Below are 106,202 nucleotides of genomic sequence, written 5' to 3' on the forward strand. Positions count from 1 at the left end.
ACACTCTGTCTCACATCATAACAATACTGAGGCCACCTCATCTAGAGCACATCTTCCACCTCAAAGGAAATGGACAAGAATCATCCCTTTGAACTGATCATTGGTGATGCATCATCTAAAGTGCAAACAAGAAAATCTACTCAAGATGAATGTCTGTATAGTAGTTTTCTATCTCAGGAGGAACCTAAGAAAGTGGAAGAAGCTTTATTGGATCCAGATTGGATATTAGCTATGCAGGAAGAGCTGAACCAATTTAAGAGAAACAAAGTTTGGAAGCTGGTACCCAAACCAAAGAACAAGAGTCCTATTGACACAAAATGGGTATTCAGAAACAAGATGGATGAAAATGGCATTGTCATAAGGAATAAAGCCAGATTGGTTGCTAAAGGCTATTCTCAACAAGAGGGAATAGATTTTGATGAAACATATGCTCCTGTTGCAAGACTTGAAGCCATCAGAATTTTTCTAGCCTATGCAGCCCATGCCAATTTCAAAGTCTATCAAATGGATGTCAAGAGTGCATTTCTAAATGGGAAATTGGAGGAAGAAGTCTATGTAAGTCAACCTCCAGGGTTTGAAGATCCAAAATTTCCAGACTATGTGTATTATCTGTTGAAAGCACTCTATGGACTGAAGCAAGCACCTAGAGCCTGGTATGAACCCTATCAAAATTCCTTTTGGAGAATCACTTCACTAGAGGTACTGTTGATAAAACTCTCTTCTTTAGGAATGTTAATGGCTCTAGTATACTTGTTCAAATTTATGTAGATGACATAATATTTGGTTCTAAAGATAATAAACTTTGCAAAAAGTTTGCTAAGCTAATGCAAAGTAAGTATGAAATGAGCCTGATGGGAGAACTAACCTATTTTCTTGGTTTACAAGTTAAACAAGTTAATGATGGAATTTTCATTAGTCAAACTAAATATATTCATGATCTTCTAAAAAGGTTTGACTTAATGGAATGTTCATCTGCAAAAACTCCCATGGCCACTGCCACCAAAATTGAATTGAATAAGACTGAAAGGTCTGTGGACATTACAGGTTATAGAGGCATGGTTGGTTCACTTTTATATTTAACTGCCAGTAGACCAGATATAATGTTTGCTACATGTCTGTGTGCTAGATTTCAAGCTGATCCTAGGGAGTCTCACTTAATTGCTATCAAGAGGATTTTCAGATATCTCAAGGGTACACCAAATTTAGGTATTTGGTATCCTAGAGAATCTGGCTTTGATCTAATTGGTTATTCAGATGCAGACTATGCAGGTTGCAAAATAGACAGGAAAAGTACAACAGGCTCCTGCCAATTCCTGGGAAACAAGCTTGTATCATGGTTTAGCAAAAAGCAAAATTCAGTCTCTACTTCTACAGTTGAGGCTGAATACATTGCTGCAGGAAGTTGCTGCTCTCAAGTATTATGGATGAGGAATCAACTCCTTGATTATGGACTTCATGTTGATAGAATTCCTATCTTTTGTGACAACACAAGTGCCATAGCCATAACAGAGAATCCTGTGCAGCACTCAAGGACCAAGCACATTGATATCAAGTACCACTTTATCAAAGAGCATGTCATGAATGGTATAGTGGAACTACATTTTGTTCCAAGTGAACAACAAATTGCAGACATATTTACCAAGCCACTTGATGAATCAACATTCACAAGATTGGTAAGTGAGCTAGGTATGCTTAATTACTCATAAAATTTATGTCCTAATTGTAATTTGAATTGAAGCCTGAAATGTATTAGTTGCTAGAACAAATTTGACTTCTTAACACAGATTATTCCATCAACGGGTATTTCCTATCCGTTGAAAGTCAAAATTGTTCCATCAACGGATGTTCATTATCCGTTGAAAAACATATACATTTCTGGAATTTTTATCCGTCAACGGATAAAACTGTAGTACTTTTCAACGGATGACAATTTACTTCATCCGTTGAAATGTCACATCAGTCGATTCAGCTGTCTTACAGCCGTTGATTCTATTTTCTTAACCGTTGATACTCATACATACAGCTGTATGTATTTGTTTTAAAGGTAGTTTTTAGAATACTTACAGTTTATTCTTAAACGGATGAAACTCACTTACATATATTTATTGATTAATCTTTTATTTATGCTTTTTAATTTGAGAAAGTATATAAGCCCTTCTGATTTTTCATTTTTACTTTACGCTTTCTTGAAACTTCAAAGCTTTTACCATTTACTCTCTGCAAAACCTTCAAGTTATTCTCTGCAATTTCTACTTACAACAATGGCACCAGGAGTAAAAATTATGTCTCAGTCTGGGTTCATCTATGAGAAGAACAATTTATGTCTCAATCTGGGTTCATCTATGAGAAGAACAATTTCATAGCTTTGGTAGCAAAGAATGAAGCCCACTCAGATTATCACAAAATGATGGACTTCATCAAAAACTGTAAACTTAGCTATGCAATGCTGGAAGCCCCAACGATTTACTGTGAAGTAGTTGAGGAGATTTGGACAACTGCTGAGTTCAACTCCATAGATATGACCATCTCTTTCACTCTCAAAGGTAAAAATCACTGTGTTAACTGTGATGATTTACTAGCATGTTTTAAATTGCCTGAGAACAATGCCATGACACCACACACTGATAATGATGTATCCAGCATGTTAGATTCCATAGGTTATTCTCTTAACTCTGCTAGTTTAGGGAGTATTAAAAGAAAAGGCCTTAGGAAAGAATGGAGTTTTCTTGGGGATGCCTTTATCAAGGTTTTCTCTGGGAAAATTAGTAATTTTGATGCCATAACTTCATCTCTTGTTAATATGCTCTATATGCTTGTTTCTGATAGGTATTTTAACTTTAGCAATTATGTTATGCTAGAATTGGGTACTAGATTAGGTAACAAAGCTAATAGACCTAATAACATCTATTATGCTAGATTCTTTATGTTATTGGCTAACCATGTTGCTGAAGGTTTGGTCATAACCAATGAGAATAATAAACTCAAGTGCTGGGCACAAGAGAAAAGAGTTCTTGCAGATTTATTGAGAATGGATCTCAACGGCAGTGTACCATTGGTATATTTACCAATCATGGATGCACCTCAGGTAAGTGAGGTAATTGTTTCTACAACTCCTACTTCTTCCAACCCCTCTATTTCTTTATCTTCTAGTGTGCCCATGGAATCTGTGACAATGCCCCAACAGATTCCTACCAAGGTCACCAAAACTAAACTTTCAAAATCAAAGACAAAGAAAACCACCTCTGTTGTTTCTCAAAAGACAATAGTTGTAACACGTACCCTTAACCCTGAGGGGAGTGAACAGGGTGTGAGTGGGGAGGGGAGGGGTGAACATCAAAGAAACCCCCAGGATAAGGAAGGAGAGATAAGTGTTTCCCAAGCTAGCCAAGCCACAGTTTCTCAAAAAGCTGTGGTGGTTGAAAAGGTTACTAGCACATCCCTAGCTGCATTCTCCCAAAAGGATGTAACTATTGAAAATAGTTCCCAACCAGGAACACAGAACAAACGAGGGAGGGACACAGAAGCCAAACACTCACCAACAAAAGCTTTTATTAGAAGAAAGAGGGCTAGAACCCAATCTTCTACACAGGGTGCACACACTGCACATCCATCTGTATCTATGCCTTCTCAAACTCAGTTTGATGTGGCTCCAACAAATGTGGAGTCACAGCCCCATTCTCTCACAATTAACACACATCAATCACCACACACTTCATCACCATCTCTGGATGTGGATATGTTATTCCCATCAATTCCTGATTCTCCCTCTTTACAACTCAGGGAGGAGTCCCACTCAAATACAGGTGATCATCATCTTTTAGATGATTTGTTGGATCACCCGCAAATTCTTTCAGATGTTATTGAAGGATCTGTGTCACCAAAACTCAAATCAATCTACACAGATTCAACAGTTATATCACTTTCAATTTCTACTTTTTTTCCTTCTTCAACGGATATCACTCATCCGTTGACAAGTGGTTGTTCTTCAACGGATAAGCTTAACAGCAATTATCCATTGATACCATCAGTGTCACCTTCAACGGCTATTCCATATCCGTTGATAGTCTCTACACACACAACTGAAACAATTCCAAGTGTAGAAGACATGATTACTGTACAATCACTTTTAGGACTGAGGGAAGGGAGTGACAATTTGAGTGAGAGGCTGGGTTGCACCCAGGCAAAAGGAGAGATTGAGAGCTCAAATATGCATGCTATTTTCTTCCAGCATGGCAAAAGTAAGTGAGAGGAGTACCACCTTAGTAGGTGAAGGTGAGGAAGTGAGGAGTGTGAGCCAGGGGGAGCCCCTGATGCAAGAATATAGAGAAAAAGAGAGAAAGGCAGGTACAGCAGATATAAGGGTGGATCCAGCCATTGCTAGTGAGTCAATGATTGTGGATGATGCTGAAAAGGAAAGACAATTTCAGCAACATTACAAAGCTGTAATTGATAACATTTCCTTGGATGCTGACACTTTTACTCATCCTGTGTCATCCTATCAGTTGTTGGCTGCTCAGGGCAATGAGGAGGCAGAAAAGACACTACATCTAGTACATACAACAGAATCTCTTCAAAGGGATAAAGCTGCCATTAACAAGATGCCTTCTACAGCTGGTGAGTCATCTGAGGAATTTGGAGTAAATTCTGATGATGATGACTCTGTTTCTTTTGATGGAAGCATGAACTTAGGGGGAGATGAAAACCCTAGTTCTATTCCAAATTTACCTGAATGGGCCTTGACAAAGGAGTTTACACCAGGGCAATTCAATGTCTCCTTAGTCAAACAAATCAGTACTATCCAACAGGCCATTCAGAAAACTTCACATGCTGGTACCAAGGCAATCCTTACAGCTCACCTGGACTCACTGCATCTCATGAAGTTGCAGCAAGTAAGACAGAATCTGAGTGTGGATGAACTCAAGAAGGATATTGCTGACTTGAAATCCTACAATTCTGAAAAATTGGATTCAGTCATGCCCTATGGTACAATGAAGGACTTATTGCTGAGATTGAAAAAGGATTCAAATATTGAAAAGAGGCTGGCTAAGTTAGAAGACAGAGTCCAAGTTATTGAAAATTATGTGGCCAGCATTCTTCACAACCAACAATCTCAAACAAGTCTACTTATGCAGCTGGCAAAGGCACAAGGCTTGACCCCTCTCCTTGATGATAACAAAAAGGGGGAGAGAAAAAGGGAAGGGGAAGGAGAGCCATCTACAAAAATCCAGATATCTAAAGTGCTAGTTCCTGCCATCACTACTTCTCCAATTATGCAAATCAAAGGAAAGCCTGATGGAATTGACCTAATCCAGCTAGCAGCAGCTGAAATTCAAGTGAAAGAGCAAAGGAGGAGAATTGATGAAAGGGTGCAACAAGTGTTTGGCTCAACACAAGATAAATCAATATCTGTGAAACATAGCACAAAGGTTGAACCAATCATTATGGAGCACAAGCCAGAAAGGAGGAATAAGGTTGGAGAAACTTCTTTCAAGAATCTAAAACCTATAGTTCTCAAGCCCAACACTAGATCCAGCAAGGACTCCACAAAGAACCCCCTAGACTTTGCTCAGATGAAAGAAGTGGACTTTCCTCTTCCAAAGCCTGATGAAGACAAAGTTTTGGGTGCTAACATCATAAAGTACAAGGAGACCAAGGACATAGTTGAAAGAATGAAAATGGCCATTATCTTTAGAGAGGGAAAGAGTATCTGTGTGATGCAAGGACATCCCAAATTTCCAAAGGCCAAGAGGGAAGAAACCAAAAGGTTGAAGAAAGAAGCTGAAAAACTCAAGGCTGACAAAAGAGCACAAGCAAAGCTTGAACAACAGCTAAAGTCAAGTCAAGTTGAAGGAGAGAAAGGAATTGAAGTCAGGGGTGAAGACAAGATTGCAAACCTAGATGAGGTTTTTGGGAGTATATTTGGTGAGAGTATGGAGGAAAGAGAGGAATGGCAGAAGGGAAACAGAAGAAAGGCCAAGGCACATAGAAGGAGTGAAGATAACACTAAAGAAACTAAATCAATATCTAAACCACTACCTTCCATACCTGAACCTTGTGTTGCTGATCCCACTATAAACATCCATGGTGAACTAATCATCCCAAAAGAGGAACCTATTGATTGGGACACCATCAAATTGCCTACCTTTTTAACCACTCTTCCACTACCAAAGAAACAGAAAAGAAAATCCAAATCTACACCTCCCCTAACCTCTAAGAAATTCACTCAAAAACAAAAACCTAAGCCTAAGCCACCCATTTCTAAAGATGATTATGTTCACATCTGTGACATAAAAGAAATTTCAGACATTGAACTCTATCTGGATGAGCTGGAGGATGTAAGGGGAATAGCTGCCTACAGACAGCTACCAGAGAGATTGGTGTTCAGATACAAAGGAGCTGGGGAAAGAACATGGCCTCTCTACAGGATTCTGAATGAAGGCTACTCTACCTTGATCAGAGTCTTTTTAGCCATACAAAAGGATTCTGGCTTTACCAGGACTGCCAAGACTGAAATTCTCAACAAGATTGCCAACATAAGGAAAACTTGGAGGGAGCCCAATGCTTTGCCCAGAACTTTACTCATTCAAGAAAGGGGAATTACAATCCACAAATCACCTCATTGGTTGATGGAATTTAGAGATGATAAAGGAGTCAGAAGATTTTTCAGACTTGAAGACCAACTCAAGATTGCCAGCAATGAAACTCTCAAGGAAATGCAATCTAAGTTGGATATCAGTGATGAAGATGAAGCTGAATTCTACAGACAACTCCAACTCCAAATTGAGGAAAATGACAAAGGGCTAGGAAAGAAAACAAGGGAACAAAGAAGAAAAAGATGATTTGCTCAGACTAGAGGAGCACCCTTGGAAATTCTGTAAATCTTCAATTACCTCCTAGTACATACACTTTTGTAGCACTTTTAAATTTCTACTTAGTTTCAATTCATATATTTGTTAAGTGTTTTGTTATCATCAAGTTAACCCTGAATTTATGTCTACAATTCTTATAGACATAAATAGGGGGAGATTGTTAGGAATATATGTGCATTAGTTTGATGATATGTTTAACAAAACACTTAAGTAGAAGTTTAGTGTTTGTAGCCTCAACTGATAAGAACACTTTGGCTATCCGTTGATGGTGCAGCTTTACTTAGAAATAAGTCTAGTGTTGTAGCACATTTCAGTCTCTGTATTTAAGATATAATTCTTAGAAGTTGAGAGAAAATATAAGTCATGTTGACTACTAGAAGATATGCAAATAGGAAGGCCAATTGTAAATATTCCATGCCTTGTAATTTTGTATAAATGAAGTGGTATCAACGGATATCTTAAAGACCTTTAACGGATGAGAAACAAAGCTTCAACGGATGTCTCTAAAGCTTCAACGGATAGAGCTTCAACTGCTAACACATCAACGGATAAAGCCATCAACGGATGAAGGCTTCAACGGATGTTCTGTTAAATAGCAGTTGATAAGTGGTAGTTGTAACAGCAGACAGAGGCACATGGGTTGACAGAGATAACTGAAATGTGGAAGCCTAATTTCAGGAACATCAGAAAAAGCAGCCGTTCTACTCTAGTACAAAGAGGCAATAGTCAACAAAGTACTTGAGTGATATGGAGAAGAAACAAGTGGAGAACTTATTTTAATATTGTATTTTTATCTTTGTCTTCATTTGTACACTTGGTGATATATAAACCAAGTAGCAGCTAGTAATTAGAAATAAATTTTTTTCAGTGCTGTTTAGAAAAATCTTGAGAGAAAAATTATCTAGTTTGTACTAGGACGCAGCTGTGATCAACATCTAGAATCACAGATTTTCTGAAATACCATCTCTGGTGGAACAACAATCCACCAGAAAAGTTTTTAAGGTCTGTTGTGTTCTTTACATTAGTGCTTGAATATATATTTGTCTGTATTAGCTTAAAGCAATTCACACACTTGTTTATCTTGAACACAAAGCCTTTAAAACTGCTCAAAACTTGAAAAAGTTTTGAGATTTACATTCAACCCCCCTTCTGTAAATCTCATTGTTAGTCCACTAGGAATAACAAATGATATTTTGGGGTTGTCGATTTCGAATAGCAGAATTTTATGTAGTATTGCTTTTTACGTATGACAAACATGTTAATGGTATATATGTTCAATTAATAAAAAAATCCTGTCAAATTAATATAATACAAATCATTATAAAAAATGGGGCCCACATGTGGGCCGCAATGTGGGCCCCACAAGTGGGCCCCATTTTTTTTTGCAAATTCAAAGTGCAAAGGTAACATAGATAGTGTGATACTATAGACATACATTGATGTTACCTTTGTTATCTATTGTAACACAAAAGTCCATGTTGCACCAGGGCAAAGGAAATGTTACCTTAGGGGCCAAAGGTAACTCGAAAAAAAGCAACTTAAATTTTATGTTACCTTAGGTCTTTTGGGTGGCTATGGTAACATTTTTTTGGCCTGTTGTAACATTTTTTGGGTGTTGCTGTAGGACATCTATGGTGTAGTGGTAAGGCACATCATCGTCATGTTGCCATCTTGAAGGAAGCACCATTTCATACGCAATTGATTGACACGTTTTAGGATCATGGAACGTTCAGCTTCCGTCATCGGTCGGACTTCTTTAATCATTCCCCGTATAATATTTATAGTACTACGATACCTTCTGGGTCATACTTGTTATTCTCGCTAGCACCTTAGATGTATTCACGTTTATTCGTACCTGCTACCAATGGTCTTTATAGGGCGTGTACGATCTTCTTTGCCTTCTATCAGCTCTGACAATGACATCCTTCATTCTTTCATGTTGTCCTTCGTAAGGGATATCGGCGACTACTTTTCGTATGCTAGCGTGGTAAGTACATCTACATGAATTATCTATCAACAATAGGCGATTTGAGAACTCTAAGTCAGGATAGTCCTCTCATTCTACTTGTCGATTTGAGAACTCTAAGTCATTCCTCTGTCCATCCTTTTTCATAAAATATCTTGGGAAATAGTCTCGTTAATTAAATCTTGGGTCCTTGTGCGGCGCAGTCGTCACAGGGTCTCTCTGTCCCAATTATCTCTTCTGCGTTCATAACAATTTTGTAAAGTGGACATATATCGTTTGCATAATAAAATAAGCGGTCTTATTTAATCTATCACTCAAAATCCTCAAATAGCACGACGGCTAATTTGGTTCTTGATAATCCTCCTTCAAAATTTATTATAATTAACTCTTACTCCTATTTGGGTCATCTACAAGTCGTAATCGCCAAAATATTAATCCTCGCCTTTCCGTTTTCATTTTCAACCATGTCGAATACTTACTTACCTACTCAATGACATCCCTTTTCATATTCTATCATGACTAATATCCGTTTACATTTTTAGGCATCTTTAAGTCTTCATGTTAAGTAATAAAGGGTTTTTTTCATGCGATCCTTCTCATCAGTTATTCTGAGATTTGTCATCCTCAATATTTTTTTTTCCTACTTGAAGTGTCAGCCACCACATTGGCCTTTCCTTGATGATAATAGATTTCTCAATCATAGCCTTTGATCAATTTGACTATAGCCTCTATCTCGTGTTCAGTGTAAGAAAAAAAATCCAAAATTTTCTATAAGTAAACTCCTTGTCCCTTTCAGTCCAAACCTTATCGCAATTATTCTAGATCATTATTAGGACGCCTTATGTCACGGTCCTTAAGATGCGTAGATTATCATTACATTTCATACAAAATCCTGTTTTTATCGTCGAGTATTTCTAACAAGAGGTTATTACTAATCTTATGTTCACTTTTTGAAAGTCTTATTCCTCGAATTTATACATGATTGGTCTTTCCCGAATTCATTAGTTCTTATCCCAATAGTGTTTCCCAGAAGCGTACCTCAATAATCACGTTATATCTCTATTATCATTCTTCTATAACCATGTTAAAGATCCTTATGATAATAACTAAACATGGTATTCCCTTTTTAAAACAACTTACTCATCACGATGCTCCGATTGCACCATCATAGCACTGAGCTTTCAGTCTCATTATACAACAATCGGTTCTCAATTATACCTCTCTTTGTTCGGAAGGCAATTAGCCTTGGAAAAATGATTTTCACGATATCGATGAAATTTTGACAATCTTAACAAGATTTCAAAATCTAACATCTGAACAAATAATGAGCTCTGAATAAAAGAGTCACAACACTCAGAAAATTTATAACTTGGAAGGAAGAATACAACAAGGATTATCCTTCCATGTTCTTAGAATTTTATATTGTGATATTATAGAGAATATCCATTAAAAGCAATGATTGCTGAATAATAACATCATACGAATAATACTTGTAAGATTTTCCCATTGAAAGAATACTTTTCTTTTCGAATAACGAAGGAAATTTGAAATAACATTCTCAACCAAAGGTTAATCATTAAGGTTTCAAAATGATGTTATTTTGAAGGAAGGAATTTTACTCAATGATTAACAAATGAGGAAGTATATTGTTCTTCAATCACTTTATGATTTTAATTGGTTATTCTTTATATAAATGAAAGAATAGAATATTTCATGAATAAAATATTTCATAAAACTGAATATGAATTCTCGTTTGAGTGGGCGACCCAGTTAGGTCTCAATTAAATCATTCTTTGAAAATTTCATCAACAATTAAATTTTGCATATGTAATGCACTATGGAATAATAAAAATTTAATTGGAAGTGGAACTAGCAAAATAATAGCTAGTCCATATCAAGCAATATTATCAACCGGCTAAGAAAATGGCCAACACAATTGGTTTGGCCCATAGCAACTAGCTAGGACGATTAGTTAGGCTTTCGTCGTATTAATTAAAAAATTTACTAGTTAGGACAATTAACTAGTCATTCATGAGAACATTTGCAACTAGGCATATTTCAGTTTGTTTGTAAAAAAATCTCAACATCGTAACCACTGAAGAAATTGTGGCTACCTGGATGACGATTTTGAAATAAAGAGTTTTTAAATTTGGGCTGAGAAAGACAATTATAACTCTGAATCGAGTGGTCTTGGCATCGGAACAATCGATAGCCTCTTATCAAATATTTCTTTCCAAATAAAGGGTACACTCATAGGTGCCCTAGTTCACATAGTTTATCAGATCTTTAAATAGAATTGAATTTGGAATACCAATATCAAATTGATACCCTTACTATGATTTCAAAGTTCAATATATAATTTCATCCCGATTAGAAGAAAAGGATTCCCGAGGAATATATGGATATTAGATCATCCATGTTTTTAACAATTTGTTAGATATTTACAATCTCGATTGAGAAGAGTAAGTATGAAAGAAGAATCAAATGAAGATACTCATTATGAATATTCATCGATGAATTGAGGGAAAATTTATATAAAAAAAATCTCTTGGATAATTGAAATGAAGTATAAATATCTCTGAGTTGAACAAGAAGATCATAATCTATGAATGAAAGTTCATGGATTAACTAAAAGAATTGAACAAGTCCTGATGCGGAGAAAGACTATTCAAGATGGTCACATCAGAAGTTCAAAGTAGGGAACGAAAAGGATTTCCTGATATGAATTATCAAGGCAATACGAATGATCAACAATTAGGAGGGAGTAACGTGACAGTGAGTAGGTGCCAAAATATTTCACTGATTATCCTAACTCTCGTCATTATCCATCTGAGGATGATCCCACCTCTTCTTCTTCGTAATTCTATGTTTCAAATAGTTTCTCTTTCAACATCATTTTAAAATCACTTACTAACTTGACTTTCACGTGTATATCTGTCATTCAGGTGTTTTACCTCGAAGACCTTACTCAAAAATATTCCAAAAGCATCTTTAAGGTCGATAGGGGCCTGCTACACGCATTCTTTACTAACTACAAGTGGCCAATTCTCCCTGGGAACAGATCAAAGAGATCTCTTAGGTATCTCAATGCAGTCCATAAGTTCGGTGGCATGTGTGTGTAAGTGAACATACATTACCGAATATATTAGAGGTCTACGAGTATATATACGTAGTCTCTGATATCATTTCTACCGAAAAATTCCGCTCTAGACTCACCGGTCTATCCTTTTAAAAGGTTCTAAGATCGAACTACCGCTCGTTGTAATCTTACGTCATTCAATTGTAGACATGCCATCAATTCTCGATGCTTTCGATCTCTGAGCTAAACCATCATAACCTTACATATTAAGCGCACTAATAATATCATGTAGTGTACTTATTTTATAATGACATTCGTATATTATATTCAAATCTTCCTTAATGGAAATAAAAATCCTCAAGGGTATATCAGACACTATCTCTGCTGAATTCGCTATTTATACGGTATTCATAACCTCTACATGAAGTTACAATAATTAGTACTAACATATTATACCTATCTGGATACTATGCTCCACCTGAGATAAAGCTGTAAGAGATTCTCCCCACGATTTCAAGTGACTAAGTCCCATGCCAGCATACGGGTAATCTGTAGTGTTGCGATATTTAAAAGAAAGCAAGAGTGAGCAATACTGCTCAGCCATAATAATGTACAGTATGAAAAGACTGTATAAGAAATTCAAGTATAATTCCATATACGATAAATATGTTTATTCAAAAATAGTTTTCCTCGGTGATACACACCTTATTTCAAAAACAATTCTTTTGTGGACTTATTATCCTGCGAATACCTTAATGGTAAACCCAACACCTAAGCTTGGGTTACGGTATTGCATCTCAATTCCAATTGGAAGAATTTAGGACATTCACTCGAGCCACATATAATGATCAGTCATACTACAGAAATAGTAACCTTTTCTACTAGTAGAAGGAGATTCCCTTTTTATTATCGGTTATCACTCTGGCCGTATTCGGGCCTTTTCTGTGTCCATCCCTCTCAGGTACACACTTCGTGTCTATCCCTCTCAAGATACGGTTTTGCGTCCATCCCTCTCAGGTACGCATACTCCACATGTTCATCAGTATATAAGATACATTCTCATGTGGTAGTAAATAGGTAGTCTCCCCAGTCCACGAAGTGCTGGAGTCTACCCCTCCTTGTCCTCGTAAGAATCCCATCATATATCTGGAACTTATATTGTTCCCCAAGCATATTGCTTGTTGATAGGTACACTTTGATTTGTATATATATATATATGTACTTCCGAGAATTTTCGGAGGAAGTACTAAGGATGTGAGTTGACCGTTATCAACAAATTAATTAAATAAGGGGGAGTTTCTTTTGAAACTATATTCAAAATATTTAAAATAAGTCGAGATAATATTCTCCGATGATCTGAAATTATTCGAATGATTTTCCGAAAATCAGAAAGTATATAAGGTTTTATGATTTTTAAATCATAAATAAATCATTAAATACATAATTAATAATTAAACATTAATCGTTAAATAATTAAACCTCGAATAGTTATATTTTAAAAGAGTATTGAAATAATATTTCTCAACTTATTTATGTTTAAATAATTTAAAGTAATCTTTAATAATTGGTCGAGTTTGAAATGAATAATCGTTGGAGAATACTTTTCCTATAATAAATTAATAACTGAAATAATATTTGTTGTTCAAGTAAAATAGGGTTGAGGGAATACGATCTTTGGGAATCGTTTTAATAAAAGTTCGAGGTATTTAATGTTTTGCAAATGGACATCGAGTCCTTTGGAATAAAATAAGTACGGACTTTTAATGGTCCAAAACATCTCCGGGATGATTCTCGAGTTTATACTTTATAAAAACTGACCGACTCTCGGTCTTATAACTTATATATCACGCTCTACTATAGCGTTTGTATTCTTAAATAAAATACCTCCGGAATACTTCCGAGTTTTCATAAAATCATACTGACCGATCCTCGGTCTAAAATATACTCCTCATATATACAACGCTACTCTCTAGCGTTATCGATTGAAATTCGGTAATATTCATATACCAAAATCATTATCATATCATTTGATATTATATAACATAATTCGTAAAACATCGTAACTATAGCATCATGTATATATCGACATTATTTGAAAACAAACACAACACAACAGTTTCAAAAAGTTAGGGTTTGAAAACTTGCCTGGAGTCCAAGACATGTTTCCCGACTTCCTCTCGTTCCGGGTTTTCTAATCAACAAACATCATAATCTTAATTAGTATTCCTACTCTCATCACTAACTTATATTTCTAATAAGTTCAATACTTCATAACTTTCATCATTCGACCGACTCGAAATAAGTATCACTCCTTGGTCAAAACGGACGGTCAAAGTGGTCTTCTAGATTTGACTTTACCGAATATTATTATTACGCGACTCGCACTCTATCATTTTTAATATATCATAAATTTAATATTTTAATACGAAACCACCTCGAGGAGCTTCTTGAGTTCTTGTAAAAAAATTTCAAAAAGTTTCATTTTGATAAAATGAATTTAATTAGGTGAAAAGCATTTCAAAAGTTCGGTCAACTAAGGAGATTTACTATTCAAACGTGAAAACGTTGATATCTCTCAAACCGTTAACTCAATTAATGCTCCGTTTTCGCGTGCGCGATCTAGACAAAATTTAGAACACATAATTTAAAAATTGTTTTCTGGTAACAGGGTTGAAAATCCCGAAGTGGCAGTTTCCTAATAGGGGGTTGTTTTTGACATTCGTACTCCACGCGACCTCGGCTCCGACATTTTTATAAAATTAAAAAATCAACATTTTTACTTGAAATTTTTATGGAAGCTAATAAACTATATTTATTACTCTCTGTAAAAATTTCATTATTTTTAAATATTTGTAAGTCGATCATTTATATTTACAAAGTTCGTTATTTGTAGCAGTTTTGTCGCGTAAATCCCTTTTACTAAAACGGTCATAACTTTTGATCCGTAAATTGGAATCAAGCGATTCAAGTGCCTAAACGATCCTCATAACATTTATATCATAATAAAGTCTCCCTTTTCATGAAACTACAGTTTATACATTCAGACATTTTTATAAAATTGAAAAATTAAAATTTTTATGGCAGCTAATAAACTCTATTTATTACTCTCTGTAAAAATTTCATGATTTTTAAATATTTGTAAGTCGATCATTAATATTTATAAAGTTCGTAATTTGTAGCAGTTTTATCGCGTAAATCCCTTTTACTCAAACGGTCATAACTTTTGATCCGTAAATCGGAATCAAGCGATTCAAGCGCCTAAACGATCCTCATAACATTTATATCATAATCAAGTCTCACTTTTCAGGAAACTACCGTTTATACATTCAGAAACTTAAGTTGAGTTTTGTTCGTTTTGACGAGGTTACGATTACGATTCGAGTTTTGTTTACGTCTTAAGTCATTATACCACCATCAACAATCATCAAATCATCATCTCAACACTAACTCCTCTCAAGAAAATTATGTTCTTAAGGCAACAATCATCAACCTTAAAACTAATTAACTAAACATCAAGATAATATCAAATCAATCATCAAAACCATACTTATATCGAAGATTCTTACTTTTCTTGAAACTTAAAACTTAAACAAAGTTTGGATGAATGTTTATACCTTCCTTGAAGCTTGTTAATACTTAATAAAGTCCTACGATCCTTGATGAAGCCTTGGTATAGCTTTAGGAGCCTTAAACTTTCATGAAAAATCAAGAAAACAAGGTAGTGATTTTCGGAGTTACTATTCACCACCAATTTTGAGCAAGGATTTGACTATGCTATACTAATTCAATGGCCATGAAATTTGAAACGTACCTTTTATATGGTATGAGGAAGATTTGGTTAAAATTTGGTGATTTTTGAATGAATAGATCATGAGATATGATTTTTTCTTCCCATGGTGTTCTTGGAAATCAACATTGGGTTTTTGGAGAGAGAGAGAATTTCCTTGCTTGCTTCTTGGATATGAGGTGGAAATAGGCTTTTGTGACTTTAGAAAGTGTGTAGGACAAGATGCAGTTCATTTTCAAAGGCTAGGCTTAGCTAGGTGTCTCATTTGTCAAAACTTGCACGATAAGCTCCTTGAATTTATGTTTATCAAAATTTGTTATTTATTAATTTTTGTAACTAGCTTCCTAATTTATTACTTATTGAATAAATTTATGAAATACTTAATTTCCTAGGTTATCATTTGATTTTGTCATCCTACATTATCTCGCTTTCGTTCACGTACGTTTAAATCAATTCCCGTAAATACTACGTCGAAGAATTCCGCTAATCGTAAATCATTACCATTTTCAGTGCTCGTACTTGGTTATGAGTTATGAAATTATAATTCTCAAGATTTTATTGGTCGTAGTATAATTCTCTTATTCCTCGATGGCTCATAAAATAATATCATTTGGACTATTGGTTTTCTTCGAAAACTCATGACTTTTGTATACACTCATTTAGTACGTATAATTACAATATGAACTCGGAAACTTAAATGAAACACTCGTATATGGTGTGGTCGCAAAAGTCTTTTATAAACCGCAAGGTTACTATTCCTAAAGCATGTTTTTTACTAACGTCAAAAATTTGGGTTCTTACAGGCAATCTGGTATAGCTGGCCTCTGTTGGGTTGGATGGTTCCCAGTGGCTGGATGGTTTTCTTGGCCTCCGTTGCCTGTATTCAGCCTATTGAAATTCCTCCCGGGCTGGAACTTGCCCTTCCTCTGATTGAAATTTGGAAACTTCCTTGCTTGAGACTATCATTCGTTCCCTTCAAACTTCCTTTTCTTATTCTCCTTTTCCTTCTGAGACATTTCACTTTTTGTCTCCGCAATTATGGATTTCTGCACAACTCCCGCATACGTGTCCAATTCAAATATGGCCACCTTCCCTCGGATCCATGGCTTGAGTCCCATCTGAAACCTCTTAGCCTTTTTCCTATCAGTGTCCACATAGGACGACACAAACCTAGACAACTCCTCAAACTTACTTTCGTAATCTGCCACTGACATACTCCCCTGCTTTAACTCCAGAAATTTCAATTCCATTTGGTCCTGAACAAACTGAGGGAAATACTTTTCTAAAAATAACTCCTTGAATCTATCTCACGCAACATCATCAGTACCTTCCAGCACTTTAACAGTTTTCCACCAGTAGGTGGCTTCATTCTTCAGATAGTAACTTGCAAACTTAGTCTTCTATTCCTCCCTCACCTTGACTAAGGCAAATGTCTTCTCAATCTCCTTCAACCAGACCCTTGCCTCAATCGGATCTACAGAACCTTTAAACTCTGGTGGATTCACCGCCTGAAAGGTCTTAAAGGTTACCTGAGGGTTAGTCTGCCTCTGCTGTTGTTCAGTCAGGTGGACTGTCTGTCAGGCCAAGATCTGAAGAATCTGGGCTACAGCTGGGTCTCTGGGACCTGGATTCACATTCTAGTTATTGCTGTCTTAGGTATTGTTGTTGTTCTTGGTTTCTTCATTTTGGTTGGTAGCACGGGTGTTTCTTCTAGGAGGAATTTTCTGTAAAGAATCAAACAACTTATTTAGCCTTTAAATTAAATCCCTTTTTCTGAAAAGATTTTTGTAAAACAGAAATATCTCTTTTTTGAAAACATTTTCAATAGCCGAACTAAGTAAATTGCATGCTTCTTTACAGAATATAAACAGTTAGGGAAAAAATACAGGTTATCACAAGAGTTTTATAACTGGTGCAATAAAATAAAACATGTATAATAAAGTAGATGACCATACTGGAAAGGAAAGGTACTGGTGTATATCAAAGTTTGGTGGTACAAGCGCAAAACGTTTTATTGAAGGCAAAGGTACAACAGGCCTATTCATTAGTCAGCAAGTCTTGTTTATTTATATTCCCACTAAAAGTCTGATCTTACATATCACACATTATTATACATATATCAGATGTCACATCATCTCCGTTGTCTAGTTTCAAGTACTCCTTGGGTCACCTGAATCTCATTCCAAAATTCCTTCACATTCCTGTCGACATCTATAGTCCTGACAATGTGTTGTAGTTCTCGGATATGTGCCCTACAGGGATTCTCATTCCAAAAGAAGAGCCTCATATTAGAGATTACTGAAGAAATTCATTATCATAGAATACCAAATAAAATTTCAAAATCAAGGAAATCGAATGAGAAGGAATAGTGAAGAAAATGTAGGTATGACGGAAAGCACCCATACAAGTACATAAGATGGCTAGTCTTAGTACCACATAGTTCACAACACATAATTTGGTGGTGTCCTACTAGACCCTTTTGTCACACAGACAAATAGTCAACGCATATGCATTGTTTGCCCCAATCGTCCGATAGAATCACCGATGAAAGAAACAATGTTTAGATAGAAAAATTCACAAATAGGGATGGAGAGAATCTGATTTATAATGGGGTCAACAAAATCCTAAGACGCACCCACAGCCGAATGTCCAATAGATTCAGAATCAGCAGGTGGAGGTCCTCGAATAGGTGGTCTCACACTTGGAGGTGGAATAGCTCACATTGGTGCAACCGTTGCAACAGGTATTATAGCTGACACCGGTGGAAGAGCAGGACGTGGATCAGATGACGGTCCTTCAACTGAAGGCTCTGAGTGATAAGATGATATCGAGATAAAGGAATCTGCCATTGCTGCTATCTGAAATTTGCGCTACTAGAAAAGAATCTCAAATCTCGTCATGAATCATACTAAAACCTACTATTTATTCGTACTCAACCTCTCAATGTTCTAGTTATTTATTTCCTAATACTAACCTTAACCCTCTACCCATTCCCGATAATCTAGGCTTGTGGCAGTGACTTTAAACCTTAACTCTGATGCCAAACTGTAACACCCTCCAAACCCGGGTCAGAGGTTTGGGGACCACAACACACACACACACCATATTTAAACCTGTTTATGAATATAATAATATAGAGCAATGACCCTACTTACCATTATCCACGGATCGAAGCAGTTTAAAGTGTGCCCACAAGCCATCACCTTATTTATATTACAAACGTTCCAAATCCCAGTTTATTTATCTTACAACGGAAGTAAACTTTATTACAAATTATCAACACAAACTAAGCCACACATCATCTGCTAGCTTATTCCATCTCAACCTGGATACCTAGCTCGTACACTTGTTTGGGGACCCTCGATACCACCAGATTCCTTTTTCACTGGAAAAAATATAAACAGATTTGCAAGAGTGAGCTAACTAGCTCAGCAAGTCACAATGACAATCACTGAGATTAACAATGATCGATTGAGATGATATAAGGAATCAAGTTTACTGATAAACAATGATTAGAATTGGATATTCACTTTAATTTTTTAAAAAAAATCATGGTTAGGCTGCTGATCAGTCACGCACTAACCCCGAGCAAGGCTCCCAACTTTGCTCTATATACTGGATCTAAGGCACATATTAGCCTATTATGACCACGAATCTGGTCCATATTTAAAAACAATCCAATTCTAAAATCACAATATGGTAAGCAATGTAAATCAATTGTTGAATCATAAACAATATTTATCTTGAAGCATAGAATGATCTGTAATTCCATGAAATAATAAGGAAATCATAAAGGTTGGGTTTCAATCAAGGAAAGAATCAGAAAGCAGAAGACCCAAGGGTTCAAGAGTTACAAGAATTGGTCTTCTATTACACAAGATATAAGGGTTGGTATGTTAAGCAGTCTCATATCAAGAATCAGTATATGGTAGATATGTATTTGTGGAGTAGTATCATATAGGTGTGGTTTGTATTTGAGAACTCAACAATCAATGGTTTATGAAGAATCAGGCTAATGGCTCAAGATCAATAAGAATCAGGGTTTAGGACTAAGTACTTCAAAGTACTTGCAATATAGAATACGATTTTTTGGGAATGATTACAATATAATGAAAAGAATTCAAAAGTGTTTGCAATATAACGAGAAAGTTCAGGGATACTTGCCTTATCAATCCGCTTTTACTTTCTAGCACTTGACAATTAGTTCCCATTCACTGAATACCTGTTTTCCCTTTCTACGCCTCTCTTCCTTTATTAAACATCACATGTACTTATCAATACTCATTCTCATCTCGTTTTATTCGTTACAAGCTTCTAACTACCCTTCGTTTCACCCAAATCTAATGTACGGATTGAAAGTTATGAATAAAATAGTCAAGCAATGGATGTACAGTCATATCATATATCAATCAAATCACGTATAACACATAGCACATAAGATATTCGATTAAAATAATTTTTCAAAGAAGATTCGGGGTTAAAATAATTTACCAAGTATTTAATACGAATTTTTGAACATATTTTGGAATTAAAACGAGTCTCCGAATCATTTTATAATTAAATAATAGGGTTCGAATACCCGAATCTGACTTTAAAATAACTTTAAAATAATTATCGAGCCTTGAAAATAATTTTAAATAATATTTTAAAGCTCGAAACTATTTTTCGGAATTTTTAAATCAAAAATAATAATTAAATCCAATTATTAAAATTAATTATTAATTTAATTAATCAATTAATATTTAATTAATTAATTAATTAAAATAATTAAAAACTAAATATAATTAATTAATAAAATAAATCAGATTTATTTTTATATAAATAAATAATTAAAATAATTTTCTAGATTTAAAAAAAATAATTAAATAACCATTTTCCTGATTTTTAAAATAATAAAAATATCATTTTTAAATTAAAACTAAACTGCAATCCAATTTTTTTGTAGGTTTTTTAAAATTCAAGGGACTAAAACATGAATTTTGTAAAAGCAGGAGGGCCAAACTGCAAATTCGCCATCTTCTCCGGCAACGACGGCGACACCGCCGGCCGGCTCGAACCAACCCAGAATACCACGAAATTGTGCAGAACTCAAAAATGTCACGAGGAACACAGTCATGCATCTGTTTTCACTCAAACCACCATCAATCGCCGGGAAAAGCGGCCGAAAACCGACGAACTCAAGTTTCCCGGCAAGGCTTCATTAGAGCAGTCTGCGAATCGTTTGTTTACTTCAAATATACCAATCGATCTGTTTTTACACGATCTACAAAAGGGTGTAATCAATTTTGACTGATAACCCTTAAATCAAAAGTACCCAAATTTCAATTTAAAACATTCAAAGCTATAAACCCTAATTTCAAAATTCAAGAATCAAACATCAATTTCTATATCTTATTGGACTTCAAATTCGATGTATAATATACCAAAATGACCAGAAAATATTATCTACATGATGGAATCATTAAATCATATCAACAACATCAAGAACAAATTTTCATAATTCAATCTTTAATAAATTCGAAATAAAATAATTAAATAAGAAAAATACCTTGATTCCTGCACAAAAATGGATGGTTGATTCAGAAAGAGTTTTTTGAGAGCTTTTATTTGATATATAGCACGTTTGAATCGGAGTTCGATAACGCCTTCCTTCGTGCGGCTGATTCTCAAGAACGTAACATTTTTAGGGTTTTTCTTTGTATTTTACCGGTTGTAACTGACAGATTGTGATTATACGACTAAAATAAAATAATAAAAGTGCTATATATATTTTATGGAATATTGGATTGTGTTGGATCATTTTGGATCGATAAATTAGTTACTTAGCCGCTAAGTAACTGCAAAAAAGATCCGATTTGATACCCGTATTGGATAATTATCCAAACCGGGCTTCTTATAAAATATTTTATACAAAAATAACATAATAATATCCCGTCTTTTGAGAATACGGGTTTTGTTGGTTTATCGAAATGATCTCTGTTATAGAAATCGGTCGATTTTCCAAAAATCGCCGATAAATCGCTCAAAAATCGGTCAAAAATATTGATCTGATTTGACCGATTCCCGATAAATCGCCGATAAATCATTTGATTTTTTAAAAATTGTCCGATAAATCGTAAATCAGTACCTCAACCGAATAATTCCGATTTCCGAAATTTGTAACACTGGAAATGATTATTATATCGAAAATTATGGAGCGGGATGCGCACGGGTCAAACCGTAATCCGGATCGGAAAAGTCAAAACACGGAAAATGTCCGGAATTACCAGATTAGGTTAGGTAGGAGTTTTCTGAAGAGTTTCGGGTTATAAAAACGTAAAAATGGTTGAGGTTGGACGATTCCCGGCTTTATAAAATAATTTTGTAATTATTTAGAAATTAATTATTGAATCTGTAAATCATTATAAACTCATATAACGATCTAAAAATTACCAGAAAAAATATCACAATTATCTATATTTTATTCTGGACATATTAAAAGTAACATACTCACATTTAATCACATATATACATCTATTGAATATCAATCGACAGATAATTCACCAAAAATCACATAATAATCATATAATAATCATTTATTGATAAAATCATTACACGCGATATCCCGGATATTACAATATTTGTTTTGTATATTGTTTTTTCGTGTTTGTATGTGAGTCCATGTAGTTGCATTTGCATGCATATAGCATGATCCCGTAGGATGAGCTGTTTCTGATTGGTAGGTTGATGTTGATTGGAGTGTAGTGATGTCGAATAGAGGGATGTTTAAGTCTTAACGAATTGATTTGCATGCCCAGAAAAAAAAAATCATTCACAAGTCTTATAGGTTACTTTCGAACTAGATCATGATCATACTTGTTTGTTGTTGAAATTTAATCAATTGGTTATATTTAGAATTTTTGTTATTCCCGTAATGACGAAGTAACGCTGATTTTTAAACTGGAGAAAAACTTGGATATCATTGCTTATTGTGAATAAAGCTAGGCGTCAAGTGGCTAGTAGTCGGCTCATATTTTTATGAGTAGTCTAGGGTTGAATGATATGGAGCGAAACGCACTCATTCAGAAATCAAATAAAAAAAAGAAAAAAAGAAAAGAAAAAAAATGTGTTAGTATGTGTATGCATAATTGACCAAGAGTGAGCTCTTTAATACTCGAGCTATTAAGTTCTAGGGGACTTTGTTGTTGCCCAGTAAAGACATTTGTGCCTAGCGACCTAAGGTTTTTATAGTCTGGGATCCGCTAACCTAACGCTCGCTACATGGGTATTATTGTATAAGTCTTTTGGGACCTCATTCATTGCACGGTCAAATAAGCGTTTGTGTTTATGTGTTCACTATAAAAGCATGAATCCTTGACTCTAATAAATTGAAGTGTTGTGAGCCATTATGTGTCTATCGTTTATTCTTTTTATAAACTTGTGATTGTTTTGGCAAATAATAGGATATGATTATTGATCTAGTGATGAGAGTATATTTGTTAAGCATCGCACACACACACATTTTTGGCTTGTGATTTGATTTGTGGGATTTAATTGAACTCTATTTTGAACAATTGCATTCTTAGAAACATTGCTTATTGATTGGTTATAGTTATTCCGAGGGGATCGTTGCATTTTCACTTAGTTGCATTCATGCATTAGTTGTGTTTCTAGTTTCGAGTCTGTTTATGCTTGAGGACAAGCATCAATTTAAGTTTGGGGGTGTGATAAGTGGATTTTATATCCACTTGGAACGCTTCATATTGGCTAAAATTGGATGCTTTGGACTCAAATATGTGGTGTTTTTGATGTGTTTTGTGTAATTGCATTGCAGGACACTAGTCAAAAGGACGAAATGAGTTTTATAATGATATTATGCTAATAAGAGGTCAGGAATGGAGTTTCGGGAGATCGCACGAAGAAAAGAGTGCAAAACAACAAAAAATCAGAAAATTAGCAGAACCTCAGCGCACCCGCGCTCAAGACGGGGCGGCCACGCCAGTTTGGCAGAAAGGCAGCACGCCTGCACTTGAAGCGGGGTGGTCGCGCCTGTTTTTTTTACAGAATCATGATTCTATTCTGATTTGAAGAGTTGAAGCATCCAGATCATCCAGGAGCCTATATATAAGGATAAAAAGACGTTTTTAACAAAAAAGGAAGCCAGTGAGAGCATAACAAAGACCTAGAGAGCACAAGACGGCTACGGAGAAAAAGACCTAGTTTATTCTTGTGTATTCTTTGATTTAGTCGATACTTTGGATGCTTTTTTTTGTTTCATTCTAAACCTTAGCACTTCTATATTATCTCGTAGTTTTCTAGATTTAATTACTATCATGTTTTCATTGGAACCTATGGTGATGATGCGTTTGATTATGAACTAATCATTGTCATGGGGTTCTAGCAGATTTACTTATGGATTTTAATAGTTAATTGTTCTAAATCTTTAGTGTGTGGTGATTTATGATTTCCTAATATAGGTTGTGCTTACTCGTCTTTGATGTGTAGCTAACATCTAAGATTTTTTGTTAATCTCTATTGAAGCGAAAGTTAATATAGAGGTTTAGAACTTGCCATGCTAGAATAAGTTCATGTATATTTGTTATGCATGATTTGTAGGTAATTTTAACCATCTTATCTACCCTATGTAATCACAATAGATAATTTTCTCTTCAACCGTTATGTTTTTAATTTCTATAGACATATAGGGACTAAGCATAATTGGTGTCTACTCAACTTCTATCTTGATTGTAGATGTTTCATAGTAGGATGTACGTATATCAAAAGATAGCGTATACTAATTCCGTGTTATCTGATTAGTTATCATCACCATCGCATACTATTGATAAAGACATTAACTTTGAATAAAGTAGTTAATGAAGTTAGAATCCCATATTTTATTCTCATATAAGTAATTCACTTTTAATCTCTTAGTTAATACTTGCTAGTATAATCTCTTAGTAGTTAATCAACTCAACTTGTTACTTGTCTTAGCTGTGAACGATAATCATACATTGTTGTATAAGTGCATAATCTGAACTTAACCTAAACCAGTCTCTGTGGGAACGAACTCGACTTAAATCTTACACTACTTGTGATCACGTACGCTTGCGTATATTTTCGCGTGTGCTTTAATGCGAACACCTAAACCCATAATAATAATAATTTTCTACCCATAAAATTATTACCCAATCCAATTATGATAATAATTGTCTACCCATACAATTATTACCAATCCAATTATATTTTCTATCACCAAGCCCATACTGCCTATTGGGTGTTACCCCAACAATCCTCCTCTTCAACCCAATATGGTTTCATGCACAACCAAATTAACGGTCACCATCAAGCCATCGACGTCGATCCGCCAATACCTCCCCTCGAACAATAGCCCCTCCTTCTAGCACAAAAAGATTTCTCTTATCTTTTCTTCCTTTAGTGACTTCCAACATATTAGTTCTTCATCATAACAGTATATCCCAAATCAATTAATTTATCCAATGAAATTATATTTCAATTTAACTCTGGTATGTATCTTACTTGAGTTAACTTCTGAACACGACCATTGTGACGTTTCATTGTTACCTCACCAATGCTAATAACCTTTACCCTTTTACCGTTCGGTAAAGTTACCATCTTTCCCTCACACTTTTTGTAGGATGAGAATCACTCCCTCCTAGCACATATGTGATGAGAACATCCCGAGTCAAGCGTTCATTCATCTTTTGATCCCTTCTCTTCTTGAACCAAAAGAACATCTTCATCAGCTTCTACAAGCGAAACACTACCCCCTCCTCGATTTTTCTTCAACTCTCTCAAGTCTTCTCTTGCCTTTGGACACATAAATTGTATATGACCCAATTACTCACAATAAAAACACCTGATATTAGGGTTATATTTCTTAACATACTTCTTTTCCGTGTCACACGCACGTACCCCGAATACACTTCAATCAGATGTATCACTCGATTCTTGTTTCATCAATATTTCGGTGTCTAGAAGAACAACAATAGTCTCATCCAAATCTAACTTCATTTTCCTAACCAATAAAGAAGCCATCACAGTATTATACTTCTTCAGCAGAGACACTAGTAAAAGAACAACTTTATTCTCATCCTTCAATTTTTCATCCAAATTATTCAGCTCGTTGATTAAGCCATTAAAATGATTTAGATAATCTCTTAAATCTCCGTCTTCTTCCATCTTGAGCCTGAAAAAATCTTTCTAGAAACAACTTGTTGGCCAAAGACTTTGAGTGATAAGTCTTCGTTAACTTCTCCCATAAATTCTTGGGATTATCCTCTTCAAGAACATCATACTTGATTTCCGGTGCAAGGGCCAACCAGATCATTGATGCTGCTCGTAACTTCATGTCTCCCCACTTTGTATCATCAACTTCAGTAGGACTCTTCTCTCTGAGAGTGACATATCATCAACTTGTATTATTAATCCAAAAAATTATCAATAATACAATCAATACATAAACTGATACTTGAGCCAATCAATGCTCAAACATCCCTCACACAATACCTAAGACGACTACATCTCTTAAACTTATCTATCAAACATAATATGAGTAAGTATATATAGCTAATCAAAACTTACCCAACAAGACGTACCTAATCCGATTACAATAATAATTGTCAACCCATGCAATTATTATCCAATATGATTATGACAATCATTGTCTACCTAAACAATTAGTCACCATTCCTATTATGATAATAATTGTCTATCACCAAACTCATATGACCTATTGGATTTAACCCCAACAATCCTCTCATTCAACCCACTACAATTTCATAATCGAATTAATGGTCACCTTCAAGCCATCGACATCCGTTTGCCAATGCCTCCCCTCGAAAATCACGTGCATCAACCGCGAGTGCCTCATTTACCATTGAGTCACCCGATCCTTACTTTCATAATTCTTTAGCCTCTAGAAGAACATAATTGATATCATCCAAAAAATTTCATATGGTTGATCAACAATCAAACCATTGAAACTACTGCAATGATCCCTTCCATCTTCCATCTCGAGTCCGAACGAATTGATCCATGGTGCAAGCTAACCACCATACCGAACGAAACTCTGCATCTTTTCATGTAAGCATGTTTCTAATCATCAAACCATCATCGCACTCCACCATTCCAATTGAATCTCGAACGTTCGTGCAACCCAATTCATCACGAACCCAAATCTTGACTCTTGATACCACTTGTTAGGAGGAAATGCACACACGTTTGTGATTCAATTCTACCAATACGGAGTACACACAATACATATCAAGCAGAAGACCCACGTTCCAACTTTTATTATTAATTTAAATCACTAATACAATCAATACATAAACTAATACCATAACCAACCAATGCTCAAGTATCCCTCGCACAATATCTAAGACGACTACTTCTCTAAAACATACCTATCAAACATAATATGACTATGTATATATAGTCATCCAAGACTTAGCCAACAAGACGTACCTAATCTGATTACAATAATAATTATCAACCCATACAATTATTATCCAATCTGATTATGACAATTATTTTCTACCCATAAAATTGTTATCCATTCATATTATGATAATAATTGACTATCACCAAACTAATATTACCTATTGGGTTTAACCCCAACAAGATCAACATGTGAGAATTCATTCTCAAGATGAACTTCCCGAGTACTTTATTATCGTGGAACAATTCAGCCAAGCGATTCCAGGCATCCCCATGGCACAATCATTCGAGTGGAAAATAAAATGAAGAACGTCACTCGAAATTGACCTATATATCCACTATAAAACAAGTGCATCCAAACGATCCATAATTCGGGATCTTTGTTGCTCTCCGTGTCTGATGTGGTTGCCTCTTTGCCTTTATCATTAGACGGTGGTATAATATAGTCAATCACTTGATAAGCACAAGAATGAATTTTGAATAGAGCAGCCCATGAATTGTAATGAGAAATTTCCATATTCAGTCCAGTGTGATAGGAATAAAAATTTTCACATTGTTGACAGATAGTGCAGGGTGAAATTTGGTTGTTTCAGTCATTGTCATATAGATAGAAGAAAAGAATATGATAGTTGTATTGATAGAAAAAGAAGAGATTTAGAGATCTAACATGCGCCGATATCGTGAAAAATAGTTTTTGGATGTGTTTCTCATTCATTCCAACAAAGTTATATACAAGTGTACGAACATAATTTCAGACTAAACATCTGTTAACTACTTGTTAGGAATATGTTGTAGACTTGATGATATGTTACAAAAATACCTTAGTAGATTTAATTAAGTGATTTTGTAGCTCTCAACGGATAATTTTACTAGCCATCCGTTGAGAGAGTAACTTATGCTTAAATAAGTTTTAGTAGCACATTCCTGCATATTGTAATGTCTTAGAGAACTAGAAGTTGTAGGATATTCTAAGTCATGTTGACTACTAGATTGATATGCAAGATACGTGAAATAGAGTTAACTGCCATAAAGATATTCTCAACGGATGTTCCACAAGGTTTCAACAGATGATCAACTGGAGTTTCAACGGATGATCAACCAGACTCTCAACGGATGATCCAACAAAGTCTCAACGGATGATCCAACAGAGTTCCAACGGATGATCTAATTCAAAAAGCAGTTGATAGTGACTTGACAGTCACATGGGTTGATTGTATGCAAATGGAATGTGACAACCTATTTATAGGTTTTAGAGAACAAATAAGCATTTCCATGCTTACTTGAAGAAAATCAAAGATACTGGATGGAGAAATGAAGAAGCATGTGATTAGATAAAGACACATTTTGTTTTATTAGTTTGTCTTATTCACTTGTAACTTGGTAATATATAAACTAAGAGTAGTTAGTAGTAAATCAAGCAATCAACTAAACAAATAGAAAAAGCTGTATCTGTGAAGAATTTCTATGTTCCTTGTGATTCTACTTGTAAGCAGATGTGTACAATCTTTGTATCACAGAGTTCTCGAAATATATATATCTCGGGTGGATAAGTTCAATCCACTAGAAAGTTTCTAAATACTTGTGTTTAAATACATCAATACTTTCATTCCTCATATTTGCACATTCAAACACTGTTGTGTATATTTGTTAGATAAGTTCTTAAAATCAAGAGGAAACCAAGAATTACATTCAACTCCACTTCTGTAATTCAACTGTTAGATTGTTTGGGATTAACACTACTACCGGAATATTTGCGTACTCTTTCTATATATAACATATATATAATTTTTGCCTAATTATGTAGTCTAATAAAAGTTATGTCAAATTATCCCGTACTGAAAGGCATATGTCATAGCCTATTTGTTTATTCGAGGATTTAACTCAACTCAAATAAGAATGTAATAAGTAAATAGTGGATCTATCGTCAAAGAGATCTCACAAAGTAACATTTGTCAAAGGATTCAGAAACAAGGTTCATCTACAGACTTGAGGAATTAATTCACTGGAAGAAGCTCAAGAAATTGATCAAGCCTCAGTGATACAAATCAAGATTGTGGATTTAATCAAGTGACAGAGATCTCGTCAGAGTATCAGAGAATTACAAGGATTTAATCTGAAGAAAATCAAGTATCAAAGTCAAGACATGAAGAAATGTCACTGAAGTTAGTCACTCATGAACCAGACAGTACATCGAGTGTCAACATTGAAGTGGTGGAATTGATTCATAATTCTCAGTGATTTTCAGAAGATTTTCAGAAGAATGGTTGCTGCTCAAGATTAGTATCAATTCTCTATTAATTAATTAAGTCATATAATTTAATTAAGAAAATAAATTATATCTGCAAAGATTAATTTATTGATTAATTGAATTAATTGATTAATTAATTCTGAATTAATATTAAGGATTTTCAGAATTTTAATTGGATTAAAATATGTTTTAAATCAGCAAGACAATTGAAAATGAACTAGCATGACAATCTGGATTGTCATACCGATTGTCATGCCAGGCCATTTTCAATAGTCTCACAGAAAGTTACACTGGGAGGAGGATTGTCTTACCAGTTCATTCTGATAGTCTTGCTAGTTCATTCAATTGTCTCACCGAAAGTCTTGCTAGCTCAATGGATTGTCTTGCTAGCTCAATGGATTGTCTTCCCAGTTCAAGTAGGTCTGTTAATTGAATTATAAAGACAAGAGCAGCAGAAGTCATTCTTTATCATCCAACAACTCAAGAACAAAAGAAAAGCAGCCGCATAAAACATTTTATTTTTCATCTGCTAAATTCAAGATCACATTTCTAGTTATTAAAGTTAAATTCAAACCACTAGAAATCTTTCTCTTGTTCTTGTGTAACTATCTAGCGGATCAAAATCCCTAGAACTTAATCTCAAATTGTGTTTAGCATTTGAATCTTTTTATTGCAAAAATAGAAAAAGTTCATGTTGAATTTATTCTAGATTTGTGATAATTAATTTGAGATTAATTCCTTGTAATCGATACCGTTGTTGTAACACCTTTCAAGTTTAATAATATTTTTATTTAACTTGAATTTTATTTTAATTTTTTATTCCGCACTAAATTCGATTATTCGGTGTAGTTTGTATTTAACCCCCCCTTCTACAAACAAATTGGGACCTAACAATTGGTATCAGAGCCTTCTGATTAACGGACAAATCAAGATCCTAGACTTTTGTGATTTTTCAACTCCTTGAATTTTTATTTATTCAAAAATTCATAATGACTTCACAAAAAGTTGGAACCGTTAAAATTCCACGATTTGATAAAGAAAATTATATCATGTGGAAGAAGAAGATGCTCTTGTTTTTACAAGTTGCAAATCCTAAATATCTGAACTTGTTAAAGAAAGGTCCAAAAATTCCGATGGTTATTGAACCAGAGGTGATAGAAAATGATGTTGTGATTACCAAAGCTAGAACCTATGCAAAAGAGCCTGAAGATTTTACTCCTGCTGAAAAGGAAGAAGCCTCCTTGGATGCCAACCTTCAATTAATTTTAATTGATTCCCTTGATCCCTTGATGAACAGATATGTGATGAACTGTAAAAATTCCAAACACATGTGGGAAAATATTGAGGTGATTAATGAAGGCACGGAGGAAGTTAGAGAGAACAAATTAGAGATCCTAACCTCTGAGTATGAACATTTTAAATCCAATCCAGGAGAAGGAATTACTGAAGTGTTTGAGAGGTACAATGCGTTGATCAACAACCTGAACATAAATGGAAAATATTATTCAATCAGGGAGGTCAACAAAAAGTTCCTTTTAACGCTGCCAACTCATCTTGAACATAAAATCACTGCCATAAGAGAAGCTAGAGATCTGAGTGAGATTTCTTTGGATAGACTCTATGGTGTGTTTAAAACCTATGAGTTGGAGCAGATTCAGTAGAAGGAAGTCTACGGGAAAGATAGAATGGTCAGCACGTCTACTGCTCTTGTAGCTGAAGGTCAACAACAACAACAATCTCAACAGTCAGAGAGAATGGTACAGTTTTCCAAGGCTGAGGAAAATGTGATAGTAGCAGAATATGATCCTCCTACTACAAATCAATCCAGTGATGATTTTTATTCCTTGGAAGAGCTGGAGCAATTGGAAGATGAGTCAATGGCCCAAATTGTCAAGAGATTCTCCAATGTCAGATTCAAGAGAAATCCCAAGTTCAAGTACAAGTCCAACTACAATAGATTCCAGACAGGTGGATCTTCATCCTCTAACACCAGTAGTGGTGGATACAAAACAGGGATGGTTGATCGGAGCACCATTAGATGCTATAACTGCAATGAGTTGGGACACTTTGCCACAGAATGCAGGAAGCCAAAGCAAGTAAGGAAGAACTCTTATGATTCAAATCAGAAGAGTAACTCTGAAAGGGCTTACCTGGCAAAGGGAAGAAGCTGGGATGATGCTGATAGTGAAGATGAAGAAGATGAGAATCTTGCTCTTATGGCTATTGATGGAAAAGCTTCATCGTCAAGAAAAGAGGTAAAATTTACTGATGCTGAATTAGTTTATCATCTAGGAGGTTCCTTAGATTGTGCTCGTCGTGATAATGAACTTTTAAGTCAGCAGATCAAAGACCTTGAGAAAGAGGTCAATGAATTAAGACTTGTGCACATTAATCAAGACAAGTTAAAAGAACAAGTATCTTTTCTAGAGAATAGAGTTGACTGTTATAGACAACTCGAAACTATTCTCAAAGACAAGATCACCGATCTTGAGACTAAGGTTAGAGCCTACTTCAATTCTTGTTCAAAGGCTAAAGAGTTCTACAGTAAGTAAGCTGTTAATCAAACATCTGGAATAGGTTATGATTACAATACTGCTATTGGAGAATTAGGCATAAACTCCCTTCCTCATGTATGTGCTAAAGGTAGGGAAATACCACATGTGCTTAAGGGTGTTGATGAAACCCTCTATAAAAGATCAATTGCTGAACCATTTGATACGACCTCCTCTATTATTCAAGAAGAAATGCGTGCTGAAGATCTTGCTAATGAGAAGGTTGTTTCCAAGTCAAGTGTGTCAAAAGTTCCAGTCAAAGTTGTGAAAGCAACTGAGACTAACTCAGACACACATGAGTTGGATAACAAAAATGCCATGTCTACCATGCATATTTTGTCTGTTGTTAATCTCTCTCATAAAGCATGTGGTGTTTCTAATTGTATGTCTTGTGCTTTTAATCTGATGTATGCTTATTTTAATGGTAAACATGTTTCTAGTGATAAGACTACTCCTCGTCAGCATGTGAATAATAGGAAGCATGATAGGTCTAAGACTGCTAATCCTTCTAAGGCTATAAAGAAGACATTTGTGCCTAAGCCTAAACAGAAATTTGTTAAGGCTGTTTACAAGGTCAAATGTTCAATCATTGAGAAAGTTGAGACCATTAAAGTTAAGAATGTTGTTTTGCCTGACAAAGGTCAAAGCCCAACCAAGTTTGGGTTCCGAAGAAGGTCTAAACCATTTGAAGTGCAGGGCAGTAAACAGGTGGAACCGGTAGTGTGGATTCTTGACAGTGGATCGTCAAGACATATGACCGGAGATAGAGCCCTGCTATCAAATATGGTCGAGAAAGCTGGCCCACTGGTTACCTTTGGAGATTAGAGCAAAGGTTTATCTAAGGGATATGGCTGTTTGTAAGCTGATAATGTTATCATTGAAATCAAACTTCTTTCTACATTAGTGATTTCTTATTTCATGTAAAATCCTTTGAAATCACTATTGTACATCATTTCTCTCAAAAGATTAAATGTATAATTTTCATTCATTATAGATCCTAAGTACATTTTATCTCTCTATTGCTATATGTTCTGTGATACAGGTTCGGTCTCCAATGATTTTCTTTCATTGACAGTCATGAGGTTGAAAACCCACAACTTCTATCCCAGATTGTAAAGACAAACACAGAAACAGAACCAACCAACACTCTCTTACCACTAAATGTAGTATGAATGAGCGTGAGGGAGATAGTGCCTTAGTGCACCATATAAGGAAGGTTTTGTAGTCAACCCAGTAGCTCTGTCTCCTACATAGATGAGTAGTATTTAAACCGAGACAACTGCTAGCTCCCATACATCTTCTCAAAAAGATGTAATGGCTGAAAAGGCTCAAAAACAGTTACTAGATTCATTCTCTCAATAGGGTGCGTCTATTGAAATTTGCCTGTCGGTCAGGGTATCCGATGTAGTGTCACCACTTCAAACATAAAAAATTCTTGATGCACAAGGAAAGGTTACACACACAAAGGATGAGTTGACGGAAACAAAAGTTTCGACCATTTTAAGGTCAGATTCGATTGTTCAAGGTTCGTTAATGGACCAATTGCCTTTACAGGTGTCAAGAGAGGATACTGATCCAAAAGCCATATGTCAGTGGTCAGTGTCTACCTCCCCAGGCTTAAATCCCCTGGATGCATCTGCGGATAGTGGATCTAACATAGGTGCAGATCGGCAACTTGTTGACAATGATTCAGATATTACCTGATGAGTCACAAGGAAATGTCTTCACAGACATTAGAAGGGAACCTTGATCTTTATGCTAAATTCTTTGGATCACTGTTTACCTTCCCAGAATTCAAATCTGGAACCCTAAAAGGGAAACTAGCAACTTGTAGATTATGACTCAGATTCATCTGACGAGTTTAACAAGGATGGGGATTTGTGAACTCCCATTGCACCACCTGTGACCTCCTTAAGGATGGCTAAGGTGATTTTCCTTGCAGGTACAGCTGAATGTTGGAGCTATGAGAGGAGTGATACACTTGTGAGAATGAGTGTAAACACGAGTGGAGAGAAGAGTGAAACACATGTGAGGTACACTAAAACAGAATCACACACTCATAGTGAGGAAGAAAGATGAAACTACTTGTTATTTCTTTTCCAACCAAGTGATATATGAGAACTCCTTCAGACAACGGCATACATTCCTTCTCTAAGGGGGAGATAAAAGCTTAAGTAACAGTTTGGAGGATTCCTCAACTAAGGGGGAGAAATAGCAGGGAGGAAGAAATAAATATCCTACATATGTACACTACACCACACCATTGTTGTTTGTAACTACGGATCCTATTGTACGGGAGAGGTGGTAAACACAAGGTGATTTTCTAGTAAGGGAAGAAGCTGTTTTCCAAAAGGGGAGTACCATTGGTTTTTATCTGCGGATCCTATTGTACGGGAGATGTGGTAAACGAAGGTGATCTTCTTTAATCAGTTGATTCTCATAGGGGGAGAAGCAAGAGAGATATGCGCTTCTCAACAGGAAATGTGGTTGTACAAAAGAAGATGAAACTACTTGAAGATATGTTCAGTCTAGAGGAACATCAATTTGGAATCTGGAAAATGTTAAATGTTATCCAGAACTTTTCTGCTATTTACTTTGCATTTCTGTTTATATCTTTTTCTTATTTGTTAGTTGAGTTATCCTCTAGGTATTTATTGTTATTATCTAACAAACAAATAGGGGGAGATTGAAAGGCATATGTCATAGCCTATTTGTTTATTCGAGGATTTAACTCAACTCAAATAAGAATGTAATAAGTAAATAGTGGATCTACCTTCAAAGAGATCTCACAAAGTAACATTTGTCAAAGGATTCAGAAACAAGGTTCATCTACAGACTTGAGGAATTAATTCACTGGAAGAAGCTCAAGAAATTGATCAAGCCTCAGTGATACAAATCAAGATTGTGGATTTAATCAAGTGACAGAGATCTCGTCAGAGTATCAGAGAATTACAAGGATTTAATCTGAAGAAAATCAAGTATCAAAGTCAAGACATGAAGAAACGTCATTGAAGTTAGTCACTCATGAACTAGACAGTTGATCGAGTGTCAACATTGAAGTGGTGGAATTGATTCATAATTCTCAGTGATTTTCAGAAGATTTTCAGAAGAATGGTTGCTGCTCAAGATTAGTATTAATTCTCTATTAATTAATTAAGTCATATAATTTAATTAAGAAAATAAATTATATATGCAAAAATTAATTTATTGATTAATTGAATTAATTGATTAATTAATTCTGAATTAATATTAAGGATTTTCAGAATTTTAATTGGATTAAAATCTGTTTTAAATCAGCAAGACAATTGAAAATGAACTAGTATGACAATCTGGATTGTCATACCGATTGTCATGCCAGGCCATTTTCAATAGTCTCACCGAAAGTTACACTGGGAGGAGGATTGTCTTGCCAGTTCATTCTGATAGTCTTGCTAGTTCATTCAATTGTCTCACTGAAAGTCTTGCTAGCTCAATGGATTGTCTTGCTAGCTCAATGGATTGTCTTGCTAGCTCAATGGATTGTCTTGCCAGTTCAAGTAGGTCTGTTAATTGAATTATAAAGACAGGAGCAGCAGAAGTCATTCTTTATCATCCAACAACTCAAGAACAAAAGAAAAGCAGCCGCAGAAAACATTTTATTTTTCATCTGCTAAATTCAAGATCACATTTCTAGTTATTAAAGTTAAATTCAAACCACTAGAGATCTTTCTCTTGTTCTTGTGTAACTATCTAGCGGATCAAAATCCCTAGAACTTAATCTCAAATTGCGTTTAACATTTGAATCTTTTTATTGCAAAAATAGAAAAAGTTCATGTCGAATTTTTTTTTGTTAACTTAGTACTCCCTCTGTATTTTATTATTTGACGTTTTGAATTTTGGCACACATGTTTAGGTGTTTTGACCAGATATCTAAAATTAATATTTTTTAATTTATTTTTGTGAATTAAGATTTTAATTAAATGTTTTTATTTATAAAAAAATTTAAGAAATATTAATTTTAACTATCCGGTCAAATTACCTAAAAATGTGTCTCAAAAATAAAATAAAATAAAAAGATATTTTTTTAATATTCCTAATCTATTCAAACGGACAAGGCAGGTAGGGCTGTCAAAAAAATTCAAAAAATTCGATATTCGTCCGAAAAATCCGCATTCGTATCCGAAATAAAGTGGATATTATCCGTATCCGACACAAAGCATATATTATCCGTATTCGAATCCGACAATTACGGATACGGATATAGGCATATTCCCTGATAATATCCGAATCCGAATATATATATTTTATATTTAAATATTTAAATAATTTAAAAATATATTATATTAAATTTATAGTGTGTTTATGTACACATATATATATATATATTAAATATTATGTTTATACAAATTTTATAGACATATAGAAAAAAATCATTTGAGGTCAACAATTTAAAGATAATGATTATATTAAAAAAAATAAAATTAACTTTTGAAAAATTAAAATATAATTAAATCACTTTATCACTTATTTTAATTTTTAAAAATGAACTTTTATTTTTAACTATATATTTTTTATTTTTTTTCAATTTTTTCAATTTTTAATATAAAATAAAAAAATCTGACTGAAAATCGGATCGGATCCGGATATTATCCATATCTGGATAGTATCTATCGGATCCGGATTCAAATATTATTTTTTAAATATTTCTGGATTCAGATACGATTGATTTTCGGAATTCGGATCCGGATATAGACAGATCCATATCCAAATTATTCGTTTGACATGCCATACATCGAATAAAAGTTGTGTGGGAAAGATGGTTAATTTTGGTCCGAGGGAGACGTAGTGTCTTGTCAATATATGGTTGCGTTGCGTTGTGTTGATGAGAGAGAAAAGTAAGAAAGTAAAAGTGATACTCTTTATTATTTCTGCCTTTCTTGAATTCTTTCCCATGGACGACTATGGGGTCCACAAGGAAGTAATGCACAGCTGAAAAACAAGAAAGAAAGAGGGAGAGAGACGGAGAGAGACAGAGAGAGCACTGCAGCAGTAATAAATACGGGATACACGTTTTTGTCAGGCAGCAGCAGTAGTCCACTGTAATTATTATTGTATGCATACATACACATACACATTACACATACACCCTTTTCTTTTTCTTCTTTTTTAAACAAACTAACTGCACCCCTCCCTCTTTCCTTATCTCACTTCCTTCCCAGGTAACAAACAAGTTTCATTCTTTTTCATCTGGGTCCTTTTCTTTAAACAATTCATCACAGCATTTGTAAGTTTAATCTTGTTATTTCGACTTTATTATGACTTAATGATTTGATGTTTGTAACATTAAGTTTCTTTGACTTAATAGTGTGTTGGTTGCTGAACAATTGTTACTTATTTTCATACATTTTCTTTCTAACTTGTTGTAACAACCAGTATGCCATACCATATGGGTTTGCTTTGATGTGTTGTCATTGTTAATTTTAAAGTTATAATTATAACACACTCTTAAGAAGTTAGGGGTGCAAGAGTAATTAGATTTTTTTGTTTTTTAATTGTGCTTGATGTAGTTAGTGAGACTTGTTTTGTCAGGATGGTTGCCTAAGCTAAAAACAAGGCTTACACCTTGCTCTGGAGGTTTTATAGGAATTATAATCAAGGGACTTATCAAAGTATAAATTGCTGTTAGGAGGATGTCAACAAGGAAAACAACCCTGTAAAACTTACTATAGATTTCTGCTGTTCGACTACTAGACAAGTAATTATATTTTTTACTGAAAGTGTCCTTTTCCCTGGAATGCTAATTTTTTTAGTAATTAGGTTTCCTACACTATAGACAAGCCACTATTATTCAACAAAGGGATCTCATAGTGGTTGTCATTTCTGTTTTTTATGTTGTCAGTCACTTCGTTTTAAGTTTCAACTTCAGAATTAGCTGTGGGCAATTCTTACGAAGTGCATCCTGTTAGTGACATACATGATTGAAGTTCACTTGCGTAAACACCTTTACTAGGACTCTATGGTATGTCCTTGTAACCGCATCAACTCAAGATGGGGTATGGTTATGGAATTGGGATGTGAGTCAGATCCTTCATGTGCGAAACCCTACACCTCCCTTTGCTTCAATATAGTTCATCATGAAATTTATTCCCACATTACAACTTGTTTAGTAGCAGAAAGGTCCATGGATGGCCCTCCCCTATTTAATTGTTTTAAATATAGTATAAAGATTGATACTATATATTATTTGCTAGACTAATATTATAAGATCCTGAAAAGGGTCTTCCTCTCTAACACCTTAAGGTTTTAGATGAGCCGGTTTCTCATGGCATCAAAGCTCAGACTGGCGGGAGGGTGCCACCCTCAAAATTCTCACTATTTATTATGGACACGAAAGACAAGTTTATGCCCCAAAAGATGGGTGCCCGTGATCTACTTTTCGACCCATAAATGGGCTTTCGAGTGAGGGGGAGTGTTAGCCTAATATTATAAGATCCTGAAAAGGCCTTCCTCTAACACCTTGAGGTTTTAGAGAGTCTCCGTACTCATGTTCAATTATGGATCCATATCTAGGAATCCTAAATGTTTTTAAACCTAAAATCCGGAACTTAGATCTGCACTTGCGTGTGACGTCAGTACCCTAATTTCACGTAAGCAGGAAATGCATGTGGTGAGATGTGATATGTTGTTAACAGATCACACAAGGTGTTAGGGTTTATCTTGATGACAAATTATGAAGTAGAAATATAACCCTGGCATTTTATTAACAATTAGCTACCACTAAATTCGTAGCTTAGAATGTAACAAGCTTTATAAGCCACCGGAACTTCAAGCTCGACTGCATCCAGTTCCCTTCGCCTTTAGTGAACTATTTTAGGTACTATATTTTATCTGTTATTTTACATTAGGATTCTATGGCACTATTTTAAAATGTACCCTTTCTTTAAATATGGGTTGACTTATTGGGTAATAAGTAATCTATGTAATGTCTTTCTTTCTGTTCAGCAGTGCAGGTATGGAGATGAAGTTAGATTAATCTTTTAGGAATAAGTCAAGTGCTGCATCCTATAGTTGTAGCCTGGATTACAGAACTGTTGCAAGTTCATCAGTTAGTTCAAACTACCTGATGATTGGCGGTAAAGTAGTTTTAACGTACAAACGAAAGAGATCATCACTACGATCCAGCCCTGCCCATGAAGATGAATACCCTAGGTCATACTCCAATAATCCAATTTCTACCATTTCAATGGCATCGGGAAATTTTGAAGAGTCAAATAAAAATCATGTGTGTGAGCCTGAACATCAGAATCACGTATTAGAGGTAAGATAATATTTGATCAAAACGTATACACATTGGCATTCTATTCTGCTAAATGTAATTATAAAATCTTGATTAAAATAGGTTACAATTATTCTGGTACATAACATGCCTTGCTCAAATGTGTTGGTGAATGAATGAATTTAACTTCATCTGGAGGAAGACAGGGGATATTTCAATACTGTACTTCTGTATATGTTTAAAAAAAATCTGACAGATTCTTTTCTCTGTACAATATAGATACCCTCAAGTAGTAATGATAGTTGTTACACTTATATGTACTTTGGAAGTGTGGATGACATCTTAAAGGTTCAGATGCTTACTGGTACAAACTTTAATTTAAAATACCAGGCTTCATTGCCTTCAAGTTCCTCTCGAATCTACAAGCATAAACATGCTTCAGTTTCATACCTCTTTGGTTAGATTTGTTCATTGCGTCTTTTGCAATTTTTTGAGTTAATGGCCTTCACATACTTGCGAACTGTAATTTAGGCTTCCTTGCTCACTTACCAATCTGGCTGTTCCAAAGCTTGTCAAATGCATATATCAAATTATCATGGATGGTAAAGTTTAGGCATACAGTATCCTAATTTCTCTAGGATAATTTTGGAATGATGCTCCAAAAGGATTTTTAAATTTTTAATGGCCTGCACACTTCTGACTTCTGGATATGTTTCGGCACGAAATCTCTATTCTTTTTTAGCATGCTTCTGCAGAGTAAATTCCCTTTTTGGCGCAATTTAGGGTTAAAATGCCTAAAACAGCATAGCCCATAAAAATGCAATTATTCAATGTGTATTCAACTGCTAAAAAGCGCATTTGTTCTGAACTGTAGTATTTTGGCATTTTAACTGCAAGTTTCACCAAAAAGGACCTACACCTGGCTTGCACCACCATTGGTGTACCGTCTGGCGTAAATGCCGAGAACCCACTAGGAAAAATGCAAAATTCCGGTGACCACTCCTGTAGATTATGTAGGTTTACAAGATAAAACTCAATCCAAATCAGTATTCACTATTCAGAATGCCAACTTCTCATTTGATTAACTTAGTACCTGGGGAATATGGGTAAAGCAATTTTTTTTCCTTACTTCTAACACATGTCTTATCATGTAGATATGTGTTGATTGTGCTTCAGTAGTTACTGGTTTCAATCTCCACGATTGTTTTTTTTTGAAAAGACAATCTCCACGAATTTAGTGGCCCTTGTAGTCCTCCCAAGGTGTCACTATGAGAACTTATCACATACAATTTCTTTTTCTTTATCCATTTCCCCTTTTTATTGAATAAACTCATAATCATAATTCTCCAACTCAACGAGTTCCCGTAGGAGACATTTTTAAAATAGATCAAATCTGAAAAATTGTTGGAGGCAATCTATTAACCCTTTTGTATTGCTTTGTTTCATTGAAGCACCTGCAGTCTCGGAACGGGCTTAGCACTGTCATCAAAGAGCAAGATACACCAAATTGTCTTGAAGTTTGTAAATTAAACACAACAGAGATCAAGAAATATATTGGAGACTCTACTTTCAGAGACACATTCTTAAGTTATGATAAGCTGGGAATTTCTTGTGAAAGTATCTCCGGGAAGAACATTTCTACGGATGTGTCAACTAAAGATGATCCCAGTATGATTGGATTGTGTGTGAACTATGTTCAGTCATGTGTTGATGGAGATAACCATGAGATTTCAGTTTCTGAATTTGGGAATACATGCATAGGGAGAAACTCTGATATCCTGAGCACAAGATCCTCACATGAAAAAAAATGTGACCCCAAGTTTATGGATGGATCTGAACTCAGTGAAGTAAATCCAAAAGAAAAATCTCAACTTTCGAAAGATATATCAACCAACATTCCTAAAGAACACAGATTTTCTCCGCTGTTTACCTTTAGGCGAAGATCCAAAATAAAGAAGATTGTGGATGTGAATGATATAGAAAAGAAGTTGCTGGTTGAGGAGGATAAGAGTGCATTGCTAGACAGGGGTGCTGGCTCTTCACAATACAAAACCTCAATATGTGAAGCAGTAACTGGCGAACACTGCTTGGTTGATCCCCTTGGAGATCTGAAATCGTCAGAGGTGAGTTATGGCGTATTGTCCATTTTCTTCAAAAATCTCAGTAAATCATATGGAACTCTTTTGTAGTGTTATATGAATTTTCACTAAATCTGTTGTTTTGATTTTATTAATCTTAGTAAACCTTGATTATATGTAATCCCGTGTAGTCTATGTCTGTAGGCAGTGCATGTATCCAACACTTATAGGCTCACTTCTAAACTAAATGATGACATAATTTGGTATTGAGAAGTTGTTGCATCCCTAAACTGTTATCTGTTACATGAAAGAGTATCTTAACTAATTTGACTTGTTAATAAGGATATTTTATACATTGAATTGTCAACCTTTGCATGTGGGATTGAGGGTATCAATTTGTCACCTTGTTTTGGTACATTCAGTTTCGCTTTGTACGACTGCCAAACCAAGTCATTATTTCTCATCTGAATGTGGAAATTAAAAAATTTACCGTATTCTTCCATGTATTTCATAGTGCGTGGGAGACTGACTTATATTTACATTCTTTTATATATGTACTCAAGCAAGCTCTGCTCATGCATTAACTACTTCTACATTAACTTTTGCTTTTGACAGGTAACTGGAAATGAAATTTGTTCACCATGTGCCCAGGCTGATTCCGTAGCTGAAATGCTGACGTATGTTTATGATATATTCACCTAATACCCTCTTAAGCTATATGAATTTTAATAGATTTCATGAACTTTCTAATATATGAATAGTAGCAGTAGCCACGGGGGAGAAACACCTTGCACGGAAAAGGACAGAAGTAAAGACATTACACCTGTTGGCATTGACCGAGAAGATCCTTCGGCTATTTGTGCCATAACTTTGTCCAATATTGCCAATAGAGATATTTTTTGTGCAGCTGAAATCGGAACGGAACAGATGTCATCCATCAGTCATGATTTATTTAAAAACAAATCTCAAATCATTTCGAGTGATAACGTTTGCAAAGTTCTTGAACATACAAGATTTGAGGATACAGCCCTAGCAGCTATTCCTCCTGGTACTGATCGTTCACATAGGTTTTCGATCAATATTAGACATGCTTTATGCTAAAATATTTATGAATACCTTGATTTAAGCTAGTGTAAAACTGGCATGCTACATTATTTGCCGTACACTTCTCTTACTTTGGTGTCAGGTTATGACAGGTTCATGCGGAGTATTGAACTGCAGTGTATCATTAAATTTGAGTGTCAATGGAAATCATATTCATACAATTTCTGAAGCCTATCGGGATTCCATGGACTCCACTAGCAGTAGTGCTCCTATCCTGCAACAGTCGGCTCCCTGTGGCCAGCTTTTGGATCTGCTAGATGCTAAAGTAGGAGAATCATCATTTGTTCACAATGCTGATGTTGAAGGTAGTCCCTCATTGGTAAAAGATGGTGGCGGAGAATACATTTTAGAGTTGATGGGAGTTGCATCAAAGGACAATTATTTGCAGGTAGGTATTATTGCATTGCATCATAATCCTTGTCATCCAGCAAAACCATGACTTGTTTGTTTCACTGGTTGTGTATCTTGTTGCAAATTATACTATGTTTAGTACTTTTTTTTAAAGAGAAAATATAATATATATGATTTTCTCATCAAATACACAGCATGATGCAATAGCATCCAGGGCTTCTGAAGAAACCAAACTATTTTCACTGGAACATAATAGAAACCGGCCTAGATTTCCTGCAAGATCTGTAGATTTTCTCGGTTTATCTCTTCAGCCAGAGCCCAGATATGTTTGTTCCCCCAATATGTGCAAGTTTTTTGGCAGACGTAGGGAATTTGTTCAAGATGCACATTCTCAGCTTTCCTCGGTTCAGAGGTCATCTCTTGTGAGACACGAAATGATGCTCGATAACATTGTAACAAAAGCAGGAGCACTGAACGGAAAGAGAAGCTGTTTCGTTGATAATTTTCAGATGCCGACCACCTGGTCTGAAGAAGAGTTGGACTTTCTATGGATTGGTGTTAGAAGACATGGAAGGGGCAATTGGGATACAATGTTAAAGGATCCCAGGCTGCATTTTTTGTTGTGGAGATCGCCTCAGGAGCTGGCTCAGCGTTGGGATGAGGAGCAAACCAAACATTTTAGTGGCATGTCATCATTTCATGGGAAACATTATGGACCAACTGAAATAGACAAGTGGAACTACTTTCATTCAAGAACTGGAATCCAGATGGAGGGCCTGGTTGACCATATCCAGCTTTCACTTGGACATGCAAATGTAGATCATGTCGACAATAGCCCATATTACTTTCCATTGAACAATAATCGTCAAACCAATGGGATTGAACAGATTTGCAGGCCATATATGAGTATGGATACACCTCACTTTAAGCACTATGATAAGAACTACTGCAGAGGACAATATGCAAGCATGGCAATATCCGGGATCAAAACTTCTTCAGCTGATGGCTCGACAGGTAGTTTAGCTACTCAAGGTAATCTACCTCATTGGCTGAGACAAGCGGTTAATCTTCCACCATTCGTTCCATCCATGCATCCAGCTGGAACGCAATTTGTTGATCGACCTTATTCCTCTTATCTTGGATTACCACGAAAGACACATGAAATAAACTTACCACAAGCTAGTACTGTCATCACATTAGGTAGCAGAAACGGAGTTTCTGTGTCAAGTGAACATTACCGCCGTTATGCTAATGGACAGGATGGTGAACTGATAGTTATTGATAGCGATGCATCTTCAGAAGAAACAATATCGGATGACCATAATGTTGGGCATTAGCTTTCAGAACATCTATTCCCACTTTTCTTTGTTGTGAAAAATGTAACATTAATGTAATTTTAGCTTAAATTTGATGCTTAAAACTTTTAGTTTGCATGGTTGGGGTAGCCGTCACTAGAGATGCACATAAGGCCCACCGGGCCGGGTTTTGACCGGGCCTTAAAAAGTCCGGGCTTTGACTGGGCCGGGCTTTTTGGGCTTTGATTTTGACCGGGTCGGGCTTTCTGGAAATGTTAGCTAAATATGTGAGTTTCGGATAGCTTTTGAGTTTAGGATAGCTTAGACATTGTGCTAGTAACTTTTTATCTTTATATATATTATAAAATATTATTTTTTACCAATTTCGTATTTAAACTTCAACAATAATCAGTATATTTTGACTTGGCAAAATGTGTTCGAAGAACCGAATCAAAATTCATAAAATCGAGATCCGATCCGAGATCCAAATCATATAATTCAATAATTATTTGAAAATCAAATTAAACGATCCGGAAATTACCCGAATCAAAAATTGGATTATAAACTGAAATCGAACAAAACCGAATCATATATTATCTGAATCAAATATGATTTGAAAATAAGAAAAAAATGTACTTAAATATTTTGTGTTCGTGATAATATAATTATTTAATCATAATATTTTGTAAAAGTAAATTATATTATATTAAAAGTAGTACTTTTATTAATTTTTTTTAAATCTCACAAAATAAAAAATAATAAGTTATGATCCGAAAATATCCGAACTGAATTTAATCCAAACCGAATTTTGCCTGATTTTTTCCAAATTTCATCCGCTTTTAATCCGAATTAGACCCGAACCGAATCACTTGCAATCCGATCCGAATGACCTCCGATTATATCATTATCCGAAAGTGGAACTGATTCGATAAAAAACCGATCCGATTATCCGATTTGCCAGGTCATTATACTTCCTCAAATTATAATCATGATATAAAAAGATATGGGAAAAAAGTGGAAGGAAGAGAGGAAGAAAAGTAATAAGAACATAGAAAATAATTTTTTTATTGATAAATTAACCATTTTTTGGTAAAATTTAATAAAACTAACAGTTTTTCGAAGTGATGGTTAATTTTAACTGTTTTATTTGTATTAGTAATTGGGTATCATAAACATATAATATAAAAATACTCTATTCAAAATTGAGTATTTCAAAAATTAAAATAAAATATAATATACTTTTAAATGATATACTTTTAAAATGATTACCTTTATTAATTTTTATAAATGAAATGGGGAAAAATTGTCAAAGTCTTGTAAGAATGAAATTGTACTTCAGTAATATTAACTATAATGATTAGTAATATTTAAAAAATAATTTTGATTGTAATTTTCAATTTCAACTTTTACATTTAAATGGTTATCTTTTAATAAAAAGGATTGTGAAAGAATTATTAATAAAATAATATTTATTTTTTATTTAATATAATTGAAAAAATATATAATTAATAAAAACACATTTCATGATATTATAGTAATTATTTAAAATGAGAAAAACTAGTTAACAACATTAACTATATTATAAAAAAATATTATTTTTTATAATTAATTAGTGTGAGAGTGAAGTTAAAACAACTTGTTTGGCTTCTAATCTAGCAAGGAAGCATCTGGGGCTTGTATGATGATTAACGAGTGAATCTTGCTTGTTGCATTTTTTCCGTAGATTTTGCTTATTTTTTCTAAAATAATTATGTGTGAAATTAAATTAGAAATTTAGGAAGTTTACTAAATCAGATAGTAATCCTCCCCTATGTTTATATTTATGACATTTTCCAAGAATCAAGTCAATATCGGTCTATCCGGAATTTTATCCCTGAAATATTTTCCAACGAAACTTAAATGACATAATTTGGGATACATATATCAACACTAGAGATGTTCAAAAAATCCGAAACCCGAAATCCGAAATCCGATCCGGAAAAAAGCCCGAAAAGCCCGATCCGGAAGAAAGCCCGGTCCGGTTCGACCCGGCCCGCGGGCCTTAAATGGGCCTCCTTTTTTCTCGAAAATCCGGCCCGGCCCGAAACTCGAAAACCCCGAATTTAAAAAAGCCCGGATCGAAAAAAGTCCGGATAAAAGCCCGGTTTGGCCCGGAAAAAACCCGGGCTTTTTGAAAAGCCCGATTAAAAAACCGATTTTTTATATAAAATTTTGAAAATATAAAATACTTTTTATGATTTTTAAAATAATATATCATAATATTAGAAACAATTACAGTATATATGATTATTTATATATTATATTAAAAATAATTATTTATTTCGGTGTCTAAACTACTCTATATGATATATCAAGATATTATTTTTTATGGTATTTAAACTACTCATAATTCGAGTTATAAAATATTAAAATATTTTTGTAATATATAAATAAAAAGCCCGGATAAAGCCCAGTTCGGCCCGGCCCGCGGGCCTAAAACGGGCCTTATATTTCTTAGGAAGCCCGGCCCGGCCCGACCCGATTTTTAAAAAAGCCCGACCCGATCCATTTTAAAAAAATCGGGCTTTTTAAAGTCCGGATAAAACCCGGCCCGATGGGCTTTTTGTGCATCTCTAATCAACATGATGTTATACTTTAATCTAAGTTGTTTTTGTCAAAGGAAGAACATGAAACGACTAAACGTACGAAAATCGAAAATTTTCAAAACACCGATTTTACTAGGTTCAACTGTCAAAATTATTTAAAAGCGTGTTGATCTTAAATATTTTACTCTCAAATATATTTGATATATTCATTTGAATATAAATATCAAATTATATTTGAATTATCTCTCAGTTTAATATTGTTTTATACTAATCCAACCTTCTTTCTTACTAAAAAGATTTAATAAGTCATAGTGCTTGTATTATATCCTTTGACGTGAGGTGAAGTGAAGTGAGGTGATTCTCGTTCTAAGACTCAAGTCTTAGACAAGCCAGTAGGGAGTTGGGTGTCTATGCACCGTGAAGAGCAGGAAAGAGCCAAGACCCGATCTAAGATCCAAGACCGGCAAAGGGTGTAGATACGAAGTCTACGCATAGGGTTGCACAGTTTTGAGGAGGTAGCGGGAAGTTACACTCCAAGACAAGCTTGCAAGGGTTCTACTAGACTAGAGGTTCTACATAGTGTTATAAAGTCTTCTCCGGCTGCTATAAAGGAGTTTCTTTATAGTAGAGAAAATCTCGAGTTCGGGGAGGAGCTCAAGGACTAGACTAGGGGTGAGTGGACTCCATTTGTGATAGTCAGCCACTGCGAACCAGGATAAAATCGAATGTGTCGCACTCTACATCTTTACCGATTTATCTTTTCGCAATCGGCCTACTTGTTTACAAGTAACAAATTTTAAATGCTAAAGAAAATTTGAAAATACCAAGCTCTAAAATTAAAAAAGGTTATAAGTTATTCAACCCCCTTCTACCTTATTAACCCCTATTTTGGGACTAACAATTGGTATCAGAGCAATGCTTTTGATCGTGTTTATTGGCCTTATTATGAGCCGATTTACGCAACAAAAAGTAGATCTTTGATGGCTTATTTGAGCACCATTGGATGTGGTGAAGGTATCTCTAGTTCGAGACCTACCCTATTCCACGACACCAACTTTACTACTTAAAAAAACGATTTAGAATTTATGCTAAATCCCAAGGTGTCAAAGTTTGGATTGCTATCGAAGACGGTGTTGATATTTCTACTAAATCCGTTGATGATATCATCATTGAAAAGAAAGTAAGAAAATACACGCCTGAAGAAATAGTTATGAACATTGCTGCAAAAGCGGAAATGGTTCTAAATAGTGCACTTGCAGAAAAAAAATACAAACGTGTTAATAACTGCAAGTTCGCACAAGAAATGTGGAACAAATTGGTTATCACCTATGAAGGTACCATGGATATTAAAGACTCTCGGAAGGATACTTTAATCCAAGAATATGAGAAATTTAAGCTCCTCGAGGATGAAACCATCATCGATATGAAAACGAGATTTACTCGTATCATTGATGAGCATGAACAACTCCGAAAGGTTTACTCAATTAACGAGAAAAACTGAAGGGTCTTGAAAGCCTTACCTCCGAGTTGGAAAGTTAAAGTTACCACTATAACAACCCGACTTAAATTTTATGAGTGATATGAAATTATATGTTATAAGTAAATTTGGTTTCTTGGAATGAATGGAATAAATATTTTGATTTTAAAGTTTATATAATTTATGCATATTTAACTAATATTATTTTATGAATTTATTTCATTCTAAACTTTTAGTAATTTTATAAAGTTAAATTACTTTTAAAATGTTGGTACTCGATTATAAAATGTTGGTACTCGATTATATCGGAGCTCCCATATAATTTAACTAAAAGTCAGGCCTGAAATAAATCGAAGGCCAAAGAAAATGAGCGTAAGGGAGAGGAACGCGGAAGGAGTGAGAGGAAATAAAGATGATGATTAGGATTGGGCACCTGAATAAAAAGAGATGAAATTGTTGAACTATAAAACCGTAAACTAATATAAATCGGCCACAGTTTTAAGCTTAGTGGGAAGACACATCCTTTAAATAAGAATGTTGTCATGAGAATAAAAATCTTACCAAGCTTTGTTCTTATAGAACAAGCATGAAATGCTTCCAAGTCTATTTGTGTCTTTAGGTTGATTTTAAATCTCACTATATAGCAAGCAAGAGGTTATAGCATTTCAGCCTTTTCGATGTGGGATATACTTGTGTTACTTTTAATTAGTTTTACTCAATTTTCAAATTTGTTTTCATATAATAAGAAATCCATATTATCTTTGTTTTCAAAGGTATCACTTCAAATCTTGTGGTTATTACTTGAAATTTTATTTTTAAACTTTAAAAGGCATTTTGACTCTTACTATAAATCCAATAATAAAACGAGCTTAGGCAAGAGGCCAAGCCCAATATTTTGTTATTAGAAAATTTCACTAAACTCGTTATATAGTTGAGGTAGGGATGTTGTACTCACATCTTTTCGATGTGGGACAAGTTTCCTTACTATTAGAAAATACTTTGAGTCTTTATAGTGAAAGTGAAGTGAGTCTCTTTTAAAATTTTAATATGGGACTTGGATGAAGATTTTCATCTTTGCTTCTAGTTTTGTAGGAGTAAAATTGTAGACTTTCATGTCTTATAAGAATGCTTAAACTTTCCATTAGGCTATAAGTAAAGCCAGTAAAAGAATATTTTTTTTAATTATATCTAGAATTTTGTAAATTCTAGGCTCAACTTTCAGATTCAAATATGGGAAAGGGGGAGTTCCCTTTAATCCCCCTTAATCAAATGGATTTTTGGGTATTATATGGAGTTGGGAAGGAAATCCATTCTATATCTTCTCGATGTGGGACAAAATATTGTCCAAACCTAAGCAACTTATCTTATTTAGTTTATTTTCTTACTTAGTTTTAGTATTGGCTTCATAACCTTGTTATATAGAAAAAGAGATGGCACATCTCTAATATATCAATGTGGGACTTAATGAAGCTATTTGTGACTTTCTTAATCAAGGGAGAACTTACTTATGTTTCTTTAAATAACTACTTTAAAATTGAATGTAATTGACCATAGTTAAGCTAAGAAAAAATTGTGAACTTTCTTAAGTAGAAAGTATTGAACTCTCTTGAGTAAAGGAATGAACTAAGCCGAGTTTATATAGAGGTTGGGGGGGGAGTCGGTTCCAATGTCTAGTCAATATGGTATAGTGTAACCGGTATAATAAATAGGAGAATTCTCAACCCACATTGACAAGAGAAAGGAACAAGATTGAGAATATATAGTAAGAGTAAAAATTAAAAGTAATAAAATTTGTTGATCTTAGAAAGGCATGCGCCTCTTATGGAGGTTCCTTTGGCACCCGAGCGCCTTGCTGGCTTCCATACAAATTTCTTTTCTTTTATTCTTGGTCTTTGTACCACATCAAGTAGGGATGAAAGGAAAGTCACTCATTTCCTTATATAAGCACAACCCATTCGAAATTACTAAAAATAGGAAACTTTGCCTGCTAAATTTGGTGAGTTTACTAACTTCTCTTTACCTTATAGTTTATTATGATTTAATTTAATTATTTTGATTTGATTATTAGATTAGTAGTAATTAGAGACTTAATATAAGCGTGACTTAATAATATTAAAATAAAAGTGTGAATATTTTAGGGATCGAAGTTGTTGGACTCAAGATTTAATTTAGACTTGAACGTTGTAGACTGTAAGTATATACTGTACTTATTCACTGTTGATTTTTGATGAACTGTTGATTTTCTGATGAACGAATTTTTTTTGACTGATGGTTCACTGATGAAAATGAGTATTCTTGCATTGACACTTGATGAACTGATAATGATGCTTCCTTGTTGGAAGTAAAGCTAAACCAATTGTTTAGCTGGTCGGGATCCCACTTGATAAATTGATGAATTGATGAACCTATCATACTTGAATACTCGATTTTAATCTTGTGAGACCTATTTATTATACTGAACTATTGATGATTGTGACGAACTTTGATGCTTTTAATTGTAAAGTTATTTTTGTTGATTTTATAAACTCTGATTTTGCCGGACCAACTTTAGTTAAATTGTACGATATATGCTTACTGAGCTTTATAAGCTCACTGTTTATGTGACTAACTTTCAGGAAGGAATTTTGGAGAAGAATGTTCAGGGAAGGATAAAAATGTGTTGAACTAATATCTTAGTGGACAACGAGAAACATGTAGAATCATGATAAAAAATAAGATTGTCTTCGACCTATGTTGTAATCTGTTAGGATCTTATGAAGTATCATGAACGTTGTTGTAAGACTTTGTTTTGTAATAAGTACTTTTATTAAGTTTAAGATTATATAAGCATATATTATGAGTTTGCAGTTTGGTTGGCGTCCCCGGGTCGGGTTTCTGAGGTCGTCTCGGGATCGGGGGCGTCACAGGTGGTATCAGAGCTAAGGTTTAGAAATAGGATAATTATAGGATTTCGAATCGCGAGTAGTCCAATTGTAGGCCTAACGTACATTTAGAAAACACGTAGACGTCAGTCTTGAACATGGACAATATAGGATGTATGACGTGTATATGACGTGCGTAATACTTAAAATTATTGTTCTAACGTATATTGTGATGTGTCTAGAATTGAATAATTGTTATTGTGACATATATTATGATACGAATTCCGAATATAGTAGGATTAATATTATGTTTCGAAATTGTAGGAAAAGATGGCTGATGGAAATTCTGATGGGGCTGGATCTAGTATACAGATTAGCCCTGAGATGGTGTTAATTTTGGGGGAAATGAGAAATTTTTTTAAGGTCCTATTGGAAAAACGAACACCCGTGGATACTGTTGCAACCAATGGGGAACATGTTGAAAATCTGGAGCAAGAAGGTGAAAATAAGTGAAGGTGTACATATAAGGCTTTTAAGGATGTATATCCCCCCTATATTTAAAGGAAAATTGGATCCACATGTTGCGAACGTATGGATTAAAGAAATGGAAAAGGTGATAGATATTTCTGAATGTTCGGAAGAACAAAAGGTAAAATTCGCAACACACTCATTAAGGGGGAAACTGTATTTTGGTGGGATACTGTTAAGCAGACTGAGAATTGTTAAAGATGTATTGGACAAGGTTTAAGGAATTGTTCTTTGATAAATATTTTCCTATATGTAAGAAGAATGAGATGGAGATGAAGTTTTTAGGATTAAGGCAGGAAAGAATGTCCGTATCAGAGTATCTCTCAAAATTTTTGGAACTTTCTAGGTTTGCTCCTCATCAAGTTGACACTGAAGCCAGAAAATGTCAGAGGTTTCAAAAGGGATTGAAATCCCAAATTAGAGAGAAGGTGTCCTTGTTGATGTTGTGTCAGGTACGCTTCAACTTTGTGTTCAAGATGTTCATGTGTTGTTTGGTTCGGGGTCAGTTCATTCTTTCATGGATACAAAATATGTGGATAAGTTAAATGAACTTGTTCAAAGTCTAGATAATGGATTTCTGGTTAAACTTCCAAAAGGTAGAAATTTATTCGTAGATAAAATTTATCGGGATTGTCCCTTAATGATTAGTGAACAAACCTTCTTAGTGGATTTATTACCGTTAGAATTGAGGGGCTTTGGAGTGATTCTGGTAATGGATTGGTTATCGAAGCATAGGGCGAATCTAAATTGTCATAAGAAGCGAATATATTTAACCGGCTCGAACAAAAAGAAAGTATATTTCAAGGGAGATAGTGTAGAAAAACCCAGTGTTATGAAATCAGTTTTAAAGGCTTGTAAGATGTTAAAAAAATGTTGTGAAGTTTTCTAGCATATGTTGTGGGGAATGAAAGAATTAAAAATAAAGTTAAGGATACACCTGTAGTCAGATGTCAAAAGGCTTCCGTTTTTGGTTTGGGGGCTTTCGGGCCCCTCTCGATCTTTTTCTTTGCCGAAGAGTTACCAAATTTTCCCCCTGAAAGAGAAGTTGAGTTTGGGATTAAATTGTTCCCGGATGGCCAACCAGTATCGAAAGCACCATATAGAATGGCACCGGCAGAATTAGTGGAACTTAAGTTACAATTACAAGAGTTGTTGGATAAAAAGTTTATTAGACCAAGTATTTCTTCTTGGGGAGCACCAATGTTGTTTGTGAAAAAGAAGGATGGTTCCCTAAGGTTATGCATTGATTACAAAGAGCTAAATAAGTTGACAGTAAAAAATAAATATCCGCCACCACGAATAGACGATCTTTTTGATCAATTGCAAAGAGCTACTTACTTTTCGAAGATTGATTTACGCTCAGGTTATCATCAGTTGAGAGTGAAGAAAGAAAGCATTCCATTGACGACATTTAGGATTCAATATGGTCGTTATGAATTTGTAGTAATGCCATTTGGGATGACAAACGCACCGACAGTATTTATGGATTTGATGAATCGAGTATTTAGGAATTATATGGATAAGTTTGTAATTGTGTTTATCGATGATATTCTTATTTAATCGAGAACTGAGAAGGAACATGAGGAACATTTGAGGATAGTGTTACAAACTTTGAGGAAAAAGCAGTTATATGCCAAGTTTTCAAAATGTGAGTTTTGGTTAAGAAGAGTAAGTTTTCTTATACATGTAGTTTCTGAAGAAGGAATTTCAGTTGATCCTTCAAAGATTGAAGTAATTATGAATTGGGAGAGACCAAAGACTGTGACAGAAATTCAAAGTTTCTTAGGTTTGGCCGGATATTATAGGAAATTTGTTCAAGATTTCTCTAAGATAGCGGGGCCGTTAAAAAATCTTACAAGGAAGGACGTCAAGTTTGTTTGGTCGGAAGAGTGTGAGCAAATTTTTAATGAGTTAAAGAAAAGACTAACAACCGCCCCGCTACTTGGATTACCAGATGGAACTGAAGATTTTGTGATTTATAGTGATGCATCAAGAAAGGGTTTGGGGTGTGTGCTAATGCAACGCGGGAAGGTAATTGCTTATACATCTCGATAATTAAGAAACCATGAGAAGAACTACCCCACCCACGATTTGGAATTGGCTGCAGTGGTTTTCGCTCTTAAGATTTGGAGACATTATTTAAATGGGGAAAAGTGCAAAATTTGTGGTGCCCTCCAAACCCGGGTCAGAAGTTTGGGGTCCACACGCACACACACCTTATTTATAACACGCTTATAACAATAGTAAAGATAATAATAATATGCAGTGACCCTACTTACCAACTATCACGGACCGCAACAGGTTAAAGTATGTACACAAGCCACACACACACTTATATTACAAACGTCCAAATCCCAACTATTCAAACTCAGAACTGAATATTAAACATTATTACAAACTTTTACAAACTTAAACTATCTCAAAAGATGCCAGCTAGCTTAACTCGATCAACCTGGACCCATAGCTCTCGCATTGGATTGGGGATCCTCGCTACCAACTGGTTCCTTCTTAACTGGAAAAGAACATAAACAACATCGCACAAATGAGCTAACTAGCTCAGCAAGTCACAATGACAAGACTGAGAATAATGATCATCAAGTAAAAAAGATTAAGGTATCAAGTGAACAAGGATTAATGATTTAGAATTGAATATTATATTTTTATTTAAAAAAATAAGGTTAGGCTGCTGATCAGTCACGCACTAACCCCGAGCAAGGCACACAGGTCTGCTCTAATTACTGGATCCAAGGCACACATTGGCCTAACTTGACCACCAATCTGGTCTGACCACGAATCTGGTGCACAATTTTTATAAAACAATCCAATTCTAACATAACAACAGAATAAACACGATAAAGCAATAAACAAATCATAGGCAACATTGGATATTTAATAACGAAATGGTTGCCATCTTCACAAAGGATCAATATGTCAATTTCAAAGAATGGCTGTTGGGTAATGAAAGAATTGGATAACAAAGGAATCAATGTTTCAAGGTTACAAGGATTTGGTCTTTCAAAGCATAAGGTACAATGGTTTGAATATGTAAGCAATTTGATTCAGTGTTTGGTATTTAGTTTGTATGTATTTGTGGAGTAGTATCGTATATCGGTTGTTCGTATTCGGGTATACAACAATCAATGGTTCAGAAAAAAATAAGGTTTATGGCTCAAAGATCGACAACTGGAATCAAGGTTTAAGGTTCAATGCTTCAGAGCACTTGCAATATGAAACAAGACTATTAATTAACTACAATATATATCTCGAGAAAGTTCAGAACACTTGCCTTGCACTAGCTTGCTAAACTGCACTAACTTCCAATCACAACCGTCTTACTCCTCGACTATCTGCTTCCCTTTTCTAAGCCTTGCCTCTTCTGCTCACATATTATAAGCACCTATCAATACTCAACTCATACGATTCTATTCGATATACACTTCTATCTACCCTTCGTTTTACCCAAATCCGATTAACGGATTGAAAGTTACGCTATAAACAAGTAAATACCGAACATATAGATCGATAGTCAAACAACAAGTCACATATAACACGTAACACGTCAAACAATCAATGATATATCATTTATAAAGAAGTCTCGGGTTATAAATAGGCTTTCGGGTATTTAATATAATTTTTAAAATATTTTTCGGAATTAAAACGGTCGTTGGATCAATTTTTGAAGCAATAAATAGGGTTCGGTTGGCCACATCTGGCTTCAAAATAATTTTCTAATAATTATCGAGCCTTGAAAACAATTTAAAATAATATTTTAAAGCTCGAAACTATTTTTTTCAGAATTTTTAAATCATCTTTAAATAATTAAATCTAATTAAATAATTAATTAAAATCAATTAATAATTAATTAAATCAATTAATCAATTAATTTTCAAATTAATTGACCAATTAATCAATTAATTATTAAATAAAATTAATTAACTAATTAATTCAGATTTATTTTTGAATTAAAAATAATTTTCGGAATTAAAATAATAATTTTTGGAATTTTCAAAAATTAAAAATGAATTTTTATAATTAAATAAATAGGAAATATGATTTTTAAACATTTTTTAAACAGGAATCCTATTTTTGAAAACTTTGTAAACTACAGGGACTAAACTTCACCATCTTCAAAAATACAGGGACCTAACTACAATTTTACCACCCCTCGCCGGAAAACAGTCGGGGTTCGCCGAAAAATTCGTTCCCGGAATCCTCCCATCGTCAAAAGCTCCAGAATTACTCTACAATTCACAAGGAATTTAACCATACCATTCAATCATACAGATAACCCCTGGGTTGGCCGGAAAATGGCCGGGAAGTTCGCCGGTTTCCGGCGGGCTCGACGTAAACTTAAAAACACAACTCCCTTCAAATCACGAATCCTGTGTTAACGAGCTATACACCAAATGATTGCAAATTTCATAAGGAACACAACCCACTATATTTCAACAGCTAATAACCCCTAGAACAAAAAACCCTAATTTTCAATTAAGAACATTCATACGGGTTATAAACCATAATTTTAAAATTCGAAGATTAAACTCAATTTTGAACAAGTTATTGAACTCCAAATTAGTCATATGACATATGAAAATCATCAGGAGACCAAGCTCTACAACATGCAAGCATCAAATTATTCAACCAATCATCCGTACAATAATTCATATTTTTAATCAAAATAATTCGAAAATAAATAAAATTACAGAAAATAAACCTTTGATTCTGCAGTGATATGAAACATAGATTCTGATAGTATATTTCAAGAGCTTTGAACGAAAGAGTAGTGGCTCGGCTATCCCACCTTTGAGTACTCGAGCTTCACCAACGGATTCCGGTGACACCTTGAAATTGAGGTTTGATTCTCGGTAGGTTTTATGAAATTATGGTTTTTCTCCGGAAAATTCTATAATTACTGTTTGCAAATAATTTTCGGTACGAAATAAAATATGGTAAAGGCTATTTATAATTACGGAAAATTAGTATCCCATTGTATCATTCCAGATACAAAATGGTACGTTTATTTATAAAAACAGATCCAAACGGTACTGGTTTTCGGGATAATTATCCAAATCAATACAATTTGTACTGCGGTCTTGGTCTCAGCGCCTGGTTACACGTATTACGAGGTGATAATTGTAATAGTTTAATAAAAAGATCCCGTTTATCAAAAATACGAGTTTTATTGATTTACCGAAACGAATATTGTATCGAAAATATTGCGTCGGGACCCGCGCAGGACAAACCGTATACCGGATCGAAAAAGTCGAAACATGGAAAATGCTCGGAATATTGAAATTAGGTTAGGAAGGAGTTCTCGGAAGAGTTTCGGGTTATAAAAACGTAAAAACGGGTGACGTCGGTTGGTTCCCGATTATATAAAATAGTTTATAAATACTCGGAAAAAGAATTCATAAAATCCATAAATTTCCTATAAAATCATAAATCAACATAAAAATAAATAAGAAGATATGACAATTATCTATATTTTATTTTGGACATATAAAAATTAAAATACTGAATTGATATTATTTTTAAACATCCAAATACATATACCACTTAACAGTTAATTCACAGAATAAATACTGGACATGCATAATATTGATTTATTAGCAAAAATAATTACACAATATATCCCAGATATTACATCCTTCCCCCCTTAAAAGGATTCTGTCCTCAGAATCTCCTAAGAAAATAATGAGGGTACTTTTCTCTTATGTCTACTTCTAACTTCAGGTTGACTCTTCAACCTTTGGGTTTCTCCACAGTACTCTTACTAAGTTTACCACTTTATTTCTTAACACTTTCTCTCTTTCTTCTAGAATCTTTATCGGACTCTCTACATATGACAAATCTGCTTGAAGCTCTATTGGTTCGTATTCGATTATATATCTGGAGTCTGGATTATATTTCTTAAGCATTGATACGTGAAAAACATTGTAAATGTGCTCCATGTGCGGAGGTAACGCCAACTCGTAAGCTACTTTGCCAACACGCTTTAAAATCTCAAAAGGTCCGACATATCTTGGGCTCAATTTTCCTTTCTTTCCAAATCTTGTCAATCCTTTCCACGGTGATACTTTCAGTAATATCAGATTTCCTTCTTCAAATTCCATATCTTTCCTTAATTGATCTGCATATTTCCTTTGACGGTCTTGTGCTGCTGTCAATCTCTTATGGATAACTTTAATAACTTCCTTCGTCTATTGCACCAATTCAGGTCCAAGTATTTTGCGTTCTCCTACATTGTCCCAATATACAGGAGATCGACATTTGCGTCCATAAAGAGCTTCATAGGGTGGCATCCCAATACTGGCATGGTAACTATTGTTGTAAGCAAATTCTACCAAGGGTAAATGCTCATCCCAACTTCCTTTGAAATCAATGGCACAAACACGTAACATGTCTTCGATCGTCTGGATTGTTCTTTCACTCTTGTCGTCCGTCTGTGGATGGTAAGCTGTACTCATATTCAGTCTCGTTCCCAAACATTCTTGAAAACTTTTCCAAAACCTCGAATTAAATCTCGGATCTCAATCGGATAGGATAGACACAGGGACTCCATGACGAACTACGATTTCTTTCAGGTACATATGGACTAACTTGTCTAGTGAAAATCTTTCATTTATAGGCAGAAAATGAGCTGACTTGGTAAGTCTGTCCACTATAACCCAAATGGCATCATGATTGGCTTTCGTCCTTGGTAATCCTACTATGAAATCCATGGCAATATGCTCCCACTTCCACTCTGGAATCTCCAATGGTTACAACAATCCACTTGGTCTCTGATGCTATGCTTTAACTATTTGACATATATAACATCTGCTAACCCATTCCGCAATTTCCCTCTTCATATCTGGCCACCAATAATTTTCCTTCAAATCTCTGTACATCTTGGTACTTCCTGGATGGATTGAATACCTTGAATTATGAGCTTCCTGTAAAATTTCATTCTTCAACTCCGTTACTGGTGAAATCCAAATTCTAGAAGAAAACCTAAGAATACCTTGATCGTCCTTTTGCGTGCACAATTCTTCACCTACCAAACGATTAATATCTTGATTTATTATCTCCTCTTGACACTTTCTTATCTTCTCTAATAACTCCGATTGGAAAGTCATACTATACACTTTTACTTCATCAGGCTTGCAAACTCTAATCTCTAATTCCAGTTTCTGAAATTCCTTGTATATCTCTTCTGGTACTGATAACACATTCAACTTTTCTTTCCGACTTAACGCGTCCGCCACAATGTTTGCTTTACCAGGATGATAGTTAATCGTGCTGTCGTAATCCTTGATAAACTCTAACCATCTTCTCTTTCTCATATTAAGCTCCTTCTGTGTGAATATGTACTTCAAGCTTTTGTGATCTGTATCTCGCACTTTTCTCCATATAGATAATGTCTCCAAATCTTCAAAGCGAATACTATAGCTGCTAGCTCCAAATCATGGGCATGATACTTCTGTTCGTGTGGTTTCAATTGCCTTGACGCATACGCAATAACCTTATCGTGCTCCATCAGAACACATCTGAGCCCTTTATGAGAAGCATCGCTATAAATTACAAAATTCCCTTGATCATCCGAAAGTGACAGAACAGGTGCCGTAATTAATCTTCGCTTCAATTCCTGAAAACTTTTTTCACATTTATCATTCCATATGAACTTTTCAGTCTTTCGTGTAAGCTTCGTCAATGGTGTTGCAATCCTTGAGAAATTTTGAAGAAATTGACGATGATATCCCGCTAGTCCCAAGAAACTTCTTACCTCTGTTGGTGTTCTCGGTCTTTCCCAATTTGTAATTGCTTCAATCTTCGCTGGGTCCACTTTGATCCCTTCATTACTGACTATGTGTCCTAAGAACTGAACTTCCTGTAACCAAAACTCACACTTTGAAAATTTAGCGTATAACTTTTTCTTCCTCAGAATCTCCAAAGTTGTCCTTAAATGTTTTGCATGATCCTCTTCTGTCTTTGAATAAATCAAAATATCATCTATAAACACAATAACAAACTTGTCCAAGTATTCCTTGAAAATTATGTTCATCAGGTCCATGAATGCTGCCGGGGCATTGGTCAATCCAAATGACATCACTAAGAATTCATAATGTCCATACCTTGTCCTAAAAGCTGTCTTTGGTATATCCCCTGGCTTAATCTTTAGTTGATGAAATCCCGATCTCAAATCGATCTTGGAGAAGTACTTGGCTCCTTTCAATTGGTCAAAAAAATCATCAATTCTGGGTAACAGATACTTGTTCTTGATTGTAAGCTTGTTGAGCTCCCGATAGTCGATGCACAGTCTCATGCTCCCATCCTTCTTCTTGATAAATAATACCAGTGCACCCCACGGGGATATACTGCGTCTGATTACTCCTTTCTCTAACAATTCTTGCAATTGGTTTGCTAGTTCCTTCATCTCAACGGGCGCCATTCTGTACGGAGCCTTGGATACTGGTTCCGTTCCAGGTGCTAAGTCGATTGCAAACTCAATTTCTCTGTCTGGAGGAAGTCCTGGAAATTCATCGGGAAACACGTCTGGAAATTCATTGACTATTGGAATATCTTCAAGTTTTGCTGGCTCCTGACTTCTATCAATCACATAAGCAACGAAATGCTCGCATCCTTGCTATAGTAACTTTTTAGCTTGAATCATTGTTAAAAACTTCTTTGCTTGCTTCTGACCCTTAAACGTTACTATTCTTTCGTCTGGCATCTTTACCATTACCTTCTTATTTCGACAATCTATCTGGGCATCGTGCTTAGATAACCAATCCATTCCTAAGATAACGTCAAACTCTCCTAGCTTAAATGGTATCAAATCTATACAAAATTTACTACCAGAAATCTCGATCTCACAATTCCCACAGATTTGATTAACAGATATACGTTCTTGATTTGCTAATTCCACAGTCATTATTTCATTTAAATACTCAACTGAACAATTTAACTTACTAACAAAATCTTGAGAAATAAACGATCGAGTTGCCCCCGAATCTATTAACACTTTGTCACATAAAGAATTCACACTAAGCATACCTGCCACGACATCTGTATCCTGGATAGCGTCTTTCACAGATATATCAAAAACTATAGCCCTTGGATTCTCATTCACTGCTGGGTTAGATCCCATAATTCTCAATACATTACTGACCGGGGCTGGTGTCTTGCAATCCCTGTCTATGTGTCCTGGCTTCCCATATTTAAAGCATGTAAATCCAATAGCTGGAACCTTAACCGCTGGATTCTGGATAGGCTGATAATTATTTGTTGGCTCTCTCGCTGGCTGATTGCGGCACTCCCTTGAATAGTGCCCCTTCTGATTACACTTGAAACAAACCACATTCAACTTATTGCAGACTCCTCCATGTTTCTTCCCACATACCTGACAATCTGGAAAAGTTAGCCTCAACTGATTTGGCTGATTCAACTGGACGGTTGCCCTGGCCTCCGTTGCCTGCATTTTGCCTCTTAAAGTTAAAATTTCTCCCTAGCTGAAACTTGCCCTTCTTAAAATTTGGAAACTTTCCTGGTTGTGATTGTCCTTCATTTCCTTCAAACTTCCTCTTCTTACTTTCCTTTTCCTTCTGTGACATCTCGCTCTCTGTCTCTGCAATCATGGCCTTCTGTACAACTCCTACATAGGTATCCAATTCAAAGATGGCTACCTTCCCTCTGATCCATGGTTTCAGACCTTGCTGGAATCTCTTAGCCTTCTTCCCATCAGTATCTAAATATGACGGTACATACCTTGACAACTCCTCAAACTTACTCTCATAATCAGCTACCGACATATTTCCGTGCTTTAATTCCAAAAACTTCACCTCCATTTGATCCTGAACAAACTGGGGAAAATATTTTTCTAAAAACAATTCCTTAAACCTCTCCCAAGTAATAACATCTGTACCTTCCAATGTCTTCACAGTCTCCCACCAATAGGTGGCCTCATTCTTCAGATAATAACTTGCAAACTCAACCTTCTGTTCTTCCTTCACTTTAACTAAAGCAAATGACTTCTCTATTTCCTTTATCCAAACATTTGCTTCAATCGGATCTATGGAACCCTTGAATTCTGGTGGGTTTACTGCCTAAAAAGTTTTGAAAGTTACCTGGGGATTGGTCTGTCTTTGTTGTTGTTGAGTCAGGGGAACTGTTTGTTGAGCCAAGATTTGAAGAATTTGGGCTATTGCTGGGTCTATGGGTCCTGGGTTTACATTCTGGTTTAGGTCATCTTGATTATTATTGTCGTCGTTGTTGGTTTCTTCATTCTGGGTGTTGGTGCGGGCATTTCTTCTAGGCGGCATTTTATGTAAAGAATCAAACAACTTATTTAACTTTTAAATCAAATCCTTTACATAAAAGAAAAGTTTTGTAAAACAGAAATATCTCTTTTTTGAAAACAGTTGTAACAGTTGGATCAAGTAAATTGCATGCTTCTTTACAGAATATAAACAGTTAAGGGAACAGGGTATATGGTATCATAAGGGTACAACTGGTGCAATAGATAAAGTAAAGTAAAATAGGTGTAGTAACATAAATGACAATGCTGGAAAGGAAAAAGGTACTGATATATATAGATCAAAAGTTTTAGGTAGTACAAGCGTAAAGACGCTTCGAAAGAAAAAGCAAAAGGGTACAACAAACCTACTCACTAGTCAGCAGATCTAGTCTGTAAATACAACCCACAAGTCTACTGATACATACTACACACTACTGTACATACTAAACAACCACAACAGCAGTGATTAACATCTCCCTCTCTGTACCTCTGGCTCATGGCAAATCTGACCTCCAATCTCCTCAAGCTCCTCCAAAACCCACTTAGCCCATTTCACAAGGAAATCAGGGGTGATATCCTCATGAGTAGCCTCAGCAATCCTCACAGCTCCTGCTATCCGGAACACCTGGAACCTCTCTCTGAGTCGCATCTCACCACACCCGACATCTCTGGTATGCATGATATGCAATAACTCCTGAATCTGATTCCGTAGGAATCACTGCTCCATAAGAAAAGCCTCGAACTGATGATATGGGACAGGATAGGAAGAGAACTGAAAAGGTACACCTGTAACTGAGTGACCGGTAAAGCCTGAATTAGCAGGTGGGGGTCCTCTGATAGGTGGCCTCATGCCTGGGGGTGGAATAGCCTGCAGTGGTACGGGCTGCAACACAGGTGGAGGTAAAATAGCCAACACTGGTGGAACAACAGGATGTGGATCTGAAGATGGTCCTCCAACTGAGGGCTCTGAGTGATAAGCTGATATGGGGATGAAAGAGTCGGCCATCGCTGCTATCTGAAATCATATCGCAATATAAGAATCTCGAACCACGACACGAATTATACTAATACCTGTTATACCATCGCACTCATCCTCTCGACGTTCTATTTTTTTTCTATTTCCTTACTTCTAATCCTAACCCTCTACCCATTCCCGTCAACCTAGGCTTGTGTCAGTGACTTATAACCTGTAGCTCTGATACCAAACCTGTGGCGCCCTCCAAACCCGGGTCAGAAGTTTGGGGTCCATATGCACACACACCTTATTTATAACCTGCTTATAATAATAGTAAAGATAATAATAATATGCAGTGACCCTACTTATCAACTACCACGGACCGCAATAGGTTAAAGTATGTACATAAGCCACATACACATTTTATATTACAAACGTCCAAATCCCAACTATTCAAACTCAGAACTGAATATTAAACATTATTACAAACTTTTACAAACTTAAACTATCTCAAAAGATGCCAGCTAGCTTAACTCGATCAACCTGGATCCCTAGCTCTCGCACTGGATTGGGGATCCTCGCTACCAACTGGTTCCTTCTTAACTGGAAAAGAACATAAACAACATCGCACAAATGAGCTAACTAGCTCGGCAAGTCACAATGATAAGACTGAGAATAATGATCATCAAGTAAAAAGGATTAAGGTATCAAGTGAACAAGGATTAATGATTTAGAATTGGATATTATATTTTTATTTTAAAAACTAAGGTTAGGCTGCTGATCAGTCACGCACTAACCCCGAGCAAGGCACACAACTCTGCTCTAATTACTGGATCCAAGGCACACATTGGCCAAACTTGACCACCAATCTAGTCTGACCATGAATCTGGTCCACGATTTTTATAAAATAATCCAATTTTAACATAACAACTGAATAAACAATGTAAAGCAATAAACAAATCATAGGCAACATTGGATATTTAATAATGAAATGGTTGCGACCTTCACAAAGGATCAATATGTCAATTTCAAAAAATGGCTGTTGGGTAATGAAAGAATTGGATAACAAAGGAATCAATGTTTCAAGGTTACAAGGATTTGGTCTTTCAAAGCATAAGGTACAATGGTTTGAATATGTAAGCAATTTGATTCAGTGTTTGGTATTTAGTTTATATGTATTTGTGGAGTAGTATCGTATATCGGTGGTTCGTATTCGGGTATACAACAATCAATGGTTCAGAAAAAAAATAAGGTTTACGGCTCAAAGATCGACAACTGGAATCAAGGTTTAAGGTTCAGTGCTTCAAAGCACTTGCAATATGAAACAAGACTATTAATTAACTACAATATATATCTCGAGAAAGTTCAGAACACTTGCCTGACACTAGCTTGCTAAACTGCACTAACTTCCAATCACAACCGTCTTACTCCTCGACTATCTGCTTCCCTTTTCTACGCCTTGCCTCTTCTTCTCACATATTATAAGCATCTATCAATACTCAACTCATACGATTCTATTCGATATACACTTCTATCTACCCTTCGTTTTACCCAAATCTGATTAACGGATTAAAAGTTACGCTATAAACAAGTAAATACCGAACATATAGGTCGATAGTCAAACAACAAGTCACATATAACACGTAACACGTCAAACAATCAATGATATATCATTTATAAAGAAGTCTCGGGTTATAAACAGGCTTTCGGGTATTTAATATAATTTTTAAAACATTTTTCGGAATTAAAACGGTCGTTGGATCAATTTTTAAAGCAATAAACAGGGTTCGGTTAGCCAGATCTGGCTTCAAAATAATTTTCTAATAATTATCGAGCCTTGAAAATAATTTAAAATAATATTTTAAAGCTCGAAACTATTTTTTCAGAATTTTTAAATCATTTTTAAATAATTAAATCTAATTAAATAATTAATTAAAATCAATTAATAATTAATTAAATCAATTAATCCATTAATTTTCAAATTAATTGACCAATTAATCAATTAATTATTAACTAAAATTAATTAACTAATTAATTCAGATTTATTTTTGAATTAAAAATAATTTTCGGAATTAAAATAATAATTTTTGGAACTTTCAGAAATTAAAAATGAATTTTTACAATTAAAATAAATAGGAAATATGATTTTTAAACATTTTATAAACATGAATCCTATTTTTGAAAACTTTGCAAACTACAGGGACTAAACTTCACCATCTTCAAAAATTCAGGGACCTAACTGCAATTTTACCACCCCTCGCCGGAAAACAGTCGTGGTTCGCCGGAGAATTCGTTTCCGGAATCCTCCCATCATCAAAAGCTCCAGAATTACTCTACAATTCACAAGGAATTTAAGCATACCATTCAATCATACAGATAACCCCTAGGTTGGTCGGAAAATGGCCGGGAAGTTCGCCGGTTTCCGGCGGGCTCGACGTAAACTTAAAAACACAACTCTCCTCAAACCACGAATCCTGTGTTAACGAGCTATACACCAATCGATTGCAAATTTCATAAGGAATACAACCCACTATATTTCAACAGCTAATAACCCCTAGAACAAAAAGCCCTAATTTTCAATTAAGAACATTCATACGGGTTATAAACCATAATTCGAAGATTAAACTCAATTTTGAACATGTTATTGAACTCCAAATCAGTCATATGACGTATGAAAATTATCAGGAGAACAAGCTCTACAACTTGCAAGCATCAAATCATTCAAACAATCATCCGTACAATAATTCATATTTTTGATCAAAATAATTCAAAAATAAATAAAATTACAGAAAATAAACCTTTGATTCTGCAGTGATATGAAGCACATATATCGATAGTATATTTCAAGAGCTTTGGTTTGAGTACTCGAGCTTCACCAACGGATTCCGGTGACACTTTGAAATTGAGGTTTGATTCTCGGTAGGTTTTAAGAAATTAGGGTTTTTCTTTGGAAAATTTTATAATTACTATTTGCAAATGATTTTCGGTACGAAATAAAATACGGTAAAGGCTATTTATAATTACGGAAAATTAGTATCCCGTTGGATCATTTCAGATACAAAATGGTACGTTTATTTATAAAAACAGATCCAAACGATACCGGTTTTCGGGATAATTATCCAAATTAGTACAATTTGTACTGCGGTCTTGGTCTCAGCGCCTGGTTACATGTATTACGAGGTGATAATTATAATAGTTTAATAAAAAGATCCCATTTATCGAATATACGAGTTTTATTGATTTACCGAAACGAATATTGTATCGAAAATATTGCGCCGGGACCCGCGCAGGACAAACCGTATGCCGGATCGAAAAAGTCGAAACATGGAAAGTGCTCGGAATATTACAATTAGGTTAGGAAGGATTTCTCGGAAGAGTTTCGGGTTATAAAAATGTAAAAACGGGTGACGTCGGTTGGTTCCCGATTATATAAAATAGTTTATAAATACTCGAAAAAGAATTCATAAAATCCATAAATTTCCTATAAAATCATAAATCAACATAAAAATAAATAGGAAGATATGACAATTATCTATATTTTATTTTGGAAATATAAAAATTAAAATACTCAATTGATATTATTTTGAAACATTCAAATACATATACCACTTAACAGTTAATTCACATAATAAATACTGGACATGCATCATATTTATTTATTAGCAAAAATAATTACACGATATATCCCAGATATTACAAAATTTATACTGGCCATCAAAGCTTAAAGTATATCTTCTCGCAGAAGAATTTAAATATGAGACAAAGAAGATGGTTGGAGTTGTTGAAAGATTATGATTGTGAAATTTTTTATCACTAGGGTAAGGCAAATGTTGTGGCTGATGCATTAAGTAGGAAACAAGTTGGGAATTGTTCAAGTATTGAAGTGGAATCCACAAATCTTAAGGAATTGGAAATATTTGGGATTGAATTTGTTAAAAAAGGAGAGGAAAAGAGTTTGTTATATCAAATAGAGGTCCGACCCATCTTGTTAGAAAAGATAAAGGAAAGCTAGAGATAAGATGAACGCTTAAAGGAAATTTGGAGTAACTCAAATTCAGAAGTAGGTAAAAAGGATTTCAAGAAAGGAAATGACGATATCGTGAGGTTTCGGAATCGAATTTGTGTTCCGTCTGACGTAGAAATTAAAAAGGAAATCTTGTCTGACGCTCATTCATCGCCTTTTTTGATACATCCCGGATCTACAAAGATGTACAAAGACTTGAGAGAACATTTTTGGTGGCCTAAGATGAAGAGGGAAATTACAGAATGGGTGGAAAAATGTTTAGTTTGTCAACAAGTGAAAGCGGAACATCAAAGGCATGGAGGATTATTACAATCACTATCTATCCCTGAGTGGAAGTGGGAGCACATTACGATGGATTTTGTACTAGGATTACCAAGAACATAAAGGGGAAATGATGTTATTTGGGTTATCGTGGATAGACTGACGAAAAGTGCTCATTTCCTGGCTATATCAGAATCATCGCCTTTAGAGAAATTAGCAAAATTATATATGCGGGAAATAGTTAGGTTGCATGGAGTACCTGTTTCAATTATTTCTGACAGAGATCCTAGATTTTGGAATAGTTTTCAAGAAGAGATGGGTACTAAGTTAAGTATGAGCAGACGTTTCATCCTCAGACTGATGGTCAATCAGAACGCACAATTCAAATTTTGGAAGATATGTTAAGAGCTTGTGTATTGGACCTTAAAGGAAGTTGGGAAGAACATTTACCCTTAGTAGAATTTGCGTACAACAACAGCTTTCAAGAAATAATTGGAATGGCTCCATATGAGGCTCTTTATGGACATCGATGTAGAACGCCGTTATGTTGGGATGAAGTTGGAGAAAGAAAATTTTCAAGGCCTGAGTTAATTCGTGTAACTACTGAGAAAGTCAAGTTGATTCAACAGAGAGTTTTGACGGATCAAAGCATACAGAAGAGTTATGCAGACGAGGAACGTCGAGAGGTGATATTTAAGGAAGGAGAGTTGGTATTTCTTAAGACTTCTTCCTGGAAAGGCATTATGAAATTCAGGAAGAAAGGGAAGTTAAGTCCACGCTATATTGGACCATTTGAGATTCTCAGACGGGTTGGAGAAGTAGCATACGAGTTAGCATTACCACCGAGTTTTGGGCATATTCATAACATTTTTCACGTGTCGTATCTAAGGAATTACATTCCGGATCCATCGCATATTATAGATTATGAGCCGATAGATTTTCGAGAAAATATGCAGTATGAATAACTTCCCCTTGAGATAATAGATCATCGAGAACAGAAATTGAGAACTAAGGTGATACCTCTAGTAAAAGTAATTTGGCGAAATCATGCCATAGAAGAAGCAACTTGGGAACCTCAGGAGATGATGAGATCTAAATGTCCCCACCAATTCGATAAGACAAATGCAAAATGAGTCTAAATTTCAAGGACAAAATTCTTTAAAGGGGGAGGATGTAACAACCTAACTTAAATTTTATGAGTGATATGAAATTTGATGTTATAAGTAAATTTGGTTTCTTGGAATGAATGGAATAAATATTTTGATTTTAAAGTTTATATAATTTGTGCATATTTAATTAATATTATTTTGTGAATTTATTTCATTCTAAACTTTTAGTAATTGTGTAAAGTTAAACTTTTAAAATGTTGGTACTCGATTATAAAATGTTGGTACTCGATTATATCGGAGCTCCCATAAAATTTAACTAGAAGTCAGGCCTGAAATAAATCGAAGGCCAAAGAAAAGGAGCGTAAGGGAGAGAAACACGAAAGGAGTGAGAGGAAACGAAGATGATGATAAGGATTGGGCACCCGAATAAAGAGAGATGAAATTGTTGAACTATAAAACCGTAAACTAATATAAATCAGCCACGATTTTAAGCTTAGTGGGAAGACACATCCTTTAATTAAGAATGTTGTCATGAGAATAAAAATCTTACCAAGCTTTGTTCTTATAGAGCAAGCATGATAGTTAGTTCCACATCTTTTTGATGTGGGACTATGTAAACTAGACCAAGGAAAAACTAATGTTTCCAAGTCTATTTGTGTCTTTAGGGTGATTCTAAATCTCACTATATAGCAAGCAAGAGGTTATAGCATTTCATCCTTTTCGATGTGGGATATACTTGTGTTACTTTTAATTAGTTTTACTCAATTTTCAGATTTGTTTTCATATAATAAGAAATCCATATTATCTTTGTTTTCAAAGGTATCACTTCAAATCTTGTGGTTATTACTTGAAATTTTATTTTTAAACTTTAAAAGGCATTTTGACTCTTATTATGAATCCAATAATAAAATCGAGTTTAGGCAAGAGGCCAAGCCCAATCTTTAGTTATTAGAAAATTTCACTAACCTCGTTAGATAGTTGAGGTAGGGACGTTGTACTTACATCTTTTCGATGTGGGACAAGTTGCCTTAATATTAGAAAATAATTTGAGTCTTTATAGTGAAAGTGAAGTGAGTCTTTTTGAAATTTTCAATATGGGACTTAGATGGATATTTTCATCTTTGTATCTAGTTTTGTAAGAGTAAAATTGTAGACTTTCTTGTCCTATAAGAATGCTTAAACTTTCCATTAGGCTATAAGTAAATCCAGTCAAAGAATATATATATTTTTTATTTTAATTATATCTAGAACTTTATAAATTCTAGGCTCAACTTTCAGATTCAAATATGGAAAAGGGGGAGTTCCCTTTAATACCCCTTAATCAAATAGACTTATGGGTATTATATGGAGTTGAGCAGGAAATCCATTCTATATCTCCTCGATGTGGGACGTAATATTGTCCAAATCTAAGCAACTTGTCTTATTTAGTTTGTTTTCTTACTTAGTTTTAGTATTGCCTTTATAACGTTGTTATATAGAAAAAGAGATGGCACATCTCTAATATCTTATCAATGTGGGACTTAATGAAGCTATTCGTGACTTACTTAATCATGGGAGAACTTACTTATGTTTTTTAAATAAAAACTTTAAAATTGAATGTAATTGACCATAGTTAAGCCAAGAAAAAATTATGAAATTTCTGAAGTAGAAAGTATTGAACTCTCTTGAGTAAAGGAATGAGCTAAGCTGAGTTTATATAGAGGTTGGGGGGGGGAGTCGGATCCAATGTCTAGTCAGTATGGTATAGTGTAACTGGTATAATAAATAGGAGAACTCTCAACCCACATTGACAAAAGAAAGGAACAAGATTGAGAATATATAGTAAGAGCAAAATTATAATTAAAAAAATTTGTTGATCTTAGCAAGACATGGGCCTCTTATGGAGGTTCCTTTGGCACCCGAACGCCTTGCTGGCTTCCATACGAATTTCTTCTCTTTTATTCTTGGTCTTTGTACCACATCGAGTAGAGATGAAAGGAAAGTCACTCCTTTCCTTATATAAGCACAACCCGTTCTAACTTATAAAAAATAGGAAGCTTTGTCTACTAAATTTGGTAAGTTTACTAACTTATCTTTACCTTATAGTTTATTATGATTTAATTTAATTATTTTGATTTGATTATTAGATTAGTAGTAATTAGAGACTTAATATAAGCGTGACTTAATAATATTAAAATAAATATGTGAATATTTTAGGGATCGAAGTTGTTGGACTCAAGATTTAATTTAGACTTGAATGTTGTAGACCGTAAGTATATACTGTACTTATTCACTGTTGATTTTCTAATGAACGGATATTTTTGACTGATGATTCACTGATGAAAACGAGTATTCTTGCATTGACACTTGATGAACTGATAATGATGCTACCTTGTTGGAAGTAAAGCTAAACCAATTGTTTAGCTAGTCGGGATCCCACTTGATGAATTGATGAGTTAATGAACCTATCATGCTTGAATGCTCGATTTTAATCTTCTGAGACCTATTTATTATAATGAATTCTTGATGATTATGACGAACTTTGATGTTTTTAATTGTAAAGTTATTTTTGTTAGTTCTATAAACTCTGATTTTTACAGACCAACCTCAGTTAAATTGTACTATATATGCTTACCGAGCTTTATGAGCTCACTGTTTATGTGACTAACTTTCAGGAAGGAATTTTGGAGAAGGATGTTCAGGGAAGGATAAAAATGTGTTGAACTAATATCTTAGTGGACAACGAGAAGCATGTAAAATCATGATAAGGAATAAAATTGTCTTCAACCTATGTTGTAATCTATTAGGATCTTATGAAGTATCATGAACATTGTTGTAAGACTTTGTTTTGTAATAAGTACTTTTATTAAGTTTAAGATTATATAAGCATATATAACTTTGTAGTTTGGTTGGCGTCCCCGGGTCGGGTTTCTGAGGTCATCTCGGGATCGGGGGAGTCACAACCACAATTGAAGAAATGCATAATTTTAATGCATATACCATCGATAGTTTGTTCAGAAACCTTCGTGCTTACGAAGAAGATAACACTCCTGACAAACCTCTTCCTAAAGTCTAAGAAAAGAGAAAAAGTATGGCCGTAAAAGAAATAGTTATCGATGAATATGAATACGACAATGAATTAAATGAAGAGTTGGAAGATCTCAATGAACAAGAAATTGCTCTACTAACGAGACAACTTCGTCGTGTTTTACAAAGTAAAGCTCAAAGGTACGGAAAAAGGTTTCTTAAGTCTGGTAACCAACAACGAGTATTTAATTCGAGAGGTAGAAAAAACTACAAGTATAGACTACGAGTGATGCTTAAGTAATAACCCAAAATTTTGTAATCCTGATGACTAGTAACTTCTATTAATTTTGATGATTAATAAAAATTATCAGACCACCCTATATAGGGGTTCTTTTATGGATATTCTGAGATCATATTAGTACTCCATAATGGAACTGAGTGTATGTAAAGGTCGTCAGAATTTGAATTCGAGCACTTTGATTTTTCCCGAAATTCCTCCAAATACCGAAAGAATTAAGTATCAGGTAACATGATTAAAAGGAATTCAATTCAAGGATTTTAACAGAGGTTCATTAAAGGAATATAAAATATTAAGAAAGGTTTAGGGAAGCCCGTAATAAGATTCCGGATATGATCCCTCAAACGAACAACGAGAACGAGAGTTAAGTGAACCGTAGAATAAATAAGCGACCAAGGATCAAGCTTATGCAAATAACAAGGAGATTAACCAAACAATTAAGTACTAATCAAGAGGATTAGATCAAGATGATGTCATCAAGCCACAAGAGTTGGACAAGTGGCAAAGAAGTGATGTAAGCATGATCACGTAATCAAGGAAGTAGATATTTGTACAAGGTTCATTTGTGGCCAAGTAATTTAACCTTGATTAAACCAAGATTAAGGTTACCCAAGGCCTAAAGCACCACACAAATAATAAAGCAAGAACAAGAAGCATTTTTCAACCCTATTTTCATCTTCATGCATTCTGCTTCTCTTTAAAAACCAAGAAACAAAATTCCAAAGTCAAGGTCCACTTCGTGTTATTTTGCAAAGTATATATATCCTAGGAATATTAGAATCAAATTCTCTTCCTAGCTAACCTAAAGAAATCATCAAAAGTGATGATGAAAATGTTTTTCTAAGAACTAATTTTCTTGATCTTGTTTTCTTGGATGATTCAAGCTAAAGTAAAGATAACAAGGATCATACAAGGCTTATTAGCTACTCATACACTCCAAGGAAGGTATAATCTCTATAACCCTAGCCTTGATTTGTAGTTTTGATGAGTTTTATGGATGAGTTAGTGATGAGAAGCATGATTCATGTATGTATAGTTAGTTATGGTTGTTTAATTGATGTTGTTGATTGATCTATGTTAGTGATTACAATAGTTGATGATCTTGAAAGGTTTTGACTTGGTTAAGTATTGATTAAGTTATATCTTGTGTTGTTGGTGATTGTTGATGATTTAGTGTAAAATTGGTATAGTAAAAGTTTGGAGATCATGTAAACATAGCCGTTGTAATGCTCGTTTTCCTAGAAACTATTTTTGTGCTTAGATTTTGGACCCGAGCACCCACTGTTATGAACTCACCATTGACATGCTTAACTAGGTTATGTTCTGATCTTCGTTTTGATATGTGGTTCGCTTAGATGCGATTTAAGATTTAGGAGAAACGACCGTTTTAAATAACGACATTTCGGGAACAAACCCTTACCCCTCACGTAACTTTGAGACCATCTAAGGCCCTTAAAAGAATAATCGGATCACAAAACAAATATGTAAATTGTATTATACAGTTGGTAAATTCCTCGCGAAAGAGTCGCCTTAATATGTTTAACGGTTAATTTTATAAAAATGGTGGAGCCGAGGGTACGAGAGCGACCTATGTAAATCTATAAGCGTAGAAGCGAACGTTAGGGTATGATTAAATAAAGTCCAGTTTCTTAAACGACCGAGGATTAATTCCGGCTTATGTGTTGTTTATTGGTTACCAGACTCATCCCATACCCATTTCCACCCCAGATCGCTCTAGCAAGTTTTCTACCCGTATAACTGTTGTTATGATGATATATATATATATATGCAGTATCTTGAGATAAGTGCATGAGTACTGTTAAAAAAATCTTGCGATATATTGTTGCACGTATATTTTGCGAAGCATGTTGATATGATATATATATATATATGCATGTTTTGAAATCTTGATATTTCATTGTCAATACAATTGCTTTTACAGTGCATAATACCTATGCTAGAGATATGCAGTAATTGCGTATACCTTTAGTATAGGGGACCCAAAGTTGAACATCTTTCTAAACCGGGAGATGATGTTCCCGAGTATATTATATATATAGGTTTCTATAACTATTAATCGAATAATGTATATTCGATATTTTTAAATAATAATCAAACACTATTTTCGATTACAAATAAAGATTTTACTCTCGTATAAGTATATCTTTTGCTAATTATTATTTGTTTCAAGTATTAGTTTTAAAAATTTTACTTCATTTATTTATATAAAAGCTGTTCTTTATTGGAATATTATTTAAGGAATAATATTCAGATATCTTGTAATATTTTGAAACTAATTTATTTTATTAAATCATCTTTACCTCAAACATTTTCAAAAATGTTTTCAGATCTTCAAAATGATTTTAAAATTTAGAGCGGATCCCAAAACTCTTTTTTAATTTAAGATCTTCCTTTTGAAGAGGATTTAAATACTCGCTCAAAATTTGAGGGATCCGGCTTCGTGGTGTATTTTTGTCTCAACGAAGTTGCTGATTTGATAAAAAGAGTGTTGGTGAGACTGCGTTGCTGTATGAACAGTTACGTGATAACTCAACACGATAACAACACTAGAACATGACAGGTTAATAATACTACGTCTACATAAGAAATCAGGATGAATGAAGACAAGGCAAATACGAAGAATCAAAAGATTAGAAGTGTTATGGATAAAAAGCTAAGGTTATTATTTGCTGTATTTATTACTAAGATTCGGGAGCTCAAGGCCTTTAATGGCTGCTCTCGTGTATCGTAGCTTAATTCTGCCTTTACGAGATGCCTACGTATCTCTGTGAATTAGAGAATCAAGCCAAAAAATGTAGTTCTGATTTGTGGGGTGAGGCCCCTTATATAGATGTTGGGAGTCCTTGAATTGGACTTGGTATAGGAGACTTGGTGGGCAAGTCTCATAATTAGAATGGACTTTGGAGTCCTAGATAGTAGGAAACTGATTCCTTATCCTTTTAGGTCCCCTTGAGGCTAATCTATAAGGATTTATATCCTTATCGGGACTCTTCTCAATAGCTGATTTTTCCCTTATTAACTAATTACGAAATTAATTAATAATCAGGGCTTTTGGGCCTTCTTTATTCCATCAGGCCTGATCTGGTCCATCAGGCTTAACCTTTCTGGTCTGAGTATCATATATCTTTTTATTGGGCCTAGCAGCCCATACCTTGCAGTATTTAATTATACTATCATAATTTATTTATCCCTATCATTTGCCCCCCGACTTTTGGGAAACATTGATTAGGTTTCGCAGAAGTTAAGTCTGTTTATTCCCTTACAGGGTTTCGTTTTCACGTAAAGTGTGGAGCGACCTACACATTTACAATGAATTTTCCTTTTTATTCAGGAATTATCTTAATTTCCAGGAATTTTTCCCTTATTTCCGGGATTTTTCCATAATTTCCGGGATTTTTCCCTAATTTTCTGGATTTTTCCCTTAATTTCTGAATTTTTCCTTAATTTCTGGATTTTTTCCTAATTTTCTGGGATTTTTCCTTTAATTTCTGGATTTTTCCCTAATTTTCTGGGATTTTTCCTTAATTTTTGGATTTTTCCCTTAATTTTCTGAATTTTTCATATTTCCAGCCCTTTTTCGACCAGGATCCTAGTCAAAATTTCGACCTGGATCCTATTCGAAATAGGGGCCAGCCTTGCCATCCTGGTCGAAGGAATTCGACTAGGATCCACGACCTGGAATTCGACCAGGATCCTAGTCGAAATTTCGACCTGGATCTAGGACCTGGAATTCGACCAGGATCCTAGTCGAAAATTCGACCTGGATCTAGGTCGAAAATTCCCCTACCTTTCTTTTTTAGCTTTTTGTCATGAGCCTATCGACTAGGATTCTAGTCGACATTTCGACCTGAATCCTGTTCGAAAATTCTTTGGTTTTCTTGCTTCCTGGTCGAAGGATTTCGACTAGGATCCACGACCTGAAATTCGACCAAGATCCTAATCGAACTTCGACCTGGGTTTTTAATCCCCATTTTTGAAAGATGCTTGGTTTATTCGACCTCATTCCTGGTCGAAGCTTCGACCTCAATTCAGTCCCGTTATTCCAGCTATTTTCGGGTGTCTGCTCGAAAGATTTCGGGCAGGATTCACGACCTGGAATTCAACCTGGATTCTGGTCTTTTTTATCCGTTATTTTCGGGTGTCTGCTCGAAAGATTTCGGGCAGGATTCACGACCTGGATTTCGACCTGGTTTCTGGTCTTCCACTAGCCTTCTTCATTTAGCTTTAATTTAGGGTATTGTATTTTCCAAATCCTAATTGGATTTGGGCCTGGCCTTTTTTATTGGGCCTTATTAAATTTTACTGAGCCTCTATTATTGGGCTTTTCCAAATCTTACTGGGCCTTTTTTATTTGGGCTTTTTCAAATTTTATTGGGCCTCTTTTATTGGGCTTTTTCAAATCTTATTGGGCCTCTTTTATTGGGCTTTACCAAATATTACTGGGCCTCTTTATTGATCTGGGCTTAATACACCCTGTTTAGAATGCTCTAGAATTCCTAGGAATATTCTGGAATATTCCTTTTTTCTGGGCTTTTTCCTATGGGCCTTTGTCCTTAATGGGCTTTCGTCCCTTCAACTTCTTTTTCCTCTTATATAAAGGAATGAGGAAAGGCTACTGCTCCTCACTTTCTCATTTCTAAGTTTTCTTCTTTCTCCTCCTGCTAAGATTCTCAGAGCAATAACAGCAAGTCCGAGCTCAAAGCCTTTTTCAGGAGTGCTTCTTCAGGTAAAATTCCTCCCTTTGCTTTTCGTATCTATTTTTCCATTGTGTGCCGTTTTAAGATAGCCTGTTTACGTGCCCCTTTTTTTTTTTTTTAGATGGCTGACAAAAAAATGACTCGCTTGGCCAAGATGAACGTGGCTAAAAAGTCCAACGAGTTCCCTATCCGATTGAGGTACACTTCTTTAATCGATATGATAAACACTCGAGGGGACGAGTACCCGACTGATGCGCATCTGGACGCGCACGATCATATCAGTGCCTTGCGAGACCCCAAGGAGCTGGAAAAGTTGAGCAGCTGCTTCAGAATCAAGGAACCTTTTAAGCTGGTTCTTGCAGGTCCGGCCGACAGGGCCTGTCAGTGGAAGAAGGACGCGCTATGCGTCTATAGGGATACTCTAAGGGCAGGTATCAGACTCCCTGTTCATCCATTCATTCCTTTGCTACTGGCTGATGTGGGCATCAGCCCTTGCCAACTTCCCCCTAATTTTTGGAGGCTGATTATGTGCTATCTGTCACAATGCGCCAAGCACAATGTCCCCACATCTGTTGCTGTCTTCAGAAAGATTTTTCAGTTCAAGAATAGCCCTGACAAAAGTCCGGGTTGGGTTTCTATAAATCAGCGCCCCACTATCCCCCATATCGTGAATGGGAAGTCCATCCCTGACAACAACCTGGGGTGGAAGAAAGATTTCTTGTTCATTGTTTGGGAAGGTGGAGATTGGGGCTCCCTGTTTCGATCATCCTTTGGGCTGGCCATGGACGGGAGCCCAAATGATATAACTTTGTCTGAGGAGGAGGCTAGAGCTTTCAACCTCCTTACACAAGACAACGGTACTTCCCATTCTTGGGATCTTATCCGGGAGACCGTCTTGGTAGAACGCGGCCTCTCGCCCGTTCATAAGAAAAGTAAGTTCCCTTTCTTACCTCCTTTATTTCCTTCATTTTTTATTCCATTGATCTTCAACTGACTTCGTTTGTTGCAGTGGCTGAGAAGATTGAGGAGGCTACTAAGCCTAAGGACCTGGAGACAACCAGGATGAAGAGGGCTGGGAAGGTCTTTAAAGACCCTCAACTTGGTGATCGCTTCCCTGAGTTCCTCCTTCAGTCAATGGAGCCAAACGAGGAAGGCCCCAGCCAAGTTTTGCGTACCAAGCAGAGGCCAGGGGCCTATTTTCAACCTGCCTGGGGGATCCGGGGCAAGGACTCAATCGTGGGCAGCACGGCGCTGTCCAAGGAATGGTCTAAGCATTCCATCTCCCCGGTGGACTATCAAGATTTTGTCCTTCAACAGGACTTAGAGGGGAATGAGCTATTTGGAGCCCAGGCTCTGGCGACGGTACGTCCTTTACCTATGCCCTTCATACTTATCTTTCCATGTTTCTTTTCTAAACTTCTGCTGTTTCTCTTACAGGCTAACGCCCATTTCCAAGGGGCAATTCACCAAGCTAAGGCTTGGAAGGTTGGCCTGGAAGATGCCAACAAAAAGTTGGAGGAGGCCAACCAAAAAATAGAGGCCCTTGAAGCTCAACCGGCCTCTTCCACTTCTGACCTGGAAACGGCCCGGGCAGAAAATGTCATTCTGAAGGCGCAGAAGGACAAAGCTTTTGATGGCTGGATGGACACCCAGGAATTCAAAGACTTGATGGTGGAGCATGATGCCCTTCTTCACCCAGTTAGCTACAAAGAGGGCTGGGACGCTGCTGTGGAGGCCATCCAGGATGATTTTCCAGAGGTCCTCGAGCAGTCCTCCTTTCCTTGCCCTGTGCGAGTTCCAGAGCTTGGAGGTGTTACTGAGAAGCTTGCTGATATGATCAAGGATGGAGAAGAGGAAGATTCTTCCGAAGAGGAGCTTGAGCCTGTCGCTAAGAAGGCCAGGGTGAAAGAGCCTCTAAGAGCAGCGCCTCAACAGCCAACATCTCCCGCAGAGGGAACCTCTACAGGGACTTCGGAGGGGACGACCGAGACGTCCGAAGGAACGACTTAGACATCCGATGAGACTTCGGATAGTGGTTCCGAGGAATCTCAGCCTTCCAAGGCCTAAGTTTTTTTTGTATATCTTCTTTTTGAACTTCATTCATATCAGAACTTGTTACCCTCCGGGGTTATATTTCATATGTTGCTTTTCTTGCCTCTTTCTATTTTAACTTTACAATCTTAATACGCATTTGAACTTTAAACATCCTTAGATTGAAATAATTTCAAACTCTTTAATATGAAGTCTGGTTTTCCAAAACCTTACACAGCATGGGTTCGACCCTAATCAACAATAACTAGACAATGTAAATTCTACTGGAATATAAAATCCTACGCAAGCAAAGCTTCGAGGTGCTTTTAAACCTACTTGTCACAATGACAAGTGAGAATCGTACTTCGCCTATCTTATACGTAGTAAACCTTCAAGTTTTTTGCGTGCTAGGTCCTCGGGACTTCAAAACCATCCATAGTTTCCAGCTTGTAGGTTCCTCTACCCTGAACGCTCTTGACTCTATACGGCCCTTCCCAATTCGGGGCAAGCTTTCCTTTCTGTCCGACACCAGAAGCCTCTATTTTTCTCAAGACTAGATCACCTTGTTTAAAAAACCTCTCTTTAACCCTTAGGTTGTAGTAGAATGAAGCCTTTTTCTGATATTCTACTATCTTTGCATGTGCTTTATCTCGCACTTCATCGATTAAATCCAGGGCTAACCTCTGCCCTTCCTCATTTTCTTCCTCATTGAAAGCCTGAATCCTTGGAGAGGAATGTGATATCTCTACTGGAACTACTGCTTAAGCCCCATATGCCAACATGAAGGGAGTTGCTCCTGTCGTGACTCTACAGGTAGTCCTGTAGGCCCATAATATTGGAAGTATTTCATCCACCCAATTATTTCTTGACTTCTCGATCCTCTTCTTTAGTCCATCCAGGATTATCCGATTTGCTACCTCTGCTTGCCCATTGGCTTGCGGGTGAGCCACAGAGGTGAATCGTAACTCAATTTCATTTTCTTCACAATACTTCTTGAATTCCTCATTGTTGAATTGTGTTCCATTGTCAGTGACGAGGATACGGGGAATTCCATATCGGCACATAATATTTTCCCACAGGAATTGTGCAACCTGCTTAGTTGTGATCTTGGCCAAGGGTTTGGCTTCGATCCACTTGGTGAAATAATCAATGGCTACAATCAGAAATTTCCTTTGTGCTGTGGCCATGGGAAAAGGCCCCAAAATATCCATTCCCCACATAGCAAAAGGAATGGGCGAGTTGATAGAGGTCAGCATCTCGGGGGGTTGTCTAACAACAGGTGCATGCTTCTGACAGGGTCACATTTCTTCATGTATTCTTTGGCATCAGCCATCATTTCTGGCCAATAAAAACCTAAACGAGTTATCTTATGAGCCAAGGCCCTGCCCCCCAAGTGTTGTCCACAAATACCTTCATGCACTTCTTCAAGAGCCAAGCGTGCCTCATCGGGCCTGAGACACCTCAAGTAGGGAACCACGAAAGATCTTTTGTAAAGAATCCCATCTATCAAAGAGTACCTTAGTGCCCGAACAGTTAACTTCCGTGCTTCAGTTGCATCGCTTGGTAACCAACCGGTCTGAATATGAGCCTTGATGGGATCAATCCATGACGTCCCCAAGCCTATGGGAGCCACTAGCTTAACATCTATGCTTCGTGTCTTCAAAACACGGAAGTACACACTTCCTGAACTTTCTTCAATCTCAGACGAAGCGAACTTTGATAGCGCATTTGCCTTAACATTTTCTTCCCTTGGAATGTGTTCAACATGACATTCATTAAATTGGGTCATCACAGCCCTTACTAGGCGGACATACTTAGCCATCGTATCATCCCTTGCCTCAAATTCTCCCTTTACCTGGGATATGATCAGCTTCGAGTCTCCACGGACCTTTAAGTTTTTAACTCTAAGTGTCCCAGCTAGACCAAGGCCAGCTATCAGGGCTTCATACTCTGCCTCATTATTTGTGGTTGGAAAGTCTAGCTTCATAGCATACTCAATTAAGAACCCATCAGGGCTTTGTAAAACCAATCCTGCTCCACTGGAGTTTATTTTTGATGCCCCATCAAAATAGAGAACCCAATATTCTTTATCATCCTTCTCTTTGCCCCCATCATCGACTTTCTTGTCTTGATGTACGGCATCTTCCTGCCCTCCGGCTTCTTGGTTGGGTATGATACATTCCACCACGAAGTCAGCTAGTGCCTGGGCTTTTATTGCCGTACGTGGCTTATACTTGAGATCGAACTCTCCCAGCTCTATTGCCCACTTAATCAATCTCCCACTTGCCTTGGGACTGTGAATGATATTTCTCAGGGGCTGATTTGTTAGCACCTCAATCTGGTGAGCCTGAAAATAAGGACGCAGTTTTCTCGAAGCCATTACCAAGGCTAAAGCGAATTTCTCAATAGCTGAATAATTCAACTCAGCACCATGCAAAATTTTGCTGACATAGTAAACGGGTTTCTGGACTTTCAATTCCTCCTTAACCAACACCGCGCTCAAGGCGCTCTCTGAAACAGCCAAGTACAAAAATAAAACTTCACTCAGAACTGGCTTAGCAACAACGGGGCCTGGGCCATATACTTCTTTAATTCTTCAAATGCCTTCTGGTTTTCCTCACTCCATACAAAGTCTTTGATGTTCTTTAGTGATTTGAAGAATGTCAAGCACTTGTCTCCTGACTTGGAGATGAATCGTCCTAGTGCCGCAACCCTTCCTGTGAGCTTCTGAACATCCTTGACAGTTTTTGGTGGTTCCATATCCAGGATTGCCTTTATTTTATCGGGGTTAGCCTCAATTCCCCTCTTTGAGACCATCAATCCCAAGAATTTTCCAGATCCTACTCCGAAAGCACACTTCGTAGGATTCAACATCATCTTGTGGTACCTTAGGACCTCAAAAGCTTCCCTCAAATGGGTTATATGATCAGTCTTTACTAGACTCTTGACTAGCATGTCATCAACATAGACTTCCATAGTCTTTCCAATAAGATCCTTAAAAATTTTATTCACCAACCTTTGATAGGCGGCTCCTGCATTCTTGAGACCAAACGCCATAACAAGATAACAATAAACACCAAAGTCAGTGATAAATGATACCTTTGGAATATCATCCTTATGCATTTTAATCTGGTTGTATCCGCTAAATCCATCCATGAAACTCAACATCTCATGTCCAGCAGTGGCATCAATCAAAGTATCAATTCTAGGCAGCGGAAAACAGTCTTTGGGGCATGCATCATTCAGATCAGTGAAGTCTATACACATCCTCCACTTTCCATTAGCCTTCTTCACCATTACAGGGTTTGCTAACCACTCCGGAAATTGAATCTCCTCAATGAAACCAGCCTCTAAGAGCTTTTCTACTTCCTGTTTTATAGCCTCTTATCTTTCCGGGGCAAAAATTCTTTTCTTTTGTTTCACTGTCTTCCGGCTTGGATCCACGTTTAGCTTGTGAGTAATTAACTCCGGGTCTATGCCTGGCATATCAGCTGCTGACCATGCAAACACATCACTATTTTCTTGCAAAAATTTCACTAACTTCCCTCTAAGGGGCTCCTCTAATGTGGCTCCAATGAAAGTCATCCTCTCAGGATTCTCGGGGTCTAAAGGAACCGAAACCAATTCTTCTGCTGACCTTCCTCTATTCTCATCATTTTCTCGAACATCCATATCTTCAATAGGAAGAACCTGCCCCTTGACTCCATCTGCCCTCAAAGAGGCCACATAACAGCTTCTAGCCATTTTTTGATCTCCTCTCTCTTCTCCAATCCCGTTTCGGGTGGGAAACTTCATGACTGAATGGTAGGAAGAGGGGACTGCCTTGAAGGCATGTATCCCTGTTCTCCCCATAATAGCATTATAAGTTGAACTAGCCTTTACCACCACGAAATCCAGCATCTGCATTGCTTGCCTTGGCTCCGTACCTATGGTGGTCGGCAATTTGATTATCCCTTCCACAGGACATTCTACTCCAGCAAATCCATATATCGGCATGTCGGTTGGTGTCAACTGGGAGTCGTTATACCCCATCCTTAGTAAGGTGTCGTGGAGCAAGATATCCACAGAAGCACCATTATCCACAAGGACCCTCTTAACCGGGCTATTTCTTATTATCGGTGTTATGACGAGCGGGTCGTCATGGGGAAACTTCACACCCTCTAGGTCGGAATCATCAAAAGCCAATGTTACTTCTGTCCTGGCCCTCTTCGGGGCTTCGCCAACAATATGCATAACCTCCCTGGTGTATGCCTTTCTGGAATTTTTGGACAATCCAGCAGCAGTTGGACCTCCAAAGATCGTGTTTATCGCAGGTCCTCGAGAGCGTCGTGGTCCTTCAAAAATTGCATTTATAACCGGCCCTCTAGGTTGGGGATTCCGCCCCTGATCGTCTTGGTCCCTCCTACGATCTTCAAAGTTCTTCCTTCCATTATTGTTTCTGTCCCCTCCATCTCCAGTATACTTGTTCAACCTTCCTTTTCGAATCAAAAACTCAATTTCATCTTTCAATTGCCTACACTCATCGGTGTCATGGCCAACATCCTTGTGAAACCTGCAATACTTGCTCTTATCTAGCTTAGCGGGATCAGCCTTCAAGGGCTTAGGCCAGCGAATATCTCTATCTTTCTCAATCTCCATCAAAATCTGACTTCTAGGAGCACTCAGCTTAGCGTATTCAGTGAACTTTTGCCCAAGTCCTCCCTTCTTGGGGGTTGAATCAGGGTTTTGTTCGGTTCTAGGATATTTGTCCTTAGCGATATACTCCAGATCAGTTTTTCGCTTCTTGCCTCCAGTGGGCTCATTACTTACTACGGTCTTCCTCATGCTTTCGTCAACCTTGATATACTTCCCTGCCCTCTCTTGGAGTTGCAACATGTTTTCAGGGGGACGTTTGGCCAAGGACATCTTGAAAAACTCATCCCTAGTTCCTTGTTGCAGTGCTATCATGGCTACCTTATCATCAAGGTCTGGGACTTTTAAAGCCTCCTTTGTAAAACGATTCAGGTAATCTCTCAAGGATTCCTTAGCTCCCTGCACAAGACTCATAAGAGATGCTGAACTTTTCTCATGGACTCTTCCACTGATGAATTGCTTAATAAAAGCCTGACTTAATTCTCTGAACGATCCGATAGAATTTGGGGGCAGGCGACTGTACCATCTTTGAGCCATACCCGACAGGGTTTGAGGGAAGGCCCGACACTTTATAGCATCATTCACGGGTTGCAGTAGCAGTGCATTAGAGAATGTCCTAACATGATTAGCGGGGTCTCCCGTGCCATCATAGGCTTTGATAGTGGGCATCTTGAATTTCCTTGAGATATGGGCATTCATTATCTCTTCTGTGAAGGGTGGAGTTGGATCATCAGGATCTCCAAGGGGAAGGAGATTGCTTGGATCAGTTCTTGGGACAGCAACCCTTCTTCTTACCGGACCATCCAGGTCTATGACAGGAGGAGAATTTCTCCCCCTAGGAGGTATCTGGGGTCTGGTGGCCTGGTGAGCCTCCAAATCACGCCTCAGCCTTTGGATTTCAGCCTCATGAGCCCTGATCCTTTCCTGCACTTCTTGGGGATTCGCCCCTGGGGTGCTTTGGGGGCGTTGCCTTCCATCGGCCATTGGCTCTTTTCCAGGACGCCTCCTTCTCGTGGCCACTTCATCATCCGAAGATTCAGAGTCTCTCTCAGTGTAAGGACCAGAAAATTCCCGATCCTCAGGGATAGGACCCAAACCTCGTATATAGGGGGCGACTGCCCTCGTGCTTCGCTTCGCCCAGCATATCCGCTTCCTCCAACCTCAGGGTGAAGGGGCATCCCATAAGGGGGGTTAGTAGTAACAATAGTTGAATATTCATACCCGACGGGTCGAGAATTCACAGGTATATGTACTTGTTGAACTTGAGGATTCGTACCTTGAATAGTCGGGGGAGTTGTCCCTTGTGGCTGAGGTTGAGTTGCCCCTCTCTGGGCTTCCCCCTGAGTAGATGCATAAGTCGAATGGGGAGGAACCTCCACGGTTGACGAAATCACCTGGGTTGTCTCTGATGGTGTTCCTTCCTCTAGAGCTCTAATTGTTCTCCGTGTTCTCGCCATGGTTGTTGTTGTGCTTCCCACAGACGGCGCCCAATGTTATGGATAAAAAGCTAAGGTTATTATTTGTTGTATTTATTACTAAGATTCGGGAGCTCAAGGCCTTTAATGGCTGCTCTCGTGTATCGTAGCTTAATTCTGCCTTTACGAGATGCCTACGTATCTCTGTGAATTAGAGAATCAAGCCAAAAAACATAGTTCTGATTTGTGGGATGAGGCCCCTTATATAGATGTTGGGAGTCCTTGAATTGGACTTGGTATAGGAGACTTGGTGGGCAAGTCTCATAATTAGAATGGACTTTGGAGTCCTAGATAGTAGGAAACTGATTCCTTATCCTTTTAGGTCCCCTTGAGGCTAATCTATAAGGATTTATATCCTTATCGGGACTCTTCTCAATAGCTGATTTTTCCCTTATTAACTAATTACGAAATTAATTAATAATCAGGGCTTTTGGGCCTTCTTTATTCCATCAGGCCTGATCTGGTCCATCAGGCTTAACCTTTCTGGTCTGAGTATCATATATCTTTTTATTGGGCCTAGCAGCCCACACCTTGCAGTATTTAATTATACTATCATAATTTATTTATCCCTATCAAGAAGAAAGCCTGAAGTCTGTCTACAGGTCACTGAAAGAAGTTCGTTAATATGATCATGCCTCAGTGAAGAACAAAGGTTAAAGTCTTTCAGGGTTTCAGAAAGGTTGAAGTTCCAGTATACAAGTGCTACCGGAAGATTTCAGTGTATTGGCATTGATTGTAGATAGTGTTCGAAGCATAGGAATCTGAAGAATTGAAGACAGGGTATAGACAGAGGTTAATGAAGACGTTGTCTAGAGTACCAGAAAGGATTCCAGTGAAAGTACAATTGTTTATTGACAGTCAGTGTTCGAAGCAATAAAGTTGAGGCAAGCTTAACAATGTAATCAAGGCTATAATACGAAGACCTGAATCGGGGTTAGTCGTCTATGAACCAGACCAGTTGCACTAGGCGTCAGCAGCTCGTGAAAGGAATCTGGGTATTATTTATAGAAGGATTGTTAAGTTTAGGAACGTACTTGGATTGAACGTTTATCTGTTAATGTGATATCCCGTGAATTTTTAGGATTTAATATTATTAATATCTGGATGATTTTATATGATTGTTTCAATTGGGAAATAATAAAATTGTGGATATTTTATTCCTCTTTGATGAATTCGTGTCTTTAAATGATTTATGTGTTAATTGATAATTGTGGTATCGATCTCTGTCATTGTTGTGAGAGTATTTAATTACTTTTACTGTTTTCAAAAATATATTTAGTTTTATCTAGATTCTCCCTCGTAGCGGGTGAATTGTGAAAATATTAAAAAAAAGAATTGTATATAAATACTATTCTTTTATGTGTTAAGTGAATAATATTATATGAGTTATTTGAATTTTATGATATCTACATGAATTAGTGAGTAAATACCTAAAAACAAATTATTCCAGTTTGGCGAGTTAGTATAAGGTTTAAAGTGTAATCAGTGATTACACAAAAGGAATTATAAATAGAGGATTAAATAGGAAATTGGTAAGTATGAGATTTTATTAATTGATAGATGTGATTATGTGTTATTTGATTCATATGTGAGTGACATTGTGGTCAAAATGTTTTTTTAAGATATTTTCATGATTTATTATGTGAAAAATGGGGTTTAGTGGACCTTTAATTTTTTTTATTAAATTATCGGTATATGATTGAAACGTGAAACTTGTCTTATTATCTCTAGAATACCCCTTGAGGCATTTTAAAAATAATAGTTGAATTTATATTGAGATTGGAGTATTTTAAAATGATTTTATGAGATTTATTTCTATTTTTGAGCATTATCTTGTAAAATTCGTATAAAATGAACCGTATATTCAAAAATTATTTTAAAAATATGGGAAGAAAGGTAATTTTAAATTTTATATTTTAAAAATAAGATTTGAACTATTACGAAATATTACAGAGTAGGTTTATTTTTTTCAAGTTCGTTTTCAGGATTTTCAGCATTTAAAGTGTACAAGTAAAAATTCAATTTTTAATTACTAAAAGACAAAAATGCCCCTGGGCTTTATAATCAGAAACAAGCAGGCCCTGTTCTTCTTTCCTTCACAATCGATCTCTCGGACCGTCTTTGTCTCTCTCGGGTTCCCTCTCAATCTCTCTCTCTCTCGCGATTTTCTTCTCCTCCCCTGTTATCTTCCCTCACCCTCCTCCCCGTTTCTTCCTTGTTTCTCTGAGTTCTTTCCGCCGTTGTGTTTTTTTTTCCGGTGAGCCGCTGCAGTGTCTCAGGTACCGCCGTCTTGTTCGATTCTTGATTTCTCAATCGTGTATACATATATGTGTATACGTGTGTATATATCAATCGGGTGTTGTGTGTGATGTTAGTGTTGTACTGTTGCCGCCTTGTATTTTCCGGTTCCGCCTTGTTTTTGCTGCGTGATTATACGCGTGTGTGTATAGTTGTGATATTGTGACTGTTGCTGTATTACTGATTAGTTCGATAATTACTTTGGAATTTGTTTGTATTAGTTTGATAAATTTGTAAAAATTTCGAATAAATTTCCTGTGGTTATTTCGGATTAATTGATTATATGGGTTGCATGTTAAGTGTTTGATGATTTGATTAATAGAGATTATGGGTTTAATTAATTGCTAAGAGTCGATTAAATTTGTTAATAAAGTTTAAGTGCAGAAAATTCAACATTTGCAAAGAAACTGTCATGTTTTGGATGGCTGTTTTGAGACATTTAGAGACCTGATTTCTTGATGGTTAAAACATAAGAATTATAGGTTTATATATGAATTATATGTCTGCAAAATTTGGAAGGTGGTTAAGCCAGGGTTTGCGAACTAATGTAAGTTCTTTTGTGTAAAGTTGTTTATAATATATTATATTATAGTTGTGTATTATATTTGAGCCCAGTATATTTCATTTCGAAGTTATACTAGTGGGTTTAGTTTTGAATTGAAATTTATTGAAAAGAGTTTTAAAAGAAAGTGAAAAATTTATTGATGGAATTTGGAATTCTTGTTTCTAGAACGATAACCTTAAAAGATCTTGGATTAGTTGAGGTCATTTATGATAAATATCTTCCACTGACATTTAATTATTGATTAAACAAGTTGATTTAGATTGAGGTTTCATGGTGACGACCAAATCCTCTGATCCCGGATTTGGGGGCGTTACAGTTAAAGTACGAGAAGAGGTGCGCGGGGTATACAGCTCAACAACTCAGGGGACTGGCAAAACTCTAAGTTTAATTGTTAAATTAAATAAATTATTTAATGGATTTTAATATAATTTATCTTATAAACTTAAAATGATTTATCTTATAAACTTTAAATAAGTTTATTTTATAAATCTAAATTAGTTTATTTATATAAGATATATTTAAGTTTATTTTATAAATTAGTTTAATTACAATTTAGACTTAAAAAGAAAAAGAGAAAAAGAAAATAAGAAAAGAAACAAAAAAAAAGAAAAGAGAAAAAGAAAGAAAAAAAAGAAAAATAAAAGAAAGGAAAAACAAAAAAGAAAAATAAAAGAAAAGAAAGAAAACAAAAAAAAGCAAAAACAATAAAAAAACGTGCACATGTTTTTTTGGTTAAGTACATGTTAATGTACTAGTAACTGTACATGTCGCCACAGGAAAAACTACTCCCTCCCCTACTTGTTGTAATAACCCCAATTTTTGGGAAATTTTTGAAACCCTTATGAATAGTGTTTTTGCTGAATGAGAAAACTTTTCATGCCACACTACGTAGGGGTTCTGTTATTGATCTTCTGGGATATTATTAGTACTCTATGTGGTATATAAGTGTATGTAAAGATCGTCAGAATCCAATTTCCGAACACTTTGATTTTTCCCGGAAATCCACTAGATACGGAAAGAATTGAGAAAAAGGTAACAGAATAAAAAGGATTTAAATTAAAGGATTATAAGAGAGGATCATAAAAAGGAATATAATGTATTGAGAAAGGTTAAGGGAACCTAAGTAATAAGATCCCGGGTATGATCCCTCAAACGATAAACGAAAACGAAAGTTAAGCAAACCGTATAACAGATCAGCGGTCATTAGGCAAACAATTAGGAAGTTAATCAAAGGGATTAGAGAGGATTATGTCACCCAACCAATGAGAAGAGGACAAGGAGGGGAGGATGACATCATGAGGATGATGCAAGCATGACATAAGAGGGAAGGAAATGTGGTGGAATATTAACCACACAAATCAAGGCTACAAAGGGAATTAACCAAAAAAACAAGACAAAAAGCAACCAACCAAGCAAAACAATCACAAAACACCAAACCTTCCATTTCTTCATGAAGCTCTCGGCTTCTTTCTTAAGAATTGGGAAGTCCAAGCTCCTCCACTTGCCATTTTACAAGGTAATTATCCTAGCTTCTCCTAGTTAAGTTACATACTTCCTAGAAATCTTAGCTTCAAAATCCTTTCCTAGCATTTCCTATAAATCATTCAAGAAGATGGTGAATAGTACTTTCTTGAAATTAATTTTTGTGTTCTTGATTTCTTTGAAAGAACAAGCTTGTAGGAGGTTAGATTAAGGCTTCCATGGGCATTCCAAGGACCTTTCATGGATTAAAAGCTTCAAGGAAGGTATAACTCTTCATGGTCTTAGTTTTAAGTTTTGTTGTTTAGATTTCCTAATGTTTAGATGATGGGTTAGTGTAATGGGTGTGTAATCATGTTTAGAGCTTGTTATGAGTAGTTTAGTTGGTGAGAGGCATGATTATTGTGTGTTTAGAGATTGGTTGATTTTGTGATATTTTTGGAGTTGGAAATCTTGGTTATTAGTTAATGAACTTAAGTAAACTCTTAGTTCATAATTGAGAAATAAGTATGAATTGGAAATATTGAATTGTTGGGGCTGTTGTAGTATGGTATGGATGGATGTTGGTTGTATGAATGATATGTGGTTGAATTGTGGTTGTTTTGAATTGGTTTAAAATTGGGAAATCGCGTAAACATAGCCGTCGTAATGTCCGATTTACTTTAGACTACTTTTGTTCATAACAATAGGACCCGAGAACCCCCTGCTAGAATATGACCACTTCCATGTTTAGATAGCTCATGTTACGAGCTTCGTTTTGATATGTAGTTCGTTCGATTCCGATGCACGGTTTAGGAGAAACGACCGTTTCAAGTAACGGCGTTTCGCGAACGAAACTTTTCCCCTCGCCTTACTTTGAAACATAGGTTAAAGACCAAAAAGGGTTAATTAATGTATGAAACATTTATGGTAAGTGTGTTAGGCAGTTGGTAAGACACTCGCGAAGGAATCGCTTTAAAACTCGTAAAGGTTAAATTATTAAAAATGGTGGAGCCGAGGATACCCGAGTGACTTAAGCGAACCAGTGAGCGCAAAACAAGCGTTAGAGTCTAAGTTAGTTAAAGTATAGATTTACAAGTGACTTTGGTTTAATTCCAACTTACTTGTTGTTTATAGGTTACCAGACTCGTCCCGAGCCATTCATAACCCCAGTCGCTCAGGCAAGTTTTTTACCAGTTATACTGTTGTTGTGATGTAAATATATGTATATGCATTATCTTGTGATATTGCATGATTGTTATTAGCAAATTTTGCGATATATTGGAGCATGCTAATATGGTATATATGCATGTCTGTTTCGTAATCTGGTTATCTATCTGTTGATTTCAATGCTTATAGTTGCATAATACCTATGCTAGAAATAAGCAAGTAGTTGCGTATACCCTTAGTATAGGGGATAAAAGGTGAACATATTTCTAAACCGGGAGTCGATGTTCCCGAGTATATTATATATATATATTTATTTATATATATATATGGATATAGTTTTTAAAACTATTAATCGAATAAGGTTTATTCGATAACTTTAACTTTATTTTATTAAATGAATATTATTTTGAATATTCATTCGAGGACTTATGACTCCTTTTACTTTATTAATGAATATTATTTTGAATATTCATTCGGGGACTTATGACTCCTTTTATTTATTTATCTGAATATTATTTGAATATTCATTCGAGGGCTTATGACTCTTTTATATTATTTATTGAATATTATTTGAATATTCATTCGAGGGCTTATGACTCTTTTATATTATTTATTGAATATTATTTGAATATTCATTCGAGGGCTTATGACTCAGTTTATATTATTTAATGAATATTATTTGAATATTCATTTGAGGATCTATGACTCCGATTATTTGCTGAGGTATATTCTTTATTTTATTAAAGAATAAGGTGTCAATAATCAAACTTATTTTCGATTATTCAAATAAAGATAATACCTTCATATAAGTATATCTTTGGTTATTTAATACTCGTTTCAAGTATAAGTTTTAATACTTCTACTTCAATTATTTTTATAAAGATTATTCTTTATGGGAATATTATTTAAATAATAATATTCAGTCATTTTCTAAATATTCTGGGGACTGATTTACTTCATTAAATCAGCTTTACTCCAAACACTCTATAAAGTGTTTTCGAGTCTTCAAAATGATTTTTAAAGTCAGAGCGGATCCCAAAACTCATTTTTATATTTAAGATCTTCCTTTTTAAGGGGATTTAAATACTCGCTCAAAACCTGGGGAATCCGGCTCTGTGGTGTATTTTATATTCGCAACGAGGTTGCAGTTTTGGTAAATGAATTGATTACTTGCCCAATGTTCGGGAAGTAAGCCCATCTAATTGAGTCGGCATAAGCGACAGGCCGGGGTACGGTCTATGAATTGTGTAAGTGGCTGGGTGGCAGTCCATCAACGCGTAAGAGGCCGGGTGGCGGTCCAGCACAAGGTCCTTATAAGGCCAGGGTGATGACCGGTGGGGGATTCATCCATCTACTAGTAGAAAAGGTTACTTATTGGTATCTTTGCCTGATCAGCAAGATATCTGGTTTATGCCAAAATTCTTTTCCTTCCAAATTTATTGGATATTGCAACTCTGTTCATACTTTACATGACAGAGGTTTTCAGGAAATGTATAAAGAAGATGTATATGTGGATATATATATATATCAGAACTTAATGAAGTATATCCTAACTTCATTTCCTTTAATAATATTTCAAAGATTGAATCTATTCAAGTCTTATCTTGTGGTCTCATCAGTGGGATGAACTTTTGAAACTAATTATAACTTGAACGGTGGTAGTTCAAGTAGTATTTGGGAAAGATATAAGTATATTGGGGTATTTGGTAACCTCATCTTTTAAATTTATATCTAATTAATAATTGTCTTATGAATGACAAAGATTTTCAGAAAAACGTTGAGACAAGGTTAGATATATGAGATCACCTTGCAACGATATTTTTTTTTATATACAGTTATACACTGGGACTTTGTGTATATTATGCATGGAAGAGGACTTCCAATATTTTGAAAAGTATATATGTATATATACTGAATATTTTGCGACTTCATCGCATTAAGATATCAAACTTGGTTCATTTCTTTTGACCAAGACTTTCATGAGTATTATGAGTAGGCTCATATATTGTAAATCATTATACATATTATTTTGGTGGGCTTGCTGCTCACCCTTGCTTTCTTCTTTCATCACACAACAACAGTTAGGAAAGATGGCCAGACTCCAGCAGACCCAGCGCAAGCGCGTGGGAAGCGTCCCGCGTCTTCCCGTTGATGTTGTAGCTGCTATAGCTGCAGAGGTAGATCTATTGTAGATCAGACCATCTACTTTTGAGAATCAATTATGTATAATTATAACTTGTGGCAGATAATGGCAATTAACTGTAAATTTATCAAGTAATCATTTTGGGTTGTAATAACTTTTAAATTGTGGATTCAAAGACTTGTACTTATTTAAGTTTCATCTCTGAGACTATAACGGGTTGTGGTGTGTGTTAGTGTGGGGTCACAGCATAAGGTTATTTATTATTAATCAAGTGAAGTGATATTGTGGAAAGAAAGACCGTGACGACCCGGATCCCCGACCCCGGATCTGGGGGTGTTACACTTGTCGCCACAGAGAAAACTACCCCTTTGTCGTCACAGAGGAATGCAGTAAAATGTACTAAGGCAAGATCCTCCTGCACTCCTTATCACCACACAGCTTGTCGCCACAGAAAAGAATATTCCTGTCGCCACAGAAGCTCTAATTCTCAGCCACACATTTTATTGATAAAGTCTACACAATTGCAGCAGAAGAAAAATCAGCCATTCATTCTGAAATATTTTATGTTCATCTTCTCTCCCAAGAGAGTAATGAAAATGGCAGCGGAGATTTACAGAGGAGTTCAAGCTACTTGAATATCCGTTTAACTTCTCACCGAAGTAACGTTATAATACCCGATTTAATTTTTGTATATTCTTAGGGGCATTATAATCGTTACCCGGTAATTAAATCGTAGTACAAATAAAAGTTAGATTATTGTATAGAATTTGATTTGTAAATCTTTATAGTAGTTAGGAACTTTTTTGTTCTTAAATTGTAGCCGGTTAATTTATTTACCGGAGTGTAGCAACACCCTCGAGGATTTATATACGAATATATATTTCCCCGAATATCTTGTGTTCCTCATTTTTATCTTTCCAAACACTATTCCTCTGAAGAACACGAAACCACTAACCGAGCACTAAATATTTTATCCGCTAAAGATTCGAAAGAATTTTTAATTTAGTGATTATCGTATTCAACCCCCCTTCTACGATAATTCGGGACCTAACAATTGGTATCATAGCTGACAGATTAATACACAAATCAGGATCCTTAAAAATAATTTAGTTTATTAATTTTTCATGTACTTAAATTTATTTAATAAATTTGATTTAGAAATTTATTTTATAAATTTAATTTAAATAAGTTTATTATGAACTTAATTTAAATAAATTTATTTTATAAATTTAACTAAATTAATTTACTATCTAAATTTTAGTAAATAAAATTTTTTAATTTAAATTATTTTTATTTCTTTCGGGTGTATTTATTTTTGCTACCAGTTTTCCGGATCCAATTTTTGCTGCCAATTTTTGATTACCTGCCAAATGAAAGCAAATGGTTTGGTTTTGTTTATTTTGCATCCTAGTGTAATTGCTTGGTTCAAACAAAGTAATCAAATGTCAGCCCTTTTCTGAAAGAAAACAAAACAGCATTGCACACGTAGGAAATACAGAAAGCTAGCACGCGTGAGAAATGCGCAGCGTGCGACTCACGCGCTGTAGACGCGCGCCCAGGCTGTCCGGAGCTCACGCGCGGTTTTCAGCTGAGAGTAGTGAGAGTAGTGTAGTCGCCACACGTAGAACTCACGCGCGCAGATAGCATCCACGTGACATACTCGCGCGAACAAACAATAGCTGCCAACATGACTTCAATGTAGTCTTTTTTTGTTGTTGTTTTCTTCTCTGCTGCGACAATATTGTAGCGCCACAGAGCAGGTTCGCCACAGAAGACTCTGTTGCGACCTGTTGATTTGATCGCCACAGGAGGTAGTCGCAGCACAATTATTTTTTTAAGTAAAAGACGGCGCACAGTTCACTCCTAGGTACAGGAGGTCGCAATACAGATTAATCAGTCGCCAGACAGCCGCTTTGTTTTTTTGTTACCCATAATTTTATATTTCTGATTTATTTATTTTTCTGTAAAATTTAAATTTTTTAAATTTAAAATTTTCTTAAATAATAATTTATATTTTATTTAATTTTTAAGAAAACTCGAAATTCTTGAAAATTAGATTTTATGTAAATATTTATTTTTGATTAATTTATTTTCTAAGAAAATTAAATAAATTTAAATTTCTTAAATTTAATTTTTTCTTAAATAATAATTTACATTTTATTTAATTTTTAAGAAAATTCGAAATTCTTGAAAAAATTAGATTTTATGTAAATATTTATTTTTGATTAATTTATTTTCTAAAAAAATTAAATATATTGGAAATTTAAATTTCTCTTAAATATTAATTAAGGATACTCAAGGATTGGTAGACTCAGAATTCCTCCGGGCTTTTAAAGTGGGTTTTAATCTTTCGAAGAAAACGAATACCATGTGCTATTCAGACGGAAAATTTCCGAACACGGAAATTATAGATAATGGTTTTCTTACTCCAATGAAATTGATTTCAAGACCTACAGACGAAAATTGTGGATCTTCCTCAAAGGCTTACTCCATAGGATACCACTTGGTTTTCAGACGCAGGGAATGAATGAAATTTCTACGGGTACAATTTTTCTCGGAGATTTTAAGACAACTCTATGATTCCAGATTATACAGTCACACAGTGGTTTGTACCAATGCTATATTTATCCGGGAATCAATGAGATCATACATGCAGGAATTGTGGAGGTCAGAGAGAATAGGAATTGTGGAGGTCAGAGAGAATAATAGGGACTTACAAACATCTTAGTTACATGCATTAAGGTTGGAAACTCAAGATAGAATGTAAGAGTTACTGATAGCTGAATCAAAGGAAGCTCAGGTAGAATTACTTGAGGGACTAGACGTCATGGCAATGTTTCACTTGTCAGGGAATTTAGTCGCATCAGATTCACAAGGAGTACATAAGCTATATCCAAGGATCAAGCCTATCTATTCAGAAGCAGAGATTCTTATAGATTCAGTTCAAGGGGTGATTACAAGACTGAGGTTGGGACATAAACAAGATTAGATAGCTACAGGTTTGACAAGGAATATGTATCAAATAACTATCAGGGGTTTTGCTACAACAGAACAAGAAGCTTGACAAACAAGGATGAGTAGGGATTCAGTTGAAGAGCTGAGACAAAGGTGGAATATTTTGTTAGGGAAGCAGCCAGTCAAAACTTATGGTGCACGGGAAAGAGTTGGGATGTATCAGATGATGAGAATCATGAATATCTTGCTTTCATAGCAATCTCTGAAGATGGTCCAACTCACATATCTCAGGTTTCAAATTCTTGAACCACTGCAATATTTTATTTTCAATATTCAATGCATGATAAGATCATATTATTTAAATATGTAACACTCGCACAAGCATGATAGCATCACACATAGATAATGCTGAACTAGTTCACTAGATTATTTTTCTGGTAACTAGGATTGATGTTAACTTGTGTATGTTGCTTAGATGATCTTAAATATGTGTTTGAATATTTGTTGAACATGATTAATTGCTTTAGTGAGATATATGTTTTTCCAGCATATAAGACCTTTGTTTATGCTTATCTCATGTATCCTATTATAATGTGATTTATTCTTTTGATTTGAATTGTTTGTTAAGATGTATTAATTTATAATTGGTTTGAGATAGATAGATGAGATTCATCAACAGGATTGGACTAGATAGAATTAGTGATTTATTTATTAATTCTGTTTGTTCCATATCATGCCTGTCTTGCTTAATTCTTATGTATAATGTTTCTGAATGAATGCCATGTATTCTTAATACAATGCTTGCTTATTCTTTATGCCATGAATGCATCTCTTAGTACTGTCATTAATTATAGAAAAAGCATGTTTAGGATTACAATAGGGCAAAGACTGCTAGTCCTCCTTATGTAAGGTTGGAACTATTTTCCCCTAGCCTAGAGACAAATCTGTCAAGGGTATTAAAATGGAGAAAATGGTCAGTCAAAGATAAGAATTAGCATGATAAGGTTGCAGCTGTTGGTATCTATGTTTATAATAAAATCTCTAATCCATCTGGACCCAAACTGATAAGTTGGGTACCAAGAACCGTTAATCCATTTGTGAGTGCATGACATAACAGGTCAATTGATTCATATGTATTCATGGTAATTCATACTCAAGGCATATGATCAAAGAAATAGCCTCACAAACAAAGTGATTGACAAAAGCTATTTTGTCAATAATCTTTGGAGATGACAGCAAAGTTTTTCATTACGGGACAAGTTATACAGAAAATGGATGTCATCATGGATTCAACAATTGCTATCATTGATAACAACTAATTATTGGAGTCATTGATAATAATTAAAGAAACTTCTTGCTGGAGAATCAAGGCACAAATCCTCTTATCAAACAGTTCTGCATCAAAGGACAAAATGTCAATTCAATGAAGGATTAGTGTCTCATCTGAAGCAGGAAGATTGAGAAACTTGCTCAGGTTAAGAGTAAGGAAAGGATATGCTCGTGGCTAGACTCTCAAGAAAAGTGAAGTCAATGGTTTCTACTATAAAGCTTCATTTGACAAAAGTTTAGCTATGGCATTAGAAGCTCTCACCCTTGAACATCAACTCAAGGAACTCTTTTGTAAAAAGGGTTTAGTGAGAGGACTGCCTCATCTGGAATTCAGAAGATGATAATTGTGAGGCATGTCAAAAAGGGAAGTCAAAGACAACATCACATCAAAGTAGAGATATACCTTAGTGATGGTGGTTGACTACTCTTATCAAACAAAGTTGTTGTTCATGCGTTCTCAAGACAAGACATCACGGATGATGATTGATCGTATAAGAAAATCAAGCTGGAAGCAACTGTAAAAGAAATGATCTTGTGGTCAGATAATGGAACTAAATTCAAGAAGCAGTTCTAATTAATATCTGTAACATCAAGAATATTTTTGGACATATTCAGCACCGGGAGCTCCGTGTCAGAATGGAGTGGTACAAAGGAAGAACCAGAACTTGATTAAAGCTACAAGGGAAATATCAAACTAATCAAGACTTTCTTAATACCAAAGGGCTGGAGTAGTCAAAACAGTTTGCAACAAGTAAGATCAAGCCGTGATCTGGATGTATACATGAAGACCACTAATGAGTTAATGGCCAACAGGAGCAAACACTGGATAACCTGAAAGTGTTTGGAGAGAATGTTCTACAGAAGCAAATAATGAAATGTTTTCAGTTGTTTGAAGATCTTGGCATTTGTAGCTAAGACTTGTCAGCATATTTTTCATGGCTACTCAGTGGAGTATACAACCTACAGGGCATTTATGGTTGATCAACAGAAAGTGATTGAAAGTCTAAGTGCACAGTTCAACAACTCAATGCTCCAAGCATTTAAAGGAGAAATTAATGGTATTGATGATTCATATCCAAGCAGTGGAATGGCAGTGTATAACACAACTCATTATTTCAACGAAGCCAGTCAGCAAGGGTAAGGATTTTCAGGAAATCCCAGCAACAGCTTAGGGGGAGCAAAAGAAGGATCAACTAGTCAGACACAACACCACATTGAATATTAGAGGACATTAAAGAACATATCTGCTGAGACAAAGGGTTTGATGTCAATATTTTTCCCAGAGTCTAGTTATTAAGTGATCCAGATGGTGGAGTAATGATTAGCAGGGATACTGAGTGTGGATGATTATTTCTCTAGTTTCTATCTGAAGAAGAAACTAAGAAAGTTACAGAAGCTCTGATAGATCCAGATTGATTGGGTGATTGTAAAGCAAGATGAGCTCAATCAGTCAGCAAGCAGATCGTAGGGAAGCTGGTATCCAAATCAAATGACAATATTGTAATTGGTATAAGGATAACCAGAAGTCATACTGGATGACAATGGCATTGTTATGAGGGACAAGGCCAAACTGGATGCTAGGTTATTATCAGGAAGTAGCATCTAATAGATAGCACCAGTGACGAGACTTGAGAATATTATGACATATCGGGCACCTGATGCACATTATACTTGGAATTGGACTCTAGTAGATATGTACAAGTGCACTCCTGATTGGTTGGTATGAACTGGTATACTACTCAAGCAATCATCAAGAACATGGTATAGCACTCTAACTGAAGTTACAGTCTAATATGAACTAGTAGAGTCATCATATTAATAACTCTCTTATCACTAGGCACAAATATAATGTTATATATGTGCTCTGATATAATGATAATGTTATATGTTGGTCTACTAACAAAAACTTGTGCAAGATTATTTGCTAAGTAATTGCAGAGTAGGTATGGAGGAGCATGTTGGAAAGGTTACAATTCTTTTTGGAATTACTTCAAGCAAGCCATTAGGATAATTATTTTAGGAGCTCAAGCAAGCCAAAAGAACAATTCTTTTAGGAGCACAAGTAAACCAAAAGGATGATGGCAATACAAGTAAGTTAAGGATCTTTTGAAGATACAAAATTTGGAAGATTCTGAACATGCCAAGACTACTTACCAACAGAAACCACTAAAGCTTGATCAGTACAACTCATATTTCAATAAAGCCAGTTAGCAAGGGTAAGGATTTTCAGGAAATCTCAGCAACAGCTTAGGGGGAGCAATAGAAGGATCAACTAGTTAGACACAACACCATATTGAAAATTCAGAGGACACAATAAGAACATATCTGCTGAGATAAAGGGTTTGATGTCAAGTTTATTCCCAGAGTCTAGTTCTTAAGTGATCCAGATGGTGGAGTAATGATTAGCAGGGCTACTGAGTGCGAATAATTATTTCTCTAGTTTTCTATCTGAAAAAGAAACTAAGAAAGTTATAGAAGCTCTGATAAGATCCAGATTGATTGGGTGATTGCCAAGCAAAATGAACTCAATCAGTCAGCAAGCAGATTATAGGGAAGCTGGTATCCAAACCAAATGACAATATTGTAATTGGTACAAGGATAACCAGAAGTCAAACTAGATGACAATGGCATTGTTATGAGGGACAAGGCCAAACTGGATGCTAGGTTATTATCAAAAAGCAGTATTTAACAAATAGCACCAGTGACGAGACTTGAGGATATTACGACATATCAGGCACCTGATGCACATTACACTTGGAATTGGACTATAGTAGATGTGTACAAGTGCACTCCTGGTTGGTGAGTCAAAAGAGGAAGTCAATGCACAACAGTTCATAGAATTTACAGTGACAGACCTATTGGACTACGTATATCTCTTCTTCACAAGCTCACTTCAGGTTGGTATGAACTAGTATACTACTCAAGCAATCGTCAAGGACATGGTATGGCACTCTAACTGAAGTTGTAGTTAAATATTAAATAGTAGAGTCGTCAGATTAATAACTCTCTTATCACTAGGCACAAACATAATGTTATATATGTGCTCTGATATAATGATAATGTTATATGTTGGTCTACTAACAAAAACTTGTGCAAGATTATTTGCTAAGTAATTGCAGAGTAGGTATGGAGGAGCATGTTGGAAAGGTTACAATTCTTTTTGGAATTACTTCAAGCAAGCCATTAGGATAATTCTTTTAGGAGCTCAAGCAAGCCAAAAGAATAATTCTTTTAGGAGTACAAGTAAACCAAAAGGATGATGGCAATACAAGTAAGTTAAGGATCTTTTGAAGATGCAAAATTTGGAAGATTCTGAACATGCCAAGACTACTTGCCAACAGAAACCACTAAAGCTTGATCAGTGTAACTCAGGTATAATGACAAGCTATAGAGGTATGGCGAGCTCACTCTTTACTCAAATGCTAATAGACAACATGTAATGTTCTCAAGATGCCAAAGTGCAAGGTTCCAAGTGGATCCTAGATAATCCAATCTTATAGCTATTAACAAGATTATTAGATATCTTAAGGGACTACCAACTCTTGGAGTAAAGTACCCTAAAGATATTATGCTTAACATGTTTGGCTATATAGATACAGATTATGCAGGTTGTAAGAAAGACAGGAGAAGCATCTCTGAAGCTGTCAACTTAAGTGACAGGAGAAGCATCTCAGGAAGCTGTCAACTTCGTGGAAGAAGATTGATTTCTTGTTATGATAAGAAACAACCTCAAATCCAACAACTCTGTGAACACTCTATGACAAGGCACCTTCACACCAGGTATCATTTAATTCAAGAGCATGTCTTTTAGTTAAAGAGTTACTGACAGAAACATTTATTAAATCACTTGATAAAGTTAATTTTTCAAGACTGGTTTGTAAGTGTGGGATATCATTGTTAGGGCGAAAACACACTCTAATATTCACGCAAGTATACGCGTTCGCAAGTAATATAGAATACTTTCTAGTTCGTTCCCACAGAGACTCAGACTAATTTATTGTCTAATTAGACTCACTCACCAATGTATGATTACTTCTCAATGTTAAGACACTAACACTTAGAATTGTTGACTAAATATTAACTACAATTAACTACTTAATTAATCACTTAATTAACACTTCAAATTATCAATAATAAAACACTCATGAGATCACAACTTCATTACTACTTCCTTCAATAGTCATTGTTATTTCCTTTAGCATGTGACAGTGATGATATTAATCGAATAACACGAAACTGATAAAAGCCAACTTTCATTGTACTAATACCATTCTACCAAACATCCACAATTAAGATAGAAGTTGAATAGTCATCAATTATGTTGAGTTCCTATATGTCTACAGAAATTGACAACACAACGATTTAAGCACAAGTTATTCCTTTTGATTACATAGGGCAAATAAAACTGTTAGAGTTACCCACTAATCATGCACAACGTACATGAACCTATACTAGCATGGCAAGTTCTAAATCTCAAGATCCACCGTCGCTTCACAAGAGATTAACACCCTATCTTATATGTTCGCGACGCACATAAGACGAATACGCACAACCAATACTAGATATCATACAATCATCAAACACTAAAGTATTAAACAATTAACTAAAGAATTCCATAGTAAATCCGTTGCAACCCCATGATCACGATTAGCCCATAATAGCACTTATCGTCATCATGGGTTCATATGAAATCATGATAAACAAACACAAGAAAATAATAACTAAACTAATTATATTAAATCAGAGTACGTCACAAGAGTAAATAGGTTCTAAGTAAGAAAACTAGCATCCAACGTTACAATGAAACAAGAATCACAAGAAAATATGCTTCCTCTTCGTTGCTGTGTACTAAAACGATCTTCTTCCTTATCTCCTTCGCTCCTTGCGTTATACCACGATCCTCTCCCTCGAAAACGTCTCCAAATCTACTTATATAATAGTCCCATAAAACTCAGATTACATAGAAGTGGAAGCCAAACAGAAATAGAAGTCCTAAAATAAATTATCTTTTTTCCCGACCCTGCGCGGCCGCTCAGCATAGCTGAGCGGGCGCTCAGCTTCCTGCGCGGCCGCTCATCATTACTGAGCGGGCGCTCAGGACCCTTCTGGAAAATTCCTGAGTTTGCTCCGTTTCTTCGCCATAATCTGCCCATTTCTTCCCTCTCTCAATGATGAACACATGCCAAGGCTTATTCTTGATGATTACTCCTCCGAAATGCAACTAATACCCTGAAATGCATAAACACTAGAAAAACGCATCAAATACACAAAATACTTGATTTCAATGCACCAATTTAAGCCATTTTAAAATATTCTAAGTGGTATAAAATGCCACTTATCAATCATTCATTGCATATTAGTTGGAAATCCCATCTGTAAGGAATTCTTCATATAAGTTTACAAGTATTAAATCTTCAATATTTAAAGGACTTATGAATTAATCAGTAATCCAGTACCTCGTACTTAGTGCTACTATCTTGATTATCATAATTATAATGTCATATACATTTGTGGTAGTTAAGTATTATAACATTAAGTTTGAATATTATTTCAATTGATTTAAATTATGACTGTAGACAATTCCATTCCTTATCAGTCTCATAATTTAAATTATGTTGAAATAATATGCAGCGTAGTTATTTGTATCATGTACGAATAATTGTGGTACTTTTAGTATTAGTGATATTATTTAGAATTCTTGTTCTAAGTAATCAATGCTTATTTCTAAAATCACTAATATTGAAAGTTGAAGTATTTTCTAAGTCATGTGTATAAAAATGCTTATTTCTAAAATCACTAATATTGAAAGTTGAAGTATTTTCTAAGTCATGTGTATAAAACTCTCAATATTTTGTATGCTTAGAAAGTATTTCTAAAATTTCTAATTATCTAGAGAGTGATTGCCATGTATATAAGTCATATATCCTATTGGTGATTATTCAAGGATAATTCTGAAAACATTTAAGTGCTAGTATCTAACTCATAGATATTTAGTATTTATTTATTTAGTATTTATTTTGGGTAGTTCGGATTATAGAAATTGAAGCAATTCAATGATTTTATTTGCTCCATAATTCAAACTAACTTAAAATAAATAAGCAACATGATTGATTATAACTAAATTTATCAACAATTGATATCTCGTATATTGATTGTAACTTGTGTGTTAAATGTTAATTATGAGATTTTGGTTTTAGTGAATTTAGTAATGTTTACATCTCAAGAATTCGCTGAAATCTGAATCATAATTATAGCATGATTAGTTGTGTGTAGTTTCTTGACTTATATCAGTTAATGATATTTAGTTAAGAGTTTAACTATGAACTAATTATGGAGTTTTAGTATTTGTGACATTACTTAGAACTCCTCTAAGTAATCAATGCTTATCTTCAGCCACTTATACTAATATAAAAAGTGTAAAAATATCTCTTGAAGTACAACTATGGTCAATGAGGATTTTGCCTTATTAGAAGTAACCATATGTTGTCCACCTAGAATAATTTTTATACTTATTTGTAAATTCTTAAACACTTTGATAATAGATACAATACTCGATGGATCAAAGTATATAGAACTTAGAATATTTTTCTAAGATTGCAAACAAGACAATGTTGGTTAATGTTGCTTTATTTATCGAACCAATATTGTTTGAGATATTACAGTTGTTAGGAGTTAACAATTGTACGATATATGAAATTGAATGCTGATGTCTTTTTGATAGATAATTGGTATTTAATTCATTGATATCTTATTTTAATTTATTAAAATAGGATGTAACATAATTATTGGTATCTAAAGTACTTGACAAGTATCAGTCAATGATATATTGTTTATATTTTGTTGCAGATAATTGTGGGATTTTAAGTTCTAGTGGATTTATATGAGTTGCTACATCTAACAGATTCACTACAATTTGAAATTAGCAGCATAGTCAGTCTTATTAAGATTATTTATCAATACACAATGTCGTTGATTATAATTTTATAAAGATAGAATATGGAGCTTTTGACATGAATGAGAATTGCTTAGACTTTACCCTAAGTGATCAATACTTTTTCAAAAACTCATTCATATTGAAAGAAAAAATCATTCTTTCTCTTCTTAATACTGCTAGGTCATCAGTATGTGTCTTATCAAATCATTTATGTTTTTAGGCATAAAAACAGACTTGTGCACTCGAACAGTTTTAGGAGAGAATCAAACTTTTTTCTACATTGGTGATTTCTTATTTCATTAAAATCTTTTAGAAAGCACTATTGTACATTATTTCTCTCAAAAGATTAAATACATAATTTTCATTCATTATAGATCTTAAGTGCATTTTATCTCTATATTTCCATATGCTCTGTGATACAGGTTCAGCCTCCAATGGCATTCTTTCATTGATAGTCATGAGGTTGAAAACCCACAAATTCCATCCCAGACTATAATATCCGGGATATATCGTGTAATTATTTATGCTATTATATAATTATTATGTGTGTTCAGTATCTATTCTGTGAGTTAATTGTTAAAGTGTTATCTGTACTTGGTTATTCAAAAATAATATTAATTGAGTATTTTAATTTTTATATGTCCAAAATAAAATATAGATAATTATCATATCTTCCGAATTATTTTTATGTTGGTTTATGGATTTATAAGAATCATATGAAATTTCTAAAATCTTTTTCCGGGTAATTAAAATCTATTTTATAAAAACGGGAACCAACCGACGTCAACCGTTGTTACGTTTTTGGAACCCGAAACTCTTTCGAGAACTCCTTCCTAACCTAATTGCAATATTCCGAGCATATTCCATGTTTCGACTTTTTCGATCCGGCGTACGGTTTGTCCTGCGCGGGTCCCGGGGCAACATTTTCGATACAATATTCGTTTCGGTAAATCAATAAAACCCGTATTTTCGATAAACGGGAGCTTTTTATTAAACTATCACAATTATCACTTCGTAATACGTGTAACCAGGTGCTGAGACCAAGACCGCAGTACAAATTGTACTGATTTGGATAATTATCCCGAAAACCGATACCGTTTGGATCAGTTTTTACAAATAAACGTACCGTTATATATCCGGAATGATCCAACGGGATACTAATTTTCCGTAATTATAAATAGCCTTTTTCCGTAATTTATTTCGTATCAAAATCATTTGCAGACAGATAATTATATAATTTTCAGAGAAAAACCCTAATTTCCTAAAACTGTTCTAAGAATTAAACAAGCATTTGGAGGTGTTATTGAATTCGGTTTGGAAAGCTCGAGTAACCAATCTGAAGGTCTTGAAGAGCTCTACCAGATTCCGTAATCCATACACCTGCAGAAATCAAGGTTATTTTTCTAAAAATTTATTTATTTTCGAATTTATTTTATTAAAAATACGATTTTTTGTTCGGATGATTGTTTGTATGATTTGATGATTGCATGTTGTAGAGCTTGTTTTCCTGATGATTTTCATATGTCATACGTCTGATTTGGAGTTCAATAACATGTTCAAATTTGAGTTTGATTTTCGAATTTTAAAATTAGGGTTTATAACCCGTATGAATGTTCTTAATTAAAATTTGGGGGTTTCTTATTCTGTGATAGATTGATGTTGTGTTATAGTGAGTTGTGTTCTCTGTGAAATTTGCAATCTAGTCGTATAAGTTTCATGAACCAACGAGGTCTGTAGAGAAGGGAGTTGTGTTTTGAAGTTTTCCGATGTTCGCCGGAAACTGGAAAATTTCACGGCCAAATTCCGGCCAACTCAGGGATTGTTAGGATGAATTGATTGCATGGTTGTGTTCCTGGTGTTGTGTAGATGTGATCTGGAGGTGATGGTGGCCTGAGTATCCCTGGAACGTGTTCTCCGGCCATCCCCGACTGTTTTCCGGCGATCCCCCTGGAAAATTACAGTTTAGTACCTATAGTTTTGAAAACGATGCAGTTTGGTCCCTGTAGTTTCCAGACTTTGCAAAAATTGGATTTCTGTTTTAAAAATGTTTAAAAATCATATTTCCTATTTATTTTTATTATAAAAATTCGTTTTTAATTTTTGAAAATTCTAAAAATTATTATTTTAATTCTGAAAATTATTTTTAATTCACAAATAAATCTAAATTAATTAGTTAATTAATTTCAATTAATTTCTAATTGATTAATTGGTCAATTAATTCGAAAATTAATTGATAATTGATTTAATTAATTATTAATTGCTTTTAATTAATTATTTAATTAGATTTAATTATTTAAAAATGATTTAAAAATTCTGAAAAATAGTTTCGAGCTTTAAAATATTATTCTAAATTATTTCCAAGGCTTGATAATTATTCTAAAATTATTTCGGAGCCAGAATTGGCCAACCGAACCCTGTTTATTAACCCGAAATTGATCCAACGACCCGTTTTAATTCCGAAAAATATTTTAAAAATCATTTTAAGTACCAGAAAGCCTATTTATGACCCGAGACTTCTTTATAAATAATATATCCTTGATTACGTGATGTATTATGTGCTATATGTGACTTGTTAATTGACTATCGGTCTATATATTCGGTGTTTACTTGATTATTGCATAACTTTCAATCCGTTAATCGGATTTGGGTAAAACGAAGGGTAGATAGAAGTATGTGTTGAATAGAATTCCATGAGTAAATTATTGATAGATGCTTATGATATGTGAGCAGAAGAGGCAAGACGTAAGAAAGGGAAACAGAGAGTTAAGGAGTAAGACGGTTGTGATTGGAAGCGAGTGCAGTATAGTAAGCTAATATCAGGCAAGTATTCCGAACTTTCTCGAAATATTGTAATACGTGATAGTCTTGTTGATATTGCAAGTGCTTTGAAGCACTGAAACCTAAACCCTGATTCCAGCTATTGTTCTTGAGCCATAAACCTTATTCTTTCTAGACCATTGATTGTTGTATACCTAAACACAAATCTCAAGTATACGATATTACTCCACAAATACATGTAAACAAAATCCCAAACACTGAACTGAATTACTTGTACATTCAATCATTGTATCCTATGCTTTGAAAGCCCAAATCT

At 35.4% G+C, this 106,202-nt stretch overlaps 2 protein-coding genes and 1 long non-coding RNA gene across 14 annotated transcripts; all 3 read left to right on the top strand.

Moving 5' to 3' along the window:
- Window positions 1–36,768: 36,768 nt before the first annotated feature.
- On the top strand, window positions 36,769–44,399 carry LOC141700314 (uncharacterized). Of its 12 annotated transcripts, none has more exons than XM_074504118.1 (8): window positions 36,770–37,027; window positions 37,136–37,200; window positions 38,919–39,234; window positions 40,644–41,315; window positions 41,886–41,947; window positions 42,032–42,318; window positions 42,467–42,762; window positions 42,920–44,399. In XM_074504118.1, the coding sequence occupies exons 3-8, from the start codon at window positions 39,040–39,042 to the stop codon at window positions 44,060–44,062; spliced, it is 2,655 nt and encodes an 884-aa protein (XP_074360219.1). In that variant the 5' UTR covers window positions 36,770–37,027; window positions 37,136–37,200; window positions 38,919–39,039; the 3' UTR covers window positions 44,063–44,399. The 12 variants fall into 12 exon arrangements, with proteins under 12 accessions (XP_074360223.1, XP_074360219.1, XP_074360216.1 ...); XM_074504115.1 differs by having other exon boundaries at window positions 38,922–39,234; XM_074504120.1 differs by having other exon boundaries at window positions 36,770–37,015.
- Window positions 44,400–47,585: 3,186 nt separating this feature from the next.
- On the top strand, window positions 47,586–67,952 carry LOC141700317 (uncharacterized). The gene is made up of 7 exons (XM_074504123.1): window positions 47,586–47,619; window positions 47,706–48,079; window positions 51,268–51,442; window positions 52,361–52,947; window positions 53,047–53,502; window positions 66,520–66,675; window positions 67,344–67,952. The coding sequence occupies exons 1-7, from the start codon at window positions 47,586–47,588 to the stop codon at window positions 67,950–67,952; spliced, it is 2,391 nt and encodes a 796-aa protein (XP_074360224.1).
- A 20,619-nt stretch (window positions 67,953–88,571) lies between these two features.
- LOC141700316 (uncharacterized) lies at window positions 88,572–89,758 on the top strand. The gene is made up of 3 exons (XR_012566287.1): window positions 88,572–88,635; window positions 88,787–88,864; window positions 89,715–89,758. It is a non-coding gene; the product is annotated as an uncharacterized LOC141700316 (long non-coding RNA).
- The last annotated feature ends 16,444 nt before the right edge of the window (window positions 89,759–106,202 follow it).

The sequence above is a fragment of the Apium graveolens genome, unplaced genomic scaffold (assembly GCF_009905375.1).
Source record: "Apium graveolens cultivar Ventura unplaced genomic scaffold, ASM990537v1 ctg2124, whole genome shotgun sequence".
Lineage (NCBI taxonomy): Eukaryota > Viridiplantae > Streptophyta > Magnoliopsida > Apiales > Apiaceae > Apium > Apium graveolens.

Bases quoted from the DNA above. Each gene is read 5' to 3' on its own strand.
- LOC141700314 (XM_074504113.1), top strand. From the start codon at position 39,040: ATGATTGGCGGTAAAGTAGTTTTAACGTACAAACGAAAGAGATCATCA. The intron at 41,316-41,885 runs GTGAGTTATGGC...TGCTTTTGACAG, and splicing joins GAGATCTGAAATCGTCAGAG to GTAACTGGAAATGAAATTTG. The intron at 41,948-42,031 runs GTATGTTTATGA...ATATATGAATAG, and splicing joins TCCGTAGCTGAAATGCTGAC to TAGCAGTAGCCACGGGGGAG.
- LOC141700317 (XM_074504123.1), top strand. From the start codon at position 47,586: ATGGCTTATTTGAGCACCATTGGATGTGGTGAAG. The intron at 51,443-52,360 runs GTGAAAATAAGT...GAAGTTTTCTAG, and splicing joins TGAAAATCTGGAGCAAGAAG to CATATGTTGTGGGGAATGAA. The intron at 66,676-67,343 runs GTCCGACCCATC...TTTCATCCTCAG, and splicing joins GTTTGTTATATCAAATAGAG to ACTGATGGTCAATCAGAACG.